The sequence below is a fragment of the Oncorhynchus nerka genome, linkage group LG21 (genome assembly GCF_034236695.1).
Source record: "Oncorhynchus nerka isolate Pitt River linkage group LG21, Oner_Uvic_2.0, whole genome shotgun sequence".
Classification (NCBI taxonomy): Eukaryota; Metazoa; Chordata; class Actinopteri; order Salmoniformes; family Salmonidae; genus Oncorhynchus; species Oncorhynchus nerka.
The window spans coordinates 5,778,044-5,891,109 of NC_088416.1; the positions used below are offsets into that span (position 1 = coordinate 5,778,044).

Consider the following 113,066-nt stretch of genomic DNA (forward strand, 5'->3'; position numbering starts at 1 on the left):
AAATAGCAATTTTCGTAAATTAATTTATGACCAAAAAATATGCAGAATCCTTTCCTGCATTAATATATATACCTCTTAACTGTACATTTTTTTGCATGATTTGTTATGATGTCTTAACTGTACATTTTTTTGCATGATTTGTTATGATGTAGTAATTACTTACGTTTGCTTCCGTCGTAGTATTTTTGCCAGGCATCTTCCTGAGGCAACTTTAGAGACTTGGGTCACAGTGCTTCATGGGAGTTCTGATGGGAAGTCAGCATGTCAATTCGCATCGTTTGGAGGGACAACTACAGGGCTCAAAGGTTCTACCCCTCGCTCAAAGTTGAACTTTGAACACCACTCCGGCTCGATGTGACTCGCGGGATGGCACAACACGGAGGGGGAGGGCTAAGGTTGGGGATAACTGGGATTGAGCCCGACGAGGCGGAGCGAGAGTGTTTACTCCTCCCAAAATCTGTCCACATTTAGAAGATTATTCATTATTAAACAAGTGAAGTGTTTTTGTAGATGGGACAATGAGAGTTTAGTCAAGATAAAAAGGCCTGTATTGCTATTGTGGTATTGTGAGGCTTTTTGATCTAATAGACATTTCGTAATGTTTAGCATGTTACGAGTGTACCGACGTAAGTGTGACACGAGTGATATCCTGGCAACTTTGAGAAAAAACACTGTCAGTGTTGTCCCTGTTGGCGCTTGTGACAATCTATGCATATTCATGGGGTTAGCATAGCATCTCACTCTACATTGAAAACAGGCGGTTGATGTCAACACCCCTCATTTAATATTTTTTACAAAACTATTAAATAACGTGATCTATACACCAATCACCAGAGAGGAATAGACAGGAGCTCGACAGCCTGCCATTCCGCTCTGTGGACAACGAATCCCATTGTTAGGAATTTATACTTATCCCGTCATTATATCCAGTACCTCTGGTTATACCCAAACTCTAGTCTATACCCAGAGTTTCTGATGAGTTTGACACCACTGCCTCCTCTGAGAAGTCATAGTTACGATGTAACCATCCTGTTACAACCGTTTCTGTACCCATTCGAGCAAAATAACCATATTTTGCCGTTCCAGAAGCCTTGTGGTGTACGTCTGAGAGTAACCAGGGGAGCAGGGAGAGGGAGAGATGGTAACCATGTTGACTCGCAGTGGTCTCGTCTGATTACGTAGTATCTGTCTTGACTGCATCAAACTGAGAGAAATTAGCCTAGCTAGGCTAATTGAGACTACATAACTTTAACTGTGCGGTATCCATTCCTTTCTATAGCAAATAGATTAGCAAAAAAAATAGCTAGTTAGCTTGCTGTTTCTAGCTAATCTGGCCTGAGATATAAACATTGAGGTGTTATTTTACCTGAAGTGCACAAGGTCCTTTACTCCGACAATTAATCCACACATAAAACGGTCAACGGAATCGTTTCTAGTCATCTCTCCTCCTTCCAGGCTTTTTCTTCTTTGGACATTATATGGCGATCGGCAACTAACTTTCATAAGGTGTATTACCGACCTCCGTTAATCTTTCAATCACCCACGTGGGTATAACCAATGAGGCGATGGCACGTGGGTATATGCTTCTATAAACCAAACCAAATAGAACTGACTTCTATTTTAGTACTTTGCAACGCAGATGCTCGTTGGCACACGCGGGCAGTGTGGGTGCAATGATTGATTAACATGTATGTGTACATTTATTTCAGATTATTAAGTAGCAGCCTACCTGTGGGCTCTCGGGGGTTGTAGCTTGTCCTTCTCATTTAACTTTTAGTTCTGTCATTTTAATTCCATCTTCCATTGATTAGCCTAGATATCTTCCACACGGAGCCTCTATCTATCTATGACTGTAGCCTAGTGCCGGTTTGATGACTTCAGAACAGTACTTCCACTGGTAGTGACCGAGTGAAGGAAATGCGATGGTTACATGTCAAACTGCTATGGAATGAAGGTCCAGCTTCAGTACTCCTCCACTTTGAACCACAACCAGAGGATGGGTATGTTACGGGCATATTGTTCTGCTGTTCTCATTTGTTGCTGATATGGTAAGTACGTATTTGTTGTACGAGAAATATAAGGAAAGGTATTACTGCCACCAGTACAGGCATTGTGAAAAACAAGGCTCGTCGTCAAGGAATTGAGTGGTATCCGTTGACAGTTTTTGATGTGCGCAAACTGATGTAGTGATGTCCCATTCCCTAGGCCTAATTTAGCTCTCCCTACCTACTAGTTGCTCCATTTGAGTACCACTCCTCCACCAAGCGAACCTCTAAAATGAGGGGGAGGGCTAAGGGGAGGTATTTGGAATAAACCTTCCTCTCTGGTTTAACCTAGTCCTTGAGTACCAACATACAGAACAGGACTCTCAACCCTAGTCCATGAGTACCAACATACAGAACAGGACTCTCAACCCTAGTCCATGAGTACCAACATACAGTACAGGACTCTCAACCCTAGTCCTTGCGTGCCAACATACAGTACAGGACTCTCAACCCTAGTCCTTGCGTGCCAACATACAGTATAGGACTCTCAACCCTAGTCCTTGAGTGCCAACATACAGTACAGGACTCTCAACCCTAGTCCTTGCGTGCCAACATACAGTACAGGACTCTCAAACCTAGTCCTTGAGTGCCATGTTTTTGATTGAACTGACCTGGAAGACCAGCTGTGTTAAATTCAATCACTGAACTGATCAATTAGCTCAGTTGGTTAGGTTTGTTGCCTAGTTGGGACAAAAATATGATGGACTATGTAGACCCTCTGTTGCCTCAAGCTGACTCATCCCCAGCTGGTCTCATCACCGTGGGTGAGTCAGTTGGCATTAGAGTGCTAACATGCTAGGCAGGCACCCCGACATACAGGACTCGTTTTCTGCTGGTCTTCCTGATCAGACTGACTCATTCCTCTAAGTTACCCCTGCGCTCCTTCACACTAAACAACAGCAGCATACAGTGTTTTCCACAAGCACATGGAGTAGCCAGCCAAATTGAAAAAGTAGCCAGCCAGGGTCGGGTACATTCTAATACTGGATAGTTTCTGGCTGAAAATACAATCGGGATATAACACTGATCAAATATTTTCACACTTTTACATTGTTATTGCACAACAGCTGATGAAACTATGATCTAAAACACAGGAACAACTTAATTTTGACTGCACTGGGCCTTTAATGCATCCTGTGAGAGTCTGACTTCCACATGCTTCAGGTATGATTGAAGAATGAAGCAGGTGTTAAACATGGGCTTTGCCACACAGGAAGCAGCATTGTCAAAATGTTCATTAAATCAGTAGACCGACAGTATATCCATCTTTTGAAAATAAGTATAATTGGCTCTTAAAACAATTCAAAGCCTACCAGTATGCAAATTAGAGAGCCAAATGAACTGTTCTCTTAATGATGCGACTCGGTAGACTACTGACGTGTCACTCACTTTAACTCACTATAACATCATTGTCTGGCGAGTACTAACGGACTTCATATTGAAAATACAAACAAGATCTTTACTTGTCCCGATGCGACACCATGGACATATACAGTAACTACGTTGTATGATTTTATGAATGGCAAGGATATGAGATTGACTTCCTACAGTAAGTTCCACACCTTTTATAAACTAGTCGAGCTTGCTGTTCGTCAATCAAAGCACAGTAAAGAGCCTATGCGCCACCACTCCGTGCTGTTTATGAAACACTCCAGGGTCCAACATTAGCTTTTTTTCTCACTGGTAAAAATCATCCAGTTAACATTGGAACCTGGCAGAAATCTACTGGCCCGTGTAGTTCTTAAAGGGATAATTCAGTATTTTGCAATGAATGTTTGAAGGAAGTTGCTAACTAGCATTAGCGCAATTGCTAACTAGCATTAACACAATGGCTGGAAGTCTATGGTAACTGATAGCATGCTAGTAGGTACCTAGTTTTCGCAAGCTAATGCTAACTCCGACTTCCTTCATTGCCAAAACCCAGAAGTACCCCTTTAAATGCACTGGGGTCATGCAGGGCCTATAGGTTGGCATGCTTTCTCTCTATATTCAGCTATTAAGAGACTACATTTGGTTATTATATGTATTAAAAAGCTGTGTAATATAATTTGGCAATGTAAGTCATTACGCTGTTATTTAGAATTGTATTAAATGCATACATTTTTGTTTCTAAAGTAGTATGTCATTTTGAGAAGATTTGAAAATAGGACGCTGCCACTTTAAGAGTCCAAAGGACATATCGACATGGCTACAGTAGGCTAGCCAAGACTAATTCTGTGTCTTTTGTAGCTTTCTTTTTGCAGACTATCAACAGTAGCCAGCATATTGCTAGTATGTTTACTTTTGTAATTCACTTTCACTAAAAGACCATAGGCTAAGTGGATTTCGACTCATCGTTAGCACTTTATATAGGACGTGCAAATTCATGCTCCATCCCTCCGTGTAAAGAAATTTGACTGCAACCACAGAACACACAACACACGCACACCCAAGTACCGAGAGACGGGACAGACAGCAGACTGTCAAACCAGCGGTGTTCCCTGTCATCACCCACTTTGTAAAGCAAAACCTTTTTCAATAGTTCTCCTCAAAATAGGATCAGTTGCAGTTGCCTCTGTAGCATCTGCTCGTCTGTCACCTGGGGTGAGTCAGTTAGCATTACCACGCTAACTTGTTTATGCTAGTGCTAATGTGCCCAGGCCCGGCTGCCTGCTGTGTCTCCTGTGAGGCGAGAGACATAGTTCGCATTAGAGATACACCAGGGACACTCATCTTCTCTTCATCTTCCCAGCCAGAGTATCAGAGTGACTCATTCCTCCCCTAAGTAACTCCTGCGCTCCTTCACAAGTGGTAGATGTCACACCACTCACTAAACCTGTCAGTGGAGCAGGGTAGAGGGGTTAGTTTGTGTGTGTGTATGCTTGCTTCTCCTGCATTAAAAGCTCATGTCGATTCTGCTTTCTCTCTCAATTCAATTTAAGGCATGGGGAACATATGTTTACATTGCCAAAGCAAGTGAAATAGATAATAAACAAAAGGGATCTCTCTTGCTCTCTCTCTGTCTCTGTGATGACCCTGAAACTCTACTGTTGTTGACAGTTTGTAAACATCGATAGAAAGCCCTCCCAGGGGGAGAGAGTGTCTGCGAGGGGCCATCTGGGCAGACTAGATCCTCAGAGGCCTGTCCCCTACACTGAACCTCTCTCTAGTCTGAGTGGGCTATGTTGTGACTGTCTGTCTAAACCTAATAGGCCTGCTCTTTCACACTGTCGCTCTTTCTCTCTGTGTCGTTCTTTCTCCCTCTGTCGTTCTCTCTGTCTCTTTCTAATCCAGACAGCCCCAATCTGGGATCTCGTTAAAAGTGTCCCAGTGCTGTAGCTGGATTAGTGGTTTAGCTGTCGCTCCTCGCCCTTTATCCCCTCCTCCGACACAAGATAAATAGACCTCATGGATTAGCCCCAAAACAGAGTCTGGGACCGGGGCCAACCGGGCAGAACCAGGACAGGGGGTAGAGAGGGACACAACATCATACAGCTCTCCAGGAAAGCAAGGCTCCAGCTGCTACAGGCTAGGCTCTTGGAACCATCCAAAATCCGGGAAAACTAGAAGGTTGCGTAATGAACCTCAATTACCACCGATTTTATCCAAGTGAAGGCTTGGATGTGTGGCAACTGGCAATATAAGATTCATTCCAACTAGAGGATTGTGTGATGTTGTGCTACTATACTATGCATCAATGTTTTAGTGTTGCTATTTACATAAAGCAGTAGTTTGGATGATGTTGTAGACACGCTAGGTACCATGTTACTATGCAAAGTATGCATCAATGCTTAATGTTGCTATTTTCATAAAGCAGTGGGTTGGAAAATGTTAGACATGTCATAGTTGTTTGTTTTCAGAGATCTAAACGGATGCAAATCACTGTGCTGTACATGGAAATGCACCTCGTTGTTCACTGTACCAATTCCCACAGTATGCTTCTATAAATCGCTGCTTAAAGCACTATTTGTACGTTTTTGTGGAGAAAAAGCAGATTCTTGTGAGTTTATATAGAGCCTCTTCGTGGAAATAAATATACTGACCAAAAATGTAAATGCAACATGTAAAGTGTCGAGCCCATGTTTCATGAGCTAAAATAAAAGATCCCAGAAATGTTCCATATGCACAAAAATATTATTTCTCTAAAATGCAGAAATGTGTTTACGTCCTTGTTAGTGAGCATTTCTCCTATGCCAAGAGAATTAATCCATCTGACAGGTGTGGCATATTAATAAGCTGATTAAACGGCATGATGGGTCACCTTAAAGGCCACTCTAACATGTGCAGTATTGTCACCCGACACAATGCCAAGTTGTCTCAAGTTTTGAGGGAGCGTGCAAGTGGCATGCTGACTGCAGGAATGTCCACCAGAGCTGTTGCCACAGAATTGAAAGTGAATTGCTCTACCATAAGCCGCCTCCGTTGTTTTAGAGAATTTGGCACTACGTCCAACTGGCCTCAACTGCAAACCACGTGTAGTTACGCCAGCCCAGGACCTCCACATCTGGCTTCTTCACCTGGGGGATCGTCTGAGACCAGCCACCCAGACAGCTGATAAAACTGGGGGTTTGCACAACCAAAGAATTTCTGCACAAACTGGCAGAAACCTTCTCACGGAAGCTCATCTGCGTGTGTCCTCCTCACCAGGGTCTTGATCTGGCTGCAGTTCGCCATAGTAACAGACTTCAATAGGCAAATGTTCACCTTCGACGGCCACTGGCACGCTGGATAAGTGTGCTCTTCACGGATGAATCTTGGTTTCAGCTGTGCCGGGCAGGTGGTGTCGTGTGAGCGAGTGGTTTGCGGATGTCATCGTTGTGAACAGAGTGCCCCATGGTGGCAGTGGGGGTTGTGATATGGGCAGGCAAGAGCTACGGACAACAAACACAATTGCATTTTATCAATGGCAATTTGAATGCATAGAGATACTGCCATCACCTCATGTTTCAGCATTATTAATGCACAGCCCCATGTCGCAAGGATCTGTACACAATTCCTGGAAGCGAATATCCCAGTTCTACCATAGCTTACATACTCACCAGATATGTCACCCATTGAGCATGTTTGGGATGCTCTGGATCGACCTGTACGACAGCGGGTTCCAGTTCCTGCCAATATCCAGCAACTTTACAAGCCATTGAAGAGGACTAGGACACCATTCCACAGGTCACAATCGACAGCCTGGACAACTCTATGCGAAGGAGATGTCGTGCTGCATGAGGCAAATGGTGGTCACCAGATACTGGCTTTTGGATCCACGCCCTTACTTTATTTTTAAGGTGTCTATCTGTGACCAACCGATGCATATCTGTATTCCCAGTCATGTGAAATCCATAGATTAGGGCCTAATGAATTTATTTAAATTGACTGATTTCCTTATGAGCTGTAACTCAGTAAAATCTTTGAAATTGTTGCGTGATGCGTTTTTATATTTTTGTTCAGTGTAGATATACATTTTTCTTTTGCACACTCCCCCCTGCAGTTGATCCATTTTCTTGTCTGCTCTGATTCCCATCACATAGTTCATTAAGTTTTCTCAGGTATCACCCGTCTGTTTCTCCACAGACACCTTGGCTGTTTATCTCTGGGAGAAAGATAAGCTTGCCTCCTGTGTGTAAGTGTGTGTGTTTCTCTCTGAATTCATCTCTCTGTCTCTCTTGCTCTCTGAATTTCTGTGTCTCTGTCTCGCTCTCTCTTTCATTATGCTCAATTTTTCTCTCCTTCCTTCTCGTCTACCATCTCATGTATATTCATGACGCACCAGAAAACAGTATTCGCCCTGAATGCCTTGTTCCCTGGCTGGTTGTGGATACAGAACAGGCTCACACACATACATACACTGAAACACATAAATAGATACACACACATTCCCCCCCCACTCAAACACCACACAGAAGTCTCTCTTGTCGGAGGAGAGGAACCCCCTGTGGCTATGTTTTAGATTTAAGAGCATGGTGTCTGCTGAGTTGTTTCCCCGATTTTTGAATTCACATCCCTGGTTATAATCCTGTAGTTTGATTCCGTCCCAATCCTCTCTGGACTACACTCTGCAGTGGCAAAATACCTCTCTTCCACCTCTCTTCCACCTCTCTTCCATCCTTCTCTTCATTTTACTCCCCATCCATCATGCTCTTTTTCTGAGACCTTATTTTATTTAAGTATGAGAGAACATGGTGCAGTAGCGTTGGCATCCTATATTTAGATGTGGATAGGCATGCAAGGGGGTGTGTGTGTGAGAGAATGCAATGCAAAGCCATGCGTGTGGATGTGTGCTTGTGTCTCTGTGTGTTAGTTAGTATGCGTCCATGCATGTGGTTTTGCCACCCACTGCTATTGACAGGCGTGTTCCACTCCCATGGGGAAGCGTGTTAACCGGGACCTTCCTCCCAGGTCACTATCTCATGTCACGTACAGCCCTATCTGGTGTCTGTTCCTCCTGAAAAACCACAGTGGTTCTTCGCACACAAACTGTAACACTTGGTTCCTCGGGGCACAGCGGCTGCAGCAGTAATGGGGCCATCACAAGACTTATCACGTCTGGTTTAGGAGATGACGGGATGAAGATTTGGGATGATCAGGATGGTGTGTGTGTGGCAGCTGTGAATGAGATTACTCTGGGATCTTGTAAATGTAACCGCATCAACGCCCTTAGAGGTTTACAACAAGGCAACGAGATCTGTCCAGGGGACTGTGCCTCAGCCACGACCAGTAACACTCTGTGAGAAGATTTGCCATACTGAGATACATCATTCACTACAGCCACTGTCTATGGTTCTGCCTGCTGAATGGGAAGCAGGCGCTTATAGCTTCACCCTCTGTTAGCAGCCTATACTTATCATAGTGTCATTGTGCTTCGGTATCGAAAATACAGAGAAGTGGAGACAGAATAGGGGGTAGAGATTGCGATGAAGCAGGACACAGAGGTATCAAGAAAATGGAGACTGCGAGAGAGAAAGAATGCATCACTGTGTGCGACAGGAAGAAAGAGCTAGGAGAGACAGATGTGTGTGTGTGTGTGTGTGTGTGCATGTCATTGCCCCAGCCAGTCAGCCAATTGTGACAGCTAGGCTACCTCTGTTTCTGTCCCTGGGCCTGATTCGATCAAACTAGCAGATGGTATTATAGCACTGAGTGGTGTGGTCTCATTTCATGAAGTCGACAGACAGTTTTTTTTGTTTTTCCAGCTTTAAAACCCATTACCGGTCTCTGTTATGGGAAGTCCAAACTGAATTAGACAGCCACTGATGAAACGATGTACTGTACAACAAAATCTACTTGCAAATGGTAGCCAGAAAAAAAGACGTTGACTGAAACTGTCTTCATTGCCGTGTCGGATGGGTTTTACTAGTCTGTTTTGTTTCTCATTCTTTGAAGTGTGCTTGTCTTTATTTGGCTTTAACAAATCCCTGGCTAAAATTCACTTTGCTATTGTGCCAATTGCATGGCCGCGTTGCCTTTTCTTTTTTCAGAACATGCTCTGTCTTTATAGGAGTGAAAAACAATGGAATAACAAAGTTATATCCTTCCAAACCATGGATTAGACGTGTTTTAAGAGAAACTCTTTCTCTTACGTCTTACTCTTGTGATTGTGTTGGAAGGGTTAATGTGAAGGGGGTGCCTCTTACTAGTCAGCAAGCAAGGTGGAGAGTGTCCACATTGCTTCCAGTATAGAGTCCAGTACCCTTCTGTTCCACCTGTTATGACCCCCATACCACACACACTCACATACAGGATGCAGCCTCTACTTCTGTGTACTTCTTCTCCCTCTACGTTCTCTCTCTCTCTCCGTCAGAGCACTAGCTCCTCGTTTCCTAGCATTGGTGTAATTAGTTTTATCAGCAGCCGGAGCTCCTGCCTCGCTCATGGGAGGGAGAGGACTGGTCATTATATCCCTCATTTCCTTCCCTCCAGTGCACACGTGCACACACACAGACACACTGTTGCACATTTCCACACAGACATGGGATTGCGCAGGCACACACACATGGATGTACTCACACACACACACGGATGTACTCACACACACACACGCACACACTGGCACAGAGACATTAGCTCATCCTCTCCCTCAGAGATTCATGTATGAGCAGTATTCAGTCATACTAGAGGCCCTACATGTGTCTTGTCAGGACTGGATTGGCTCTGACTCTTCACAAGGTTACAGCACCGCTCCTCTCTTCATCACTAGCAGTAGCTATCACTTTAGAATCCTGCCCAGGCCAACACAGCCCCCAGGGTACAGACTGGGTGAGTCACCAGTACTGAGCAGCTGGGCGTGTGTGCCTGGTGGGGGGGGGGGGGTGTAACTGTGTGTCACACTGTCTTTCTCTCTCCCCTCCCCTCTCTCTCTCGCTCTGTATGTTTATCTCCTGCGTTCTCAACCTGTGTGAGTATTTATTACCGTGTTTTGGAGTGTGAGGTCATGCAGAGTTTAGAGGGACAGCCGGCCAGTGTTAGAAAGAGGCATGGTCGTGCTATGGGAGGTGCTGACTGTGTGTGATTGGCAGATTGGGAAGCAGTCAGAGGCCAGCAGTAGACCCACACCAGCATCCCTCAGAACAAAGAAGGGTATCCACCCCCTCATCTGTCACTTTCTGTGTGTGTGTGCTTGCTTATCAGTCTTAAACCCCTCATCTCTGCCAATGGGGGATTTGAATTCAATAGAACAGAAATTGGGGCAGATTTTGCATATATTCAGATTTCTCTCCACAGGAAAAGGAGTTCAGCTAGTACATCACTGGTTCCTTGTTATAGTTATTTTTGGAACAAATATCTATGGTAAACAGTGGGGCAATTCCACGGTAACAGAATGATGCTGAGACTCCCAATTTTTCACTTTAAAATGCATGTTAAACAAAATCAGTCAACTTTTTGCACAAGGATGACATTAACAATTTCCACAGAACATTTTACAAAAAACAATGTACTTAAAGAACAGTGTAGATTCGAGGTTTGGTGACAGAATGATGGCAAGCTGTGCAGTTTCAGTTGAAATTGTTAGAAGTCGTCCTTGTGCGTGGAGTTGTATGGTTTAACTTTGTAATCATTGTTTTTAGTTTGATGTGCATTTTAAAGTGAAACATCTGACTCTCAGCCTCATTCTGTTATCGTCAAATTGCTCAGTAGTAGAGTTGGGGAAGATTATGGTACAACAGAAAGCATTTTAGGAATCACTAGCACGGTTAAAATTGGCCTGTATGTGACATCACAACTCCCTATACATTTTCTAACCCACTATTATTTACATTAGGAAGCCTAAAATATAACCCATGTCTTTTTGTTTCCTGCTTGGTGCACATTGTTTCCTGTCCTCTGTGTTTACAGTGGCAGTCCATTTCACTTGTGGCCTGGTAAGAGTGGCGCCATCGCCCCATGGCAGAGACCGAGAGAGACAGTGAGAGAAAGTTAAGATTAATGGGTGTTTACTGAGACCAGCAAAGGCTAAGAGACTGAGCCTGGCCATTTCTCTCCACTAAGATGACTGGGTCAGCCACCGTAGAGTGTGGAGACACTGTGGGAGACGATGCAGGCCCCACTCCCCAGTCACATCAGTGTTCTGTATGATGGTCATGCTTGTGGGAGACAATGCAGTCCCATGCTGAAACTGAGTTGGTTTGACATCAGACAGGGACAGGGTAATAGAGAGTGGAGTTGTAAGGCCTTATGTTTGAAATAATCTGTCTAGGTAGAAGTTGCCTTTATAGACCAACAAGCAATTTTTCACTCAAACAAACTCATCCAGAAAGATCAATTCCACCAAGACTCATACTACTCCTTCTCACACCTAAAATCCAATTCATGTTCTATCAACCGGAATCCTCTTCCATCCAACCCTAAAAACCCATCTAACTCCACAGAGTGTTTTGGTCATTGTCTCTGATAGCTTTCTGCCCCGGTTACAGAGTGTTTGGTCATTGTCTCTCAGAGACCTATCTGGCCTGGTTACAGAGTGTTTGGTTGTTATCTCAGAGCTCTCTGGCCCGGTTACAGAGTGTTTGGTTGTTGTCTCAGAGCTCTCTGGCCCGGTTACAGTGTGTTTGTCAGCCATCGACGCTGATGGATCTGTGGCCGGAGTGGTTGTGACAGATGGTGTCTCTGTAGGGACAGGAGGGGGTGTGGTGGCAGTCTGGTCAGGTCCCACTGTCGAGCCTCCAGATGATCACGGTCATGTTGACTGACCTGGACTAGGACACCTGGGTGCAGGGATGGGGGCTGTCTGTCTGGAATGTCATTTCACTTGGCTAGGCTTGTGAATGGACGTATGGGAGGTTAGGGGGGAAATATGTACAGTATATGGCAGTTATGGGATGAATGGTGTATTCTCCTACATTGCAATGTTCTGCTTTTTGTCTCTGCGTCTGGGAGCATATGGGGGAAATGCACTGTGTACAAAACATTAGGAACGCCTTCCCAATATTGAGTTGCATCCCCTTTTGCCCTCGGAAACAGCTTCGAAAGCGTTCTACAGTGATGCTGGCCCATGTAGACTCCAATGCTTCCTACAGTTGTGTCAAGTTGGCTGGATGTCCTTTGGGTGGTGGACCATTCTTGATACACACGGGAAACTGTTGAGTGTGATAAACCCAGTAGCATTGCAGTTCTTGACACGCTCAATCCGGTGCGCCTGGCACCTACTACCATACCCTGTTCAATGGTACTTTTGTCTTACACAATTCATGTCTTAAGGCTTAAAAATCCTTCTTTAACCTGTCTCCTCCCCTTCATTTACACTGATTTTGAAATGGATTTAACAAGTGACATCAATCAGGGGTCATAGACTGACCAGGTGAATCTAGCTGAAAGGTATCATGGAAAGAGCAGTTCCTAATGTTTTGTTCACTCAGCGTATGTACATGGCAATACATGAATATAGAGGATCTGCATGATATTTCCTTAAAAAATATTTGTTGTTAGCTCATCCAATGGTTTCCACACCATTATGTTGGCTTTCATGTACCCACTCTGTCAGTGGGTTTTTATAGTGTGGTCTTAATGTTTGTCACGACCATGCTTATAACCATTTGTGACTCTTTAACCCAACTCTCTTCCCTCTGTTTTGTGTCTTCAGGTTTTGAATGAAGAATGCGACCAGAACTGGTACAAGGCAGAGCTGAATGGGAAGGAAGGCTTCATCCCCAAGAACTACATAGAAATGAAGGGACACCCGTAAGTATGAGCCAGTCTTAGATACCAGTTGCCCTATATGAGCCTGCCACAAGTCCACATGAACCTGGAGAGCCAAAATGGCAGCGTTCACCTCCCCCAAATGACTTCATGTTTAACCTGGAGCTCAAAATGGGGGTATCAAATGTGAGGTTCTAATGTTGGTTCCAGTACTAGTTTGTCAAATGTCTTTCTTCCAGAGGGCATTTATTTGTGTTACATATTGGAAGAAAAGTAACTTCATAGACAGTTTTACTTCTCTAGTTCCCATGGTTAGAACCATTCAGAAGACACTGGAACCAGATTCTAGCAAACTCCTGTGGCTAGGATAAATGCTCTTCTGGTCTGAAGATAAGGGGGATAAAGGTCTCCTCATGTTGCTGCTGTGGTCTGGAAGCGACCCTGCTTTCTAGATCTGATTTGTGGGTTACAGGCCTCTGAGATCCATGTGGTCGCAGGGTTGTCGGTTTGGCAACTCTGAGTCCCTCATCATGTGGCGTCGTCAGTCCTGATTCCAGAGTCTGTTTCTGCTGCGTCAGACCTATTAGGTTTTCCCCCACATATCGCCCTCTGGCCCAATATAGCCTATGTGGATCTTTCTACATACAGTGCATTAGGAAAGTATTCAGACTCCTTTACTTTTTCCACATTTTGTTACATTACAGCCGTATTCTAAAATTGATTAAATCGTTGTTTTTTTTCACTCAATCTACACACAATACCCCATAATGAAAAAGCAAAAATAGTTTTTTAGAAATTTTGGCAAATGTATAGAGAGGAAAAAAAATATATCATAAATATTCAGACCTTTTACTCAGTACTTTGTTGAAGCACCTTTTGGCAGCGATTAGCCTCAAGTTTTCTTGGGTATGACGCTACAAGCTTGGCACACCTGTATTTGGGGAGTTTCTTCCATTCTTCTCTGCAGATCCTCTCAAGCTCGGTTAGGTTGGATGGGGAGCTTTGCTGCACACCTAATTGATGGAGTGCTGCAGAGATGGTTGTCCTTCTGGAAGGTTCTCCCATCTCCACAGAGGAATTCTAGAGCTCTATCAGAGTGACCATCAGAGTCTTGGTCACCTCCCTGACCAAGGCCCTTCTCCCCTGATTGTTCAGTTTGGCTGGGCGGCCAGCTCTATGAAGAGTCTTGGTGGTTCCAAACTTCTTCCATTTAAGAATGATGGAGGCCACTGCGTTGTTGGGGATCTTCAATGCTGCAGACATTTTTTTGGTACCCTTCCCAAGATCTGTGCCTCGACACAATACGGTCTGCCTTTTCAGGTGTGCCTTTTCAAAATCATGTCCTATCAATTGAATTTACCACAGGCGGACTCCAATCAAGTTGTAGAAACATCTCAAGGATGATTAATGGAAACAGGATGCACCTGAGCTCAATTTTGAGTCTCATAGCAAAGGGTCTGAATACTTATGTAAATAAGGTTTTTCTGTTTTTAAAATTTTTAATACATTTGCAAAAACAAATCTTTACTGTTTTCGGTTTGTCATTATGTGGTAATGTGTGTAGATGAGGAAAAAATATAATTTAATGAATTTTAGAATAAGGCTGTAATGTAACAAGGTGATGTCTGAATACGTTCCGTATGCACTGTAGGCCCCATTGTTTCAATATGGGGCACCGTTTCTAACATGCTATATTTTTTTGAAGAATATGACTTCAGCTGAGCAACAGGGCTTTTGTGTAACTGTCAGATAGGAGATGGATTGTACTGTAACTGTCCTACAGAAGCCCTTTCTACATAAACTTAAAGGTCACTAAATGGATCCTATTCTGAGGTAGCCACTAAATAGAGATGGATTGTACTTTATATTCTACAGACACACACAGTAGCAAAGAGGGGCTCTGTCCTGTATAGTTGTCAGCTGTGTGAGAACGCTTTCCCCACCACCGCCACCTGCTCTCAGGGCTGTGAGGGCTCACACCGCAACCAATCAGATACAGAGAGCCCTATTATAGCAGTCAGGAAGAGACTGTCCATTAGCTTTAAGGATCCTATGACTGATTGGTCAGCTGGGCCGAAATACAAGAGGGAGGGAATCACCTGCTCTATAGAGGAGCAGCTGGTGGAGGAAGAGGGTCCAGGATAGCAGGCAGGCAGATGGTGGGGCTGGATATGAAGAAAGAAACAGTACTCACTTCACTATTGGGCTGGCCTTGGCCTGGGTACATCCACCATGGTTGCTGTTACCATGCTGGAAAGGATCATGTGAGGAGAAGATGGCCAAGTCACAACAGTTTGGTTCAGCTCGATGGTGTGTAAAGGGCTTTGACTCCCTTATGGAAGCCTGGTAGCCGTGGATGTCAGTGCGACCACATCAAAGAGCAGCACTCCACCACAAAGCAGGAAGGACCAGGATAATAGGAGGATATCCACATTATCTCTCTACACACAGTGTTACTGTTACCTCAGGGAGATCAGAGCACTGTGGATGAGGGGGTTGGAGTTCTGTCATCCCTTAAGCTTGTTTGAGTGTGAACACCAGGCACAAAGAATAGCATTGCTAAATGCTAAAGACTTGTGGGTTGAAACCAATGGCCCAGAGGTCAATGTGTGTGTACACATGTAATGGACTGATGACAGCTACGAGTATCACAAGTTATCTTTACCCAGCAGGCAAAATTAGCCGGTGGGTGTGTGGCTATGGACTTGTGACACTGTTTGAGGACTCTGCCCTGATGATGATACTGTATGTGAAACCTGGCTGGATTACCATTCCCTCATGAGGAACAGCTGGAGTTGATCAGGTCCTCTGGCTTTGTCATGTTGTCTGAGCTCACAAACGAACAAGCTAAGCGGCTTAGCGCTAGCACTCACCTGCACTGACATGATCTACTGCAGAGGCTGTGGCCATTGGCTAAGTCAAGGGTATGCTATCGCTAAGATAAGCTACAGTATATGGTAAGGCTAAGCTATATGACTAAATTAAGCTAAATAGATAAAGCTCAGGGTGTGTATGCTTTCACTGGAGATGGAGGCAAACATCGTGTGTTGCAACACCTTTGTTGGCACATTGTGACATAACACCTTTATCTAGACAGTCAAATTCCACACCTGACGAGTCACAGAAGGAAAGGGAGGTCCCACACACCATCTCACACTACACCCATGCGCAAACACACACACAGTGACACACACTGTGTATGGCGTATCCATGGGTGTTGATGACTGACCGCTGGTGTTGGGCACCAGTAAGAGCCAGACAGTCGGAGCCAGAAGAGTAGGTAGCAGGTGCGGTTGGCATGGCAGCACACAGTTGTCATTGTCTCGGCCCAAGGCTCCACCAGCTCTTTTATCAGACCAGGAACCTCCCTGTAATTACAACCTACTAGGACAAATGCAAAAAGACTCATTAAATGGCCCATCCGTGCTCACTTGATTTCATTCTATTTGGCATGCAAAATAGATGCGATATTGATTTTGACATCATTGTTTAGTAGTATTAATGGTCGCTATGCACTTCACTCACTCCTCCCCCACAGACACTACAACTGTCAATAACAGTGGTCAGGTTTGAGGTCAAGCTCTGCTTAAGGCCATGTTTCCATGACATTGAGTCACGCCTATGACCCTACGCTTTGATGTTACTCAAAAGGTCAACGTTAACTAGCTACCCGTCACAACCACACCACAATCAAATTCTGGTAAATGCTGCTTTTCCTACAAATGAAGGAAAAACCACCCAGCTTGGTAGGGCAGGTTGAAACAATGTCAGTTCAACCAGTTTTGCCAGCACTATTTTTCTTCTTCTTAATTTGCAGTAAAACAGCACTTGTCACTGTTACTTACAACTTGTTTTTATATAATTTTTAATGAGTTAAGTGTTTTTTTTGTTCTGATTTGTTGTGTCCCAGGTGGTTCTATGGTAAGATCCCCCGGGCGAAGGCAGAGGAGATGCTGAACAAACAAAGGCACGATGGGGCCTTCCTCATCCGAGAGTCGGAGAGCGCACCGGGAGACTTCTCCCTCTCTGTCAAGTATGTCACACGCACACACTCAGTTTTATTGAACCTTTATTTCAGTTCAATCATTGTATAACTCATCAACCGATCATATCCCTTTCCCCTTTTTTATTCCTTTCAAATATTCACTTTTCTCCCATATCAGTTCTTTTAATTATTTTTCTAACTCTGTGCAAAGTGCTTTCTTTCTTTAAGCACAGCTCCCATCTTGGTTTGCGAGGGTGGCGTCTAGCCAGCTTGACCTGACAAGTGCTGACTGTTCTAAGTCAGTGACTGACCACCCTGTTCCCGCTCTAGTCTTTATGTAAAGTCGCTGTGCAGATCTACAGATCCATATCAAGTTAATTGGCTGTGTCATCTCTGACTCACCTGGGGCTAACCAACAGTTATCTGCTACTAAAGCACTTTGGTCTCTGTCAGATAGCTCCGGTGTGGGCGCTGCTGCCTGTTATCAAAGCTTTGCAAGCTGGCACTTTCCCTAGTCCCAGGCTGTGTCTGCAGTAAGTAAGTGTGTGTATGAGAAATGGAACCTTATTCCCTTTGTCCAGGCCAAAAGTTATACACTCTAGAGAATAGGGTGCCATTGTGGACACAGACTCCAGTTCAGCACTTACAGTAGGTGATAGTATATTATTCTTGTCGCTACTGCTACAGTTGCACTGTCCTAGTATCACAGCTGTGTACCAAACAACTGTCCCTGTATAATGCAATCTAATGAAGTATATCTTCTGTGTCAAAATCCCAAACTCATGGTATCACGCGGGGAGAAGGAAACTGGGCCATCTGGGCTTAAATCATTCATGAAAGCGCTGACACAGATGGTTATGAAACGATTGCCCACGTGATGTAGACTTAACAGTGTTTTGACTGCTGTTCTCAGTTGGTTACCACGGTAAATGTCAACACTCACTTTCTGTTTTATTCTATACTTATCTCCCTCTTCTCCTCCTCTTCCTCCTCCACCACAGGTTTGGTCATCACAGATCTGAAACGGTTGGACTGATGGAAGTAGTAGGGCGGTCACCTTGTTTAAACTTAACCAGTCACTTCTAGATCTATGCTACCTCTTCCCAGGTTTGGTCATCACAGATCTGAAACGGTTGGACTGATGGAAGTAGTAGGGCGGTCACCTTGTTTAAACTTAACCAGTCACTTCTAGATCTATGCTACCTCTTCCCAGGTTTGGTCATCACAGATCTGAAACGGTTGGACTGATGGAAGTAGTAGGACGGTCACCTTGTTTAATCTTAACCAGTCACTTCTAGATCTATGCTACCTCTCCTCAGGTTTGGTAATGACGTGCAGCACTTCAAGGTCCTGCGTGACGGGGCTGGGAAGTACTTCCTGTGGGTGGTCAAGTTCAACTCTCTCAACTCCCTGGTGGACTACCACCGTTCCACCTCTGTGTCCCGCAACCAGCCCATCTTCCTCAGGGACATCGAGCAGGTCCCACAGGTGAGGGGACACACACACAGGGGACCCTCATCGATCATATCCGTTTTCCCCTTTTCATTACTTTCGAAAAGCCACTTTTCTCCTAAATCACTCCTCCTTTTACCTTATCAGTAATCACAAATGTTCTGTTTATTCTGTCCTTATCTCCCTCTTCTGCTTCTTCATCTTTTTCCTCTTCTACTTCTTCTCATCCTTGTCATCCTCCCCCCAATACACACACACACACACACACACACACGTACAGTGCCTTCAGAAAGTACTCACACCCCTTGACTTATTCCACATTTTGTTGTTAGAGCCTGAATTGAAGTGTATTACATTTATTTTTTTCCTCACTCATCTAGACACAATACCCCATCTTGACAAAGCGAAAACATGTTTTTCGAAATGTTTGCAAATGTGTTCAAAATGAAGTACAGAAATATCTCGTTTACATAGGTATTGACACCCCAGAGTCAATACTTTGTAGAAGCACTTTTGACAGCGATGACAGCTGGAAGTCTTTTTGGGTAAGTCTCTGAAGAGCTTTTCACACCTGGATTGTGCAACATTTGCCAATTATTGTTTTCAAAATTCTTCAAGATCTTGGTGGTGGTTGGTCATTGCTAGACAACCATTTTCAGGTTTTGTCATAGATTTATGTAGATTTAAGTGAATACTGTAACTTGGCCAATCTTCCAATAGATACCCTTTGCAGGGCATAGGAAAACCTATTCATAGGAAAACAAGGTGACCGCCCGGTCTTTGGTTGAATCTGTGTTTGAAATTCACTACTTGACTGAGGGACCTAGTCATTAAACAAAACACTATTATTGCACCCAGAGTGAGTACATGTGACTTGTTAAGCAAATGTTTACTCCTGAACCTATATAGGCTTGCCGTAACAAAGGGGTTTGAATACTTATTGACTCGAGACATTTTAGCTTTTCATTTTTTTTAATGAATTTGTAAAAATGTCCAGAAACACAATTCCACTTTTAACATTATGGGGTATTGTGTGGACAAAAAAACCCATCTCAATTTAATCTATTTTAAATTGAGGCTGTAACACAACAAAATGTGTAGAAAGTCGAGGGGTGTGAATACTTTCTGATGGTAATGTATGTATACACAGCGCTGCACATCATACGGAATACCAGGGAAATCCTCATCTCTGACAATCATTTCATGAGATTGCGTCACGTAATCTCATCTAAGCAATCATGCAAAACACAGCTTAGCCGATTACGAGTGAACTACAGTTCACCAAGCAATTTTGCAGGCAAATAACTTAATTCACTATGGTCTCCATGTTGATTATGAGACAATAATACAAGTAGAAGTACAATAGGTAGTTGGAAAAAAGGGTCATGTTCATTAGGCACCAAACAGAAGAAAACTGACTTTAACAGAGGGTCTACTACACAGACCAAAACTAAACACTTAATTTCCTATTCTGTTGCAAAGCGTTTTAAAACATTATCTGTTGCGTGCCCTAATGAACATGATCCATGACTATGTCTTGGCTAACCTGCCCGACTACCCTCATCACGTATTCTACCCTCATCACGTATTCTAACCCATGTGTTTCTCCTCTCGTCTCTCCAGCATTCAACGTATGTACAGGCGCTGTTTGACTTTGACCCTCAGGAGGACGGCGAGCTGGGCTTCCGACGCGGCGACTTCATCCAGGTCCTGGACAACTCCGACCCCAACTGGTGGAAAGGCGCTTGCCACGGCCAGACGGGCATGTTCCCGCGCAACTACGTCACGCCAGTCAACCAAAACATGTGATCATGTCACGTCCGTCAACCAAAACATGAATAATGACATGGTCCCCCATTGGCCCATTTACACCCCCTCAGGACTTTGAGGGACACTTCAGAAACACAGACCTAAATGAGGAATGGAAGAATGGGAAGTGGAGCAAAAACCCTGCAAAGACCGAGCGAGAGGCAGATTTCATTACTCAGACTCTACAGTTGACTCTGTGGATTCTTTGATGCAATGAGGGAGACACACGGAACAGAGAATCATTGCAAAGGAACCTACGTTGGAGTAAAAAAACAAACACAAGGGATCCGGCTATAGCTGGACTCCGGCAACGGCCTCCCTTCCTATACCTTCTTTGTTTTCTTTCTTTACGCATGACATCACCATTCTATGTTTCAGTCTTAGACAAAGACAATGAAGAAGATGTCAGAGACCAAAGACTCTTGTCTCGTGTGTTATTCATATCAACCCAGCTTTGGGCTCTCAGTAGGACCATGGACTGGAGAGAAATTCTATTGTTATCAATGTGTATGTATATCTATAAATATTTGTAGTTTGAGCCTGTTTTAGTGTGGGGGTTTTTCCATTAATTTACTTGATTTCTTCCCTATTTGTAGGCCTACATATTGTCGTTTTCTAGGATCATATTCATTTGGTACCAAATGGAAGGAAACAGATCCAAACAGAGAGGGAACTACCTGAACGGAATAAGAAACACTAATTTGAGTTTTTCGTAGCAAAACGTTTTGTTACGTTTTGAAACTGTGTGCACTAATTAATATGACCCAGATCATGCACAGAGTCTCTGAGACAAGAAGCTAAATGGTTTTTATGTGATCGGGAGTTATTCAATACAGGAAGAATATTTAAGGTGGAAATCTAATTTGGAAAAGGATTTCTACTTTGTTCTGGTATGAAAGCGGAAGTGCGGCTATCAGCTGGAACAAATTGTGTCCTTTTTACCCGTTAAGACATGTAGGCACTTTCTGCATTCTTAAATGTAGCCATCTTTCTCAATAAAATCAGAGACAATGGTATAGAGTTTTATGTCCATCCGCAATCAATAGACTTAACTGATGATGGGGCTGATTCAATATGACCTAAATGTAGCTAAATTGGGTTGAACGGGTTCTTTATGGAGATTGCTAGTGGTTGACTGGGTTGAAACGACAGTATCATTATCATTAGTTCTATGAAAGAAGGTGTTGAATAGTGTACAGATGAGCGCGCTACACTCACTGATTTCACCCTGCGTTTGTGGAAGTTGGGTAGTGCCTTTTCCATCTCTGGTGTTTTTTTGTCTCCAGGTTGACCAATGAGCGTTTTTTTAAGCAGCAGATCACAGAGATACGGTGACATACGGTCTCCATACTCCACACATGCCGGCCATTGGTTAGGGGATACCTTATGGAAACCCCAGTCTGAATCTCTAAACCCATCTCAGCTCTGCAGTCTCTTCTGTCTCACTTTCAAGTATGAAAATTCGATGAAAGAGAAACATGTTTTGTGCCAGAGGGTGTTATGTAGTGTTTCCCCTGAGAAATGACTAAATGGTTTGATGTAAATGTGCAGTGTGGATCTATGTTTAACAGAAGGACATGAATATGACTAAGTCTTGTTTTGTCTGATTATGGGACGTATCAAAAGGGCTTTTGGAATTCTATGCGATTTAGATGCGAACATATGATCTGTCGGTTTGGTTGCGTCTAAAGGGGGACATTTTTGCTAGCGGGCGAAAAGAAGTCACAGAAAAGGTAGTTTAGCGTTTCCTGAAAGAGGGGGACATAAAGTGCTTGATCTGGGCAACATCTTCAGTATCTATCTTTCAGTCAGTGTCTGCTTGTGACGGAGGCAGAATGGAATCCTCCATCTTGATAAAAAGATTAAAGGACCAATGATGCTGACAAACTGACTGTAGATCAGGACGACAAGCACAACGGGTGGGTCAATGACCTCTATTGAGCTTTGTGTCCACAACTCTCTACTTTGGACCTTTTTGAGAATCTTGAGGAGGACCTCAAATGCAAGGAATTCCATATGATCTCTCCTCCACTCTGCTTGTTATTCCCTATCTACACTCATTGATTTGAAAAACTACTCGAATATGCTTTATGGTTTGTTGAAGTAAAATGGCTGAAATACACGAAGAGGCAGGTCCGAAGGGAATATGCAGGGAGTGGACCATGCAAGTTTTTTCAATGGTATTTCTAGCCTGCAATGAACTGCAATGAGCCATTCCAATGAACTGATACTACGATTGACTTGCAGGTGTTTGAAAATTCAAGGGCGCGAGAAACCTTGCTTACGTGGTTTGTCTATGAACTGTAGCCTGGCTGTGTGTCACCTTGCTGTTGTTGCAAGCCCCCCCCCCTATTCAAAGTTCAGTATGTCACATTGTTAAAAAAAAAAAAAAACTTTAAAAAAAAACAAGTGTGACGCGCGTGTGTATTTACTTCTTCAGGTGTGTCTGTATTCTCAGCCAATCATATGACATGTATGACCCTAAAGTTTTCCTGACCATCTGATCTGGAGTAATTTCCAAGTCATGTCACGTGTTCAGGGGAAATTCCTGGACGTAGACCTTATGCGATTGCAACGGTCAATGTTTCTGCAGGTTTTAGAGTTGAGACTGGTACCCTATTGGTTGACTCTTAGCCTGGTTGAACCAGATTGAACGCTGCGTTCAGCATTCAGTCTGTTCTACCAGGCTAGTTGACACTACCAGACGGTGGATTTCGCTGCTCTCAAGGGGCCTGATAAATAGTCCAAAACGTTGAAGTCTAATTACGCTGTCTCTAGGTTCCTGGACAGCCTTGCACTCTCCTCAGTCAGCCATTCATTACAGTGTGAAGGCCGCTGGCAAGTGTACCATTCATTAAGCCGAGTTAAATAAGACACAACGCTGCACTCAGCACTCACTATTGTTTCACTTCGGTGACAATAGTCTCCAGTCTGCTACCAGTATCCTTCTATGGTTTATTTCCTCGTTCACTCAATTGCAGCCGTCTGACTCGCGTTATTCCAGAGTGGTATCATACAGTGGTAGACAGCTAAGACGATGTGATTGTTTACATTATGCTGGAAAGTCTTTGTATGTATGTCTATCTGACATGGTTGCTTTTATGTCATTTCATGATGTGCACGTATTAAACTTTTTTTTTTTTTTTTTTACATTTCCGTTTTCAAACTGGAGGATGATGTGATGTCCCCTGATGTCTGTCACAGCATTTGATTTCCTTTGAACGTAGATCGACGACAGAATAATAAAACAATCACTATGAAGAAGCTACTGTTGTGACGTTGGTTACTTCTTGCTGTCGTGCGTACTGTATGTTTCACATTAGAACAATCCACATTTTCTTATGAGGAAGTTTTACGCATAGAAATGAGAACATTATGGGCCATTCAAAACTGTTTTTTTCAATGTAGATTCTCCATTTGAGAATGCTTTTAAATCCAGGACTAGGCTTCATCTGGGGAAACTGGCCCTGTATCTCTATGGTTACTCCACTATTTCACCACTTGAGCACAACAGAGTTCCTACAGAGAGCATGGAGGAGCAATGTAGCAGATTGGATGTGGGCTCTTATCATGGGTCATGTTTGGTTACACTCAACACCAAAAACTGTGACACAATGTTTCAAAAGAGAAAGATGCTGATTAACTGGGTGTCATAAGTAGTCAGAAAATATGCCCAAGTCCTGATCTAAAATCAGTTTGACCTGTACCCACTAATGGTTACTATTAGAACTAGTCTAAGTTGTCTTATCCTATATATGTGTTCACAGCCCAGACAGTCTGATATAGGGTCAGTAAAGACTTTTAGATGTGATCAAATGGACAGTGGTGGGGGGCTGATCCTAGATCAGCACTCCAACGCTGAGAAGCTTTATAAATACGGGCCCATAGGCTCCCTCTACCCAGTAGCGTTGCGTGGATAAAATCACCGGGGAAGCCAAACCAGTTAAAAAAAATAAAAAATGGTTCTGTGATAATCGCGTTGTTTGTTCTATAACCTGTTAGGCCTACAGATCAATGTCAAGGCATATGAACTAAGGCTGAGACCGTAAGAAGACATAATGGCAGAATACATTCAACCACACCTGTGAAGTCCACAAACCATTTTACATGTAACAAACGGTTACATGACTTACAGCAAGGTAATGTTTCCAACATTTTCAGACTACTAAACAACTATTGATTTAGAACCACAGAGTTACTGCAATTCGCAAGGAAAACAGGAGCTGCTTTCACTATTCCAGAACCATTTCAACATCACCTACTCACCTCTGCTTAGTCTAATCGAGTGACAACTAAAAGATACCCAAAACGTTTTAGTCCAATCAACATAAGCTAAATATGTGGCTGTCCATGGTATTGATTTGTGTTTGGTATGTGTGTGCGTGCAAGTAGAAGAAACATGTTGACTCACCCTACTTCCGCCATCTTCTTAATGGTTGCCTCAACAGTCTATGACACTGGCTTCCCTTGACACTTTCTTTTGGTGCACCAGGACCAATCACAGCTGAGCTCACTCAGTTTAGCTCAACACTGATTTGGCTATTCTTTTTTAAAAATTATTATCAAGGGAGGCCAAATGATCGTTGGCTTCCCTTGCATTCAATGCTACTGGCGGCAACAATGTCACTATTTGACCAGACAGCATCCGATTCGTTTGGATGCTTTCTCCAGTGAGATACATTCAGCCTCTTGCAAATTGAAGGAAATTGATGAAACACGGTGAGACGAAAGTTACATTGTTTTGTATGTTTTTATTCTTGGCACATTTTTGGCGGGAAGCCTGGCTTCCCTTGGCACCCATGAATACACGCCCCTGCCTCTACCTGGAGTGTATGTATGTATGTAATAGAGATTGTCGCTCTCTGGTTTGGGAGGGGTTGTCTCACCCATCCTGCTGTCAGTCATACTTTTGACCCATCTCCAGATCAAAGTCAGTGTTTCGGGTGGAGGAGCCACTTCTCCCTGACATGAACTTCCTGTCTGAAACACATGCAAAACCCCTTCCGTTGCCTCACACTGGTTTCTTTGTCTGCTCTAATCTAATCTGAGGTTTTGATCTGTGTCTGTCAGACTGTGCTGTTCTTTCACACATTGGCACACCCCCGCTCAGTGTGTTCACAGGGAGGAGGATCCGTGGGAAGTTACTCACCTAGAAAGGAGAGAAGTGAATGTTGAAGAAGAGGTTAGCCCAGTGCTCTAGTAGTCAACTATAGTGTAAATGTGACATGCTGCCTATCTATGATGTACATGCATTTGCATCATGGTACCCATACCATACTTGCATAATGAATGACCCAATGGCCCTATCTAGCGTTTTGCTCTTGTGAGGCTTTGGTACTCTGGCTCTTTCTAGTAAGGCCGGCAGGTGGTCATAGATTATATACTGTGTTATTAGCGCCATCTGCTGGCAATACAACAATTACAGTACAAAAACACAACACCAACCACTGCAACAACAGAAAAGATTTAACTGGTAACTAATTAAGTGAAACCTTTTCTAAAAACTGTAAAAAGATAATACATTATGAATCTTGTGTTTTTGTGCACCCCCCTAAAAAAAAACACTACACCCTATCTCGCAAGAGGACACACCGCATGTGCAATGCTCACCAGCATCAATCCTCGGGAAGAAGGGGTACTGAGGGTGCAGCAGCACCCCCTGAAATCTGAATAAAACACATATATACAGTACCAGTCAAAAGTTTGGGATCCTCCTACTCATTCCAGGGTTTTTCTATATTTGGACTATTTTCTACATTGTAGAATAATAGTGAAGACATCAAAACTATGAAATAACACCTATGGAATCATGTAGTAACCAAATAAGTTTTACACAAAAACATGTTTTATTTGAGATTCTTCAAAGAAGCCACCCTTTGCCTTGATGACATCTTTGCACACTCTTGGCATTATCTCAACCAGCTTCATGAGGTAGTCACCTGGAATGCATTTCAATTAACAGGTGTGACTTGTTAAAAGTTCATTTGTGGAATTTCTTTCCTTAATGCATTTGAGCCAATCAGTTGTGTTGTGACAAGTTAGGGGTGGTTATCAGAAAATATCCCTATTTGGTAAAATACCAAGTCCATATTATTGCAAGAATAGCTCAAATAAGCAAAGAGAAATGACAGTCCATCATTACTTTAAGACATGAAGGTCAGTCAATCTGGAAGATTTCAAGAACTTTGAGAGTTTCTTCAAGTGCAGTCTCAAAAACCATCAAGTGCTATGATGAAACTGGCTCTCATGAGGACCGCCACAGAAAAGGAAGACACAGAGTTACCTCTGTTGCAGAGCATAAGTTCATTAATTGGAATTACCAGCCTCAGAAAATGCAGCCTAAATAAATCAGGCCTTCATGGTTGAAATTCTGCAAAGAAACCACTACTAAAGGACACCAATAAGAAGAAGAGACTTGCTTGGACCAAGAAACACGAGCAATGGACATTAGACCGGTGGAAATCTGTCCTTTGGTATGATGAGTACAAATTTTAGATTTTTGGTTCCAACCGCTGTGTCTTTGTGAGAGGCAGAGTAGGTGAACAGATTATCTCTGCATGTGTGATTCCCACCATGAAGCATGGAGGAGGAGGTGTGATGGTGTGGGGGTGCTTTGCTGGTGACACTGTGATTTATTTCGAATTCATGGCACACTTAACCAGCATGGCTACCACAGCATTCTGCAGCAATATGCCATCCCAACTGGTTTGCGCTTAGTGGGACTATCATTTGTTTTTCAACAGGACAATGTCCTAACACACCTCCAGGCTGTGTTAGGGCTATTTGACCAAGAAGGAGAGTGATGGGGTAACATGGCCTCCACAATCACCCAACCTCAACCCAATTGAGATGGTTTGGAATGAGTTGGACCGCAGAGTGAAGGAAAAGCAACCAACAAGTGCTCAGCATATTGTGACGGCCCTGAATTTTTCTGAACCGTCTCAGTGCAGCTCCTTCCTATAGGGCGCTTTCCCTTTAATTCCCAATTAAATAGCCAGCATCAGCTGGCAAAAGTGGGGTTGTGATGGAGACGTGAATGAGGATGTGTTCAACCCTCAGTTCCGAAGCTTCTCTATTCCGTGTGTTTTGTAGCCTAAGAGAGTTTACCCAGGATCGGATCCACTCTTTGCGTCCGTGGACTACACCTCTCCGTTCTTCGTGGCCTTTCTCGGCTGGAGATCTATTGGCGGATTGGATTGTCTGACCGACCGACTGACTACAACCTTTTTGTATACGGTATTTCATTTGTTTTGATGTGAGGTATACTGTGATGATTTATGTAGTTAGTTGTAGTTGAGGACTTAGTAAGAGTTGATACGCTTTAAAGTTCTGTGGTAAAACAATTGTTATATTGATGGTATGTTTAATACTGGGTTTACGCTACACTGAATGAACGGACAAACATTGCGTGACAAAAGTCACTTGAGTACACTGAACTCCTTTACCGGGCTGGACTCTTTTTAGGCCCGAGGTACCAGAACTCATTGTGATATTATTATATGTGTGTGTGTGTAATCATTGTTGTTGCTAATACAACCCACGCAAAAGAATATAGTTGTTTTTGAAGTTCTTTCCAATGTTTTAAGGGCTTATGAAAAGTTTATTTCCATCCTGACTTTTACATAAGTCCTTTGTATTGGTGTAGACTTGACGGACCAGATGGGACTCATTCCCTCCCAAACCAAAAGGAGAAACCAATGTTTTCTCTGGTAGGCACAACCTACCTGGCACCCCTATAAATAATAACCTCAAGTCAAAACCGTTACATAAAAAATGGCACCCCAGATGGGACAGCTCAACATTGAGAACTAACCAAAGCAAATATTTTGTGTGGAATTAAAACAATGGATTCACCCCAAGATAATGTGCTCATCCATGTCATACCTGTCAATGGGACTACACAGGGCCATTCTGACCATCAAGCTGACAATACAAGTCATAATGTGAATGGAGATAATGGAGTTGATTTGGGCCAGAGCCCTAGGAATCTGAATGCTCGGTCTAGGCCACAGGAGGTACTGAGCTAGCCCTCCCTCTGACACCCCACCACCCCACCTTCCTCCATTGTCTGGTTTATCTCCAGAGGTTGTAGTCTTACAACTTCAAGGTGACATCCTTGATATTCGTCGGACTCAACAACATCTCCAAACTCTTATCCACCATAATTTCAAATGTCTGAGGGAAGAGCAACAACAGAGTGCCATGGAATTAAGAAACTCACTGAGCACTCTAACCCACACGCTGACAGAGCTCAGTGAGAGTGGAAGACGGGAAATTACTGGTGCCATGGACAGGCAGTTTGACTACCAACGAAACCAACTCACTGCCACTCTCCAATGGCGCCTGCAACATCACCACACTGAGGTCCTCAAGGATGTTAATTCTGTTTTTTTCTCCCATGGTTAACACTGTAGGCCACTTGCAGACAGAACTCTCTAATTGTGTTAAAATGTTGGATGACGTGTCTGTGGACATGGCCTTCATTAGGCACAACTCCTTACACAGAGTTTCCCTGGTGTCCAATTCAGTTCAGACCACTGAGGGCCAAGCTGGCACCTCCGAAAAGCCAAGACAAGGCCATGCTACAGCCACCCCTTGCAGGATGCAATCCACCATGCATCCTGGTGTTCATTTTCATGGTCCGATAACTCCCTCCCCTCTACTTCCTCAATCCCTCCTAGCTCGTTTGTTCATGGTGATTTGAGTAGACGTCATGTGGGGCGATGCCCATTAAATTGCAATTTCCCACCTTTGGGGAAAAAAAGATGACAGTCCTGATACGCTAATGTATCTAGAAAGATGTCGTGACTTTCTTGCCCTCAATCCCCTGGCTGACGAAGAACTCCTTGCCACATTGAGGAATGTGTTGCATGGGACAGCTCGAGACTGGTGGGATGTGGCACGTCTCACCACTACCTCCTGGGCTGACTTTGAGGCCAAGTTTTCCTCTGCATTTCTGTCTGAGGACTACACAGATGAATTGTCAGACAGAGTCAGAAATCGAGTACAAAGGGGGAAAGAGAGTATCCGTGACTTTGCATACGGTTACCACTCCCTGTGCAGAAGGTGGAAACCTGGCATTGAGGAGGAAGAGGTCATTAAATTGATCTTGAAGAACATCAACCCACTACTAGCCAGTCAACTCCGAGAACGAGTCACCACTGTCGATGGACTGGTTCGCTTGGGACAGCAGTTTGAGAAGGACAGAGAATGCCAACAGCAATATGACCAGAGAAAGAAACAGACACCCAAACAGTTACCCAAGACAGACCATCAACAACAGCCAGAGTCTCCAGCCAAGACCCCTCATGTTCTGTTGGAGATGTAGCCAAAAGGGACATTCTTCAGCTACATGTCCAAGACCGTATCAAGTAACCCCTTCCAGAAACAACAAATCACAACAGGCCAACACACCTAACTCTCTTCGCAGGAATGACCATCCTACTCTGGGTGCTTTAACCAGAGCTGAAACCCCAAGAGTCACTGCCTACGCCCCCCCCCCATCGACATCCCCTTCCTTTCAGTTAATACCGCACCAATCAGGAGCTACAAAGTTACATGATTGGGGTTCAAATGTGGCAGTCTTCTCTGCCGTTGCTCCGGTACCACTAACCCTGATAATCCTTCTGACGATCTCCTTTAACAGGCTGTGAGAAGAGCTCAGCTGGAACAGCCAGAGGAGTTAAGGCTGTTGGAACAGCCAGAGGAGTTAAGGCTGTTGGAACAGCCAGAGGAGTTAAGGCTGTTGGAACAGCCAGGGGAGTTAAGGCTGTTGGAACAGCCAGAGGAGTTAAGGCTGTTGGAACAGCCAGAGGAGTTGAGGCTGTTGGAACAGCTGCAGAATAATGCTGATGTATGTACTTCAAAGCTGGGACGCACCGGGCTCCTGAAGCACAAAATATTCCTTACACAGGAAATGCCGATCAAGCAAAAGCCATATCGTTTGTCCCCAGCGACGCTAATCATCCAAAAGGGACTCATAAATTATATGTTATGAGTCCCACGCAAAAGAATCTAGTTGTTTTTGAAGTTCTTTCCAATGTTTTAAGGGTTTATGAAAAGTTTATTTCCATCCTGACTTTTACACAAGTCCTTTGTATTGGTGTAGACTTGACGGACCAGATGGGACTCATTCTCTCCCAAACTAAAAGGAGAAACCAATGTTTTCTCTGGTAGGCACAACCTACCTGGCACCCCTATAAATAATAACCTCAAGTCAAAACCGTTACAATATGTGGGAACTCCATCAAGACTGTTGGAAAAGCATTCCAGGTGAAGCCAATTATGTTTAGGTATCTGCCTCCAGCTCTATCAGTAATACATACCCTAATACATAAACAATAAAGTACATACGGGTGATTAATTGCAAATTCTAGTTATTTGTCAGATAGCAGAGATGGTTGCGTCAATGAGGGAAGTCTGTGAGAAGAATCAGGGCAACTGTATAGATACTGCCGAGCTGGAGAAGGCTGAAGCCAAAATCAAAGACCTCCAGAGGCAGCTGCACAGGAAAACCTTCTCCATGGAGAGATTCCAGGGAAGTGCTGGTGATATATGGTTTTACACCGGACTACATGACCTTTCTGACCTTTTACGACTTCCTCCGACCAAAGAAAAGTGGCCAGCTGCACTACTGGGGCTCTGTTTTCAAAGGTAAGCCGGCAAAAGATGGCCAAGAGTTGGGGAGACACAGAAAGCTTGGTCCCATGGATGAACTGTTCCTGGTCCTCATTCGTCTCCGTGTCGGACTTTTAAGGAGGGACCGCTGACTGCTTTGGCGTTTCGGTGCAAAATTATGTATCGTTTCAAGCAGCTGCCCAGTCTGCAGTTTGCACAGAAGCGTATGCCTGTCGCAGTCAAGACAACATACCCGAACTGTCGAGTCATAGTAGACTACACAGAGGTTTTCATTGAAAGCCACCCAGGCTTGCCGCACAGTTGTGCACCTGGTTCAACTACAAGAACCATAACATGACCAAGGCCTTAGTGTGCATTGCACCTCATGACTCCGTTATGTACATGCTTGATCTGTATGGGGGGGCCAACCTCTGACAGACAGGTCTTTGGGGGAAGTGGATTACTGGACATGCTGGAAGCAGGGGACGGGTACTGGCGGATCGGAGTTTTGACATCCAGGACTTAATTGTTTCCAAAGGAGTCCGTGTCTCTGTAGCACCATTTGTGAGGGGGAAGTCTCAGTTCACTGCTCCAGAGATGTGTGACACCCGTCGCATTGCTCATCTACAGATTCATGTTGAACCTGCCATTGAACGGGTGAAAAACTTCAGGATTCTCCAGCAGCAAGTTCCCATCAGCATGTGCTCAGAACTGAATGAGATCTGGCACATATGTTGTCATCTGACCAACTGTTTGGTGGTGTGGTGTTCTGGGTCGCTGGCCCTGGGGTCCCATGTGTTTGTGCTGTCGCGTTCACGTCGGGCCGCTGTCTTTCTGGCACGGACACTCCTCCTGGCTTTCCGGTCTCTCTCGCATTGTCTGTCCAATAATTAGTATGTAATTGAGCATACGTTTCATTACATTTCAAATAGAAAAAGGTATCTGTTATAAGTGTGTATTTGAACATATACTCACCATCAACATGGAAGACAATTTAAGTGTATATCATTTAGTTCCGGTTCACATTTTTAGGGGAGCAAGATTTCTGGGCAAGCAAGTATATATTTTTGTATGTTAAATGTTCTAATTATCTTAGTGTTTATGGACATTTAAAGCATAGTAGTGGTCATTCACATTTTACTCTTTGATTATATGCTATTCATGCACATGTCACTTCAAATGTCTTGGAACCGTTAACCCTTTTTCACAATCACGGGAGTTGGCCTGTATGGATAGGGCTAAATCGAAATGTTTCTTACCGAAGAAATATGAGAAGCACGGAAGCAATTGAAAGGGAAGTTTAGAGATTATGGGAAAACTATTAGACCGAAGTTGGAAGACACAACAGTTCACCTGACACAGGACTGACTCCAAACATTACACTTGCTTTTATGTGAATTGTCACATATTTGTATTTAATATGAATCCCCACTACTCTTCCTGGGGTCCAGCAAAATTAAGGTAGTTTATACCATTTTAAAACATCACAATACTATCACAGATTTCACAACACTCTGTGTGACCTCAGGCCCCTACTCCACCAATACCACATATCTACAGTACCAAATCCATGTGTGTGTATAGTGCGCATGTTATCGTGTGTGTGTGTGTATATGTCTGTGCCAATGTTTGTGTTGCTTCACAGTCCCCGCTGTTCCATAAGGTGTTTTTTTAATCTGTTTTTTAAATCTAATTTTGCTACTTGCGTCAGATACTTGATGTGGAATAGAGTTCCATGTAGTCATGGCTCTATGTAGTACTGTGTGCCTCCCATAGTCTGTTCTGGACATGGGGACTGTGAAGAGACCTCTTGTGGCATGTCTTGTGGGGTATGCATGGGTGTCCGAGCTTTGTGCCAGTAGTTTAGACGGACCGCTCGGAGCATTCAACATGTCAATACCTCTCAGGAGAGATTGACATGCATATTATTAATATTAGCTCTCTGTGTACATCCAAGTGCCAGCCATGCTGCCCTGTTATGAGCCAATTGCAATATTTCTAAGTCCTTTTTTTTGTGGCACCTGACCACACGACTGAACAGTAGTCAAGGTGCGACAAAACTAGGGCCTGTAGGACCTGCCTTGTTGATAGTGTTGTTAAGGCAGAGCATCGCTTTATTATAGACAGACTTCTCCCCATCTTAGCTACTACTACATCAATATGTTTTGACCATGACCGTTTACAATCTAGTGTTACTCAAAACAGTTTAGTCAACTCAACTTGCTCAATTTCCACATTATTTATTTCAAAATTTGGTTGAGGTTTAGGGTGTAGTGAGTGTTTTGTTCCAAATACAATGCTTTTAGTTTTAGAAATATTTAGGGCTAAATTATTCCTTGCGGCCTGGGTAATTCCCTGGGGAATTCCTGATTCTAACTGGATTATATTTGAGAGGCTTCCATTAAAGAACACCCTCTGTGTTCTGTTAGACAAGTAACTCTTTATCCACAATATAGCAGGAGGTGTAAAGCCATAACACAAGTTTTTCCAGCAGCAGACTATGATCAATCATGTCAAAAGCTGCATTGAACTCTAACAAGACAGCCCCCACTATAATTTTATCATAAATTTCTCTCAGCCAATCACCAGTCATTTGTGTAAGTGCTGTGCTTGTTGAGTGTCTTTCCCTATAAGCATGCTGAAATTCTGTTGTCAATATGCTTACTGTAAAATAGCATTGTTTCTGGTCAAACACAATTTCTTCCAGAAGTTTACTATGGTAACAGGCTGATTGGTTGGCTATTTGAGCCAGTAAAGGGGGCTTTACTATTCTTGGGTAGTGGAATGACTTTAGCTTCCCTCCAGGCCTGAGGGCACACGCTCTCTAGTAGGCTTAAATTGAAGATGTGGCAAATAGGAGTGGCAATATCGTCTGCTATTATCCTCAGTAATTTTCCATCTAGATTGTCAGACCCTGGTGGCTTGTCATTGTTGATAGACAACAATAATTTTTTCACCTCTTCCAAGTGGCCCCACCCCTCTCCAAAGTTTTCACAGTTCCTAAGTAATTTCAATACACTTTTATAACTCAAAGAAGTCTTCAACTATAAGGTGCTTTTTTGAGCTCTCCTACCTGTGCCGTTGAGGAACTAGAACAAGCACACTTGTAATTGTTGTGTTTGGAACACAGCCCTGCATCCCCGCCATCACACAATTGCTGTTGTTTAAGCAATCCAAAAACATACCATTATAAATCGCAATCTGGGTCAGGTGGGCATCATTTGAAAGTCTGTCCTATTGCCAACATGACTAGTTAAGTTATGAAATTCGATCTTACAATGTTAGGCTTCCACCGGGTAATTCATAGAAACAGGTCGTAATTTTGGTGCGCATTAAAAAGGAGTCCTGCGTGCATTCAGATTTGTGTTCTGCTGCCAATTTCCCTCACAATAGACTCATTCGACTCATTCTGTTTTCGAGCAACCCGGGGTAGGAAGCCATGTCACCTTGTAACTGTACATCAACCATAGTGATCATAAACACTAACACTGTATATGACGTGAGTTTGATTATTTGGGTCCTAGTGTAAAGGGGGTACTCATCTGCATGTCATGCCCATTCTGAACCAGAACATAAGACTGTGAATAAAGCCAGCCGCTGTTGAGCCTCAGACATGTCTGTTGCTCATTCACATTCACAGGTGGCAGAAGCGTCGAACATATCCCATTGTTGACACAATCAAGCTACATCCACGGCAGCTGGACTGCTATTAATTCATTAATTAAGTCAGTCACTCATGAAACGAGATAGAATAGCTTTATTAGGCCTTGGACAAAAGTAGTATTTCGATTGAAAGCTGAAGAAACCAGACCAATATTAACAGATGAAACAACCCTGTGGGTACACGTACCGTATACAACATGCAGAAGAAACATAGAAAGCTGAAGAGACCGCTTCCTTTGACCATCTAAGCACACGAAGTGTCAGTTAGTAAAACGGCACATTTTTTTTGTCTTTTTTGCCCCCCTCACATCATGAGATGATATCCGGCTAATGTTATGTATTACACGTCACAAGCAGGAAGAGTGAGGAAGTGCTCATCAACAAATTTGAGTCAAGGTGCAGGCAAAAAAAGAAAAAGACTTCGATATTCCTGGGTAAAAGTATGACTTTTATGTGACTCCTCATTCATGGTTTCTTGGTGAGCATAGGCAACATACCGTATGTAAGAAACAGAACTTCTCCAAAAGGGAACACGCAGTCCTACCATAGACGATCACCAAACAGAACTCAGCCAGGAAGGGAGATTGTGTGTGCACCACTAGGCCGGAGTTCTTCACCTTGTAATGTGGGCTAAGGGCTTTGAATGCATCCTGCTCATGCTCTTTACCAAACTCTGTGTGTATGGTTGTGAACAGGATTGGGTTTGTTAGGTTGTCGGCTAACTTTGTGTGCTTCGTTTTCCTCCTGATCACAGCGAAGAAGTTTGAAGCTGTTATCTGTTCTATCCGCGCCTAGTGCCACATCATGGTCATCATACAATGTCACTCAGCTTTGTTGCTTCCTTGGACACTTTAGTTGGCCTGTGCCATGACTGAAGTCTGTCTGTACCCGTGTCCTCAGGAGGGATGTTCTTGTGTGACAGGTTCTGGTTGCAGTGCCCCTCTACACTGCGCATTGCAGCAAGGGGAGAGCCACCCGGGCAACACGAGGCGCTTCTCTTGTTTTCATTGATGACAATACCTCTGCCTTGATTAAGCACTACATTACTGGTAGGTAGGCCTGATCACAGACGACGACGAGACAGCCTATAGGGAGGAGGTCAGAGACCTGGCAGTGTGGTGCCAGGACAACAACCTCTCTCTCAACGTAAGCAAGACAAAGGAGCTGATCGTGGACTACAAGAAAAGGAGGGCTGAGCAAACCCCCATTCACATCGACGAGGCTGTAGGGGAGTGGATCGAGAGCTTCAAGTTCCTTAGTCTCCACATCGCTAAGGACCTATCATGGTTCAAACACACCAAGACAGTTGTGAAGAGGGCATGACAATGCTTATTCCCCCTCAGGAGGCTGAAAAGATTTGGCATGGGACCTCAGATATTACACTGCTCAAAAAAATAAAGGGAACACTTAAACAACACAATGTAACTCCAAGTCAATCACACTTCTGTGAAATCAAACTGTCCACTTAGGAAGCAACACTGATTGACAATACATTTCACATGCTGTTCACGTGCTGTTGTGCAAATGGAATAGACAGGTGGAAATTATAGGCAATTAGCAAGACACCCCCAATAAAGGAGTGGTTCTGCAGGTGCTGACCACAGACCACTTCTCAGTTCCTATGCTTCCTGGCTGATGTTTTGGTCACTTTTGAATGCTGGCGGTGCTTTCACTCTAGTGGTAGCATGAGACGGAGTCTACAACCCACACAAGTGGCTCAGGTAGTGCAGCTCATCCAGGATGGCACATCAATGCGAGCTGTTGCAAGAAGGTTTGCTGTGTCTGTCAGCGTAGTGTCCAGAGCATGGAGGCGCTACCAGGAGACAGGCCAGTACATCAGGAGACGTGGAGGAGGGCATAGGAGGGCAACAACCCAGCAGCAGGACCGCTACCTCCGCCTTTGTGCAAGGAGGAGCCGGAGGAGCACTGCCAGAGCCCTGCAAAATGACCTCCAGCAGGCAACAAATGTGCATGTGTCTGCTCAAACGGTCAGAAACAGACTCCATGAGGGTGGTATGAGGGCCCGACGTCCACAGGTGGGGGTTGTGCTTACAGCCCAACACCGTGCAGGACGTTTGGCATTTGCCAGAGAACACCAAGATTGGCAAATTCGCCACTGGCGCCCTGTGCTCTTCACAGATGAAAGCAGGTTCACACTGAGCACGTGACAGAGAGTCTGGAGACGCCATGGAGAACGTTCTGCTGCCTGCAACATCCTCCAGCATGACCGGTTTGGCGGTGGGTCTGTCATGGTGTGGGGTGGCATTTCTTTGGGGGGCCGCACAGCCCTCTATGTGCTCGCCAGAGGTAGCCTGACTGCCATTAGGTACCGAGATGAGATCCTCAGACCCCTTGTGAGACCATATGCTGGTGCGGTTGGCCCTGGGTTCCTCCTAAATGCAAGACAATGCTAGACCTCATGTGGCTGGAGTGTGTCAGCAGTTCCTGCAAGAGGAAGGCATTGATGCTATGGACTGGCCCGCCCGTTCCCCAGACCTGAATCCAATTGAGCACATCTGGGACATCATGTCTCGCTCCATCCACCAACGCTGCACCACAGACTGTACATGAGTTGGCGGATGCTTTATTCCAGGTCTGGGAGGAGATCCCTCAGGAGACCATTCGCCACCTCATCAAGAGCATGCCCAGGCGTTGTAGGGAGGTCATTCAGGCACGTGGAGGCCACACACACTACTGAGCCTCATTTTGACTTGTTTTAAGGACATTACATCAAAGTTGGATCCGCCTGTAGTATGGTTTTCCACTTAAATTTTGAGTGTGACTCCAAATCCAGACCTCCATGGGTTGATAAATTTGATTTCCATTGATAATTTGTGTGATTTTGTTGTCAGCACATTCAACTATGTAAAGAAAAAAGTATTTAATAAGAATATTTAATTCATTCAGATCTGGGATGTGTTATTTTAGTGTTCGCTTTATTTTTTTGAGTTTTGAGCAGTGTATAAAGGTTCTACAGCTGCACCACCGAGAGCATCCTGACAAGTTGCATTTTCCTACTTACTTTTTTAAAACTGCATTGTTGGTTAAGGGCTACGGGCTCAAAAGTAAGCATTTCATTAGTCACATGCGCCGAATACAACAGGTGTAGGTAGACCTTACAGTGAATTGCTTACTTACGAGCTCCTAACCAACAGTGCATTTCCCAAAAATATGGGTAAGAATAAGAGCTAAAAGTAACAAGTAATTAAAGAGCAGCAGTGAATAATAACAATATATACAGGGGGTTGCTGGTACAGAGTCAATGTGCAGGGGCACCGGTTAGTTGATAGTATGTACATGTAGGTAGAGTTATTAGTGACTATGCATAGATGACAACAGGGGGGGCAATGCAAATAGTCTGGGTAGCCATTTGACTAGATGTTCATGAGTCTTATGGCTTGGGGGTAGAAGCTGTTTGTATTCAGCGCATGTGACAAATACCATTTTATTCTCCTAATCTGCTAGGTTAATTCACATAACCTGCTTCGTTAGTTCTCCTAACCTGTACATTCATTATCCTAATCCGCTACTTTAGTTCTATTAACCTGCTATATTAATTCGCCGAAACTGCGATGTACATTTTCCTAACACGCTACGATAAGTATCCTAACCTGCTATGTAGGCTAAACAAACCATCTGTATCGACAAATGATCATAACATTGGCTGCCTCTTGGGTTTGAGCCAGGTGCTCCTTTCAAAACGCCAGCTAAATGGGTCCCAAACAAAAGTGACATTATTAAGCACGTGGAGTAATGAGCAGGATTTTGTTTTCACATGCAAAAGTCATTGCTTTCGATAAAAACGTTTAATCTGCCGTACCAATAAACTCTTTGAAAATTCAAACATATTGTAGGGAAAAGAGATGTATGCATCGTGATGTAGACAACATGACCGATCGCAGCAGATTACTGTTCGATTTGAGATTGCGCTCCTCCCTCGCCGCGTTTTCCCGTTCACGACCGGTGCCCCGTGGTTCAGCATAATCGAATAGGCCCATTGGTGTGTCTGCAGTGAATATGGCGGATGCGGAAGGGGAGTCGCTGGAGTCGTGGCTCAGTGAGTTACATGCTTGGGAATTAAATTATATGTAATTCTTTATGAATCGTTTTAATGTTCAACAATTTGGCCATTCACAACCACATCACCAGTGCCAGCTAGAATGCACATTTTATACAAATGTCAACAATGGCTATTTTAATTTATTTATCGTGTTTTTGAGTCAATGTTTGGGGCATGGGAGGTTTCTTGCAATGAGCTAACGTTAGCTAGCTATTTTGGCAACAACAGTTCATGTTCACGACCCTTTATTGACTCTTGTTAGGTAGCTAGCTAACTAAGCTTCTATTTTTTGCTAGTTGTCAAGATTTTAGGAGTTAGTTTGCTAGCTAGATAGCTTAGCAACTACTGTAACTACTGTAGTTGTTTACAAATGAACCTCCAGCTGGCTACACAACTCTGTGACTAGCTAACTGCCTACCTAATTTCCTGCAAGGGCTGCCGGCATTCGACTAGATCTTGCAGTGCTTGCGTCAAGACGAATGTGCAGTAATGCATGACATGTTTGGCTTTTATCACATTCAGGTGTCAGCCATGAGCAGTTTTTTTTTATAAAGGAGCCTATGAAAACGCAGTCAGGGATATATTCATGTGATCCTTCCCCCTTGCAGACAAGGCCACCAACCCATCCAACAGGCAGGAAGACTGGGAGTATATTATAGGATTCTGTGACCAAATCAATAAGGAATTGGAAGGGTATGGATGCTTTTTCTGTGCTCTTCAAGTAACGTTACTGCAGTTCCCCTGGATCATATTTCAGAAGCTGAACTCATTTCTGCAGTGTTACGGTAGTAATCTCATTGTAATCCATAGGTTTTTCTGAAGATGTAATGGTTTTAACTTTTTATTGTTGTCAACTGCAACATATCAAATTAGGCTAATTTGGAACTGTTGAATCTTTGAACCGTTTGAGATTTGTTCTGATATTATATGATTTTAATTTCAGCCCACAGATTGCTGTGAGATTGTTAGCCCATAAAATCCAGTCCCCACAAGAATGGGAGGCGATACAGGCTTTGATGGTGCGTAACATCCCACTCTTACATTGAGTATTTGTAATTTATCACTAGGCATATAATTCTTGGAGCTCTAACATGGACTACTTAAATCTGCAGGTTTTAGAGGCTTGCATGAAGAACTGCGGGAAAAGGTTTCACAACGAAGTTGGGAAATTTAGGTTTCTAAATGAACTCATCAAAGTGGTGTCACCTAAAGTAAGTAGATAACTGTTTTGTATTGGTCCTTAATCCCATAGTTCTGTATGTCATTTGTTGCTTTGTTAAAATGGAATCCATCCAGCTGAACCCTGTTCCTGTTCCAGTATCTCGGTGACAGAGTGTCGGAGGTGGTGAAGAAGAGAGTGGTAGATATGCTCTTCAGCTGGACGCTCTCTCTACCCGATGAGGCTAAGATCAGTGAAGCTTATCAAATGCTGAAGAAACAAGGTAGTATTTCAACATTTAAAAATTACCCTATTTCAGGTTTTCATTGGTAGTTAGCCTATACTGTAAAGTCGCCATGGCACTTTTAACTGTTGCCTTTTTTCAGGTATTGTCACAGTTGACCCCGAGGTTCCTCTGGATAAGACACTGATGCTGTCGCCCCCCTCCTGGCCCAAGAATCCTGTGTTTGAGAACGAGGAGAAGAGCAAGGTGAGCTGTTTCCTTCTTATGATGTTTGATGGAAGATCTTTGTATACGGACGCTATGATTTTACTTTGTGAAGAACGTTTTAATTGTGTTATCTTTCAAAAATATATGTTTGAATTCTGTCTTTGGGATGCAAATAGCATAGGCTAGATAGCCATAATCATAATGTCATGACAATAACAATTACACTGAAAACCCTCCTGACTGTCTCATCCTCTTTCTCATTGGTCCTGGCGTGTTTGCTTTTCAGAGCTTCACGTTGGTCTATGATCAAAATATGTTTTTTTTCAAGCCCTGGGATACGTCACAGGGCTTGGCTGCTGTGACTGGACCCTACTGTGGGAAACAGACTAGAGTACTAGAGATTCTGACTTATTATTATCCTCTCTCTCTGTAGCGTCTGGCTGAGCTTCTGAAGAGCAAAAAGCCTGAGGATCTACAGGAGGCCAACCGCCTCATCAAAAACATGGTCAAAGAGGTTAGCCTACATGCATCATCATACAGACATGCATCCAGTGATCGAGGCAGTAGTTGTGTAAACAGAGTTGCTACACAAGCATCATAATGACGTTGACGACGACCATAATGACGACAAGTGATTGAATCCGGCCCTCTGTCAGTCACTGTGTCCCAGTGGGTTTAAGGCAGGTGTGTGCTGTGTTTCAGGATGAGGTGAGGCTGCAGAGAGCATCGAAGCGCAGCGGCACTCTGGAGGAGGTCAACAACAGTGTTAAACTGCTCAACGAGATGCTCAGCCACTTCAGCAGGGACCAATCAACAGATGGCGACAAGGAGCTTATCAAAGTTGGTCCACATCTTACTTCCCTATCACTATTGTAGACTCTTCCCCCTCCAAAAAATTGATGGACACTTTTTATAGATGAACTTTGTGGAAAATAAAATGAAATCGCTTCCAAGACAATGAAAGTTTGCCTGAAAAATCTGTCTTTTGTTGTTAATACACTTTGGAAGCATATATGAAATGTGATGTCATCACATAATATTATTATTGGTGTTGCTTTTTCATTTCAGGAGCTTTACGGTGACTGTGACAAGTTGAGGGGGACTGTGTTCAAGCTGGCCACAGAGACAGAGGACAATGATAGCAGCTTAGGTAACCAACCTGCCATCTTGTTGGCCGAAATAGTCAAATCCCTCCCATTGGTCATATTGATTGGTTGGATGAGACTTCATTGTGACCTTTGACCTCTCGTGACCCCCAGGTGACATATTGCAGGCCAGCGATGACCTGTCCCGTGTCATCAACTCCTATAAGAGGATTGTGGAGGGACAGACTGTCAATGGAGAGATGGAGACACTTGGACCATCAACTACTACACAATGTAAGAACATGAGGGTTCGCAGATCTTATTTTCTACCAGGGATTGTTAGTCTTTTCCTTTCTGAGGCCCAGGTCTGGGGATTCTTTACAAAAGTATAAGCACCCCTTCATCTGAGAACACATTGGTGTCGTATTGTATTTACCATCTTGGACTGTTTCACCCTCATCTTGTGAACTTCACAAATCATGATAGCAGCAACAAATAAGTGAAACTCAATCAATCTCTTTCCTTCTCTGGCCAGGTACCAAAGACAGCAACCAGTCTGAGATCCTGATAGACCTGGCTGGTCTGGACCTCCAGAGCCCCTCCCCACCTGAGCATCCTCCTCTATCCCAGCACCCAGACGTCATTCCCGCCGGCCTACTGTACGGGTCTGCACCCCTCCAGGATCTTCAGGCCTGCCCTGTTATGGAGGACTCCAGCCCCAGCAAACCCTCTGCTGCACTGTCTCTACTGGACGAAGAGCTCCTCTCTCTAGGTACAGCACAGCACATCCTGTATCAGCACCTTTATGTCTTGGATCTGTTAAGAAAGCATTAGTCTTCTGTGTGTCTTTGTGATTCATTCTTTTTGACATTGAATTCACATATTAGACTCACCTAATCCCCACATATATTGCCAAAGTCTCTCCTTCTGGGAAATGTGGGTTTTCTTGATAGAATAGGAGAATAAATTGACTGATATATGGACTGTTTGTTTGTTTCAGGACTTAATGACCCAGTTCCTGCAAAAGATGACTTGAATAATCTGTGGACGACATTTTTGCAGGTAAATGGCCATTTTCAAGTGTCCTAACCAGTCAGAAGCATTTATCTGGTAGAAATATTTATCCTTCCTTGAAATATTGATCTTAACAATATTAGCATGACACACATTGTTTAATGTGATGTTAAACCCCTTCTCTTCCAGGCTCCCGACCCAGTTTTGGACCTGTTTGGCAGCGCCCTCCCAGCTACTGTATTCTCTGCAGCTTCTACGACAGCCGCCAGTTTGGACCAGTTAGGAACTTCTACAACAGAGCCTGTTTCTAAGACAGTCGCCCCTGTCAGTTACCCACAATCCTCAGTGGCGGCCTCCTTACCCTACCCAAGTGCTGCTGCCCAGGCAGTCTCCGCCTCCCTGAACCACAGTCTGCAGGACCTGGCCATGTTGGATTTGGGCAGCCCCAAGAGGTGCTTATCTCCACTACCAATCATACTTTATGTTCCTGTGAAGGCTAGATAGCATGTAGCACACCATGTAATTGTGAGGCTTGAAAGTGGATACTGAAGTAACATTTAAATGCCACCAACTACACTGCTCAAAAAAATAAAGGGAACACTAAAATAACACATCCTAGATCTGAATGAATGAAATATTCTTATTAAATACTTTTTTCTTTACATAGTTGAATGTGCTGACAACAAAATCACACAAAATTATCAATGGAAATCAAATTTATCAACCCATGGAGGTCTGGATTTGGAGTCACACTCAAAATTAAAGTGGAAAACCACACTACAGGCTGATCCAACTTTGATGTAATGTCCTTAAAACAAGTCAAAATGAGGCTCAGTAGTGTGTGTGGCCTCCACGTGCCTGAATGACCTCCCTACAACGCCTGGGCATGCTCTTGATGAGGTGGCGAATGGTCTCCTGAGGGATCTCTGTGTGGCTTCCACGTGCCTGTATGACGGGGCGGCAGGGTAGCCTAGTGGTTAGAGTGTTGGACTAGTTTGCAAGTTCAAACCCCCGAGCTGACAAGGTACAAATCTGTCGTTCTGCCCCTGAACAGGCAGTTAACCCACTGTTCCTAGGCCGTCATTGAAAATAAGAATTTGTTCTTAACTGACTTGCCTAGTTAAATAAAGGTAAAAAAAAAATATATATAAAAAAAAAAAATGACCTCCCTACAATGCCTGGGCATGCTCCTGATGAGGTGGCAGATGGTCTCCTGAGGGATCTCCTCCCAGACCTGGACTAAAGCATCTGCCAACTCCTGAACAGTCTGGTGGATGGAGCGAGACATGATGTCCCAGATGTGCTCAATTGGATTCAGGTCTGGGGAACGGGCGGGCCAGTCCATAGCATACAATGCTAGACCTCATGTGGCTGGAACTGGAACTGCTGACACACTCCAGCCACATGAGGTCTAGCATTGTCTTGCATTAGGAGGAACCCAGGGCCAACCGCACCAGCATATGGTCTCACAAGGGGTCTGAGGATCTCATCTCGGAACCTAATGGCAGTCAGGCTATCTCTGGCGAGCACATGGAGGGCTGTGTGGCCCCCCTAAAGAAATGCCACCCCACACCATGACTGACACACCGCCAAACCTGTCATGCTGGAGGATGTTGCAGGCAGCAGAATGTTCTCCACGGCGTCACATGCACATTTGTGGCCTGCTGGAGGTCATTTTGCAGGGCTCTGGCAGTGCTCCTCCTTGCACAAAGGCGGAGGTAGCGGTCCTGCTGCTGGGTTGTTGGCCTCCACGTCTTCTGATGTACTGGCCTGTCTCCTGGTAGCGCCTCCATGCTCTGGACACTACGCTGACAGACACAGCAAACCTTCTTGCCACAGCTTGCATTGATGTACCATCCTGGATGAGCTGCACTACCTGAGCCACTTGTGTGGGTTGTAGACTCCGTCTCATGCTACCACTAGAGTGAAAGCACCGCCAGCATTCAAAAGTGACCAAAACATCAGCTAGGAAGCATAGGAACTGAGAAGTGGTCTGTGGTCACCACCTGCAGAACCACTCCTTTATTGGGGGTGTCTTGCTAATTTCCTATAATTTCCAACTGTTGTCTATTCCATTTGCACAACAGCATGTGAAATGTATTGTCAATCAGTGTTACTTCCTAAGTGGACAGTTTGATTTCACAGAAGTGTGATTGACTTGGAGTTACATTGTGTTTAAGTGTTCCCTTTATTTTTTTGAGCCGTGTATTATAACCAATTGGTGTTATTGCTTGATCTATTATTTTGAGTGTATGCAGTAGGGATGGGCGGTAGAGAGTACAGTTTTAATGTACATCCATCTGTCATCATCTACTATAGCATGCCTGGTGTGATCAACACCGGCGACCTGTTTGGTATGGGTGAGGCTATGGGTGCCACTGCCTCCCCGAGAATTGGGATCCCCGCCTCCAGATCCAGCCCTCTTCCTCTGGGTATCCTACCGGCTGCTGCTGCTGCTGCAGCCCCTACCTTGTCCCCTAAGACCCAGGCTGATGACAGCCCCCTTCTCCGCTCCCTGTCCCCCATCCTGATTCTCCCGCTGGGGCAGGCCAGCCCAGCCAAGTTCCCTGAGATCTCCCTAAGTAACGTCCACGTGCCCCTGGAAGTCATCAAGCCAAGTGAGTCCCAGGAAGACCTTAGCCTGCCTTCAGGGGTTTCTGGGTATTGTAGTTTGGTCAACATAGATGGCTCAGTACAGTGGCTGGAAGTGCAGATACTGAGTATTTTCTTCCTCTCTCTGTCATTCTGTGATGTGTAAGGCAAGCTGTGTCCTGTGACGGCCTATGATAAAGACGGGGTCCGCGTTCTCCTGCACTTTGCCACCGACTGTCCGCCGGGCCGGCCGGACGTGCTGGTGATGGTGGTGTCCATGCTGAACACGGCACCTCTTCCCGTCAGGAACATAGTTCTACAGGCTGCTGTACCCAAAGTAAGGCTGGCTTGGACAGTGGACACTCGCACTGTTACAACCTATTCAATTACACTGTGGTCTGTACTTACACTGTAGTACAGGGATAATCAACTAGATTCAGCCGTGGGCTAATTATTTTTCTTGAGTGAATGGTTGGAGCCAGAACATAATTACAGATCATTTGTAGACTGCAAGAAGATATCAGAATTTAAAACCTTGCTTACATTTTTATATGACCACATATGTGTGGGAATACTTAGCAACAGATCCCCAATATTAAAATCACTTGGAGCTGATTTCCTGGTGTTTTTTTATGTCCAACAATGGAGAGAATAAAGTTTGCTCAGAACCTGGGGGGCCAATTAAAACCAACGCTGCCAGTTGGGGAACCCTGCTGTAGTTGAGGAAAAGAACTCATGAGCATCATTATTTTCGCATACTTGAATCCTCGCTCTCCTGACAAGTGAGATGTTCAGTGAGCTTTAGACAGGCAGTGAAGTTTGCTCAAACTATAATATTTGGGAGTTAATAAATAAATATATATACATAAATCAAAGCCTGTCTTCAAACTGCCACTGATAACCCCCCCAACACCACCTCCCTGTTTATTCCTTCCCCCTTGCCAGTCGATGAAGGTGAGACTACAACCGCCCTCGGGAACTGACCTGGCGCCCTTTAACCCCATCTTTCCCCCCGCCGCCATCACTCAAGTCATGCTTCTGGCCAACCCACTGATGGTGAGAGTCCTCCTAGTGTAGTCAATGAGAGTTATTCATCTGATATTTGCACGAGTTGAAAATGTGGTTATTATAATGTAATAATATATTCCACTTAGTAAATGTTATGGTACAGTGAGTGCATACATTTTGTCTGTGTGATCCCTGCTAAGATTCAGGATCCATTAATCCATCCTTTACTTGTTACTTGGTCTTTATGATTCCTGACATAACCTACCCATGTCTCATATCTCCTGGATCATTTGTGTGCTCTAGTTTGAAATAGAAAGGATGCTACAATGCTAACCTGCAGGCTAAGCTGGCATGCTAACTCTGTCTGTGTGTGTGTGTGTGTGTGTGTGTGTGTCTCTCTCGCAGGAGAAGGTCCGGATGAGATACAAGCTGACGTTCACACTGGGAGAGCAGCAGTACACAGAGACTGGGGAGGTGGACCAGTTCCCCCCAGCGGAGATATGGGGGGCTCTATAGCCCCCCTAACCGCAAAATGGTGCCAAGGACAATACAGTAACACATGGTGGGGACAGCTTGAGCTTGAGTCAGTTGACACTACAAAGACTATTTGCGGGAGAATCAATGTATTTGTGAATGTTTCATATACTAGTAAGTTATTAAGCGCTATTATCATTGTGCCATTTGTTACATTGTTCTTCTCTTAGGTGTCATTTTAAAACCAAATTTGACTTCAAGCCCAATCTTCTCTGAATGGAATTGTTACAGTATTTCTGCACTTTAGAAATGCCGTACAGACTTACAATGTTTGGTTTTAGAGCAGTCATATACACTTGGAAATGTAACTTTCAACGGTCAATAAGAGCCAGCCTAGCATGTGATAAGAGTAGAAGTTATCACATGATATATATCGGGCAGTTACACAAGACTGTTACAATGAACTACCAGTAATTGGACAGGGACAATCTCCCGATTTGTCACAGTTAATGGGAAAGAAGCCCTAGACTAGTAGCATACATGTATCTCTTTTCCACCTGCCCCCTTTCACTTTATTCCAATACAATACCTCAGTAGAAAATGATGGTGCAGATAAATGACAGTACAGATAGCTAAATGCTGAACACTTGCATACTGTTGTTGAGAAGAACTTTGAATATATTCAATTGAATTATTTGTATTTTTGGGAGCAGAGCGCTATTTATCTGGTCAGGTGGGATTTTTCTATTTCTACCTATATATTTCTATTAGTGCTATTTTGACATGTTTCAGTTATGGGAGGTGGTGATGCCTGCCAAGGTGTGACTGTGAATCCTTAAGTATTTATTTATTTTTAGGTGCTTGTCATGAAATTATTGGTTTCCAGAGATGTTGTTAGCGAAGCAAGCTCTGTCTACTGTTTTGAGATCAGTTTACTGCTGAATTCTTCCTTGCATACTGAACTCTTCCCTGCATACTTGACTTTGAATGGCTTGGTAGCAATTTAATATTAGTTTGTAGAAGCCTGGGGCTTATCCAGGAGGGTGAAATACCACAGCACTTTCAGATAGACCTGTATTGAGTAGAACGAAGGAGTTTGAATAGGTAAGTTTTTCAGACATTACATTTCTATCTGCGACGTTGTAAACCTTGTATCCCCATTCAAACAGCCCATGGGTGAAGGTGCTTTGCCTGCAGTGGTACAATATGACATGAATCAGTCACTCAAAATAGGGTTTATGGGTGTCCCTTGCAATGTACTAGTATGTAACAAGAGTGTCTGACTATCTATGTCTGTATTCAGTCTGTCTGCGTTCTGAAGCCATTTTCTGTTATCAGTACCAATGTTACAATGGGAGGACTCTTCCAAACTTCAATATAAATTGTTGCTGTATTTATCGTCCATTTCATAGACTGGCAAATTCATTAATGTGCATTAATGTGTGGTTCTTTAATGAGATTGAACAGAAGTATGTACTGTAAATGTATTTTCAAACAGCTGTTTCACCGCATGAAAAATTAAAGTCTTAATTTTAAAGAATTGCCACATTCTGTATGTGGTATGTTCATATGCCTGCCATGGCTGCCCTAACCTACTTGCAGTCTACATACAGTCTGATTACCTGCGATGAAACAGCCCTCTTAGAAAATGTCATTTTACTTTGTATTTTTAAGTTTAGTTTCACACCAACAAGCAACACTGGGCGCACACACTGTAGGTGCTCAGAAATGTAACACTGCACACACACTGAGTGCTCAGAAATGTATCGTCATGGAAAAAGCGCAGCACAGACTGCTCCTCCAAACTGGCGCGGATGGAAGTGGCGCTCCTGCCGAAGCGTCGTGGAGAAGGCGCACAGTCGCTGAAGTGTAGCAGCCATGGCAGACGAAAAACCCAAGGTGAGAAATGATACGTATTTTATTCGCAATATTTACAGTGAAGTTGTATTCTCGTTATGTTGGTCTGTATGATATTCTGAAAAAGTTTGAGGTTTAGGGCAGCTAATTTACTAAACCGGTTGATTTACTAGAAAATATTTCAGAATCGGTCTGGACAGCTAGGCTAACTGCTAGCGTGTAGATAGCTAGCGAATAATGTCAGTAGTAATGTGCATTATGGGATTTAGTCACTGTGTCAGTCAACATAAGCAGTTTAATTTTCTAATTTAGATGTAATATTCATATTGTTCATGTGTTTTCTTGTCATGATGCAACCTAGATGACTAGCTAGCTAACATCGAGGGCCCGTGTCCGAATAACAGTATGGCAGCTAGCTAGCTACATACAGTAGTTAGCATGCTAACATGATCAATTAGCTTGTTGTAAACATTGCATTGTTAGGAATTCCTTGCAGACCATTGCACTTCACAATAATGTCTCTATCCAATATCATCCGTGATTTGAAAGTTAGTTTTGATGTGAATGATAGTTTAGTTACTAGAGAATGTTCCAAATATCCACTCCCTTCTCTAATCATGGAATCTGTTTTATTTGTTTTTAGGAAGGAGTAAAGACGGAGAACAATGACCACATCAACTTGAAGGTGGCAGGACAAGACGGCTCAGTGGTGCAGTTCAAGATCAAAAGGCACACACCCCTCAGCAAACTCATGAAGGCATATTGCGAAAGACAGGTAAGGCAACATCAACATCCATTGACTGACAAACATGTATGTGTAGCACATGGGGATGTGTGAAACTTACTCCTCAGCCTGAAGTGTCCCCACTTGCGCTAGCGAATAGCTAGCTTTTCGCGTGGTGCTGACTGGTAAGACACTTCAGGTGGGTGGTCACGTGTGCTACAAGGCAGAGGTCCCGAGTTCATGCAAGGTATGAGCCTAATCGGGGGAAGTTGTACTCACTAAGCAAGCAACATGACATGCGCCCAGACTGAGGGCTTTATTACAATGCACAAGTTCCCTTGATTGAAATATTTTGTTTTTATAGTATTTTAATTTAATATTTAAGTGTCTTGTGATGCCTTTCCACAGGGCCTGACGATTAGGCAAATCCGGTTCCGGTTCGATGGGCAACCAATCAATGAGACAGACACACCAGCACAAGTAAGTTGGTGGATAAGGTTTGTTATTGTTACTCATATCATATGGTTGAGTTGACTGTTCATTGGCAAACGTTTTTATCCTTTGCCGGGGGCTGCCTCAAGGACAACATAGTTCCCTGGAGGCAGAGGTTCAATCCCTGTTCCTCCACTTACTTTCTCTCCTGTAATCCTCTCATCTTTATATTTATTTCACCTTTATTTAACCAGGTAGGCTAGTTGAGAACAAGTTCTCATTTGCAACTGCGACCTGGCCAAGATAAAGCATAGCAATTCGACACATACAACAACACAGAGTTACACATGGAATAAACAAAACATAGTCAATCTTTAACATTCTGATCTGAACCTGTCAATAAAACTTCAAAATACCACCCAAAAATATTTAAACATGTTTTATCCTGCCCATTGAAGCTGGTTTACTCTGGTAGAAAAATGCTTATAAATTGCTATGATGCTATAACTGATCTTGACTATGACTTTTATTTTTTTCAGTTGGAAATGGAAGATGAAGACACAATCGATGTGTTCCAGCAGCAAACGGGAGGTTTTCTTCACTAGGGTCCAATGTTCCCCACCAACACCCCTACCTCCCCTAATAATGTATTTTCTGAAACTCCGCTTTTGAATTTCAAATCGACCTCTAACTCCTATCCCTGGCACTTCATGCAGATCTGAAAAGATTGGACCAATATGGTAATATCTGACTTTCTGTGTTTATCGCCATGTTGGATACTTCCAATCCTTTCAGTTCTACGGGAGTAGGAGTTTTGTCAATTTGGAATTTAGCATACCTAGTTCTACAAGTGTCAATACCATTCACTCTGATATTCACAAAATGCACATAACATACTGTTGTATATTATATCATCCTTGCATTTATTCTGTACATAAACAACTGAGTGAGGATACCTATTGTCAGATCCTGTTTCATGTGCTGAACTAATCCAGCAATCAAATCCTACAATTCTGGATAATGTCTTTTGGAAGGTGTGTGTAAGTTCTTTACATCTATATCATCTGTTTTGACGATTGCTGGTCAGAGTTTTCTGTTTTGTTTTCAGAGATGGATTCTTCTTTTTTTATATATACTTATGTTGTAGAAGTTGTTTGTGATGCAACTTGTATTGATGTTCTCCAATAAGCATTTAAATTGACTCATCTGTTATTGTTGAAATAAATGTCATCTTTTTTTATATTTGTCTCGGTCATAGATATATACAGTGCCTTCGGAAAGTTCAGACCCCTTAACTTTTTCCACATTGTTAGGTTACAGCCTTATTTCTAAAAATGTATAAAATCTACACACAATAACCCATAATGACAAAGAAAAAAGTTTAATGTTTTTGCAAAAAAAAAAAAAAAAAAAATCACGGATTATTTACATAAGTATTCAGACCCTTTACTCTGTACTTTGTTGAAGAACCTTCGGCAGCAATTACAGCCTCGAGTCTTCTTGGGTATGATGCTATTTGGGGAGTTTCTCCCATTAGCTGTAGATCCTCCTAAGCTCTGTCAGGTAGGATGGGGAGCGTTGCTGCACAGCTATTTTCAGGTCTCCAGAGATGTTCAAGTCCGGGCTTTGGCTGAGCCACTCAAGGACATTCAGAGACTTGTCCTGAAGCCACTTCTGCGTTGTCTTGGCTCTGTACTTAGGGTTTTCCTGTTGGAAGGTGAACCTTCGCCCCAGTCTGCGGTCCTGAGCAGGTTCTCTCTCTGCACTTTGCTCCGTTCATCTTTGCCTCAATCCTGACTAGTCTCCCAGTCCCTGCCTCTGAAAAACCATCACCACAGCATGATGCTGCCACCACCATGCTTCCCTGTAGGGATAGTGCCAGGTTTCCTCCAGGCATGACGCATGCATTTAGGCTAAAGAGTTCAATCTTCGTTTCATCTGACCAGATAATCATTTTTCTCATGGTCAGAGTCTTCAGGTGCCTTTTGGCAAACTCCAAGCGGGCTGTCATGTGCCTTTTACTGAGGAGTGGCTTCCGTCTGGCCACTCTACCATAAAGGCCTGATTGATGGAGTGCTGCAGAGAAGGTTGTCCTGGAATGTTCTCCCATCTTCACAGAGGTACTCTAGAGCTCTGTCAGAGTGACCATTAGGTTCTTGGTCACCTCCCTGACCAAGGCCCTTCACCTATTGCTCAGTTTGGCCGGGCAACCAGCTCTAGGAAGAGTCTTGGTGGTTCCAATCTTTCCATTTAAGAATGATGAAAGCCACAGTGTTCTTGTGGACATCCAATGCTGCAGAAATATTTTGGTACCCTTCCCCAGATCTGTGCCTCGATGCAATTCTGTCTCGGAGCACTACAGACAATTCCTTCGACCTCATAGCTTGGCTTTTAGTCTGACATGCACTGTCAACTGTGGGACCATATATCGACAGGTGTGTGCTTTCCCAACTCAAACAATACATTGAATTTACCACAGGTGGACTCCAATCAAGTTGTAGAAACAGCTCAAGGAGGATCAATTGAAACAGGATGCACCTGAGCTCAATTTCGAGTCTCATACTTAAGGGTCTGAATACTTATGTAAATAAGGATTTTCTGTTTTTTATTTTTAATAAATGTGCAAAAATGTTTTTACCTGATTTTGTTTGTCATTATGGGGTATTGTGAGGAAATTGTTTTATTTAATACATTTTAGAATAAGGCTGTAACGTAACAAAATGTGGGAAAAGTCAAGGGGTCTGAATACTTTCCGAAGGCACTGTAGACCTCTGCATGTTCAGATGGTAGAGAGGAGATTGATGATGCCATCATTTACAGCAATCCTGACATTCAAAGATGTATGTACACTAGGCTTATTGAATTTATCCTGCCATGTACACTTGATGATGGGCATCTGATGTTTCAATACATTTTGTTAGGAAGAGTGCCATTTTATTGATATGCCTGTGTGCCAATCTCACACAAACTGTAAAAGGTCATTAGGGCCCTGTGTTTTGGTTAATAATGTCAGTTAACTTGGATTTGAAGCCTTTTCCCAAAAATTAAAGCAATTGTCTTGAGGATGGTGCTGGACCATCAGACATAAAAAGAAAAGGGGGATGTTTGATGAATAAGATCTGATATGATTGGTCAAAAGTGCAATTAGTGGAATTAAAGATCAGAATTGGGCTGCCTGTGTAAATGCAGTCCAGGTGAACTTCTGTCTGATTCATATAGTCTGATTTTTCATGATTGTTCTCTATTGTATCAACTGATTGGTTCTGTATGGGGTGGAAAAACAGAAGTATTTGTCAGGAAAGGATTTATCTCAAATTGTTTGATTGTACAGAAAGGGGGGTTATAACATCTCTAGATTCAGACAACATATGGATAATTTTTTGGTTGCTGAGGACAGTGCGCTTTTCCTTGGGCGCGCAGGTCGTACACCGATTCTCCAATCAAATGCATGATTAATGAGTCAGGAACCAATCAAAAGAACGAATCGTCATTTTGTGGGTGGTAGTTCAACCATGGAAACGCCCTCTTCACGTTTTCGTTTTAAAGGCCGATTGATCATTTTGCTTGTACCGGGTGGAGTAAAACGAGTCTGAGCTGGTGAAATATTGGTCTAAAAACGCCAAAATCGTCGTGTTATTTGCGATAGCGTATCAATTCTTACCAGTCTCTCACAAAATGACGACGACAACTATATATTCAGGCATGGAAGCCGGAGCAAAAAGCAGCTCCAGGTAAGCATCATGACATGTCAAGAGCCTTGCATTTTCAGCCAAATGTCAAATGATGCACCCCTCATCTAGACAGCTAAGTTAGCTAGCAAACCTTTAACTATCTGGTGAACAATAGCTAACTGTCAAACAATACACTTTTTTTCTTAACATATTCGTATTAATGACATTGTACTTGATTTGTGAGAGGATGTATTTTACGATAAATGCAACGGTGGCCACAACCACCGTTGATATTTGCCTCTTTTGTATCTGGACCAGGCTAACGTTAGCTTGCTAGCATTTAGCTAATGAATGTCGCTAGCTAACGACGTGCTCGTAGGTGTGTAAAAGCAAGCTAATGGTTCTAACTGATTGCCTTCAAAGGAATCAATATTTGCTTGTTATTTTATCCAAATCAGGGTGTATGACACTAGAGACAGACTGCTAACATGAAACTTGTCGTTGGCTAACAAATCAATTAGTTAATTTTATGGTTGGGTGGGGCCCCATGTGGAAGATGCTTTTTCTAGCCGACTAACGTTACTAGTATCCACGTTGCCAACCACGACCATGCAGCCCTCATCCATAACTAGATTTGCTCAAATGAATCACTAAACATATATTTGGCTAGTTACTGACTTGCAAAACCAACTATGCTATTCAGACACCAATTATTTTACATCTGGTTTGTGGCTTGATTAAGGTTAATATCAGGCCGAAGCAGCAGCCCCACATACAATGACATCTGTATATTTTATGACCCAATGGTTGTAGTGTGGGCTGGGGGAACCTAAAATGTATTTTATGGTGAAAATCGATCAAGTGGGCTTGCACCTGGTTTACATTTATGCAAACAAGGCATGTAAATCAAAAATATATAGTTTTGATTGTTAATCTTAGCAGCAGGTATTGCTTTCTATCATCTCTGAATGCAGAGAAGCTGCCATTTCAAAGAATATTTCATGCTTTAAAAATCCTCAAGTTTGGTCTCCATGGGTTTATGTCACACCCGTTTTTCATCCTCTTCTAAGACTTCAGCGTAAAGGTGGGTTCACTCACTGCAGGAAGAGAGTGGAGCCAGCAGGAGCCCGTCTCTAACATGAATTTAAAGCATTTAGTGTGTCTGCATTAGAGGTCGACCGATAATGATTTTTCGACACCGATACCGATTATTGGATGACCAATGACCAAAAAAGCCGATGACGATTTATTTGATTTATTTGTAATAATGACAATTACAACAATACTGAATGAACACTTATTTTAACTTAATATAATTCATCAAATAAAATCAATTTAGCCTCAAATAAATAATGAAACATGTTCAATTTGGTTTAAATAATGCAAAAACAAAGTGTTGGAGGAGAAAGTAAAAGTGCAATATGTGCCATGTAAGAAAGCTAACGTTTAAGTTCCTTGCTCAGAACATATGAAAGCTGGTGGTTCCTTTTAACATGAGTCTTCAATATTCCCAGGTAAATAGTTTTAGGTTGTAGGAATTATAGGACTATTTCTCTCTCTACCATTTGTATTTCATTAACCTTTGACTATTGGATGTTCTTATAGGTACTTTAGTGTAACAGTATAGCTTCCGTCCCTTTCCTCGCTCCTACCTGGGCTCGAACCAGGAACAGATCGACAACAGCCACCCTCGAAGCAGCGTTACCCATGCAGAGCAAGGGGAACAACCACTCCCAAGTCTCAGAGCGAGTGACGTTTGAAACACTATTAGCGCGCACCATGCTAACTAGCTAGCCATTTCACATCGGTTACACCAGCCTACTCTAGGGAGTTGATAGGCTTGAAGTCATAAACAGCGCAATGCTTGAAGCGCAACAAAGAGCTGCTGGAAAAACGCACAAAAGTGCTGTTCGAATGAATGCTTACGAGCCTGCTGGTGACTACCACCGCTCAGTCAGACTGCTCTATCAAATCATAGACTTAGTTATAACATAATAACACACATCAATACGAGCCTTAGGTCATTAATATGGTCAAATCCGGAAACTATCATCTCGAAAACAAGCTGTTTATTCTTTCAGTGAAATACGGAACCATTCTGTTTTTTTCCTAACGGGTGGCATCCATAAGTCTAAATATTCCTGTTACATTGCTCAACCTTCAATGTTATGTCATAATTACGTAAAATTCTGGCAAATTAGGTGGCCCAAACTGTTGCATATACACTGACTCTGCGTGCAATGAACACGTGCAATGAACGCGTGCAATTTCACCTGGTTAATATTGCCTGCTAACCTGGATTTCTTTTAGCTAAATATGCAGGTTTAAAAATATATACTTCTGTGTATTGATTTTAAGAAATGCATTGATGTTTATGGTTAGGTACACATTGGAACAAGGACAGTCCTTTTTTTGCAAATACGCACTGCATCGATTATATGCAACACAGGACACACTAGATAACTAATCCCTCATACTACTCCTCCTCTGTTCCGCGGGTGATGTGGAGGTAAACCCAGGCCCTGCATGTCCCCAGGCACCCTCATTTGTTGACTTCTGTGATCGAAAAAGCCTTGGTTTCATGCATGTCAACATCAGAAGCCTCCTCCCTAAGTTTGTTTTACTCACTGCTTTAGCACACTCTGCTAACCCTGATGTCCTTGCTGTGTCTGAATCCTGGCTCAGGAAGGCCACCAAAAATTCAGAGATTTCCATACCCAACTATAACATCTTCCGTCAAGATAGAACTGCCAAAGGGGGAGGAGTTGCAGTCTACTGCAGAGATAGCCTGCAAAGTAATGTCATACTTTCCAGGTCCATACCCAAACAGTTCGAACTACTAATTTTGAAAATTACTCTCTCCAGAAATAAGTCTCTCACTGTTGCCGCCTGCTACCGACCCCCCTCAGCTCCCAGCTGTGCCCTGGACACCATTTGTGAATTGATCGCCCCCCATCTAGCTTCAGAGTTTGTTCTGTTAGGTGACCTAAACTGGGATATGCTTAACACCCCGGCAGTCCTACAATCTAAGCTAGATGCCCTCAATCTCACACAAATCATCAAGGAACCTGAAATCTGTAAACAAGGGCACCCTCATAGATGTCATCCTGACCAACTGGCCCTCCAAATACACCTCCGCTGTCTTCAACCAGGATCTCAGCGATCACTGCCTCATTGCCTGTATCCGCTACGGAGCCGCAGTCAAGCGACCACCCCTCATCACTATCAAACGCTCCCTAAAACACTTCTGTGAGCAGGCCTTTCTAATCGACCTGGCCCGGGTATCCTGGAAGGACATTGACCTCATCCTGTCAGTTGAGGATGCCTGGTCATTCTTTAAAAGTAACTTCCTCAACATTTTAGATAAGCATGCTCCGTTCAAAAAATGCAGAACTAAGAACAGATATAGCCCTTGGTTCACTCCAGACCTGACTGCCCTCGACCAGCACAAAAACATCCTGTGGCGGACTGCAATAGCATCGAACAGTCCCGCGATATGCAACTGTTCAGGGAAGTCAGGAACCAATACACGCAGTCAGTCAGGAAAGCTAAGGCCAGCTTCTTCAGGCAGAAGTTTGCATCCTGTAGCTCCAACTCCAAAAAGTTCTGGGACACTGAAGTCCATGGAGAACAACCACCGATAAACCCATGATTATCGAAAACTTCAACAAGAATTTCTCCATGGCTGGCCATGCCTTCCGCCTGGCTACTCCAACCTCGGCCAACAGCTCCACCCCCCCCCGCAGCTACTCGCCCAAGCCTCTCCAGGTTCTCCTTTACCCAAATCCAGATAGCAGATGTTCTGAAAGAGCTGCAAAACCTGGACCCGTACAAATCAGCTGGGCTTGACAATCTGGACCCTCTATTTCTGAAACTATCCGCCGCCATTGTCGCAACCCCTATTACTAGCCTGTTCAACCTCTCTTTCATATCGTCTGATATCCCCAAGGATTGGAAAGCTGCCGCAGTCATCCCCCTCTTCAAAGGGGGAGACACCCTGGACCCAAACTGTTACAGACCTATATCCATCCTGCCCTGCCTATCTAAGGTCTTCGAAAGCCAAGTCAACAAACAGGTCACTGACCATCTCGAATCCCACCGTACCTTCTCCGCTGTGCAATCTGGTTTCCGAGCCGGTCACGGGTGCACCTCAGCCACGCTCAAGGTACTAAACGATATCATAACCGCCATCGATAAAAGACAGTACTGTGCAGCCGTCTTCATCGACCTTGCCAAGGCTTTCGACTCTGTCAATCACCATATTCTTATCGGCAGACTCAGTAGCCTCGGTTTTTCGGATGACTGCCTTGCCTGGTTCACCAATTACTTTGCAGACAGAGTTCAGTGTGTCAAATCAGAGGGCATGCTGTCCGGTCCTCTGGCAGTCTCTATGGGGGTGCCACAGGGTTCAATTCTCAGGCCGACTCTTTTCTCTGTATATATCAATGAAGTTGCTCTTGCTGCGGGCGATTCCCTGATCCACCTCTACGCAGACGACACCATTCTATATACTTCCGGCCCGTCCTTGGACACTGTGCTATCTAACCTCCAAACGAGCTTCAATGCCATACAACACTCCTTCCGTGGCCTCCAACTGCTCTTAAACGCTAGTAAAACCAAATGCATGCTTTTCAACCGTTCGCTGCCTGCACCCGCATGCCTGACCAGCATCACCACCCTGGATGGTTCCGACCTTGAATATGTGGACATCTATAAGTACCTAGGTGTCTGGCTAGACTGTAAACTCTCCTTCCAGACTCATATCAAACATCTCCAATCGAAAATCAAATCAAGAGTCGGCTTTCTATTCCGCAACAAAGCCTCCTTCACTCACGCCGCCAAACTTACCCTAGTAAAACTGACTATCCTACCGATCCTCGACATCGGCGACGTCATCTACAAAATTGCTTCCAACACTCTACTCAGCAAACTGGATGCAGTTTATCACAGTGCCATCCGTTTTGTCACTAAAGCACCTTATTCCACCCACCACTGCGACCTGTATGCTCTAGTCGGCTGGCCCTCGCTACATATTCGTCGCCAGACCCACTGGCTCCAGGTCATCTACAAGTCCATGCTAGGTAAAGCTCCGCCTTATCTCAGTTCACGATGGCAACACCCATCCGTAGCACGCGCTCCAGCAGGTGTATCTCACTGATCATCCCTAAAGCCAACACATTTGGCCGCCTTTTCGTTCCAGTTCTCTGCTGCCTGTGACTGGAACGAATTGCAAAAATCGCTGAAGTTGGAGACTTTTATCTCCCTCACCAACTTCAAACATCTGCTATCTGAGCAGCTAACCGATCGCTGCCGCTGTACATAGTCTATCGGTAAATAGCCCACCCATATTTACCTACCTCATCCCCATACTGTTTTTATTTATTTTATTTTATGCTCTTTTGCACACCAATATCTCTACCTGTACATGACCATGTGATCATTTATCACTCCAGTGTTAATCTGCAAAATTGTAATTATTCGCCTACCTCATGCCTTTTGCACACAATGTATATAGACTCTCCTTTTTTCTACTGTATTATTGACTTGTTAATTGTTTACTCCATGTGTAACTCTGTGTTGTCTGTTCACACTGCTATGCTTTATCTTGGCCAGGTCGCAGTTGCAAATGAGAACTTGTTCTCAACTAGCCTACCTGGTTAAATAAAAGTGAAATTTAAAAATTAAAAACTACACATGGTTGATGATATTACTAGTTTAACTAGTGATTGTTTTTTATAAGATAAGTTTATTGCTAGCTAGTAACTTACTTTGGCTTACTGCATTCGCGTAACAGGCACACTCCTCGTGGAGTGCAATGTAATCAGGTGGTTCGAGCATTGGACTAGTTAACTGTAAGGTTGCAAGATTGAATCCCCGAGCTGACAAGGTAAAAATCTGTCGTTCTGCCCCTGAACGAGGCAGTTAACCCACCGTTCCTAGGCCATCATTGAAAATAAGAATGTGTTCTTAACTGACATGCCTAGTTAAATAAAGGTGTATAAAAATAAAACAAATCGGCCAAATCAGTGTCCAAAAATACAGATTTCCGATTATGAAAACTTGAAATCAGCCCTATTTAATCGGCCATCCCGATTAATCGGTCGACTTTTAGTCTGCATAGATTAGCTCCAGTCAATGTGTCAGCTAACCAGGCCACCATAATGACAGTTATCAGAAAGGAATTGGTCTTAATGAAGTGTTGCGCACCAGACACTGACTTCATCCCCAAATAGCCTGGTGATGATTCCCTTTGTCCTGTGCAAAATTTCAGACCGGTGTGTGCACTTTTATTAATTTTTTATTGGTTCTTGAGCAGGAACTCTTAGAGGGTACAAATCCTAGTTTAAGGCTATACCAGTAAGAAAGATACAAGTTAGGCTAGTTATTTATTTTACTCAATACTTTTCTAATTGCTTTGTCGCTTAGGGTCCTGCGCCCACCTGGAGGAGCCTCCAACATCTCTTTTGGCAATGATGAGGAAAAGCCCCCCAATCGCAAAAACAAGATGGCCTCCAACATCTTTGCTGAACCAGATGACCCACACGCTCATCGGAGGAACAACCCACCTGGTAACCCATCACCCTCCACAGCCTCTTGTATAATACCTATAGCTGTATGTAGCCTATAGCTGTATGTAGCCTATGTAATTTATCAATACTTCTCTGTGCGTGTCCTTAGTCTTTAAATCTTAAATTAATTTCTCAGTTTAATGTCTTATTCAGTTTTCAAAGGTCTTAAAAAATGCAACTGAGATGACTACAGTGTTTCCGTTATAGTGCCGCTACTCAATTGTTGCCATTGCGGCAATTATTACTAATTTTAACATCAAATAATACTAGAGGCACACTTCAAAATGTTAGCACTATGCAACCATATGTGTGCACGTCATGTGAGTCGGGCCGTTGTCAGAGGAGAGCGAAAGGTTGCCTATACATTTAAAAATACTTTTTTAAATGTTTTATTAAGATCCACATTAGCTGTTGGGGCCACATGAAACATGACATACAGAACATTAATAGACAAGAACAGCTCATGGACCGAACTTTATTAATAAAAAAATAAAGGCACACAGCCTACATATCAATACCTTCACACAAACTATCTAGGTAAAATAGGGACGAGGCGATGTGTCTTGAGGTGTTGCTTTATTTGTTTTGTAAAACCAGGTTTGCTGTTCATTTGAGTGATATGAGATGGAACAGAGTTCCATGCACTAATAGCTATATATAATACTGTACACTTTCTTGCATTTGTTCTGGTTTTGGGGACTGTGAAAATACCCATGGTGGCATGTCTGATGGGGTAAGTGTGTCAGAGCTATGTGTAAATTGACTGCAAACAATTTGGGATTTTCAACACAATGTTTCTTATAAGAATTAGCCCTTTGACTACAATGAAGAGCAAGACGTGCCGCCTAACTAGGTCTTTCCTTGCATCACTCGACTGGACAATAATCAAGATAAGACAAAACGAGCCTGCAGGACTTGCTTTTTGGAGTGCGCTTTCAAAAAAGCAGAGCATCTCCATTATTATGGACCGACCTCTCCCCATCTTTACAACCATTTGAATCAATGTTTTGACCATGACAGTTTACAATGAAAGGTAACACCAAGTAATTTAGTCTCCTCAACTTGTTCAACAGCCACACCATTCATTACCAGATTCAGCTGAGGTCTAGAACTTAGGGAATGATTTGTACCAAATACAATGCTCTTAGTTTTTATGTTCTGGACCAGTTTATTACTGGCCACCCATTCCAAAACTGTTACATCTCTTAAGGGTTTCAGTATTTCATTCGCTGTGGTTTCTGACATGTATATGGTTGAATCATCAGCATACATGGACACGCATCCTTTGTTTTATACCCAGTAACAGGTCATTGGAAAAAATCGAAAAGCAGGCCTAAAGAGCTGCCCTGCAGTACACCGCACTTTACTTGTTTGACATTTTAGAGAAGCTTCCATTAAAGAAAACACTGAGTTCTATTAGATGGCCCAATCACAATATGGCAGAGGTTGAAAAGCCATAACGCATACACTACCATTCAAAAGTTTAGGGTCACTTAGAAATGTAATTTTTTTTTGTCCATTAAAATAACATACAATTGATCAGAAATAGTGTAGATGTAAAAACTATTGTAGCTGGAAATGGCTTTATTTGTATTTTTTTGATGGAATATCTACAGAGGCCCATTATCAGCAACTATTCCATGTGAGAAATTAGCAGAGTTCCTCTGTCCAGCGTGTGCTTTCGCCCATCTTATTTTATTGGCCAGTCTGAGATGGCTTTTTCTTTGCAACTCTGCCTAGAAGGCCAGCATCCTGGAGTCACCTCTTCACTGTTGACGTTGAGACGGGTGTTATGCGGGTACTATTTAATGAAGCTGCCAGTTGAGGACTTCTGTGCGTCTGTTTCTCAAACTAGACACTAATGTACTTGTCCTCTTGCTCAGTTGTGCATCGGGTCCTCCCACTATTCTGGTTAGGGCCAGTTTGGGCTGTTCTGTGAAGGGAGTAGTACACAGCGTTGTACGAGATCTTCAGGTTCTTGACAATTTCTTGCATGGAATAGCCTTCATTTCTCCGAACAAGAATAGACTGACACGTTTCAGAAGTGCTTTGTTTCTGGCCATTTTTTTGAGCCTGTAATCGAACCCACAAATGCTGATGCTCCAGATACTCTAGTCTAAAGAAGGCCAGTTGTATTGCTTCTTTAATCAGAACAAAAGTTATCTCCGCTAACATAATTGCTAAAGGGTGGGCAAGCCCCCCTTTTTTTTTTTTGCTGGGAAGGCCTTCCACTAGATGTTTGGAACATTGCTTCGGGGACTTGCTTCCATTCAGCCACAAGCATTAGAGGTCGATCACTGAAGTTGGCCGATTAGGACTGTCTCACAGTCGGCGTTCCAATTTATTCCAAAAGTGTTCGATAGGGTTGAGGTCAGGGCTCTGTTCAAGCCAGTCAAGTTCTTCCACGCCGATCTCGTTCTGTATGGACCTTGCTTTGTGCAAGGGGGCATTGTCATGCTGAAACAGTAAAGGGCTTTCCCCAAACTGTTGCCACAAATTTGGCAGCATAGAATTGTCTGGAATATCATTGTCTGCTGTAGCATTAAGATGGCTAGCTGTTGCTCAGGGACGCAAACTAGTCACCTTTTGCAGTTTGAATCCAAAATGGGTGATTTGTGTAGATATGAGAAGTTTAGGCGGGGGGCTTTGGATGACTACTGGCTGTGAACAAGTGATGCATGTTTGGCTGAGCTTTGGATACAGCCAGTATTAATCCAATCGTTCACATAACGGAATGCAGCACGCGATTGAAGAGAGGAACAACCAATTTGCTAGTTACATCATCAGCACGCGCTCTGGAAAGGCAGTTGACCAGTTAATTTACAGCAGCACGTCCCCTGAACAACGAAGAGGTAGGTGAGAAGGTGATGACGGGTACTTAAAACCACTGGCATTTGGAAAGCTTGAGGTGGGGGTGAAAGTATGGTACAAGTATTGTTAGCATTAAGTATCTTGCCAGCTGGATTTAATTCTCTGTTAGCCAGCCAGAGAAATGTTGGGCAACATTTGCCAACTTAACTGATCAAATTGAGTTTATGGTGTGAAAAATGATCTGGCTAGTAAGGTCAGACAGCTACAACATCAGATGAACGTTAGTAACCTAACCATTCACTATAGTATTAACTGGTATACGACTCCTTGCCATTCCTCAAGTTATAACGTGTTAGTTGCTTACCGGACCCTGGCAATCTGAATTGTTCATTGTTTTCCCTCTACAGTATGTGGTTAATTTTCAGATTGAGAGAATTTGGTGAAAATGAGGCATTGCTTGTTAAATAAGTGGAGCTGTGCCTGGCTTAAGATGGATGTCACCACTGTATAGAGGTAGGAAAGTATGGTGTTCCTTCAATCATTCAATACAGGAAATAAAAAGGGGTATGCCAGGTGTACTCTGCCTGAAAGAGACCCTTTGTTGGCATAATCGATATCCTGCTCTGCTGGTACAGTATAGAACAGATGGCCTAAGGCAGAAGGTGTACAATGTCATGTGTAGCCCTAAAATAATGCTTTTGTTGATCTTGACAGTAACACTTGAGTGATTATTACACTTAAAAAAATGTTTAAAAAAAATACTCAGTGAATTACTTTTGCACACATGTAGCCTTGTGTACTTGATCAATGTCTACTATAGTTCCCACTATAATAGAGCAAAAATAGAATGCCTGTTTCATTCTATTTCAACTTAAGATGGGGTTTTCTCCCAAGAGTCTGGTTTTCTCCCAAAACTTGAGTGTCATTTGCAGTAAAGTCTAGCCAACAGATAACATTTGGATTGGCTTTCTTTACGTTTTTTTAGCTGTGAGTTAGGTTCACATTAACAACTTTCATTTTAGTCTGATCATGTAGATCATATTCTTTTTTTAATTAGTTAACACCTCTATTTCCCCCTAGCAGGGATAACATTTTTAAAAATCTGTGGGGGGAAAAAATTATTATTTTTGGCCCCTCACCAGTTTGCATCCCTGGACTTGCTAGCTAATTGGTCCTGGGAGATAAACATGGGTTTTTACCTGAAATGCTTTTATATATATTTTGTGGCTCTTTATAGAATTCTGATGGTGGTTTAACTTTAAGGTGCATTACCGTCACCGACTGGAGTGTGGACCTCCCATCTTTCAATAACCCACGTGGGTAAAGGCTCGTAATGACCAATGAGTAGCTTGAAGAGGTGGGACATGCAGTAAGAAAAGCGGTCACCGTCTTTGGTCGGGACAACAATTGACAAGCCACAATCAACAGCCTGATCAATGCTATGGGACGTCGCGCTGCCTTGAGGCAAATGGTGGTCACACCAGATACTGACTGGTTTATATATACCATGAGCAGTAGGCTCAATTCATGAAATGGCAGAGCTAAGCCGTTTGTTTCATTCTTTGGATTTGATGAGGTGTTTGGCTACTTAGAACTCTTATCAAGCATTTAAAATGTTATCACTGGCATGAGATGTCTGGTGATTTAGCCAGGGAATGAGTCCAACCATGTTAAGTGTCATTTCTGTGTATCTACAGGTGGGAAGCCCACTGGAGTGCTGTGTGGAGAACCCTCGGCCCCACTGAGGAGATGTGCTGCCCAGTCGTCCTCCAACAACCACGAAGACTCCAACGCCGGGGTGAGATGGCTCAACGCTGATCACACACACACAATCTAGAATTTCCCATGTTGACGTTTCCTCAAAGTTAAACAATAGGCATTCTTTGTTGAGGACTTTCACTTTGCTTTCATGTAGTTGGCCTACTCATTTCTGTTCTAATAATGTACCCTTTTTCCCCTTCATCTCCTCTTAGAATGGAGACAGTGACATGGGAAATGCTGGTGAGGACCATTTTAATGTATTGCTTGCTAACTTCCACTGTTAATAAACAAGTTGTCCAGATTTAAGACAACATGAATATGTATTGTAAACTTCCTAGGTTAATTTTACTCACAAGAATGCTAGTTAAATTATAGCTAAGAGATTGGGGGGGCGGCATGATTTGTAGTGTTTAATGTTTACCATTTATAGTGTGTGTATATTGACTTTGCTATTACCAGATGTTTAAAAGCTTCAAGCAGCAGTATTACGTTTTAAATGCTTGAGTCTCAAGCATGTTCACCTGGCTGCTTTCCCATGTTTAGATAACGCTGTTGAGGTCGTTCCCACCCCAGAACAGAGGGATGAGGCTCCCCAGCCCTCCACAGGGGCTCCCCAGCCCTCCGCAGGGGCTTCCCAGCCCGCCGCAGGGATGACGTCAGGCCGCAGGAACCCCCCAGGGGGCAAGTCCAGCCTCATCCTGGGTTGAGGTCCTTCTCTTTCTCAGAACTCCGCCGTCCTTTTCTCTTTTTTTTAAAAGAAGAATCTCCACCTGGTCATCTGAGTCCAGGAATTTCGTCCCGTCCTCTTCTCTCTCCCCGAGTCTATTGTTTTGATACGTTTTTTTTTTTGGTACGTTTTTTGTTGACAGAAGCACTTTATGTACCTGATCCAAGCCCCTGGCATCTGTAGTGCTGTAGTCACAGGCCTGCTGGGTAAAGGGCATGAGGTTTAAGTTGTCCCTCACTCCATCTGGTGTCATTGGCAAAAGTTCTGATGCGCAATCAATAAGGTTTCGAAAAACACAAATGGATACATATGAAGTTGTTGCTTTTGCACCGTGTTTATTGAATGGCAAACTGCATGCACGCCTGGTTTGTTCCAAGTCCGACTCATCCAAAACATTTTGGTGAAGCCTTTGTTAAAAAAATAAATAATAATAAACAAAAAAAAGGGAGGGGGAGGTAAGTTATACTGTGAATGTTTTTTATTTTAAGGTTATGCTGGACTAAATTGAGTCATTATTAATTAGAGGGGTACATGATCTAGTGTTGCATGAAGTTCGGGACTTAAACATTTCTATGGAAACTAAAATCCACACGGGATCCAAGCTGTCAAATCAAACCCTGGTGTTATTTCTGAAGACTAAATTCAGTGAATATGTCCAGAAAATGGGCTTATGTCATGAAATGGAAAAATAAGAGCATTTTTGTATTGTGTTTGTGGTCCTTACATGTCAGTTTTAACTTCAGTGCCAGGTTTGAGTGGTTTTTACGATCTTTTTTTAAAGGGGGGAAACTTTCAACAGGTTAAAGTGTGCCTGTTAGTGTGTGGTACTCCATCTGATAGAATGACAAGTGACCTTATGACAGCTCTGCCTAGTTCTCGTTTTGCATATTTATTATTTTTTTAATTCTCGATGTTGGACACAATTTGGTACGTTAAGCAAATTGTCCGGAGTTCTTGTTCAAACTTCTGTCACTGTCTCTTACAGGTCTGATGCCTATTTTACTGTCTGCCTTGTACAGCAAAACCTGTGGTTCAATGTCTGTATTTACCCACACACGGTTCAATTTTGCTCAAACGTAATTTGAATGAAATTGCACACATGGCTTTAGTGAATTCATGCTTTTCTGAAGATGTTGAATGGTCAGCTGGGCTACATGACCGTTACTTGTTCATCCAAATTCATGCAGGTTGGTTTATCACTGTAAAAGTCGCAATGAATATTGGCACAAATTAAAAGTCGTTTTTGACCATACATGGCTGTCTTTATTTCTGATGGCAATGGTGCAGTTGGCTGTAGTTTTTCAATGACCTAAATACATGTATGTACTGGGTGGTTTGAGCCCTGAATGCTGATTGGCTGACAGCCATGGTATATCAGACCCTATTCCATGGATATAACAAAACATGCTTTTTTGGTTTTGTTTACTGCTCTAATTACATTTAACCAGTTTATACAGTAATGGCAATAAGGTACCTCTGTGTTTGTACAGTGCCTTTGGAAAGTATTCAGACCCTTTGACATTTTCCAAAATTGTTTGTTACAGCCTTTTTCTAAAATGGATAAATACAAATCCTCAGCACTCTATACACAATGACAAAGTAAAAACGGGTTTAATGCATTTCTTTAAATGTATTAATCTTGAAATACCTTTACATACGTATTCAGACACTTTACTAGGAGACTTGAAATTTAGTTCTGGTGCATCCTGTTTCCATTGAGCATCCTTGATGTTTCTACAACTTTATTTTTTTACCCCTTTTTCTCCCCAAATTCATGGTGTCCAATTGTTGTAGTAGGTACTATCTTGTCTCATCGCTACAACTCCCATACGGGCTCGGGAGAGACGAAGGTTGAATGTCATGCGTCCTCCGATATAACCCAACCTAGCCGCACTGCTTAACACAGCGAGCATCCAAGCCGGAAGCCAGCCGCGCCAATGTGTCGGAGGAAACACCCCTGGCAACCTTGGTTAGCGCGCACTGCGCCCGGCCCTCCACAGGAGTCGCTGGTTAGGTTCACATTGTAACGGTTTTGACTTGAGGTTATTATTTATAGGGGTGCCAGGTAGGTTGTGCCTACCAGAGAAAACATTGGTTTCTCCTTTTGGTTTGGGAGGGAATGAGTCCCATCTGGTCCGTCAAGTCTACACCAATACAAAGGACTTATGTAAAAGTCAGGATGGAAATACACTTTTCATAAACCCTTAAAACATTGGAAAGAACTTCTAGAAATATCCTGTACCTCTGGCCTTAAGAGTCCAGCCCGGTAAAGGAGTTCAGGGAACTCCCGTGACCTTAGTCACGCAGTGTTTGTCCGTTCACTCAAGTGTAGCGTAAACCCAGTATTAATCATACAATCAATATAACAATTATTTTACCACAGAACTTTAAAGCGTATCAACTCTGACTAAGTCCTCAACTACAACTAACTACATAAATCACCACAGTATACCTCACATGAAAAATGAAATACCGTATACAAAAAAGGTTGTAGTCAGTCAGACAATCCAATCCGCCAATAGATCTCCAGCTGAGAAATGCCACGAAGAACGGAGAGGTGTAGTCCACGGACGCAAAAAGTGGATCCGATCCTGGGTAAACTCTCTTAGGCTACAAATCATACGTTTAACAGCAACAAAACAAACGGAATAGAGAAGCTTCGGAACTGAGGGTTGAACACATCCTCATTCACGTCTCCATCACAACCCCACTTTTGAGCAGCTGATGCTGGCTATTTAATTGGGAATTGAAGGGAAAGCGCCCTATTGGAAGGAGAAGCACAGAGACGGTTCAGAAATATTCAGGGCCGTCACAACATTAACAACTTTCATTTTAGACTGATCATGTAGATCATATTCTTTTTTTAAATGAGTTAACACCTCTATTTCCCCCTAGCAGGGATAACATTTTTAAAAATCAGTGCAAAAAAAAAAGTATTATTTTTGGGCCCTCACCAGTTTGCATCCCTGGACTTGCTAGCTAATTGGTCCTGGGAGATAAACATGGGGTTTTACCTGAAATGCTTTTATATATATTTTGTGGCTCTTTATAGAATTCTGATGGTGGTTTAACTTTAAGGTGCATTACCATCACCGACTGGAGTGTGGACCTTTCCTCTTTCAATAACCCACGTGGGTAAAAGCTCGTAATGACCAATGAGTAGCTTGAAGAGGTGGGACATGCAGTGTATCAAATGGCTAAAATGGAACCAAGTTCTATTGTAGCGCCTGGCTATAAAGTCTGAATTCACGTGAGCCGTTTTGTTAGAAATTTTTGAATAACATTTACATTTTTATTTTGCAACACTCACGGACTAAACGTGTGCTGTCTGGTCAGCATGTTAGCCACCTGTTGCACCCTCTACAACCACTGTGACTTATTATTTGACCCTGCTGGGCATCTATGAACATTTTAAGAGTTATAATCTCCACCCTGTGCAGCCAGAAGAGGACTGGCCACCCCTCAGCCTGGTTTCATCCTCGGTTCCTGCCTTGAGTTTTTCTTAGCCACTGTGCTTCTACGTCTGCTTGCTGTTTGGGGTTTTCGGCTGGGTTTCTGTATAGCACTTTGTCATCGACTGATGTAAAAGGGCTTTATAAATACATTTGATGGTTATGACTGACTTGATCATTGCCCTTGCTAGTTTGCCTTGTATTAACATTCCCATTATTGGATACTTTTTGTCGAAAATATTGAGTCACTGAAACAAGCAAGGTATCAGGCCAGATGCTATTTACAACCTGATGGTAATGTTTGTTGGACTACCAAGAAATGTATTGGTGAATTATTTCCCATGCATTCAACTGAATCCATCTATTCTGTCAACGATGCCTTACTTTGCATTATGGATTTTTTTTTTTGGGGGGGGGGGGGGGGGGTGTAAAATAATCTATTTTTAAATCCAAGTTTAGTTTTGCAGCATAAACTGGGAATTTTTATATTACTGATATTATGATTGTCTGTTTCACATTTGCAAATCGGTTGACACTGTCAGTTCCACTTTAAGAGCCAGCCCTCAATATACTACTTTTTGCCAACAGGCTCATTTCTGGAAGGGGATATCAGCAGGTGTGCGCAGACTTCACAAATGGTATTAAGTCTTAAATTGAACTTCATCGACCCTGGAGTTACTCCCTATGTGGGATGCAAGTTGCAACTTCCTCCACAAGAGGGCAGATCATGTTCATTTATGATAATGTGATTCATGTTCGCTTCACAGATATTATAAGAAAAGCGGTCACCGTCTTTGGTCGGGACAACAATTGACAAGCCACAATCAACAGCCTGATCAATGCTATGGGACGTCGCGCTGCCTTGAGGCAAATGGTGGTCACACCAGATACTGACTGGTTTTTATATACAATGAGCAGTAGGCTCAATTCATGAAATGGCAGAGCTAAGCCGTTTGTTTCATTCTTTGGATTTGATGAGGTGTTTGGCAACTTAGAACTCTTATCAAGCAGTTAAAAGGTTATCACTGGCATGAGATGTCTGTACATTTCAATGTAAGCCCTCGATCGCTTGGTGATTTAGCCAGGGAATGAGTCCAACCATGTTAAGTGTCATTTCTGTGCATCTACAGGTGGGAAGCCCACTGGAGTGCTGTGTGGAGAACCCTCGGCCCCACTGAGGAGATGTGCTGCCCAGTCGTCCTCCAACAACCACGAAGACTCCAAGGCCGGGGTGAGATGGCTCAACGCTGATCTCACACACACACACACACACACACACACACACACACACACACACACACACACACACACACACACACACACACACACACACACACACACACACACACACACACACACACACACACACACACACACACACAATCTAGAATTTCCCATGTTGACGTTTCCTCAAAGTTAAACAATAGGCATTCCTGGTTGAGGACTTTCACTTTGCTTTCATGTAGTTGGCCTACTCATTTCTGTTCTAATAATGTACCCTTTTCCCCCTTCATCTCCTCTTTGAATGGAGACAATGACATGGGAAATGCTGGTGAGGACCATTTTAATGTATTGCTTGCTAACTTCCACTGTTAATAAACAAGTTGTCCAGATTTAAGACAACATGAATATGTATTGTAAACTTCCTAGGTTAATTTTAATCACAAGAATGCTAGTTAAATTATAGCTAAGAGATTGGGGGGGTGCATGATTTGTAGTGTTTAATGTTTACCATTTATAGTGTTTGTGTATATTGACTTTGCTATTACCAGATGTTTAAAAGCTTCAAGCAGCAGTATTACGTTTAAAATGCTTGAGTCTCAAGCATGTTCACCTGGCTGCTTTCCCATGTTTAGATAACGCTGTTGAGGTCGTTCCCACCCCAGAACAGAGGGATGAGGCTCCCCAGCCCTCCACAGGGGCTTCCCAGCCCGCCGCAGGGATGACGTCAGGCCGCAGGAACCCCCCAGGGGGCAAGTCCAGCCTCATCCTGGGTTGAGGTCCTTCTCTTTCTCAGAACTCCGCCGTCCTTTTCTCTTTTTTTTAAAAGAAGAATCTCCACCTGGTCATCTGAGTCCAGGAATTTCGTCCCGTCCTCTTCTCTCTCCCCGAGTCTATTGTTTTGATACGTTTTTTTTGGTACGTTTTCTTTGTTGACAGAAGCACTTTATGTACCTGATCCAAGCCCCTGGCATCTGTAGTGCTGTAGTCACAGGCCTGCTGGGTAAAGGGCATGAGGTTTAAGTTGTCCCTCACTCCATCTGGTGTCATTGGCAAAAGTTCTGATGCGCAATCAATAAGGTTTCGAAAAACACAAATGGATACATATGAAGATGTTGCTTTTGCACCGTGTTTATTGAATGGCAAACTGCATGCACGCCTGGTTTGTTCCAAGTCCGACTCATCCAAAACATTTTGGTACAGCCTTTTTCTAAAATGGATAAATACAAATCCTCAGCACTCTATACACGGGTTTAATACATTTCTTTAAATGCGAATACGTAAGTACTAGGAGACTTCAAATTTAGTTCCGGTGCATCCTGTTTCCATTGAGCATCCTTGATGTTTCTACAACTTTTTATTTTTTACCCCTTTTTCTCCCCAATTTCATGGTGTCCAATTGTTGTAGTAGCTACTATCTTGTCTCATCGCTACAACTCCCGTACGGGCTCGGGAGAGACGAAGGTTGAAAGTCATGCGTCCTCCGATACACAACCCAACCTAGCCGCACTGCTTCTTAACACAGCGCACATCCAACCCGGAAGCCAGCCGCACCAATGTGTCGGAGGAAACACCGTGCACCTGGCAACCTTGGTTAGCGCACACTGTGCCCCATGGACCTCCCGGTCGCGGCCGGTTACGACAGAGCCTGGGCGCGAACCCAGAGTCTCTGATGGCACAGCTGGTGCTGGAGTACAGCGCCCTTAACCACTGCGCCACCCGGGAGGCCCGATGTTTCTACAACTTGATTCAATTGATTGGACATGATTTGAAAAGGCACACACCTGTCTACATAAAGTCCCAAAGTTGACAGTGTATGCCTGAGCAAGAACCAAGCCAAGAGGTCGACGGAATTGTCCGTATAGCGCCGACAGGATTGTGTCTTGGCACAGATCTGGGGAAGGGTACCACATTTCTGCAACATGGAATGTCCCCAAGAACACAGTGGCCTCCATTCTTAAATGGAAGAAGTTTGTAACAACCAAGACTCTTCGTATAGCTGGCCAAACTGGGGGGAAGGGCCTTGGTCAGGGAGGTGACCAAGAATCCGACGGTCACTGACAGCTCTAGAGTGCCTCTGTAGAGATGAGAACCTTCCAGAAGGCCAACCGTCTCTGCAGCACTCCACCAATCAGGCCTTTATATGGTAGAGTGGTCAGACGGATGCCACTCCTCAGTAAAAGGCATGTGACTGTCTGCTTGGAGTTTGCCAAAGGGCACCTAAAGACTCAGACCATGAGGAACAATATTCTATGGTCTGATAAGGAGTAACGGTCAGTCCTTTTGAGTAAGTCTTTACCTGACAGTCATGTCAAAAGTAAATTTTCACATGCGCCTTATACAACCGGTGTAGACCTTACCGTGAAATGCCTACTTTCAAACCCTTAACCAACAATGCAGTGGCTGTGTGCACTTCTGTTATTGACACAGTTCCTTCCGACACTGAATTCCAGCAGGACTGGAGTCTGAGCCATGCTGGAATATTGATGAGGATCTCTGCATAGTCCCCAGTGAATCCTCCTTTGTCAGGCTGCCATTCTTCCCCTGTGTCACTGTCAGGCCTTGCAGTAGCCTGTATTCATGGATGCCAAGGGAAACCAGCCCCCCCCCCCCCCCGGTGCATCCTGTTTCCATTGAGCATCCTTGATGTTTCTACAACTTGATTGTAGAAACCTGTGGTAAATTCAATTGATTGGACATGATTTGCGAGTAAAACATTGCCCCTTTTCCTTAGTATGTGTAGGCCATCTATCTGGTGCTGTCTGGTCAAAAAGATTGATATTGTTGCATTGAATGCAAGGGAAGCCAACGAGCATATGGCCTCCCTTGATTAAACAAATAATTATAATAATAGTAGCCAATCAGTGTTGCGCTAAACTGAGTGAGCTCAGCTGTGAATTGTCCTGGCGCACCTAAAAAAGTGTCAAGGGAACGTCATTTGCAGAAAACAAACACATTTTTGCATCTCGTTGTCCTAGCTAAATAGGAAAGAACTCCCCTCACCCGGTTGTCTAAGTGTTCATTAAAAGTACAAAAACATGACCTGCGGACACTAGGCCCTCCATGGAATCCGTTTGACACCCCTGCTCTACAAATCGGGTGAGTAGGCATGTTTTTCCTACTTGCACGCATTCTCACACACACACACACATTATATAGAAAAGTTGAAGTTGAAATGGTACTGGAATAGTGGAGCCAGTCCTTGTTTTCATTTCAACTTGCAGTAACTCTCTGTGGTTCTAAACCAATGGTTGTTTAGTAGTCTGATGCTGTAAATCAGTTTGTGTCAAACTCATTCCATGGAGGGCCTAGTGTCTGCAAGTTTTGGGTTTTTCCTTTCAGTTAAGATCTAGACAACAAGGTGAAGGGAGTTCTTTACTAATTAGTGACCTTAATTCATCAATCAAGTACAAGGAAGGAGCGAAAACCCGCAGACACTCGGCCCTCCTAACTGGACTTTACCGGACAGGTCTTGCTCTCTCGGTTTTGTGACGAAACAAAGGTGTGGTTGAGTTTATTCTGCCACTTATTGTCTCTGGCCTATATGTCACGGTGTCAAGGGTTTTGCTTGTGCCTTGACGTTGTCTCTGTTTGCCAAATGTGGAATGAAAGCAGTCAAAGCCCCCTGGACTAACCTAGTCGGTGCTTTGAGTTCTCAACAACAGAGCTTTCAAGAGGATCTCGTTGTGGTGGGGTCATTAAGTCAGTTCATTACATTACACTGACTGCTCTAATAGACATCCATGGACAGCCCTTCACTCGAGGACTCTTTGTCAGAAACCTATTGACGCTGCTTGTCTCCTTTGTTTACATTGATAGTGATATTGATCTCATGCTTTGTAAATTGTACGAGGATGTATGATGCAATAAATCCAACTGACTTATCTGATTAGCAGCTGTTGAGTAGGGGAGTTCCGCATGCTGTCTGAAAGATCATGTGGGGAGACTTGAGTGTTTTTTCTTTTTTTTGACTTGCCCCGCAGGCAGGATGTTGAATTGGAGTTTTTCCAATTGAACTCTCACACTTCCTCCAAACTTTCATTTCTACATCATAACTCGCAACCCCTTGTGAGGGTCAATCCATGAAATGGCCAAGCTAAGCAGTTTTAGTTTCATTCTACTTCATTAGATGAGGTGTTCGGCCGCTTATAACGCTATCAAGCATCTAAAACGTTATCACTTTTGACAATAGACGTCTGTAGATTAGAATGTAGCTCTCTATCACTTGGCTGATTAGTCAGACAATTCGCTGGCAATAAATGAGAATCAAACTGGTGGAGAGCCCTTTGCCCCACTGAGGAGCTGCCCAGTCCTCCTCCAACAGCCACGAAACTCCAACGCCGGGGTGAGATAACGTCTTAACACTGTGTTCGTGTGTGGGTGCGATATCAATCTAGAATTTCCCATGTTGCCATTTCCTTAAAGTTAAACAATGGTTGAGGATTTTCTCTTTCACTTTGTGTTCATGTAGTTTCCCTACTGCTTTCTGTTATGTTTTCTAATCACTTACCATTTTTCCATTAATCTCTGTATCACATCAGGCAGTGATTGGGAGTCCAATAGGGCTGCGCACAATTGGCCCGGCTTTGGCCGGGGTAGGCAGTCATTGTAAATAAGAATTAGTTCTTTAACTGAGATTGGCTAGTTAAATAAAGGTTAAATAAAATTCTAAATTCAAAAATCTCCTCTTGACATGGGGAATGCTGGTCAGTGAGGACAGTTTAATATGTTTTTCTTGTGCTCTTGCTGATTAGTATTTTTCTCCTGTCATACAGGAGTAATGAAGGCCTAGTGCCTAGTCATTTTCTACAAAAAATATGTATTTATTTATCATGGAGTGCTGCAGCACCACCCTTACTTCCCGCAGCTATGTTGAAATGTTGAATATTTAGTGCATATAGGCTTGTTTCTGTCTATGCTATTACCACATGCTTAAATGCTTAAGAGTCTCTGGTATGATATCCTGTCTCCTTTCCCATGTTTAGATAATGATGTAGGTGCAGAGGCCAATCCTGCTCCAGATCAGAGGGACGAGACGCTCCAGCTGTCAAGAGGGTTCTCCCAGCCTGCCGCAGGGATGCTATCAGGCCACAGGAACTCCCCAGAGGGCATGTCCAGCCTCATCCTGGGTTGAGGTCTCCTTCCTTTCCTATCGCTCTCTTTCTCCGAACTCTGCCATCCTATTCACAAACCGTTCATTTGAGTCCAGGAATTTCGTCCCACCCTCCTCTTCCTTTCCTCCCTCCCTCCCCGAGTCCATTTTTTCCCATTGTTTTGATACCTGCTATTTTTTAATATTGTAAGAGTTATTTGACAGAAGCACTTTATGTACCTGATCCAAGCCCCTGGCATCTGTAGTGCTGTAGTCACAGGCCTGCTGGGTAAAGGGCATGAGGTTTAAGTTGTCCCTCACTCCATCCCGGTGCCAATGGAAACCTGTTGATGCTGCTTGTCTCCTCTTTGTTTCCGTTGATATTGATATTGATCGCGTATGATAAGTAATACGATGACATATGATACAATAAATCCAACTGGGTTGAGTTCCCTCTCCTTCCTTCCCTACCTCTCTCTTTCTCCAGACTCCATCCCGTCCTCCTCTTCCTCTGCTTGCTAAGGGCAAATAGAGCCACTCTACAACTTGTTACTAACCCAAACACAGTAGGGAACAATCAAACAAGAGCTAAGGATTTATAAAATAATAATAATTCTAGTTATATTATTCTTTTCAACTTTGTTCTGATTTAATATCTTCAGTTTTGTTGGAAAGGAAAGGGTTAACACTGAAGATAAAAAAACAAAATATCCAATCCGGATTTTTCTTTGGTGGTCTCTAGGGAGATAAATATAGCTAGCTAGGCCATCAGAATCTAGATAGAGAAAGATTTTGGGGTGAAACAATTGAGTGAATCAACCAATCACATTTGGATTTGAAATGGGTGGGACCGGTTTTACAAAAAAAACGTATGGATACTTCTGCCTTCCAGAAGGCCAACAGGTGTTTAAATCAGGTTTATTTTTGGGTCTGAATTAAAGTTGAACATACTTACAGTGGGGCAAAACAGTATTTAGTCAGCCACCGATTGTGCAAGTTCTCCCACTTAAAAAGATGAGAGGCCTGTAATTTTCATTATAGGTACACTTCAACTATGACAGACAAAATGAGAAAAAAAAATCAAATCACATTGTAGGATTTTTAATGAATTTATTTGCAAATTATGGTGGAAAATAAGTATTTGGTCACCTACAAACAAGCAAGATTTCTGGCTCTCACAGACCTGTAACTTCTTCTTTAAGAGGCTCCTCTGTCCTCCACTTGTTACCTGTATTAATGGCACCTGTTTGAACTTATCAGTACAAAAGACACCTGTCCACAACCTCAAACAATCACACTCCAAACTCCACTATGGCCAAGACCAAAGAGCTGTCAAAGGACACCAGAAACAAAATTGTAGACCTGCACCAGGCTGGGAAGACTGAATCTGCAATAGGTAAGCAGCTTGGTTTGAAGAAATCAACTGTGGGAGCAATTATTAGGAAATGGAAGACATACAAGACCACTGATAATCTCCCTCGATCTGGGGCTCCACGCAAGATCTCACCCTGTGCGGTCAAAATGATCACAAGAACGGTGAGCAAAAATCTCAGAACCACACGGGGGGACCTAGTGAATGACCTGCAGAGAGCTGGGACCAAAGTAACAACGCCTACCATCCCTAACACACTACGCCGCCAGGGACTCAAATCCTGCAGTGCCAGACGTGCCCCCCTGCTTAAGCCAGTACATGTCCAGGCCCGTCTGAAGTTTGCTAGAGAGCATTTGGATGATCCAGAAGAAGATTGGGAGAATGTCATATGGTCAGATGAAACCAAAATATAACTTTTTGGTAAAAACTCTACTCGTCGTGTTTGGAGGACAAAGAATGCTGAGTTGCATCCAAAGAACACCATACCTACTGTGAAGCATGGGGGTGGAAACATCATGCTTTGGGGCTGTTTTTCTGCAAAGGGACCAGGATGACTGATCCGTGTAAAGGAAAGAATGAATGGGGCCATGTATCATGAGTGAACCTCCTTCCATCAACAAGGGCATTGAAGATTAAACGTGGCTGGGTCTTTCAGCATGACAATGATCCCAAACACACCGCCCGGGCAACAAAGGAGTGGCTTTGTAAGAAGCATTTCAAGGTCCTGGAGTGGCTTAGCCAGTCTCCAGATCTCAACCCCATAGAAAATCTTTGGAGGGAGTTGAAAGTCCGTGTTGCCCAGCAACAGCCCCAAAACATCACTGCTCTAGAGGAGATCTGCATGGAGGAATGGGCCAAAATACCAGCAACAGTGTGTGAAAACCTTGTGAAGACTGACAGAAAACGTTTGACCTCTGTCATTGCCAACAAAGGGTATATAACAAAGTATTGAGATAAACTTTTGTTATTGACCAAATACTTATTTTCCACAATAATTTGCAAATAAATTCATTAAAAATCCTACATTGTGATTTTCTGGATTTCTTTTCTTCTCATTTTGTCTGTCATAGTTGAAGTGTACCTATGATGAAAACTACAGGCCTCTCATCTTTTTAAGTGGGAGAACTTGCACAATTGGTGGCTGACTAAATACTTTTTTGCCCCACTGTATATTCCTGTTGTTGAAAATACATGTTTTACAGATGTTGAAAATGTGTATTTTCCAGATGTTTAAATCAGGCACATTTTTGGTCACTGTTGTGGTTAATGTGAAATGTGTTTTGCAATGGGAAGTAATAGATTTGGGAAATTTCGATTGGGAAATGCTTAGACTAATAGTTATGTTCTTGTTGTCTTCGGATTGGGAACTACTGGTTTATTATGTTCAAGTGAAAGAACTGCTTATCCTTTGATATCATGCTGCTGTCCATCAGCCATGTGCAGTGGTGTAGTGGTACCTGGAGAAGTGGGTATACTCTAATTCTGCCAATCAGGGGTATAGGCATGAGTGGGCTTGGACACAGGCCAACCGGGAGCCAGGCTCTGCCCAATCAGATTGAGCAGAAACAAAAAAAAGAAAACATAATTCCAAAAAAGGCCCACCCAGCGAAGGAAAAGCACCCTGTGTGAAAAATCCTATGTTTTCCAATGTTTTTTTTATTAGTTTTTCTATATATTATTTCCCATTTTCACTCTCAAAATCACTTTTTTAAGAATAAACAAACGACAACAATGCTTAAACCACATCAGGAGACCATTTTGGAGGTCTGAGTAGTATTTTTGTAATAATAATCTTACATTTTTTCATTTTTGCTCAAACTGATTGGGCAGAGCCTGGCACCCCAGTGGGTTGGCCTGTGTCCACCCAAGCTCACTCATACCTACACCCCTTATGCAAACAGCACATGATAACCGAATTGCAATTCACCTATAGCCTACTAACCAAGAATTTGGACCAATCTTTTTCAATACCTCGTTTGCATACCCATTGTTGCCTTAGTTGTCACTTACCGGTAGATAATCATAAGTTGAACTGTCTTTCCTACCTACCCTACCCGCTACCGATGTCATTCTTCTGTGAGCTGCTCCATGCCAAAACCAGTTGAGAGCTGAACACTCTTACTGCCTGCAGATGATATTCAGCTGAAACTAGGCTGTGTATGCGGCGCGCATGTGAATATATTTCACATGCTTTGGGATTGTGTAGGCTGTTTTGTGCATTATTTCTCTATTGTACTACATACTTGACAAGTCGTATACCTCCACTACACTACTTTCATGCACATCAGTGTAAAGAAGTGAGTATAGGCAATGCCCATTGGGGGAAAAAAGTGTGTATACCTGCATAGACTGTTGCCTCCACTACACCACTGGCCCTTTGTGTTTTTACAAAAAGTGCACTCTCCTACATGAGTGCACTGCACAGGAGGTTGGTGGCACCTTAATTGGGGGAGGACAGGCTCAGGGTAATGGCTGGAGCGGAATCAGTGGAATGGTATCAAACACACGGTTTGATGTCATTCCCATGCTCTCCGTTCCAGCCATTATTATGAATGGTCCTCCCCTCAGCAGCCTCGACTGGTGCACTGGTATTACCATTACTGTCCTTTTAGCAGTACGGACCTGCCACACATTGAAGGCCTGGGTCCAATAGGTTCACCACTGTGCAAACATGTCTAGAATAGATATAAAGACTGCAGGTATTCATGTGAAACTGCTCATTTCGTTTTTTTTACTCAGTCAGTTGGTACGAGTCCTCACTGTCTGAGACAAGACCGAGTAACAAATGTATCTGAGACCGAGACCACAACCCTGGAGAATGGGCATACTAATGTCATGAAATGGAGAATCTGATTTTTTTTAATAATAATTGTATCTGTACTTTTTACATGTCAAAGTTATAACTTTAATGGCAGTTATGAGTGCTGGGTGTTCTTTAAAAGGGAAACTTTTTCAGCAACAGGTTAAAGTATGCCTGTTTGTGTGTGGTCTCCATCTGATAGAATGACAAGTGACCTTAAGACAGCTCTGCCTAGTTCTCGTTTTGCCTATAATCTTTTAATTCTCAATGTTGGAGCCAACAATTTGGTACGTTAAGCAAAGTATCCAGAGTTCTAGTTCAAACTTCTGTCACGGTGTCTCTTACAGGTCTGATGCCTATTTTACTGTCTGCCTTGTACAGCAAAACCTGTGGTTCAATCAATGTACAGGTAGGTATTTACACCCACAGGTCAATTTTGGTCAAATATCATTTGAATGAAATTGCACACATGGCTTTAGTGAAATCGCATTTTCAAGTGCTGCTCTGTAGATGTTGAAGGGTCAAGTTGGGCTACATCACCACGTTACTTGTTCATCCAAATTCATGCAGGTTTATCGCTGTAAAAGTCTCAATTAATATTAGCGCAAAGTAAAATAAAATTAACATGAAAGTCACTTTTGACCATACACTGCTATATCATTATTTCTGATGGGAATAGGGCAGTTGGCTGTGTAGTCACTCAATTACCTAAATACATTTAGATTCAGTTCAATAATATTACTGTAAATATTAACTGCAAAATGCCCTGGCTGTGGCCAAGTGAAAGCCATGACATTTGGTTGTAACATTCCTTTCCAATTTCTGTCAGGCTGTGCATCAAAGTTTTGAATACCCCCCATTCATCCTGTCCTCCTCTTCCTCCCTCCCTGAGTCCATTGTTTTCATACACTCTCTTTAAGATTTGTAAGAGTTCTTTGACAGAACCACTTTATGTACATGATCCAAGCCCCTGGCATCTGTAGTGCTGTAGTCACAGGCCTGCTGGGTAAAGGGCATGAGGTTTAAGTTGTCCACTCCATCTAGTGTCATTGGCAAAAGCTCCAATATGTGACTCACAGATGAATGGGGGGTATTCAAAACTTTGATGCTTGGATCATGTACATAAAGTGGTTCTGTCAAAGAACTCTTACAAATCTTAAAGAGAGTGTATGAAAACAATGGACTCGGGGAGGGAGGAAGAGGAGGACAGGATGAATGGGGGGTATTCAAAACTTTGATGCACAGCCTGACAGAAATTGGAAAGGAATGTTACAACCAAATGTCATGGCTTTCACTTGGCCACAGCCAGGGCATTTTGCAGTTAATATTTACAGTAATATTATTGAACTGAATCTAAATGTATTTAGGTAATTGAGTGACTACACAGCCAACTGCCCTATTCCCATCAGAAATAATGATATAGCAGTGTATGGTCAAAAGTGACTCATGTACATTTTATTTTACTTTGTGCTAATATTAATTGAGACTTTTACAGCGTTCACTTATGAAGTCGTTGCTTTTGCACCGTGTTCATTGTTTGGCAAAAACTGCATGCACTCCTGGTTTCTTCCAAGCAGGCCCCCAGTGTCTGGTCTGGAGCGCGAAGTCACAAGCTCTGCTGGTCGGCTACTGCGACGGCGGTACATTCCCCGACAGGATTTCCTGCACGGACTCTGCTGTGAAATCACAAAGACCCCCCAAAAATTCAACGGCATTCACAATGTGTCACACCCTGACCATAGTTTGCTTTGTATGTTTCTATGTTTTGTTTGGTCAGGGTGTGATCTGAGTGGGCATTCTATGTTACATGTCTAGTTTGTCTATTTCTATGTTTGGCCTGATATGGTTCTCAATCAGAGGCAGGTGTTAGTCATTGTCTCTGATTGGGAACCATATTTAGGTAGCCTGTTTGGTGTGGTTTTGTGGGTGATTGTTCCTGTCTCTGTGTTTGCACCAGATAGGACTGTTTTTGGGGTTTTCACGTTTCTTGTTTTTGTTAGTTTGTTCATGTGAAGTGCTTTATTAAACATGAATCAAAATAACCACGCTGCGCTTTGGTCCGCCTCTCCTTCAAGTCAAGAAAACCGTTACACAATGATTCCAATTTTTTGGGGGACTTCTTCTCCGCTTGTGCCTGTACAGTTTATCACCGTTGCAATAAATAATACAAAGTCCACCTTTTTAACATGTAGCATTTCACTATCCTTCGGTTGATGAGAAACCTTCACTAGTGGTGGTGGCTCCGAATACCATAGTTTCTTCCCCGACACTCGTTCCTTCCAATCTTGCCACCTCGTTCTCCTCCACCCTAACAGGGCACTCCAGGAATCCGGGCGCATTTTCACCTCCACAGTTGCAGCATTTCACTTCATCTGGCATATGATACTCTTCCCTTCTGCACACACTTGACCACATGACCATGTCTTTTACATTGATGACACTGAAAGGGGCTTGTGCACAAAAGCTCTTACAGGGCATTTCATGACTCCTATTTTTCTACGAGAAGGGAGAGACTGATCAAAAACAGTAGCATGGATGAAGTGAATTTATTTCAGTGGAGGCTGCCTCATAATGGCTGGAATTAAGCGGGTAGAATGGCATCCAACATGTCGTTGATTACCATTCCACTAATTCCCCTCCAGCCATTACCACCAATCAAGGTGCCACCAACGTCCTGTGATTTATTTTCTCCATCCACCGTACAGGTCAGTCGACGGGCACCAACCACTCCATCGATGTCTTCAGTAATGCCCTCTGCCTTGTATTTCTTCCGCCGCACCAGAAATAGCCCCCTTTGATTGGTGCCCTGCTACGAAAATCCGTACAGGAAACATTTCACTCAGATATATTTTTGAGTCTTAAAACACGCTTCTTCTGCTCCGCAGACACACAACCAAATCTAAATATAGACCACTTCTTGTGACTCTCACCGCCTCCACACTTTCCTTCAAAACAATCCAGATTTTCCTTGTGATGTTAAATGGACTTCCCAAGTAGCATTGATCCAAAACTCTCACTCCCGACTAAAAACCAGTCTAGTGGTTTCCTTTTTACTTATCTTGTTTCCCTTTTTCTTCGCCATGGTAACCCACTCATTCTCACTTCCTGTACATATTAGCTTCACCCGACTCACTAGCAGTTTCAAACAAAACCTCAGTTTCCGCCATCTCCTGCCTCGAGCGAATTAAATGGTGATGTTCTTCTTCTATAGTTTAATGCCATTCGAAACTGTTAAATGTGCATTCCGCCACCTACTGTGTGGGTGGATTATAAGGAAAAAAATATTTGGTTTATAAATAAATAAAATATCATACAAACTATCAAAACAAAGAAATGAACTAAACAAAATCAACCTGCTGTTCTGTAAAAAAAATAAAGAATTCTAATCAGGTCTCAACACAGGCTCAGAAGCCTCCTGTGATGGTGGAACATTTCCTAACAACAATAGTCCTTCTAGTGCTTATGCCATGAAGTCTTTGAGCCCCAAACAGTTCTCAACTGCAGATATAATGATATCCAGCTTCTTGGACTTCTTAGACACTAGTGCAGTACAATGAATCACTGTGGCTATAAATGCCACAAAATCCACCTTCTTCACAATGAGTGTATCCAGATCACCCGATTGACTTAAAACACTACTAGCAGCTGGTTGCAATGCCTCCACCGCCATATCTTCAACACTGTTGTCTATGGCCCCTTCGACCCTCTTCACCGTCTCCACATAGAAGATCTGCTGCACAGCTCTGATCCTTGACACCTCAACCTCCTTCACCTTTACATGGCACTCAAGGAAGTCCGGAGTATGATCCCCATCACAGTTGCAACGTTTTCCATTCACAGATTCTTCAATATCATACATCTCCCGTCTGCAAACATTTGACACGTGACCATGTCCTGTACAATTCTCACAGTGTAATGGTTTGGACACGAATGCTCTCACCGCATACCTCAAATATGCAAGCTTCACATATTCAGGTAGAGTCCCCTCAAACAACAATATCGACAGGCTTTTCTCCTTCCTTCCATGTACCATACAGGTCAGGCGACGTGCACTGAGAGTGGTACTCATCATCTATATCCAATGAGACCCCAGCTATAACTCCTTTGGCAGGAGCCCTGCTCCGACGATCAGTACAGGTTACTTCTGACGTGGATAATTTAGTCAGATCTAGTGTACGCTTCGTCTGTTCTTCATCAACACAATTAACCAAAACAAGGCCGCTTCTTGTCACCTTGACTGAATCCATCTTTCCCACTGTTTTTCTTCACAGTTCTTGATTTCCCAAATTGATTTCCTTGTCCAAAAAGCTCAGTCCAATAAGAAAGGCATTATTGGACCAGTCCTTCTACTAAAGCTTTTGCTCGTTTTATTCTAGTCTTTATTTCACTAATTTCCATTCATTATCACATCTCAGGGGTGCGTGCTTAGTCCCCTCCTGTACTCCCTGTTCACCCACGACTGTGTGGCCAAGTACGACTCCAACACCATCGTTAAGTTTCCTGACGACACAACAGTGTTAGGCCTGATCACTGATAACGATGAGACAGCCTATAGGGAGGAGGTCAGAGACCTGGCAGTGTGGTGCCAGGACAACAACCTCTCTCTCATTGTCAGCAAGACAAAGGAGGTGATTGTAAATTATAGGAAAAGGAGGGCCGAAACAGGCCCATATTAACATCGACGGGACTGAAATGGAGTGGGTCGAGAGTTTCAAGTTCCTTGGTGTTCACATCACCTACAAACTATCATGGTCCAAACACACCAAGACAGTTGTGAAGAGGGCATGACAACACCTTTTCCCCCCAGGAGACTGAAAAGATTTGGCATGGGTCCCCAAATCCTCAAAAGTTCTGCAACTCCACCATCGAGAGCATCCTGACCGGTTGCAGAGCATCCTGACCGGTTGCATCACCGCCTGGTATGGCAACTGTTTGGCATCTGACTGTAAGTCGCTACAGAGGGTAGTGCATACGGCCTAGGAGATCACTGGGGCCAAGCTTCGTGCCATCCAGGACTTCTATACCAGGCAGTGTCAGAGAAAGGCCCAAAAAAATATCAAAGACTCCAGTCACCCAAGTCATGGACTGTTATCTCTGCTACCGCATGGCAAGCGGTACTAGAGCACCAAGTCAGGACCAAAAAGCTTCTTCCCCCAAGCCATAAGACTGTTGAACAACTAATTGAATGCTACGCGCTGCTTATTATCTATCTATTATCTATCTTTTAATAAGATAATTACATTTAATCAGAAAAATGTGTAATTTTGGTATAGAATTTGGAAATTTTTGTTTGTGTATAAAGTATTTGGCAACAAGAATAAAAAAAATTAACAATAATTTCAGTGGTTTATAACATATATCTTTCATGTCAAAAAGATAGGCAGTGTTCATAATGGTAAATAACAAATTTACATTCAAAGAACAAGTGAGACAGATTCTCACCTTCTTTGTCACTGAAAACGCAGATATCATCAATAGCCACACATTTGGAAATCATAGAATTACATGGATATATCTTATGTAAAATTTTGAAGTGCACTTCCTTAACTTTGTTTGGTGTACAGTATTTGTCAGGCCTTAACCATGCATTTCTCCAGACAATGTCAGGAATAAGCATGTTCCAGAAAAACTTTCCTCTCGGTGTAAGTTGGGAGTTGTGAATGAAGAATTTGTCTTATATATTTATTACAACAAGATTTCTCAAGTAAGCCCACGCCTTCCAATCTGAGTTCTGGATAAACTTTGTGATTATTCACAAAATGAAGATGAGTTTTCATTAGTGTAGTTAGACCACTGGGAACGGCTTTGATCACAGAAATAAACTCTCTGAAAGGTATTGGAAACTATTTCAATGTTATAAATTGTTCATATGTGAGAATATTACCCTTGTTGTCGAAAATATCAAGAACAAAGTCAATATTCCTCTCATGCTACCTGGGGTAGAACAATGACTTATTCCTTACAGTTATATCTGAATTATTCCACAAAAGAGTGAAGGGAAAATTGTGCAGGAAACATATTTTCCAGGCCATTAAAGCGTGCTGGTGAAACCTAGCCAATTTAGCAGGTAATCTTTCAGGAATATAATTACATTTCAGTAAAAATTGAAGACCTCCCAATTTATTAAACACATTATTTGGAACGAAATACCATATTGAATCAGTATTGATCAAACATTTTCTCAACCAGTTTATCTTGAAAGTGTTATTTATGTCAACAAAATCCAACACTTCTAGACCGCCTTCAGCTCTTTTGTTAGAAAGGACATCTTTTTTTAGTTTGTGAGACTTATTTTTCCAGATGAAGTCAAGAAAGGTCATATTCATTTACACATGAAGACAATGAGTGGTACACAAAACGACAGTCCCTCTGCCTTGGACAGAAGTACTCTCCCAAGTATAGAAAGATCTCTTTGTAGCCAATTATTAAATATATTTTTAGTTCTCTTAATTTTAGGAGAGAAATTCAAATGTTTGTCTGACTAAGTGGTTTTTTGACAGATGTATTCCTAAATATTTAACACAGTCCTTTACAGGAATGTTTTCTATTTCTTTATCATCAGAGTGAAATAAACATAAGATTTCACATTTAGAAACATTCAGCATTTATCCTGATGCAATCAAAAATGCAGTTATAGCATTAAGGGCATGTGCGACCTGGTGTTTGTCTCCTAAGAAAAGAGTAGTATCATCAGCCAGTTGACAGATTTTGATTTCTTTGTTAAAAGTGGTTAAGCCATACAAATGTGCATTATTCAGAATATCTAGAGATAGAAGTTCCACAACCAAAATGAATAAAAATGGCGGAATTGGGCATCCCTGTCGTACACTTCTGTTGAAACTGAATATTTTGGAAGTATTAAGGTTTAGTAGCACATAACTACTTATATCTTTGTAAAATATGCAAATTACTTTAATAAAATGTTCACCAAATCCAAAAAGTTTAAGATACCTAAAGAGAAATTCATGTTCAATTGTGTCAAAGGCTTTACAGAAGTCCAAAAATAGGACAACCGCATCTGAGTCAATTGCATCTGAATAATCTATAAGGTCCAAGACTAAACGAATGTTAGAGCTTATGTGACAGCCCTTCATAAATCCTGTTTGAGTCTCATTTATAATGGTATTTATTCCTTTCTTTAATATTTTGGCATAAACCAGAGCAATCAATTTGTAATCAACATTTAATAAAGTAATTGGTCTCCAATTGTCAATGAGAGAAGGGTCTTTATCGGGCTTCGGAATCAGTGAAATAAGGCCCTGTTTCATAGTGGAGACCATTTCCCCATTTTTAATGCAATCTTGAAACATATTGAAAATCGGGTCTTCTAGTAACTCCCAAAACTGTCTATCGAATTCAACTGACAGGCCATCAGGGCCAGGTGATTTCCCTTTTTTTCATTGAATTCAGAGCCTCTCTAATTTCTTCAATTGACACAGGTGAATCGCAAACTGAGTGGAAATCATTCTCAATTACAGGGACATAATTCTGAATGTGGCAAATGTAGCTTTCACAACCATCTTCCCGAAATTGAGAGCTGTAAAGGTTTTCATAAAAGGAATTGACAAATTATGATATTGTCATGGGATCTTTGCATAAAACCTCCTTAATTTGGAGTGCAGTTGTAGATTTTATTTTGTAGTTTCTCTTTTCAAGTGATAAAAATTAACTAGTGTTTCTTTCCCCCTCTTCAATCCATTTTGCTCTTGAGGCGCCCTTTACCAGATCCGTGTAAATCTGTTCTAATTCTAGTTGTAAAGACCTGAACACAGACTCCTCTTCTTCAGACAGATTATCGTTCTTTAGAAAACTGTCAAGATTGCTCATCATCTCCTTTTCTCTAAGGATCTTTAATCGCATCAGCTCTTTGGAGCGTTTAATGGCTACCACTCTGACTTTATATTTGAAAAATTCCCATCTACTTCTATGACCCATGTCTTTTCTTGCAAAAATACATTTAACTAATGATTTGATGTTCTCAATGAGATCAGTATCTTTAAGAAGTGTGTTGTTTCATTTCCAATATCCTCGAGTACCTTTTGATTTTTTTAGTAGCTTGTAAATTCAGGGAAATCAAGTGATGATCAGAAAAGCGAGCCAACTGATGATCTACATCTATAACAAATTGTAACAAAAAGGGGGAAATTAGGAATAAATCTATTCTAGATTTATGTGACATAGTTTTGTTGGTCCAGATATAACCCTTAGCATCCGGATTGAAATAACGCCAGGCATCCTCAACACAGAGATCCATGCATAATGTAATGATAATGTTACTATTTTGAGGGTTTTGACTCGTTCGAGGAAGAAAACGATTAGCAGATGCATCAGGTGTTTCATTCAAATCCCTTGAAATAATTAGAAAGGCCTCTGAGTATTTGTTGCGTAAATCCTGTACTTTCCTGGTAAATTGGGTAAAAAGGGTCTTATTAGGAGCATGTGAGTTATGTCCGTATACATTACAGATGATGAAAATAGCATTGTCAAGTTTAACAGTTACTATGACCCATCTGCCGTCTTGTGAAGATGTGAATTCTAGAATGTCACCTTTAAACTTGTGAATAAGTGTCAAAACACCAGCAGAATGATTTGACCCATGACTGAAATAGGCCATATATCCCCATTGTGCTTTTCCAAAATTTCAAATCACTTTCACCCGAATGAGTTTCCTGAAGAAGGACAAAATCTGAGTCACTGCGTTTACAGTAGAGAAATAAAGCTTTCCTTTTTGTAGGATTTCTCAAACCCCTAGCATTCAGACTAACAATATTGAGTGAATTGAAAACGAACTCCTGCATTAAAAAAGAAAGAACACAAATTAGATAACAAGTATTCATGTGAACAATAAAACTAACAGTGAACCTTGAGAGGATTACTCCGACGGAAAACTACGCTCAGCTGAGGCAGCGGTGGTTAACAGAATAACACATCTATTTACTTCCTTTTCTTTGGCAAGTGTTCATCAGTTGTAGTTCGAACGGTATGTTTATTCGTGGCAGTACATTAATTGTACTCATGGTAGTACTCATAGTTCCAATTTGGTTACCCAGTAATCATTCTTCCTTGGATAAATGCGTGTGGGCCCTTGAACCCCGCCTTCATTCCATCTTGTCGCGCCTTCTGTATAAGCGGCCACAGTTTCTCTCCGGCAGCCTGATCCTGCGGTATCAGAGCTTCTTTGATGCCGAGCTTCTTCTCGTCCAGAAACGTGTTCCCCTAGGCCATTTTCCATATGATGTCCCTGTAATGGTGCATAGTTAAGCGCAAGATGATATTGCGAGGGGGTCCATCAGATCTTCGTTTCCCAAGTCGATGTACCACATCAATCACGTCTCTTAGGCTGTCTTTGATGCACGGAGCCACTTTTCCCGGGATATTAATGACTACTTCTCTAATATCCTCTCCCTCTACCTCTTTTACACCTTGGATTTTCAGATTCCACCTGCGAGAGTTCCTTTGAAGTTCAGCTACATTCTCACACAGCTCATTATTTTTGGATTGCATTTTCTTCAGCTCATTCTCTAGGAACGTTATCTTTTCCTTGTTCTCGCTCACAGTTTTGTGTAATTGATTGACAGTTTTTGACAGATTATCGATCTTCTTTGATGTTTCTTCTGTAGCCCGCTCTATGATGGACACGTTGGAGAGCGTGGCGTCTTGTTGTTTTGTTGTGCCATTCAGCCCCATAGAGCCCAACAGTGGAGGTGTCCATAAAACCTAGCGGTCAAGAAGGGAAATGGTTTCAATCGTTTTCCACAAAACATTTTTCCCACAGTGGATTTTTAGAAACACTTAAAATAAGGGCTGTGTTTCGTGTAGGTTTACCCTGGCGTGACATTTTGATAACCATGTAAGTCTCTCTCAGACATGTGACAAGCTGTGACAGTGATATTCAATGTTGAAGAAATGTTCATTTCATCACAGAAACAGATACATTAATTACAATACATGACTGAGTGACTAAGGCAACCACTTTCATTTTTTAAAAATTGTTGAATAAAATGTAGTTTAAATGACTTATCCACATACCAGTAAATCATCAACCTATAGTCCTTTACAAATAATTGTACTTTTTTTTACAAGCATGATTTGCGTAAAAAAACGTATTTGTGTAGGCCCACTTGATCTGGCCCCAAGGCTGCTCAATACCCTTCCTGGTCTCCTTCCCAATGAGGAGGATGGGTTTTATAACCAAGTTTATGCAGCTCCTGCACTTGAAACACCAATGTTAACACACTACATTTCTGACCTTTACAGAAAATTCAAAAGTCAACCAGTGTTTGGATGAATTGGCTCTAGAACAGTATTCTCCAACTGTAGGGCTACACAATCACCCATCGGTCCAATGATGACAAAGTTAATTTAATGCTGTCCATCCGCCATTTGTTCAATTAAATAATTGAAGGCCCCCTCGTCCATGAGTTCTGCTAGTCCATGAGGTCCCCTAGTCCCGACGTGACGATGCTATCCCCTTGCCTGATAGACCTACCTCCTCTCTGCTTTCTTCGTGTCAAAGTAGAAGTCTTGCATGTGCGGAGGCATATATGCACAAACAAACGATAACTTGTGGGGGACATTTATTTTCACATGAGAAAAGCAAAGGAACTGGGTCTAGGCAGGTAGCCAAGTGGTTAAGCGCGTTGGGCTAGAAACCGAAAGGTTGCTGGTTCGAAATCCTGAGCCAACTGGGTCTAACATCTCTTGAGCAAGGCACTTAACCCTAAGTGGTCCTGTACATTTGACAAATTATTAAAATGTCTAAAACAGACCTTTGTTTGAATGTTTAATCATTTGTTATTTAGTATATTTTATATGAATTCACTAAGGTATAAGGACCAACCCTCCTGAATCGTCACCTTGCCGCTGTTGAGAGGCTTGCGTACTGCAGTGACCATAAAACGACCAATGCGTCAAATCGAAACCGAAAGTATAGACAGCCTGTCAGTGTAAACTTTAAATCAGATTCACTCTAACCTTCCACACTGTAACAACCTGAAGCATTTGTGCGGTAAGATTTTAACGTTTTCCGTTTCTCTAGCCTAGCTTCTCTTTATATTATTTAAAGCTGATTAATTGTTGACCATATTGCTTTACAAGTGTGCGTTTACCGATTAAAAAAAGAGCCGGCCAATTTGAGCTCAAATTTAATGCAGATGAGTTACAAAATAATTATCTAAAGAGTGTGAATCCTCACTGCAGAAACAATAAATAAAGGGGAGAGCGTGTGAATCTGGTCCATGCTCATGTTTGCTGTGTGTTAAAAAAACAACGTAATATTCCATATTTGGCCAGGTAACATTTTTTCTGAACGCGCATTTCACGATCTGAAAAAATTATAGATTTCATTTGATCTTTACGTTGAAGATTCGCATTTTCTTTCATGGTTCTATGTACATTTTTAAACATTTTGAGAGAAGAACCGTTTGGGAACCCAATGAGCCTTCTCTTTTAAGTGAACAGAGCCAAATGAGCCGGCACCTCGAAAAGACTCAGAATGCCCATTAGAGTACAGACGTCAATTCAACGTCAATGTTGGTTCAACATAATTTCATTTAAATGACGTGGAAACAACGTTGTTTCAACCAGTGTGTGCCCACTGCCAGTGGGTGTCTATTTGCATCGCAAAACTATGTATATTTGCCCAGTGAAAGGTCTGAGTGCTGAATTTCCAAGCAGGTTATGTTTAATTTTGTTTATCAAACATTTTGGAGCTTTCTCTACATGTATACTATATGGAAGTGTTTGTTTGTTTTTGGCTTCAAACCACAATCAAGTTAAGTGCTAAGTTCATGGGCTAAATTGTACTGGCAGAACTTCCTTCTCCTTTACTTCCCCTAAAGTGAAGTGTAATGGGATTCTACGACAACTAGTGTGCTAAATAACAAATTGAAGAGGGGGGTATTGCACATTTGTCCCTTGCTTATTGCATACATTTTTGCATCTGTAGGCCTATTTCATGCATCTTTCAATTAAAGGTCCCTCCAGAAGCCCTCACTAGGGAGCCCCAAAAAACGCCCTTATTCTCCCATTGCAGCTGTTTAGTCCTTTGGGCATTGTGTAGCTGCATTGGCTCTAGAAACGCTGAGGATTTTATGGGGGAGAATAACTCCAACAGCTTTAGTGGCCACTTGAATGAATTTAACAGTACTGTCATCTCCCACACACTTGTTTCCTTAATAATAGAATGTGTTTCCTTCAGTGAGTGTCATGCTCTTTTGTCTGTTTGTATAATGTTCACATTTTGTTGCATTTCTCAGTCAAATAAATAGTTGAAACAGACATGTTGACAGTCCAGATGGGAGGTGACCAGTAGATAGCTAAATAGGGGACAGTGGACGGTGTTGCCTATGTTAGGCCTTCATTCACAATATACTTAGTTAAGACCTATTCAGCACTTTACTTTTAGTCAAATTGGATTTGTTTCTGTTAGCCACTGTTTTTTTTGTGTTTTCGGAGAACAGTCCAGAGGCACTTTGTGAGTGACAGGCAGTCTATAGACTTACCTCTGATGGATTCTGGGTTCTAACTCCTGAACTTGGGATAGGGTTAATTATCAGGTATGCTATTGAAATATTGATGCTTAGGTTTAGAGGGTCTACACCAGAAGTGAATGGTTATCTGTAGGAGGAAGGTATATGGTGGGTGCAATGAAGCTGGGAATGTACTGAGTGTAGAGAAAACAATCATATGTGGCAGGCATTAATAAGGGGGGAGAGTCGTGGATTAGTGATGAAGGGGGTCGAGTTCAGTTACTCTGATAATTCAAACCTAACACCTCATACTACTGTGACAAGTGTTGTCATTGTACATTTCTCTCTTCCTACTCAGGAATCCAAAGATGACCTTAGCTACCACCTTCCTGTTTTTTGCGATCCATTTAGCCTGTATCAGAGCTGGAAATTCCTCTGAGAGTAAGTTGTGCCATGAATGCCCTAATAATGGTTATAAAATGTTATATACAAAAATGTATTTATTATTTTCAGCTGATTGTTAACTAAAAGTTCGATAAGATTGGTCACATTATGATAAAACTGACTACTATACCAGTAATTCTGTCTTGTATTATTGTCAATTTGTTTCTGTCATGATATTTTACTCACAGAATTTATCAAACTGGAGTGTAATGAAGAATACCATGGGGTTTATGGTCAGCAGTCATTGCTGCAGTGTAATGTCAAAGCTGTTGAGAACGTGACCATCGTGATTGTGACCTGGAAGAGGGTGGAAGCTGATACTCTTTTGTTGGAATACAATCAAGATGAATTTCACCCAACCCCTGGATTTAAATTTGCTGAGCCATCCTGGAACAAGGATAATATGAATGTGTCCTTGTTGTTGACAAAGACCAAGATGGCCGACAAGGGGGTGTATGAATGCATGGTGACCACAGACCGTGGTGATGATACAGCTACAACCAGCCTCAGTGTCACAGGTGAGTCCTGTACTGTCTACAGTTCAACCAAGTGTGATTATAAAAAGATAAGCACCTTTCAACACAGGTTCATGAAAGGAGAAAACTGAACAGATATTCAGCTTCTCTTGGAGGTCATTATAAGAATAGAATACAACAGCTTTTAAATGTGTCTCAGCTCATAGCCTTCATCAGGATATTATGATGCCCACATGCCGAAATGTGTTGAAATTAAGTTCTATTCAACTTCCGTTGTTGTCGCACACACACGCACACACACACACACACACACACACACACACACACACACACACATACAGTTATGATACAAAGTTGATGTTTGGAAAGGATGTTTATTCTGGAATATGTTCAGGGGGAGTTCAGATCTATTTTTGTGTGTGTGTGTGATTGGACAGTACAGCACAGCAGGAGCCAGAGTTACTTTCTGTTTCAGAATGACAGTGCTCAAATGGCACAGAGTAGTACCAGTGGGAATGTCCGCAACTAGCCTCCATAATGTACTTCTACCCACGACATGCAATCAGTGTTTACACAATAGGCCTAGTGTACACAGACTACATTAGAACGTGTGTTAGAGATTGAAGAAATGTCTTTCCAGTTCATTAAAAATCACTCCTCCAGTAATCTCATTCCAAGTTATAACCCTCGGATGGACGTTGAAAAGGTGCAAAGTCTGTCTCAACGATGTTTACCCATTGACGTTGTATAACTACTGGTGTAGCAAATATCACCCACATGTATGATAGATTTCTCTCTCTCTTCCAGCTAAGTACATAACTCCAACCATGAGCTCCATCCCTGAGACCAACATCAAAGAGAACACAGATGTGACCATTTTCTGCAACTCTACAGGCGGGCAACAGACAGGGTTGATCTGGTGGTTTGACCAGGATGGCTACAATTGGACGCACAGGGCTGAACTGGTGGCCAAAGAGACTGACGATGGACTGTTTAGCCTCTCCAGTAAATTCACAGTGCAGAAGGCTACATCCAGTTACTCAAACTACACGTGCAAAGTGCTCAATAGCAATGGTGCCGAGGAGGGGGTGGCATCATTTGTGATCCAGTCAGCTCCGCAAGTCTCAGGTACGTGCTGCCATGGCTGCTACCTATGGGCATGAATATGTTGGTGATGTCACCCTTTGTAAAAGCAGAGTCAAGTCCAAAACATGCCAGTCTCTCGTATTCCCTCGTCCTGACCCTGATAATTGTAGGACATTTCAGCCTCAATCTAGTCTACATTTATTAGTATAGGCCTTTTTTACGACGTCTTTATCATGTGCGAGCACAATAAAAGTCAGCCTTATAATGAGAGAACAACATGTCACTGAGGAGTGGAGTAGGTCAGGCCGTAAAATGCTCCTCAATCTGACTGAACATCTTCCTTGAAACTGGAAAAAAGGAAAATGCTTGTGTTGGTTTGGGGAAGAAACAACAGATAACAAAAGTAATGGCATATTTTTGTAGGCACTAACTCCCCCAATGGTTTGTTGGACAAAGCCTATGGGGAAAATGAGTTTCTCTAGGGTTTTTGGATAAAGGCCAAAAATAAGGTCTGTGGTAAACATAGGCTTAGGAGATTTTAAACGTTTAGTTCTACGAGATAAATCTTCGTCAGTTAACATAACTTTTTGTCAATTTTGAAGCATTTATGTCATTTAATAAAGCACATAAAGGCTTCATAATTCATAAAGGTCATGTTAACCTGACTGATATTATCTCATAGAACAAAATGTATAAGATCTCCTAAACCTGTGTTAACCTCAGACCTTATTTTTGGCCTTTATCTCAAAACCGTATTTTCCCCCATGAATTTTCGCCATAGGAACAAACCAAGAATAACTACTTTGCGGGTTTAAGGATTACAAGCCGGCAAGCTCTATTCATGCGTGTTTCAACAGGAATCCAGAAGCTCTTCGATGTTTGCTTAACCCAGTCTACTTGTCATCTGATGAGCCTATAGGAAATTACTAGGTTGATCTGATCCAATAGGTCTATAGAGAGGGAAGTTATGATAGTGGAGTTGTAACTACCTGCGCCAGTTGCAAATTAGAGCTCATAGTCTCCAATCTGTCTCTAATGCTCCCTCTTGTCATGATTCAGTGCAGTCATCATAATACCTTCTTACCAGAACATTCTGTCTCTGCAGTTGTGTTTCTCATCTCTGGCAGCCATTTTGAATATTCTTTCTGCTCTGCGGTCCTCCAGCTGTTGTTTTTTAGCCTGGCTGGGGATTTTTCAAGACAAAGGATCCATCTAATGCCAAAACTAATTGTTCTTAGCAATGAGAAGTAAAGTAGCCCTTTCCTGCTGTCAATGACCAAAAGTGCCCTCTTTGGCCTCATGGTTGAAATGATTATGAATATTTTTCAGAATTTCAAAACCAATAAAGATTTTTTTTTTTTTTTTAATTTTAACAAATCCGGTGTTTCTATGTCAAAAGGGTTTGTTGAATTTCAGTCTTCAAGATTTGTTTTAGACTAACAATCTCTCTGTGTGACCTTGATTTAGCCCACTGCAATAAAAGGTTATTAAGACACATGCAGATTTGAACAGAGCTCAAGTCTGTGTGTGTGAAACGCCCTGACACTGACTTTGACCCAAGCACAACTAACCTTTTTCTCTTGACTTCATATGAATTGCCTATTTATTTTGTAACTCCCAATTGATGTCCATTTTGTATGTCCAGAAATAAACGCTGACCATTTGGATTCTGATTCCACCACCCACTGGCTAGCCCCGGTTGTAGTCATAGGATCTCTGGTCATTGGACTCCTTGCTGCGCTGCTGATATTTAAGAGGCGCTCCGCCCAACGTAAGTACATGAATTGTCATACATACTCATACAGTAGAGACTGTTGTCTGTGTATAACTCCATTAACAAATATCATTACATGGAGCTTTGATCATGTCTCTGATCATGTATATGTTTTTCACGCTAGCTTAGTGCTAGATTAACCTGTTTATTTATTTCACCTTTATTTAACCAGGTAGGCTAGTTGAGAACAAGTTCTCATTTACAACTGCGACCTGGCCAAGATAAAGCGTAGCAATTAGACACATACAACAACACAGAGTTTACACATGGAATCAACAAAACATAGTCAATAATACAGTGGCCCTGTACAGTGGTCCTGCCTCTGCCAAGCCTACATGCTCTGGCAGCCATCCAGTTTTTCTTTGCATGGGGTATTACACAACCTGTAATGTTATCTGGTAACTCAGCCAATCATTTAGAGTAGTCAAATCAGTGGCATGTTGTGGCATGCTATTAACCATGAATAGCAGTATAGTTAATACTTAATCCAATCCATATTACTATTATAATATACACTGAGTATACCTGACATTAGGAACACCTTCCTATTATTAAGTTGCAAACCCCTTTTGCACTCAGAACATCCTCAATTTGTCAGGGGATGAACTCTACAAGGTGTCGATAGCGTTCCACAAGGATGCTGGCCCATGTAGACTCCAATGCTTCCCACAGTTGTGTCAAGTTGGCTGGTTGTCCTTCGGGTGGGGAACCGTTCTTGATACACACAGGAAACTGTTGAGCGTAGAAAAACCCAGTAGTGTTGCAGTTCTACAATTGCGCCTGGGACCTACTACCATACCCCGTTCAAAGGCACTTAAATCCTTTGTCTTGCCCATCCACCCTCTGAATGGCACACATACACAGTCCATGTCTCAATTGTATCAAGGCTTAAACCCTTCTTAAAACGTGTGTCCTCCCCTTCATCTACACTGGTTGAAGTGGATTTAACAGGTGACATCAATAAGGGATCATAGCTTTCACCTGGATTCACCTGGTCAGTCTATGTCATGGAAAGAGCAGGTGTCCTTGATGTTTTGTATACTCAGTGTATAATATTATAATAATACTATTATCTATTAATGGATTAAGCATTAACTACACTAGTAGGCTATTTATTGTTCATCAACATTACTTTTGGTTTAAAGATGATCTTTTTTGATTTCATTTAGGTTTTGTGTCATTTTTGAGAGGAGCTCGAAGGCAGTCCACCTTTCCGTTAATGAGTATGTCCTTCGATATTCAGCATTGATTGAAATATTGAATATTTTATATTTATTTGTCACTTTAGATTTATGGTTTCCCATCTTTCCTAGACAGTTCACAGAATTCCCTGTAAAAGCAATACATATACTTTATAATGACCAGCATCATATTTGGAATGATGTTTAATATTTTTGTTTTATACTTTTACAACTGTTATAAATTATAACCTTTTATAATACTTTTATAACTGTTATAAATTATAACAACACTCCGTAATGCATTCACAGTCTGTTTGGGCTATCATGACAACCCCTTGTCACTCATTGTCATGCCTAACATTTTTGTCTTGACAATGAGCTATGGAGTTGGCAAGAGTAGTATAAACAGATATTTGACCAGGCTAGTATTCACATGATTTTGGTTTGTGAAACTCGCCACTCAGCCTTGGACAGTAAAACTGGGGAACTGTGGCCACTCACCCGGAACACATGTCTGTCTGTTCTCACCCTTCCAAATCTCCTTACTAACCACATCCTCCATCAGTTCCTCTTTACTGTTGCTTCAGAGGGAGATACTTTGTTTACATTGCGCCCTTATGTCTGATATGCTGTACATATGATATCTGTCCTATAAGTACAGGGCAGGAATGGGCCTGGTTTCTTGTCCCAGTCCGTCCCGGTATCTGTCCCTGTGTAATATCTGATATGCTGTACATACAGTATCTGTCCTATAAGTCCAGGGCAGGAATGGGCCTGGTTTCTTGTCCCAGTCCGTCCCGGTATCTGTCCCTGTGTAATATCTGATATTCTGAACACACAGTATCGGTCTTAGCTTTCCTATTAAACATGACTGTTATGGTGATTGAATGTAGGTCAAAGGGAAGTGTTTCATCCGTCACAAGTGGATTATAAAATGGAGTCCGGGTGATTACTAATTGTTTACCAAACCAGTTAGCGACAATTTTGCATTGTTTCAATGGGGAAATCTTAACAATTGACTCTCCCCTGTACTCATTTTGTTAGTTTAGCTGCATGGCTGTGGTGAAGGGAGATTATGTATTTGGGTCAAACTATTATGTAATGCTGGGTGAAATATGGGCCTATCTGCACTGTGAGGGAAGATTTTCTATCTTGACTAACTTTTCTCTTTCCGCCCGATTCTTAATTTCACTGAACTATGAAGAAGGCAATGTTCCTCTGGAGATTTAAATGTTAGATGACATTCCTCCACAACATGTCACAGATCATATTCTGACTCTTTTTTAGGTGACCACCAACCAGTTACTAGGCATGATGGAGATGTTGAGGCAGAAGGTACTGTGTCCATGTGTTCAATCTGCAAATAATATATCTATATTTATATTGTACATCTACAATGAATAGATCTGTCTAAAATATATTGTATTTTCTATTCTGCATCAAGGTTTCTTAGGGGACTTGATTTTTTAAAGTATTGATTGTCCTGTAGTTAACCTTGTGGTTATCTTGTAGTTTACATGCTGCTCATGCTCCTTGTAATGATTAGTGAAAAGTCTCTCCTGTTTTTACTTTCTATTATTGTGTAACATTATTCTCTCTTTCTCTCTCTCTCTCTCTCTCTCTCTCTCTCTCTAGGTCTAAACAGTGACAGTCCACAGGACCAGCGTGACAGTCTCTAGTAAATGATTCATTAACGGGCAGTCTCTGGAAGGGACTGTTTCCTTGACAATCAATAAGGGGCTTGTCACCATCACAATCTTTTGATGGACTGTTTCCTGTTAAGTGTCCGATGACAGTCACTTTGGCACTCAGGTGATTCTGATTGAGGCATCTGTTTCTTCATAATCTACTGATGATGACAGCCTTTAAGGTCTGTGGTTGATTACAAATGATATGTAACTGCCCTATATATCAATGTTTCTATACAGGGTTGCCATGGTGTCATAATGCTCTAGATTCTACCACTGCAGAACATTGGTATACTGTAATACCAGGTAATCTAATCAATGTACACACTGTACTACAAGGTGCATGGTTTAACATTCCACGTTTCCTATACTGTAGATTTTACCATAGTGGTTGTTATTACTATACTGTAACACCAGACCATCTAATCACTATAACTTAACACATGGTTCTATACTAAGGTTGTGCGAACATTCAATTTGAACACAGCACTTTTCTGAAAACATGTAGTAAAACTGGTTTCCCTTCTGAAAGAGGGTTTCGCAAGACTGTACAACAACCACTCTTACAACCAAAAGCCAGCCTGTTGCTCCTACCACAGAGGATTTGTTTGTGGCCTTCCTCTTACTCCTTTCTTCTTGTCTTGCGCCACCTGCTGGTGGAAAATTCAGGTCTATATTTATATAGATACTAGCCTTTAAACACTGTGGTTGATGACTTTAACAGTCTATGTTTAAAAGCCTAACATGATTGGTTCTGTACAGCAGGGTTCCCCAACTGGCGGTCCTCGGGCCAAATTGGTTTTATTCCCCCCCCACCCAAGTTTTCATAAATGAACTATAAAAACACTAGGAAATCAGCTCCAAGTTATTTTAATTTAAGAAGTCTGTTCCCAAGTATTCCTATGCAGAATAGAGAGACACGTGATCATATAGAAATGTAAGCAAGGTTTGAAATGATTCTGTTCTAGTCAAACATGATATATTTTTGGGCTTCTTGCGTTTAATTTGCAGTCTACACATTTTTTGCAATTATGTCCCGTCCGTCCCCCCCGACTCAGGAAAAAAAAATCGGCCCACGGCTGAATCTAGTTGATGATCCCTGCGGTATGGGGTTGCCATAGTGTCAGTATACTGTAGATTCTACCAGTATGATTGTTAAAACTGTACTCTTAACACCAAGCCATCTAATCCTTGTAACGTTTCACACTACACTAGAAGGTTCATGAGCAATGTTTCCTCTGATTTTTTTCATCACTGAGCACACTTCAGTTCCGCTGAGCGCAAACTTGAACGTTGTGAAAATTCTGTCCCACTTCCGAACACTGAGGCTGTACCCACTTTTAAGTTAGTTTTAACAGTGGTCAAGTTGGCTACTGTGGCTATTTGATCATAATGTAGGCCTACCAGAGTGGTCTACCATCAAAAACAATGGAACAAATGCCTCCTATAACATTTGAACACGGAAATAGCTGTTCTATTATTCAGCCTACAGTAGCAGTCAATGTGTGGTGTTCAATGTAGCGCTGCATTCAATGAGACTTTTGAAGAAAACATGCCAGGCTTGACATGAACTTGTTTCTCCACTTGTCCTTCAGACAAGGAGGTGACTGACAATGTTGCTGTGTTGTTTGTTTATGCGTGTACAACACACTTTTCCAAAAAATATGAAGTAAACTGGTTTCGCCTCTGAAAAGACGGTTCTGGTAGATACTCTACTTTGATTCTGCTCCAATGTGTATGTGAAGAAATGCTAGGCTAAATATAAATAGTACATCACTTTTGACTAGAAGGAATCAGGGAGCCATTTTGAATTCAACCTTTGACTTGACTTTGTGTCACCTCTGGAACGTATTGTAACATTAACCCAACCTTGTTACCAACAGCCAGCCTGTTGCTTCAATAGTTCTGCCACAGCAGTTTCTTTTGATTTGTCCTTCCTTTTTTCACCTGGTGGTTGATTATGAAAAATGTGGAAAAACATTTAGAAAACGTTTTGTGGGGCAGCAATTGTCTTCTATTTACATAATGATTGTTTCAGTTCCCATGATGTTTTACTGCTGTCATGTTGCTGTTGATGGCATTGCAAATGGACTTGAGAAATCTGTTGTTGTATTGTGGCAACTTGAGGTGAACGCTGTCCACAACAAGACTACACCTCCCACAATTCCTTCCAACTCCTCGACAGTGTCTGTTCCTTCTTACTTAAGTGCACACTTGGCAGTTGTCACTGTAGATACAGATATGATGAACCTATTTCTATGCCAGTCAGCATGGACCTAGTCAGGGCTCCTCCACAGAAGGCTGGACTTTGATCTTTTTTTGTTGTTGTTGATTTTGGCTCTGATCTACTATTGGTGGCTTGAGATGTTTGTGCGTCAAGTTATGATTATTTCCCAATTCAAACAAAAAATAAGACATGTTATTTCGTAGTGTAAGAGGTCAAGATGAGAGAGGAATCCTGTCTATATATGAAGTGATTATCAAGTGATTTGTTAATACGTTTTTATTTTTTAAGACAACTTCCTGTTTTCAGCACATAGATATGCCTGCTTGAGGCCTGCTCTGCATCTAACCCCATATAACAGACTTTGTTATTGCTACATTTGGTATGTTTTTATATGTGACTTTGTTTGTTATGAATAAATCATTGAGATTAAAGCTTTTTTACTTTGTCCAGATATAACATGTAAATAATCTATTGTATATTATGTCCGGGTATATTTTGCACTGTGAAATTCCTGTTCAGATCCTGCACCTTGATAATGTTAATTAAATATAGGACAGTGAGAAATTTGTTACACTGAACGTTTTGTAAATACTTTCACTTGTTGTTTTTAAATACTACCATCTTTAAACAAATAAAAAAGCATTATTGATGGGGTGGCTAATCTGCATTCTTTTATGTTCTAAGATCTAAACTGTTTTAAAAGGTTTTAAGGAAGCAAAAGCAGTAAACACATTGTGAGGAAAATGTATATAATTACTGCACAAAGGAAATGTTTTTTTCTTCTTCAGAATGATGTTTTATATACAGTACCTTGCAAAAGTTTCCCCCCTTTGGCATTTTTCCTATTTTGTTACATTACAACCTGTAATTTAAATGGATTTGATTTGGATTTCATGTCATTTACATACACAAAATAGTACAAATTGGTGAAGTGAAATTTAAAAAATAACTTGTTTAAAAAAAAGAATGATTTTTGGGGGGGAAAAGTGATGCGTGCATATGTATTCCTCCCTTTGCTATGAAGCCCCGAAATATGATCTGGTGCAACCAATTACCTTCAGAAGTCACATAATTAATTAAATTAAGTCCACCTGTGTGCAATCCAAGCATCACGTGATCTGTCACAGGATCTCAGTATATATACACCTGTTCTGAAAGGCCCCAGAGTCTGCAACACCACTAAGCAAGCGGCATCATGAAGACCAAGGAGCTCTCCATACAGGTCAGGGGCAAAGTTGTGTGGAAGTACAGATCAGGGTTGGGTTATAGAAAAATATCAAACGTTGAACATCCCACAGAGCACCATTAAATCCATTATAAAAAAATGGAAAGACTATGGTACCACAACAAACCTACCAAGAGAGGGCCGCCCACCAAAACCCCTTGACCAGGCAAGTAGGGCATTCATCAGAGAGGCAACAAAGATACCAAAGACAACCCTGAAGGAGCTGCAAAGCTCCACAGCGGAGATTGGCGTATCTCTCCATAGGACCACTAAGCCATACACTCCACAGAGCTGGGCTTTAAAGAAGAGTGGCCAGAAAAAAGCCATTGCTTAAAGAAAAAAAATAAGCAAACACGTTTGGTGTTTTTGTCGAAAGGCATGTGGGAGACTCCCCAAACATATGGAAGGAGGTACTCTGGTCAGATGAGAGTGAAATTGAGCTTTTGGCCCTCAGGAAATGCAATGTCTGGCACAAACCCAACACCTCTCATCACCCCGAGAAGACCATGCCCACAGTGAAGCATGGTTGTGGCAGCATCATGTCAATCATGTTCAATCATTAAAGTGAAGGTTCTGAGTCCTGCAAATGTTTCATTTTGTGTATCCAACATTTCTCCACATGTCAAGTATACTATATGGATGTTCTTTTTCTCTCAAACCACAACCATGTTAGCGGGGTCCTACGTCCTTTTGTCCCTTGATCATTGCCTGCATTTTTGCATCTATAGGCCTATTTCATGCATCTTTCTGTAAAATGTCCTTCCAGTAGCCCTCACAAGGGAGGAAGAAATCCCTTATTCTCTCATTGCAGCTGTTTATTCCTTTGGGCATTGTTCAGCTGCATTGGCTCCAGAAGCAAGGAGGATATTGTGGGGGAGAATAACTCCAACAGCTTAGGTGGCCACTTGAATGAATTTAACAGTACTGTCATCTCCCACATATTGTGTCCTTAATAATAAAATGTGTTTCCTTCAGTGTGAAAATTGATGTTTCCCTCCCTTACTAGCTCTCACTTTGCTGATTGCTACTTCACTGAGGAAAAATGTATTCACAATGACTGTGATATGTGGTTGATCCATCTATCTAGACTACATTACCAAACGTTTGTGGACACCTGCTCGTTAAACATCTCGTTCCAAAATCATGGGCATTAATATGGAGTTGATCCCCACTTTGCTGCTATAACAGCATCCACTCTTCTGGGAAGGACTTGCTTCCATTCAGCCAGAAGAGCATTAGTGAGGTCAGGCACTGATGTTGGGCGATTAGGCCTGGCTTGCAGTCGGCGTTCCAATTCATCCCAAAGGCGTTCAATGGGGTTGAGGTCAGGGCTCTGTGCAGGCCAGTCAAGTTCTTCCACACCGATCTCAACAAACCATTTCTGTATGGACCTCGCTTTATGCATTGTCATGCTGAAAGTACAGAATCGTCTAGAAGGTCATTGTATGCTGTAGCATTAAGATTTCCCTTCACTGGAACTAAGAGGTCTAGTCCGAACCATGATAAACAGCCCCAGATCGTTATTCCTCCTCCACCAAACTTTATAGAGTGCTCTATGCATTCAGGCAGGAAGCATTCTCCTGGCATCTGACAAACCCAGATTAGTCCGTCAGACTGCCAGATGGTGAAGCGTGATCCATCACTCCAGAGAATGCGTTTCCACTGCTCCAGAGTCCAATGGCAGCAAGCTTCACACCACTCCAGCTGACACTTGGCATTGCGCATAGTGATCTTAGGCTTGTGTGCGGCTGCTCGGCCATGGAAACCCATTTCATGAAGCTCCCGACGAACAGTTCTTGTGCTGACATTGCTTCCAGAGGCAGTTTGGAACTCGGTAGTGAGTGTTGCAACCGAGGACAGACGATTTTTACACGCTTCAGCACTCGCCAGTCGCAGTCTGTGAGCTTGTGCACTTAGATGTTTCCACTTCACAATAACAGCACATAACAGCACAATAACAGCACATAACAGCACATAACAGCACAATAACAGCACATAACAGCACAATAACAGCACAGTTGACCGGGGCAGCTCTAGCAGGGCAGAAATTTGATGAACTGACTTGTTGGAAAGGTGGCATTCTATGACGGTGCCACGATGAAAGTCACTGGGTTCTTCAGTAATGCCATTCTACTGCCAATGTTTGTCTATGGAGATTGCATAGATTTGTGTTCAATTTTATACACCTGTCATTAACGGATGTGGCTAAAATAGCCGAATCCACTCATTTGAAGGGGTGTTCACATACTTTGGTATATACATAGTGTGTCTTAAGATGAACACTTAATTCGCTTTGAATAAGAGTGTCTGACTAAAATGTCAAATGTTATGCTCTTTTGTCTATTTGTATAATGTTCACATTTGATTGTATTTGCCTGCCAAACAAATAGTTGAAACAGGCATGTTGACAATTCAGATGGGAGGTGACAAACAGATTGTTTAATAGGGGACAGTTGCCTGATGGCCTGTGTTAGGCCCTCATTCACTATGCACTTACACTGAACAAAAACATAAACGCAACATGTAAAGTGTTGGCCCCATGTCTCATTAGCTGAAATAAAAGATCCCAGAAAAATGTTGTGAACAAATTTGTTTACATCCCTGTTAGTGAGCATTTCTCCTTTGCCAAGATAATCCATCCACCTGAGAGGTGTGGCATATCAAGAAGATGATTAAACAGCATGCTCATTACACAGGTGCACCTTGTGCTGGGGACAATAAAAGGCCACTCTAAAATGTGCAGTGTTGTCACACCACACAATGCCACAGATGTCTCAAGTTTTGAGGGAGAGTGCAATTGGCATGCTGCCTGCAGAAAAGTCCACCAGAGCTGTTGTTAGAGAATGTAATGTATATTTCTATACCATAAGCCACCTCCAATGTCCTTTTAGGGAATTTGGCAGTAAGTCCAACCGGCCTCACAACTGCAGACAAGTGTATTGCGTCGTTTGGGCAAGCGGTTTTCTGAGTCAAAGTTGTGAACAGAGTTTCCAATGGTGGCGGTGGGGTTATGGTATGGGAAGTCATAAGCTGTGGACAATGAACACAATTGCATTTTATCGATGGCAATTTGAATGCACAGAATTACTGGGAGGCCCTTTTATTTTGAAAGGTGTCTTTGACCAACAGATACATCTGTATTCCCAGTCATGTGATATCCATAGATTATGGCCTAATGAGTGTTAGGCGGTCTATAGACCTACCTCACGCAGTCTACAGACTTACTGCATACTGCTGTGACAAGTGTTGCCATTGTACATTTCTCTCTTCCTACTCAGGAATCCAAAGATGACTTCAGCTACCACCTTCCTGTTTTTTTGTGATCTATTTAGCCTGTATCAGAGCTGGAAATTCCTCTGAGAGTAAGTTGTGCCATAATAATGGTTAGAAAATGTTATATACAAATACAGAAATAGATGTATTGTTTTCAGCAGATTGTTAACTTTGTGGTTCGGGAGAACTGTATATCATTTTTGACTAAAAGTTCAGTAAGATTGGTCACATTGTGATACAACTGACTCCAATAACAGTAATTATCTTCTGTATTTATGTCGTCTTTTTCACTGAAATTATATTTTACTCACAGAATTTATCAAACTGGAGTGTAAAGAAGAATACCATGGGGTTTATGGTCAACAGTCATTGCTGCAGTGTAATGTCAAAGCTGTTGAGAACGTGACCATCGTGATTGTGACCTGGAAGAGGGTGGAAGCTGATACTCTTTTGTTGGAATACCATAAAGATACATCTAACCCAACACCTGGATTTAAATTTGCTGAGCCATCCTGGAACAAGGATAATATGAATGTGTCCTTGTTGTTGACAAAGACCAAGATGGCCGACAAGGGGGTGTATGAATGCATGGTGACCACAGACCGTGGTGATGCTACAGCTACAACCAGCCTCAGTGTCACAGGTGAGTCCTGTACTGTCTACATACAGTTCAACCAAATGTGATTATAAAAAGATAAGCACCTTTCAGCACAGGTTCATGAAAGGAGAAAACTGATCAGATATTCAGGCTCTCTTGGAGGTCAATAGAAGAAGAATAGAATACAACATTACATTCTTTTAAGTGTGTCTCAGCCAGGCTGTTATGATGCCCACATGTTGAAATAAAGTAGTCTCCAATCTGTCTAAAGCTCCCTCTTATCACGATTCAGTGCAGTCATCATAATACCTTCTTACCAGAACATTCTGTCTCTGCAGTTGTGTTTCTTTCCTGTGGCAGCCATTTTGAATGTTTTTTTCTGACCTGCCTGGCTGGGAATTTCCAAATAAAAATTATCCATCTGATGCGAAAACAAATTGTTCTTAGCAATAGGAAGTAAAATAAGATTATATTTAGATTAGAAAAGAGCTCTAGTCTGTGTGTTTTATTTTAAGATATCAAAATAATCCGAAAAATTACTCCGCTGGAAATTAAGTTGGAACAAGTGAAATGACCTGATACTGACTTTGACCAATCATAGCTAACCATTTTCCTCTGGATTTGATATTTTAGAAAAATATTGGAACTTCTATTTAGTAGAAATTACATTGAATTTTGGTTGACTGAATCCAGGTCTACTGGAATATATTTGTAAAAAATAATCAATCTGATTTCATTTGTTCAGCTTCTATCTCAAGGCCATCAGACTGTTAAACAGCCACCACTAACATTGAGTGGCTGCTGCCAACACACTGACTCAACTCCAGCCACTTTAATAATGGGAATCGATGGAAATTGATGTAAAATATATCACTAGCCACTTTAAACAATGCTACTTAATATAATGTTTACATACCCTACATTACTCATCTCATATGTATATGTATATACTGTACTCTATATCATCTACTGCATCTTTATGTAATACATGTATCACTAGCCACTTAGTTTACATACCCTACATTACTAATCTAATATGTATATACTGTATTCGATACCATCTACTGCATCTTGCCTATGCCGTTCTGTACCATCACTCATTCATATATATTTATGTACATATTATTTATCCCTTTACACTTGTGTGTATAAGGTAGTAGTTGTGGAATTATTAGGTTAGATTACTCATTGGTTATTACTGCATTGTCGGAACTAGAAGCACAAGCATTTCGCTACACTCGCATTAACATCTGCTAACCATGTGTATGTGACAAATACATTTGATTTGATTTTGGATTTGACTTTGATTTGTTCTCAATTATGGACTTTGTGCATCTATATCTGGTCACAGATAGAGTAGCACCTCATGTATTTAATTCAAAAACACGTGAATTTCCTATTTCATTTGTAAATTGTTTCTTTTCACCCCGCAGTTGAAGGTTCAAAATATGATTTTGCTTCTGATTCCACCACCCAGTGGCCCCAGTTGGGCTCATAGGATCTCTGGTCATTGGACTCCTTGCTGCACTGCTGATATTTAAGAGGCGCTCCGCCCAACGTAAGTACATGAATTGTCATACATACTCATACATTACAGACTGATGACAGCTCTCGTAGACTGTGTGCTACGTGGGCCTGGCTGATATGTGTGATCTCTGTGTGTGTGTGTGTGTGTGTGTGTGTGTGTGTGTGTGTGTGTGTGTAACCAGGAATTTAGGAATTTTATGAATAATGACTAAACAGTATCTACATTTAAATAGAACTATAACTAATTAAACTCTACCCTGTTTTATTATATCTGATTAATAATGTTCATTCATAAGGAAGGGATTGTGTAGCATGAAACAGGGGGTAATTAAACATAATGAACATCATTCCAGCTAGGTTGGGGAGGAATAGATTGTGGGTTTTTAAGTAAGTAAAAAGGGTCGTTAACCTATGGTTGAACCGACTCAACTTAGCTCTCGGATGTTTAGATAAGGCAGTGAGTGCCTCCCTAGGGTTTCCATTATCTGGAGCTGTCTGCTGAATAGTGATAGATGGGGATGAGATTTCAGAAGATTTCAGAAGTGAATCTTGATATGCTTTGTGTCTGGAGTGAGTGAGCTGTTTTGTCTTGGTCGATAGGAGGAAGGATATTTTATAACCGATGTCATATTTTGTAGATAAACTGTTGTTTGTGGTTCCTTGGCAGCGAGCTCTGAGAATAAATAATATTATCTAATTTTGATAAGACTGGTCTCTGTCTATTTTATTTAAATAGGAATCTTACAAATTCTTCTCCTTTCCCCCTTCTGATGACCAGGTGGCGAATCGCATCTCTGCATGTCTGGCAGACATATCAGTGTGGATGACGGATCACCACCTCAAGCTGAACCTCGGCAAGACGGAGCTGCTCTTCCTCCCGGGGAAGGACTGCCCGTTCCATGATCTCGCCATCACGGTTGACAACTCCATTGTGTCCTCCTCCCAGAGCGCTAAGAACCTTGGCGTGATCCTGGACAACACCCTGTCGTTCTCAACTAACATCAAGGCGGTGGCCCGTTCCTGTAGGTTCATGCTCTACAACATCCGCAGAGTACGACCCTGCTGCACACAGGAAGCGGCGCAGGTCCTAATCCAGGCACTTGTCATCTCCCGTCTGGATTACTGCAACTCGCTGTTGGCTGGGCTCCCTGCCTGTGCCATTAAACCCCTACAACTCATCCAGAACGCCGCAGCCCGTCTGGTGTTCAACCTTCCCAAGTTCTCTCACGTCACCCCGCTCCTCCGCTCTCTCCACTGGCTTCCAGTTGAAGCTCGCATCCGCTACAAGACCATGGTGCTTGCCTACGGAGCTGTGAGGGGAACGGCACCTCAGTACCTCCAGGCTCTGATCAGGCCCTACACCCAAACAAGGGCACTGCGTTCATCCACCTCTGGCCTGCTCGCCTCCCTACCACTGAGGAAGTACAGTTCCCGCGCAGCCCAGTCAAAACTGTTCGCTGCTCTGGCCCCCCAATGGTGGAACAAACTCCCTCACGACGCCAGGACAGCGGAGTCAATCACCACCTTCCGGAGACACCTGAAACCCCACCTCTTTCAGGAATACCTAGGATAGGATAAAGTAATCCTTCTCACCCCCCTTAAAATATTTAGATGCACTATTGTAAAGTGGCTGTTCCACTGGATGTCTTAAGGTGAACGCACCAATTTGTAAGTCGCTCTGGATAAGAGCGTCTGCTAAATGACTTAAATGTAATGTAAATGTAAATAGACTGAGTGAATTTAATGAACTGTTCGGTTAGCGAACAGCTAACCGATCGCTGCAGCTGTACATAGTCTATTGGTAAATAGCCCACCCATTTTCACCTACCTCATCCCCATACTGTTTTTATACTGTTTTTTATTTTTTATTATTTATTCATTTATTTACTTTTCTGCTCTTTTGCACACCAATATCTCTACCTGTACATGACCATCTGATCATTTATCACCCCAGTGTTAATCTGCAAAATTGTATTATTCGCCTACCTCCTCATGCCTTTTGCACACATTGTATATAGACTGCCCATTTTTTTTCTACTGTGTTATTGACTTGTTAATTGTTTACTCCATGTGTAACTCTGTGTTGTCTGTTCACACTGCTATGCTTTATCTTGGCCAGGTCGCAGTTGCAAATGAGAACTTGTTCTCAACTAGCCTACCTGGTTAAATAAAGGTGAAATAAAAAAATAAAAATAAAAAATGATAGGAATGATGAAATTCCGATGACAGTAACTCCTTCATGAACGGATATCATTGTATGAAGCTTTGTTGAGCATCATGGATCTCTGCTTGGCATGCTAGTTTGTGCTAAATGAACCTGTGCAGTGGGACTGGGTGCTTTGACAGTTGGCAGCCAGCCATTTTGGCTCTGAATAGGGATGCTTACCTTAAAGTTGCACTGCCAAGTACCCCAGTAGTCAAACAACCTAGTGAAAATACCCCAGGCTCAGCCAGTCGACAAGTACGGTAGATCAACATCTTTACTATATGATCAGTGGCTTTCAGCCATGTGTGGTATAGGCTTATATTAACCATGAAAAACAGTGCATTTGATGCTCAATCCAAGTCAATATTAATGGATTAAGCATGAAATGCACTAGTAGGCTATTTATTGTTCATCAACATTGCATTTGGTTTACTTATTAGCTTTTTTATGTATACTGTACAAAAGTATAAATGCAACATGCAACAATTGCAACTTTTTTACTGAGTTACAGTTTATATAAGTAAATCAGTCAACTGAAATAAATAAATAAATCCTAATCTATGGATTTCACTTGACTGGGCAGGGGTGCAGCAATGGGTGAGCCTGGGAGGGCATAGGCCCACCCACTTGGGAGCCAGGACCAGCTTATCCGAATGAGTTTTTCCCGACAAAAGGGCTTTATAACAGACAGAAATACTCTTCAGTTTCATCAGCTGTCTGGTTGGTTGGTCTCAGATGATCCTGCAGATGAAGGAGCCGGAGGTGGAGGTCCTTGGCTGGCGTGGTGACAGGTGGTCTGCGGTTGTGAGGCCGGTTGGACGTACTGCCAAATTCTCTAAAACGACGTTGGAGGCGGGTTATGGTAGAGAAGTGAACATTAAATTATCTGGCAACAGCTCTAATGGAAATTCCTGCAGTCAACATGCCAAATGCACTCTCACTCAAAACTAGAGAATTCTAGGGCATTGTGATGTGTGACAAAACTGTACATTTTAGACTGGCCTTTTATTATCCCCAGCACAAGATGCACCTGTGTATTGATGATATTGTTTAATCAGCTTCTTGATATGCCACACCTGTCAGGTGGATGGATTCTTTTTGCAAAGGAGAAATGCTCAGTAACAGGCATGCAAACAAATTTGTGTGCAAAATTTGAGAGAAATAAGCTTTTTGTGCATATGGAACATTTCTGGGATCTTTTTTTTCAGCTCATGAAACATGGGACCAACACTTTACATGTTGCGTTCATATTTTTGTTCAGTATAGTTTGTTTTAAAGATTTATTGTAATAGTAGGTTTTGTGTAATTTTTTCACAGGGGCTCGAAGGCAGTCCTTCAATATTCAGTATTTATTAAAATGTTTGATTTTAAGTTCCTCTTTAGTGTTGCTTCAGAGGGAGATACTTTGTTTACATTGGGCCCTTATGTCTGATATTCTGTACATACAGTATCTGTCCTATCAGTACAGGGCAGGTATGGGGGCCTCCAGGGGCAAAAATGGGCCTGGTTTCTTGTCCCAGTCCGTCCCGGTATCTGTCCCTGTGTAATATCTGATATGCTGTACATACAGTATCTGTCCAGAAATGGGCCTGGTTTCTTGTCTCAGTCCGTCCCGGTATCTGTCCCTGTGTAATATCTGATATGCTGTACATACAGTATCTGTCCAGAAATGGGCCTGGTTTCTTGTCTCAGTCCGTCCCGGTATCTGTCCCTGTGTAATATCTGATATGCTGTACATACAGTATCTGTCCAGAAATGGGCCTGGTTTCTTGTCCCAGTCCGTCCGGGTATCTGTCCCTGTGTAATATCTGATATGCTGTACATACAGTATCTGTCCTATAAGTACAGGGCAGGAATGGGCCTGGTTTCTTGTCCCAGTCTGTCCCGGTATCTGTCCCTGTGTAATATCTGATATGCTGTACATACAGTATCTGTCCTATAAGTACAGGGCAGGAATGGGCCTGGTTTCTTGTCCCAGTCCGTCCCGGTATCTGTCCCTGTGTAATATCTAATATGCTGTACATACAGTATCTGTCCTATAAGTCCAGGGCAGGAATGGGCCTGGTTTCTTGTCCCAGTCCGTCCCGGTATCTGTCCCTGTGTAATATCTGATATGCTGTACATACAGTATCTGTCCTATAAGTACAGGGCAGGAATGGGCCTGGTTTCTTGTCCCAGTCCGTCCCGGTATCTGTCCCTGTGTAATATCTGATATTCTGAACACACAGTATCTTAGCTTTCCTATTAAACATGACTGTTATGGTGATTGAATGTAGGTCAAAGGGAAGTGTTTCATCCGTCACAAGTGGATTATAAAATGGAGTGCGGATGATTGCTAATTGTTTACCAAACCAGTTAGCGACAATTTTGCATTGTTTCAATGGGGAAATCTTAACAATTGACTCTCCCCTGTACTCATTTTGTTAGTTTAGCTGCATGGCTGTGGTGAAGGGAGATTATGTATTTGGGTCATACTATTATGTATTGCTGGGTGAAATATGGGCCTATCTGCACTGTGAGGGAAGATTTTCTATCTTGACTAACTTTTCTCTTTCTGTCCGATTCTTAATTTCACTGAACTATGAAGGAGGCAATGTTCCTCTGGAGATTTAAATGTTAGATGACATTCTTCCACACTCTGACTTGTCCTTGCTGGTTATAGGTCACAGTGGCCACCCAACAGACAGGCGTCACGATGATGAGGCAGAAGGAAAAGTTGTCTATATCTCTATTGTACATCTATTGTACATCTATAATGAATATATCTATATGAAACATATTGTATCTACATCTACTGTATTTATAATAGCTCTCTTTCAATTCAGCATCATAGCTTCATAGGGGACATGATTTTTTAAATGATTGATTGTCCTGTAGTTAACCTTGTGGTTATCTTGTAGTTTACATGCTGCTCGTGCTCCTTGTAATGATTAGTGAAAAGTCTCACCTGTTTTTACTTTCTATTATTGTGTAACATTGTGCTTTTTTCTCTCTCTCTCTCTCTCTCTCTCTCTCTCTCTCTTTCTCTCTCTCTCTCACTCCCCCTCTCCAGGTCTAAACAGTGACAGCATTCCAGTCTTTAGTAAATGATTTGTTCTCTTTTTCTTTCACTCCCTTTCACTCTTTCTCTTTCACTCTCACTGTCTTTCCCTCCCTCCCTCCCTCCCTCCCTCCCTCCCTCCCTCCCTCCCTCCCTCCCTCCCTCCCTCCCTCCCTCCCTCCCTCCCTCTGTCCAGGTCTAAACAGTGATAGTCCACAGGACCAGCGTGACAGTCTCTAGTAAATGATTCGTTAACTGGCAGTCTCTGGAAGGGACTGTTTCCTTCAATAAGGAAACATTCCCTTCCGATCAATAAGGGGCTTGTCACCATCACTGTCTTTTGATGGACTGTTTCCTGTTAAGTGTCCGATGACAGTCACTTTGGCACTCAGGTGATTCTGATTGAGGCATCTGTTTCTTCATAATCTACTGATGATGGCAGCCTTTAAGGTCTGTGGTTGTTTACAAATGATATGTAACTGCCCTATATATCAATGTTTCTATACAGGGTTGCCATGGTGTCATAATGCTCTAGATTCTACCACTGCAGAACATTGGTATACCTTAATACCAGGTAATCTAATCAATGTACACACTGTACTACAAGGTGCATGGTTTAACATTCCACGTTTCCTATACTGTAGATTTGACCATAGTGGTTGTTATTACTGTACTGTAACACCAGACCATCTAATCACTATAACTTTACACACGGTTCTATACTAAGGTTGTGTGAACATTCAATTTGAACACAGCACTTTTCTGAAAACATGTAGTAAAACAGGTTTCCCTTCTGAAAGAGGGTTTCGCAAGACTGTACAACCACTCTTATAACCAAAAGCCAG

At 42.4% G+C, this 113,066-nt stretch overlaps 6 protein-coding genes across 10 annotated transcripts in view; all 6 read left to right on the plus strand.

Annotated features, from left to right (window-relative positions):
* LOC115103712 (growth factor receptor-bound protein 2-like) overlaps nt 1-23,658 on the plus strand; it is a 39,397-nt gene extending 15,739 nt beyond the window's left edge. The window contains exons 3-6 of the mRNA XM_029624592.2: nt 13,093-13,190; nt 17,059-17,181; nt 18,453-18,621; nt 20,209-23,658. Of these exons, the coding sequence (XP_029480452.1) occupies nt 13,093-13,190; nt 17,059-17,181; nt 18,453-18,621; nt 20,209-20,394 (576 nt within the window). The 3' untranslated portion in view covers nt 20,395-23,658. The remainder of the gene's footprint in view (nt 1-13,092; nt 13,191-17,058; nt 17,182-18,452; nt 18,622-20,208) is intronic.
* Nucleotides 23,659-27,409: 3,751 nt separating this feature from the next.
* On the plus strand, nt 27,410-47,919 carry LOC115103714 (ADP-ribosylation factor-binding protein GGA3-like). 3 transcript variants are annotated; one of them, XM_065006221.1, is made up of 17 exons: nt 27,499-27,630; nt 39,343-39,427; nt 39,678-39,753; nt 39,847-39,945; nt 40,053-40,176; nt 40,280-40,383; nt 40,778-40,858; nt 41,047-41,184; nt 41,413-41,494; nt 41,604-41,723; nt 41,965-42,201; nt 42,430-42,491; nt 42,633-42,895; nt 44,763-45,061; nt 45,203-45,372; nt 45,981-46,091; nt 46,449-47,919. In XM_065006221.1, the coding sequence occupies exons 3-17, from the start codon at nt 39,751-39,753 to the stop codon at nt 46,557-46,559; spliced, it is 2,004 nt and encodes a 667-aa protein (XP_064862293.1). In that variant the 5' UTR covers nt 27,499-27,630; nt 39,343-39,427; nt 39,678-39,750; the 3' UTR covers nt 46,560-47,919. The 3 variants fall into 3 exon arrangements, with proteins under 3 accessions (XP_064862292.1, XP_064862293.1, XP_029480453.1); XM_029624593.2 differs by lacking the exon at nt 27,499-27,630 and adding an exon at nt 38,625-38,731; XM_065006220.1 differs by lacking the exon at nt 39,343-39,427 and having other exon boundaries at nt 27,410-27,630.
* A 389-nt stretch (nt 47,920-48,308) lies between these two features.
* Nucleotides 48,309-50,770, plus strand: LOC115103537 (small ubiquitin-related modifier 2). Its single transcript, XM_029624368.2, has 4 exons — nt 48,309-48,416; nt 49,018-49,149; nt 49,507-49,578; nt 50,070-50,770. The coding sequence occupies exons 1-4, from the start codon at nt 48,396-48,398 to the stop codon at nt 50,133-50,135; spliced, it is 291 nt and encodes a 96-aa protein (XP_029480228.1). The 5' UTR covers nt 48,309-48,395; the 3' UTR covers nt 50,136-50,770.
* A 2,289-nt stretch (nt 50,771-53,059) lies between these two features.
* Nucleotides 53,060-66,321, plus strand: LOC115103715 (jupiter microtubule associated homolog 1-like). The gene is made up of 5 exons (XM_029624594.2): nt 53,060-53,261; nt 59,628-59,770; nt 64,279-64,379; nt 64,555-64,582; nt 64,886-66,321. Exons 1-5 carry the CDS (start codon nt 53,206-53,208, stop codon nt 65,047-65,049), a joined length of 492 nt encoding a protein of 163 aa, XP_029480454.1. The 5' UTR covers nt 53,060-53,205; the 3' UTR covers nt 65,050-66,321.
* Nucleotides 66,200-81,048, plus strand: LOC115103716 (protein Shroom-like). Its single transcript, XM_065006138.1, has 7 exons — nt 66,200-66,256; nt 69,603-69,925; nt 69,961-70,073; nt 70,378-70,660; nt 74,728-74,877; nt 79,354-79,415; nt 80,584-81,048. The coding sequence occupies exons 1-4, from the start codon at nt 66,200-66,202 to the stop codon at nt 70,518-70,520; spliced, it is 636 nt and encodes a 211-aa protein (XP_064862210.1). The 3' UTR covers nt 70,521-70,660; nt 74,728-74,877; nt 79,354-79,415; nt 80,584-81,048.
* An 8,860-nt stretch (nt 81,049-89,908) lies between these two features.
* LOC115103717 (CD276 antigen homolog) lies at nt 89,909-101,002 on the plus strand. Of its 3 annotated transcripts, none has more exons than XM_029624596.2 (8): nt 89,909-90,014; nt 91,835-91,917; nt 92,109-92,438; nt 93,204-93,524; nt 95,128-95,253; nt 96,426-96,479; nt 97,725-97,772; nt 98,073-101,002. In XM_029624596.2, the coding sequence occupies exons 2-8, from the start codon at nt 91,845-91,847 to the stop codon at nt 98,114-98,116; spliced, it is 996 nt and encodes a 331-aa protein (XP_029480456.1). In that variant the 5' UTR covers nt 89,909-90,014; nt 91,835-91,844; the 3' UTR covers nt 98,117-101,002. The 3 variants fall into 3 exon arrangements, with proteins under 3 accessions (XP_029480456.1, XP_029480458.1, XP_029480457.1); XM_029624597.2 differs by lacking the exon at nt 89,909-90,014 and adding an exon at nt 91,457-91,563; XM_029624598.2 differs by lacking the exon at nt 96,426-96,479.
* Nucleotides 101,003-113,066: the final 12,064 nt, after the last annotated feature.

What these genes read in the sequence shown, in the direction of transcription:
- LOC115103714 (XM_029624593.2), top strand. Translation starts at nt 38,692, where the DNA reads ATGGCGGATGCGGAAGGGGAGTCGCTGGAGTCGTGGCTCA. An exon ending in GTCGCTGGAGTCGTGGCTCA is followed by an intron (nt 38,732 to 39,342) that starts GTGAGTTACATG and finishes TCCCCCTTGCAG; the next exon opens with ACAAGGCCACCAACCCATCC. An exon ending in GCGACAAGGAGCTTATCAAA is followed by an intron (nt 41,185 to 41,412) that starts GTTGGTCCACAT and finishes TTTTCATTTCAG; the next exon opens with GAGCTTTACGGTGACTGTGA.
- LOC115103537 (XM_029624368.2), top strand. Translation starts at nt 48,396, where the DNA reads ATGGCAGACGAAAAACCCAAG. An exon ending in TGGCAGACGAAAAACCCAAG is followed by an intron (nt 48,417 to 49,017) that starts GTGAGAAATGAT and finishes ATTTGTTTTTAG; the next exon opens with GAAGGAGTAAAGACGGAGAA. An exon ending in AGACAGACACACCAGCACAA is followed by an intron (nt 49,579 to 50,069) that starts GTAAGTTGGTGG and finishes TATTTTTTTCAG; the next exon opens with TTGGAAATGGAAGATGAAGA.
- LOC115103715 (XM_029624594.2), top strand. Translation starts at nt 53,206, where the DNA reads ATGACGACGACAACTATATATTCAGGCATGGAAGCCGGAGCAAAAAGC. An exon ending in GGAGCAAAAAGCAGCTCCAG is followed by an intron (nt 53,262 to 59,627) that starts GTAAGCATCATG and finishes TTTGTCGCTTAG; the next exon opens with GGTCCTGCGCCCACCTGGAG. An exon ending in CAGTGACATGGGAAATGCTG is followed by an intron (nt 64,583 to 64,885) that starts GTGAGGACCATT and finishes TCCCATGTTTAG; the next exon opens with ATAACGCTGTTGAGGTCGTT.
- LOC115103716 (XM_065006138.1), top strand. Translation starts at nt 66,200, where the DNA reads ATGTTGAATGGTCAGCTGGGCTACATGACCGTTACTTGTTCATCCAAA. An exon ending in GTTCATCCAAATTCATGCAG is followed by an intron (nt 66,257 to 69,602) that starts GTTGGTTTATCA and finishes TTGGTGATTTAG; the next exon opens with CCAGGGAATGAGTCCAACCA. An exon ending in CAATGACATGGGAAATGCTG is followed by an intron (nt 70,074 to 70,377) that starts GTGAGGACCATT and finishes TCCCATGTTTAG; the next exon opens with ATAACGCTGTTGAGGTCGTT.
- LOC115103717 (XM_029624596.2), top strand. Translation starts at nt 91,845, where the DNA reads ATGACCTTAGCTACCACCTTCCTGTTTTTTGCGATCCATTTAGCCTGT. An exon ending in TAAGAGGCGCTCCGCCCAAC is followed by an intron (nt 95,254 to 96,425) that starts GTAAGTACATGA and finishes GATTTCATTTAG; the next exon opens with GTTTTGTGTCATTTTTGAGA. An exon ending in TGGAGATGTTGAGGCAGAAG is followed by an intron (nt 97,773 to 98,072) that starts GTACTGTGTCCA and finishes CTCTCTCTCTAG; the next exon opens with GTCTAAACAGTGACAGTCCA.